At 43.6% G+C, this 121,896-nt stretch overlaps 13 protein-coding genes across 16 annotated transcripts; 3 read left to right on the top strand and 10 right to left on the bottom strand.

The window, feature by feature from the left end:
* Nucleotides 1-329: 329 nt before the first annotated feature.
* On the bottom strand, nt 330-2,434 carry LOC115056116 (high choriolytic enzyme 1-like; the record flags this gene model as incomplete). Its single annotated transcript, XM_029522383.1, has 8 exons — nt 330-456; nt 793-874; nt 1,101-1,279; nt 1,372-1,489; nt 1,610-1,762; nt 1,845-1,890; nt 2,248-2,312; nt 2,398-2,434. Coding segments are annotated over 8 exons (807 nt in total), but the record flags the coding sequence as incomplete, so codon positions are not given.
* A 1,590-nt stretch (nt 2,435-4,024) lies between these two features.
* Nucleotides 4,025-7,064, bottom strand: LOC115055944 (high choriolytic enzyme 1-like). Its single transcript, XM_029522066.1, has 7 exons — nt 6,990-7,064; nt 6,647-6,692; nt 6,014-6,166; nt 5,522-5,639; nt 4,973-5,151; nt 4,241-4,322; nt 4,025-4,151 (listed from the first exon to the last, which is right to left on the bottom strand). Exons 1-7 carry the CDS (start codon nt 7,062-7,064, stop codon nt 4,025-4,027), a joined length of 780 nt encoding a protein of 259 aa, XP_029377926.1.
* A 3,422-nt stretch (nt 7,065-10,486) lies between these two features.
* LOC115056114 (collagen alpha-1(XXIV) chain-like) lies at nt 10,487-12,818 on the bottom strand. Its single transcript, XM_029522380.1, has 4 exons — nt 12,564-12,818; nt 11,627-12,257; nt 11,333-11,470; nt 10,487-10,897 (listed from the first exon to the last, which is right to left on the bottom strand). Exons 1-4 carry the CDS (start codon nt 12,716-12,718, stop codon nt 10,628-10,630), a joined length of 1,194 nt encoding a protein of 397 aa, XP_029378240.1. The 5' UTR covers nt 12,719-12,818; the 3' UTR covers nt 10,487-10,627.
* Nucleotides 12,819-13,400: 582 nt separating this feature from the next.
* gtse1 (G-2 and S-phase expressed 1) lies at nt 13,401-18,438 on the bottom strand. Of its 2 annotated transcripts, none has more exons than XM_029522064.1 (12): nt 18,347-18,438; nt 18,038-18,129; nt 17,893-17,950; nt 16,569-17,283; nt 15,976-16,137; nt 15,698-15,824; nt 15,253-15,624; nt 15,030-15,084; nt 14,618-14,797; nt 14,296-14,536; nt 13,963-14,079; nt 13,401-13,689 (listed from the first exon to the last, which is right to left on the bottom strand). In XM_029522064.1, the coding sequence occupies exons 2-12, from the start codon at nt 18,057-18,059 to the stop codon at nt 13,603-13,605; spliced, it is 2,136 nt and encodes a 711-aa protein (XP_029377924.1). In that variant the 5' UTR covers nt 18,060-18,129; nt 18,347-18,438; the 3' UTR covers nt 13,401-13,602. The 2 variants fall into 2 exon arrangements, with proteins under 2 accessions (XP_029377924.1, XP_029377925.1); XM_029522065.1 differs by having other exon boundaries at nt 18,038-18,097; nt 18,347-18,435.
* A 1,829-nt stretch (nt 18,439-20,267) lies between these two features.
* On the bottom strand, nt 20,268-34,106 carry LOC115055941 (plasma membrane calcium-transporting ATPase 1-like). Its single transcript, XM_029522063.1, has 20 exons — nt 33,987-34,106; nt 32,381-32,671; nt 30,042-30,239; nt 28,867-29,124; nt 28,502-28,627; nt 27,765-27,972; nt 27,543-27,576; nt 25,686-25,809; nt 24,619-24,833; nt 24,153-24,395; nt 23,340-23,581; nt 23,019-23,256; nt 22,700-22,879; nt 22,397-22,484; nt 22,084-22,190; nt 21,673-21,864; nt 21,309-21,522; nt 20,811-21,022; nt 20,620-20,727; nt 20,268-20,462 (listed from the first exon to the last, which is right to left on the bottom strand). The coding sequence occupies exons 2-20, from the start codon at nt 32,574-32,576 to the stop codon at nt 20,268-20,270; spliced, it is 3,378 nt and encodes a 1,125-aa protein (XP_029377923.1). The 5' UTR covers nt 32,577-32,671; nt 33,987-34,106.
* A 1,705-nt stretch (nt 34,107-35,811) lies between these two features.
* On the top strand, nt 35,812-39,182 carry bet1l (Bet1 golgi vesicular membrane trafficking protein-like). The gene is made up of 4 exons (XM_029523639.1): nt 35,812-35,848; nt 37,545-37,630; nt 37,792-37,848; nt 38,127-39,182. The coding sequence occupies exons 1-4, from the start codon at nt 35,830-35,832 to the stop codon at nt 38,292-38,294; spliced, it is 330 nt and encodes a 109-aa protein (XP_029379499.1). The 5' UTR covers nt 35,812-35,829; the 3' UTR covers nt 38,295-39,182.
* Nucleotides 39,183-39,645: 463 nt separating this feature from the next.
* deaf1 (DEAF1 transcription factor) lies at nt 39,646-47,271 on the top strand. 3 transcript variants are annotated; one of them, XM_029523637.1, is made up of 13 exons: nt 39,646-40,115; nt 41,047-41,144; nt 41,347-41,473; nt 41,643-41,792; nt 42,296-42,435; nt 42,667-42,732; nt 42,986-43,030; nt 43,333-43,456; nt 43,588-43,737; nt 44,761-45,062; nt 45,252-45,350; nt 45,874-45,963; nt 46,215-47,271. In XM_029523637.1, the coding sequence occupies exons 1-13, from the start codon at nt 39,914-39,916 to the stop codon at nt 46,314-46,316; spliced, it is 1,695 nt and encodes a 564-aa protein (XP_029379497.1). In that variant the 5' UTR covers nt 39,646-39,913; the 3' UTR covers nt 46,317-47,271. The 3 variants fall into 3 exon arrangements, with proteins under 3 accessions (XP_029379497.1, XP_029379496.1, XP_029379498.1); XM_029523636.1 differs by having other exon boundaries at nt 42,962-43,030; XM_029523638.1 differs by lacking the exon at nt 42,986-43,030.
* Nucleotides 47,272-48,450: 1,179 nt separating this feature from the next.
* On the bottom strand, nt 48,451-55,639 carry LOC115056633 (D(4) dopamine receptor-like). The gene is made up of 4 exons (XM_029523214.1): nt 55,391-55,639; nt 53,810-53,922; nt 50,895-51,484; nt 48,451-48,784 (listed from the first exon to the last, which is right to left on the bottom strand). The coding sequence occupies exons 1-4, from the start codon at nt 55,637-55,639 to the stop codon at nt 48,579-48,581; spliced, it is 1,158 nt and encodes a 385-aa protein (XP_029379074.1). The 3' UTR covers nt 48,451-48,578.
* A 1,994-nt stretch (nt 55,640-57,633) lies between these two features.
* On the bottom strand, nt 57,634-63,065 carry LOC115056521 (cytosolic 5'-nucleotidase 1B). Its single transcript, XM_029523023.1, has 6 exons — nt 62,090-63,065; nt 61,286-61,396; nt 60,852-60,987; nt 60,641-60,763; nt 60,151-60,281; nt 57,634-60,069 (listed from the first exon to the last, which is right to left on the bottom strand). Exons 1-6 carry the CDS (start codon nt 62,123-62,125, stop codon nt 59,824-59,826), a joined length of 783 nt encoding a protein of 260 aa, XP_029378883.1. The 5' UTR covers nt 62,126-63,065; the 3' UTR covers nt 57,634-59,823.
* On the top strand, nt 62,356-73,452 carry LOC115056519 (GRAM domain-containing protein 4-like). Its single transcript, XM_029523022.1, has 19 exons — nt 62,356-62,514; nt 63,767-63,996; nt 64,187-64,292; nt 64,929-65,049; nt 65,161-65,237; nt 65,393-65,525; nt 65,626-65,651; nt 65,757-65,848; nt 65,984-66,075; nt 66,300-66,348; nt 66,508-66,579; nt 66,714-66,757; nt 66,836-66,945; nt 67,264-67,418; nt 68,352-68,499; nt 68,715-68,808; nt 68,967-69,057; nt 69,522-69,590; nt 70,205-73,452. The coding sequence occupies exons 2-19, from the start codon at nt 63,811-63,813 to the stop codon at nt 70,310-70,312; spliced, it is 1,773 nt and encodes a 590-aa protein (XP_029378882.1). The 5' UTR covers nt 62,356-62,514; nt 63,767-63,810; the 3' UTR covers nt 70,313-73,452.
* A 537-nt stretch (nt 73,453-73,989) lies between these two features.
* Nucleotides 73,990-79,627, bottom strand: cdhr5b (cadherin-related family member 5b). Its single transcript, XM_029522379.1, has 17 exons — nt 79,540-79,627; nt 78,387-78,565; nt 78,235-78,297; nt 78,033-78,119; nt 77,851-77,937; nt 77,677-77,778; nt 77,378-77,560; nt 77,094-77,184; nt 76,909-77,006; nt 76,543-76,746; nt 76,362-76,472; nt 76,215-76,281; nt 75,549-75,628; nt 75,425-75,461; nt 75,191-75,361; nt 74,777-74,946; nt 73,990-74,517 (listed from the first exon to the last, which is right to left on the bottom strand). Exons 1-17 carry the CDS (start codon nt 79,625-79,627, stop codon nt 73,990-73,992), a joined length of 2,346 nt encoding a protein of 781 aa, XP_029378239.1.
* Nucleotides 79,628-86,852: 7,225 nt separating this feature from the next.
* LOC115056375 (ceramide kinase-like) lies at nt 86,853-95,625 on the bottom strand. Its single transcript, XM_029522753.1, has 13 exons — nt 95,319-95,625; nt 92,827-92,967; nt 92,628-92,750; nt 92,423-92,548; nt 92,281-92,347; nt 91,954-92,099; nt 91,528-91,602; nt 91,247-91,399; nt 91,044-91,149; nt 90,770-90,849; nt 90,411-90,616; nt 90,036-90,256; nt 86,853-89,929 (listed from the first exon to the last, which is right to left on the bottom strand). The coding sequence occupies exons 1-13, from the start codon at nt 95,452-95,454 to the stop codon at nt 89,842-89,844; spliced, it is 1,668 nt and encodes a 555-aa protein (XP_029378613.1). The 5' UTR covers nt 95,455-95,625; the 3' UTR covers nt 86,853-89,841.
* Nucleotides 95,626-98,422: 2,797 nt separating this feature from the next.
* On the bottom strand, nt 98,423-100,789 carry LOC115056110 (zona pellucida sperm-binding protein 3-like). Its single transcript, XM_029522375.1, has 9 exons — nt 100,678-100,789; nt 99,939-100,246; nt 99,745-99,863; nt 99,557-99,660; nt 99,287-99,464; nt 99,098-99,215; nt 98,942-99,024; nt 98,666-98,740; nt 98,423-98,501 (listed from the first exon to the last, which is right to left on the bottom strand). Exons 1-9 carry the CDS (start codon nt 100,787-100,789, stop codon nt 98,423-98,425), a joined length of 1,176 nt encoding a protein of 391 aa, XP_029378235.1.
* Nucleotides 100,790-121,896: the final 21,107 nt, after the last annotated feature.

Below are 121,896 nucleotides of genomic sequence, written 5' to 3'. Positions count from 1 at the left end.
ATTCAAACTGAGCAGATAATAAAATCCGGTTATTCAGTCACAGATAAAAAAAATAAAAAACACCAGTGAACAGTTTGACTTGTTTTTCACTCCAAATGTACGAAATGGGAAAAATGTTTATGAACTTAAATATGTGGACTTAAGATCTGTGGAGCTAAAATGCAAATTTATTGATTCATTATTAAGAAAAAAACTTTTCTTTGATGAATGTCTGAACATTTCAGATTTTTTTCAATAGTGCGGCGTGAGAATAATGAGATTTCAGTACAAAACACAGATCCACATAAAGAAAGAATCTTTTAAAATGTGTTTTGGACAACAGACTGACTTCAGCATCCGTACAGCCTGTTGAGCCTGATGATGTCCTTCTGGCTCATCTCAGTGGCCACGCCGAACTGCACGTTGGGGTCGGGAATGGCCACCAAGGTGGGCTGGTTGTTCTTGGAGAAGGCGTATCTGAAACAGAAAACAGACAAAGCATCAAAGCTGCATTTATATATATATTAAAATAAACTTTACATTTGTTTGGAGACGCTGTTGTTCATTTATTGTCTTTTTTCTTTATTAGGAGGAAGAGATGCGACAAACTGATCTGAAGAACTGAACTTTTATCAACAAACAAAAGAGTAAATAAAACTCCTTTGGTGTGAATCGTTCAGTCGAAGGTTGTGATCAGAATTTTGTTTTGTGTGGAAATAAATCCATGAAAGACAAAAGCAATAAACAACTTTCCAGAGTTGTACTTGAAACAACAAGCGTTGTCTTCATTTTGTCGGTTTTTCTTTTACTCACTGGTGGTAATGCATCACTGAGCCGTAGTCGTAGGAGGTTCCCTGATTCAAAGTGTTCACTTTGTCAAAGTTGTGTTCCATCCCTGAAGACAAAAAAAAGGAAAACAGACACGTAAACAAACACGGCAGTTTCTCTTTAGCTCATGTTTTCACTCCAGCTGTGATCGTCACGTCCTGTTTGCCGTTTTCAGGCCTCCAGTTTGTAATTTGGCTCTCGCCATCTTCAGTTTCAACCAAAGATGGCGACGACCAAATCACAAACCTCTGGGACAAAATTGTGGCGTCGTGTCAGGGCTGATGAGGACGAACCAGAGATGACGTTATCCAGAACGATCCTGATGTACTGGTCTCTGTCGGAGCGTTTCTGCTCGTGGTGGAAGCCCAGAGCGTGGAGGACCTCGTGCTGGACCGTGTCGTGGTAAACGCAGCCTGAACGCTGCAGGGACAGATCCTGCCCGTAGTTACGGCGGCCGATGTACGAGTAGCACCTGAGAACGACGCAGGGCAGATCTCAGTCCGAGAAAGACAAAGAGATGGAAACAAAGCCGAAGAAACAAGCCGGAGGGAATCTGGACGTCACCCGTTGAGGGACTGGATGTTCAGGTAGTCCCTCTGGTTGGTGCGTCTGACGAAGCGGATGCAGGAGACGTCGTGGAAGGAGAGCAGACCACGTTCGATGATGGCCACCTCACGAGAGGCTGAAACAGCAGCAGAATCACTTTGAGAAGGTGCTGAACCGACGAGGTTAAAGGTCAGAGATTCCTGATTTTAACATTTAGATGTTAGTGTGAAATGATGTTTATTTCAGTCTGACTCACAGAAGACGCTGGAGATCACGTAGGCCACGTAGACCCGTCCGTCGCTGGACTTGGGCCACATGCAGCCTCGAGAGGTGCAGGGGTCAGCGTTCCTCTCAGCTTCAGAGTCAAAGGCCACGTCGTCCTCCACGAAGGGCTCGTCTGGAGAACGGACTGCAGCACATCCACACAAAAGCACAATTGTTCAGTTTGTTGGTCGAAGGCTGAGACGCTCAGAGCGTGTTTGTGTCCTCACCGATGTTCCTGTTGACCCTTTCAATCCGCGCTGACGCAGATAAAGCCTGATCTGCACACAAAAATGTCCCAGTTCAAACACCCAAATCAGCGTTTGTTTTATGTTTTTAACCGTGTTATTGATATAAAAAAACTGTCAACTTACCAAAATATTCCAGAAATTATATGTAAAGAAAGAAGAGACAGAAAAACGAACATTGGGTGATCTAAAAATATTTCAAATTTCAACTTATTATAAATCTATAAACCTATTTTATACGAGCAGCTATTTGAATATTATTTATCCGACGACCACGAGAACAGAAAGTTCCAATCACCTCCTACAAACCGCGTTTTCTGTTTTCGAACATGATTTCTTCTTCATCTGAACTGAAAGGTCTCATTTGATGTTCCAGGAAACTCACCTCCTCCTCGGCCCAAGCCGAGAGGGCCACCAACACCACGAGACCCAGAATGCACTTCATTGCAACTACAGCCTGCAGAAAGACACAAAATGAGTCCAACAGCAGTCACAAAGCCGGTTGGTTATAAAAACTGGAACAAATCAAACTTACTGCCGTCACTGAGGAGACAGAAACACAGCGAGCGGCAGCAGCATCACGTTATAAAGCAGCAGCTGCTCCGGAAATGTTCCCTTTAAAGGATATTTAGGACGACGATGGAAGAGATGGAGTGAAAATAGAATTTAGTCTGATAAGGACATTTCACCTTGATGCCACATTGCATTATTCCCATAATAAGAATCTTTATAATCTTGTTTGATTTAGATACTCGGCCTAAAATCCTACCAACATGTTTTTCACATTTGAAGTTTCTGCTGTCTGACAGTTCATCGAAATAATTTCTCACCTTGCTCACTGAATTTGATATCCAAATGAACAAGAATGACTTTGGAACGATGGAGATGATTTTTTTTGAAGTTTTCATTTTAAAAATGTCTCTAGAGTTCAGATTCATGTATGTGACTCAGTAAGGACTGATAGGAGACAGAAAACAGAAAACACTTCTCCAAAGAAAAGTTCGTTTCTGTCTTTGTCAGATCAGGAGTTCTGCTCCTCACTGAGCAGAAAAGGCATCACTGATGTCCAGATGTTCTTCTTATTCAGAATCTGCAGATCAAGTTTTATTCATTTTTCAGACTGAAATGGTTTATTGTCGGGATGAGTGAGTGCATCATGATCTGTATCCGGCCGGACTCAAACAGGAAGTGCTTACGTTTTTAAGCCTGAAGTTTATATGGGTTGATCAAAAGCTGATATATGAATTAATATAGTCTCAAAGGTTTTTATTTACAGCTTCATTTGTACCACTCATTTTATCTGTCTCAGGTTGATGATGATCTGACTGATGGACCGTAAATATCCAGTCGGTGGGATCATTTCTCATTAGAAATGAAGAAACAATAAAGACCCAAAGATGGGACAGCTGAGTGTTAAAATAATCGTCTGACATGTTGAAATAAAGTTTTAAACTAACTAACTAACAGAGTTTTTTAAATGGTGGTGGGCGTGGCTTCCTGAGTATGACGCTCTGCGCTCTGTCCTATCACAGGACGCCCTGAGGAGGACCTTCCTTCAGCTAGAATTTTATTTTATTTTTTTATTACGGAGTTCATACACAGCTCAGGTGTGCCACACTTTTGCAGATACAACTCATCCTCTTCGATGCCAAACATAAAAATTTAAATAAAAAACGTTGATCCGCCGTTGGCCACTGCTAATAAAATGCTCAGTGAGTGTCGACGGTCAAGTGCAAAACATAAACAAACATAAATATAAATATTCTGGAGTTCTGCTGTTTTTATTCTTTGGCTGGATTTGAAAGTTAAATTATCCTGAAAATAAATTCTAATTTCTTACAGATGCAGTTCCTGTTCTGCTCACTCTCCTTATACAACATTAAAAAAAACATTCAAACAAATGCAGATTACAGAGAAAAAATAATTTAATCAACATCAATATATAAAATATGTAGCTTAAGAAGTCTATATATAAGAAGTCTGAATAATTATTAGCTGAGTAATAAAATGTTTTTAAGGTCAGAGGTCTAAATATGAAAAGCTGTTTGCGCTTTTGTGTTATTTTTTCTTAACGTGGAAAAAACACAGAAATAACAAACAGGTGTTTAGTGAAAAAGGAAGTTTTATTAAATTCTGAGTTTGAGCTGCCGTTTCCTTCCAGGTTAACATTTATACAGCCGGTTCAGTCTGCTGATGTCGTTGCTGCTCATCTGGGAGGCCGTCCCAAACTCCACGTTAGCGTTGGGGATCGGCACCATGGTGGGCTTGTTGTTCCCGGAGAAGGCGTATCTGGAACGAACACATCACAGAGTAGTTTTAATGTTTTTGGGTTGTTGTTGTCGTTGTTGTTGTCGTTGTTGTTGTCGTTGTTGTCAGACCTGTGGTACTGCATGACAGAGTTGTAGTCGTACGGTGTGTTCAGGTTCAGCGTGTTCAGCTTGTCGAAGGCGTACTCCAAACCTGAGAGGAAGTGAAGAGCAGCATCGCTGTATTGAAATCTATGGGAAAATGTCCCTCCTTCTCCTTTATATTGAAGTCTATGTGAAAATGTCCCTCCTCCTCACTTAAATTTAAATCTATGGGAAAATGTCCCTCCTTCTCCTTTATATTGAAGTTTATGGGAAAATGTCCCTCCTCCTCACTTAAATTGAATTCTTTGGGAAAATGTCCCTCCTCCTCACTTAAATTGAAATCTATGGGAAAATGTCCGTCCTTCTCCTTTATATTGAAGTCTATGTGAAAATGTCCCTCCTCCTCACTTATATTGAATTCTATGGGAAAATGTCCCGCCTCCTCCTCACTTAAATTGAAGTCTATGGGAAAATGCTCCTCCTCGTCCACAGTAAACGTTTTCCTGATGAATTTAAGGTTCTGAGTCTTCAGTACAACATGATCTCCATTTTTTAAATGAGAGAAAGGGGAGGGGCTACCGACTAACTGACAGACCGAACCACCCAATCAGGAGAGAGGGCAGAGCAGGTCCGATCAACCTTCTCCTCCAAATCTGCTCCTTCTGGTTTCAACAAACCAAGATGGCCGACGGTCACATTAAATATCACCCAGTCATTCTCGTCTGGATCCTGTGATCCAGTTTTGTGGTGAGTGCTGACCGGACTGGATGTTTTCCCACAGGATCCGGATGTGCTGGTCTCTGTCGGAGCGACACTGCTCATGGTTGAAGCCCAGAGCGTGGAGCAGCTCGTGCTGGACGGTGCTGTGATACAGGCAGCCCCTCCGGTCCAGAGACAACGTCTGGGCGTAACCACGGCGACCCACGTAGGAGTAACATCTGCATCCGAGGGTTCAGACACACAGCCACACATTAAAACAGAAACTGTCAGACCCTGTTTTTAAAAATACAAAGCAGATGTCTGCAGTTCGCTGTCAATCTCTGAATGATAATCTTTAAAATGAGCTCAAGCTTTGAAATTAAATTTGAGAAAAAGATTTTAAAAAAATTTTAAATAAATTGTTAAGTAGGAAACTTCCAACTTGGTTTTAAGCCAACGGGAAGTTTTTTTTATGTTGCTGTAGAGCTGAATATAAAAGTAAAGCTTCACAAAAGAATTAAACTCGTATAAAATAATGCAAATACATCCAGAATATTCCCACTTTGACCCAAAGCAGAAGCTGAAGAGCAGTCAGACTAAGTCCGGTACCCGTTGTGGGACTGGATGCTCAGATAGTCTCTCTGGTTGGATCTTCTGATGAAGCGGATGCAGGAGACGTCGGTGAAGGACTGGAGTCCACGCTCGATGATGGAGCGCTCACGAGAAGCTGAGAAGACACAAACACACACACACAAACTACACGTTTGGTACTTTTGTTTCACCTGTAAAAATCTGGAGAAACAGAAATGGAAGTGAGTTCTCCAGTTTTCGATAAAGAAAGATGTGAATGAAGAATGAAAACAAATATTCTACTTTTGTAATCGTTAAAAAAAGTGCTGCCTCATTTCTGAAGTTTTTTTTGTCTTCACTGATTTAAACTTATCTTTTGATTTATTTTTGTTTCATATCAATCAGAAAATGTAACCTACAATGAAATATTTAAAAGATTCTATTGGACACAAACGAACTGTTTCCTTAAACAGAGATTCATGATTAAGAATAACAATTTTAAATAAAAAAATGTGCCGTCAGGTTCCTTACAGTAATGCGAGGCGATGACGTAGGGCACGTACACCTTCCCGTCGCTGGATTTGCCCCACATGCAGCCTCTGGAGGTGCACTGGTCGGCGTTCCTGTCCTGCTCGTTGTCGTAGGCGATGTCATCGATGACGAGGGGCTCGTCCTCCGTGTGCACTTTGGGAGGAAAACTTTAAAAACTTTCCTCCTGAGCAACATTTCAGAAATATTTATCATCAGTGTACGCTTTCATGAAGACACTCTGCTGGTTCATGGCTGACGTTTTGGCTGGAAGGTTTTGAACGTTCACCCCCCCAAAGGAATGAAAGCTGACCTTTGACCTTTGAGCTGTGAGGCCTTTTAACACATTTTGAAGTTATATATTTATATAGTTATAAAGATCATGTCACAAAAGCCAGAACAGAATAAATGAGTAACAAATTAACCATCTCTGGACCCTTCAGATTCATCTTGTAAAATTATCTGTAAAATTATGTTGTTTTTTTTTATTGTTCTTCTTTCTTCTTCTCCATTTTTGTCATCTCAGCTGTGAAAATGTGAAAACTGTCACCAGATGAATTTAGAAATCTTCATGCAGCAGAAACATGATTTCGGTTGGTGTCCACACAGAATAGTTTGGACATTCGAAGGTCTTACCAACGTCCTTGTTGGCCTTCCACAGCAGCTCAGAGACGGACAACTCCTGGATCAGGGACACACAACATCACTTTGTGTTACTTTGTGTCACTTTGTAGTAACAAATGTAAACTGTTTGATTCCCGGCTGTTTTAAGAAACAAAGAAAAATGATTTCACTCACCTTGTTTTTAAACATATTCATGATCTGATTAGATCTTTATGTCTTTTGGCCACTGTGACGGGTTTAATATGTTGTGTATTATTATCGATGCTGATCTTTTTTATCACCATTTTGTTGATTCAGCAGCAGTCATTCAGTGTTTCTCAGGCGTGAATTAGGATTTTAAATGAGTTTTTCTCACCTTTTCTTCCGCCCAGGAGCAGTCAGAGACCACGAGCAGGACCAGGACCAGGACCAGGACCGGGGTGGACTTCATGTTGGTGAAGGGCGTTAACAGCTGAAACCTGCAGCAGCTTCTGTTTATAAGCTTCTCTCAGTGATAAGATGTTTTTCGCCTTGAAAACACGCTGCTGATTCCCACAAACATAAAACCCGCTTACAGAAGCAAAGATTGTGACGGACGCTGTGAGAGACTTTTTCCTCCAGACATCTGGGTGATTTATGGGTTTTTATGGATCTACAACTACAAAGAAATGGTTCATCTAAATAAGGATTTCATATTTTGTTCATTTCCGTAAAGAAATGAAAACGTGCAAAAGTCTTCATGGAGTCAAATAAAATATATTAACAAATGCATTAATAAATGCATTCCTACCTGATTTAAAGGAACATTTAAAAACCCAATACTATTCCTAAAATATAAATTTAGCACAAAAACTGCTGAACTAATTTAGTTGTGTCATTGAATCGATCATCTCAACAACACAATGAACACAAGACAAATATCTGTTTACTTTTTGTTGCCCAAAAATTATTTTTTGGTCATCTCTCTCATCCGGACTGCTAAAAATAAAAAAACAAGATGATGATGTCATCGCATCCCTTTTCTGATTGGTCAAACAAATCCCCTGTTACAACTCTAACCTTTTATTTGGATGTTTTATGGACAGTACTGAAACATGTCGGTGCAGGAAATTCAAAGAAACAAGAAAATAAGTTGCAGTTTGTTTATTCCATCTTTCTACAAAGCAAACATACATTTTTATCTTCAAATGTGAGTTGTTGTTTTTTTTCAGGCATGATGTTTCAGACATCCACCGGCCTTTAAAGTATCACTCAGACTTTTCCACCTTCCTCTCTTAGACCTCTTTAAGCAGAAGGCCATAAGGACGGATGGCTCTTTCCACCAGCTGCTCCTCCTTTTCATCCGACGTTCCTGCAGGAATGGGGATCAGCCAGTACTTATCGTTGTTGTATTTCCTCCTGTACTCCGGGTTGATCCGGTTCTGCAGAACCACTTTGTACTTCTTTCCCGTCTTCTTGGAGATGAAGGTTTTGGCGTACCAAGCTGCTTCATCGATGTCTGGGGTGGAATAAATCCCCCTGCCGTACACCTTCCCCGGGCCGGGCTGTTTAATACAACAATCACATCAAATAACAATTATATGATCTTAAAGAGAGAACTCTGATCTTTTCCTTCTTGGTCTCTGAATTACAGAAACAGACCTTTTTAAAAAGGATATTCATCCATTCTGTCATTATTATTTATCTTAATTATTTGAGACAAAGAGAGGATTTAATTGTTTTGTTTCAAACCTTCATTTTTAGTTTAAAACAGTTTTTAATAGCATCTGTTTACTGAGTCAGTCAAACCTCCTGATTGTAAATCTAAAACCCGAAACCTTTCGACCTTTATGTTTGTTCTCTGAGGACAAATGGTTCTTTCAGTTAAATTTCCTTCGAGCAGCAAAACATTAATGAATGAATGTAATATTTCAGGTGGTTTAAAAGATACAAACATTTTTTGAATAATGTACTGAGTGAGTGATACGGTGGCTAATTTTTTGCCCCAGCCTCGGGGAAACCGGGGCAAAACATGAAGTGTGACTGCCCTCTTTCCCAACTCCAAAGGATAACTCAGTCTGCTGCAGCTGCTGCAGTCCAAAAAGTGCTTTATGTTAAGAAAAGGTGTCGGAGCGCTTATCTCCTTAACAAAGAAAAAGGTTCATGCACACACATGGTTTCTGCTCCCTACAGCTACACCAAGGAGGACAAACAAAGACAAAATGAGCAAGGGTCATAACGCTGCTGATAAAAATGTCTGAGTCAAACCTCGTAGTGTCCTTCGATGATGCCCTCAGCTCCTTTCTTGGAGGTCCCGTGGTAGGACACAGGCCACTCTCCAGGACAGGACTGGGTGCTACGCCAGCTCGTCCCCAGCCAGGTGTTCCCATCATATTTATTGAGGACCTAAAACATTAACATCAACGTCCTCATTATTATTTATTTGTGCAAAAAAAAGGGCTACTTCTTTCTGCTGGATGAACAAACAGACACACATTCCCAAAACTGACCTCCTGACTGACTCTCTCTTTCTTGCTGCTCATATTAAAGGCAATAAAAAATGTAATTATTAACCTTGAGGCCAAACCGGAACCAACCACACGGGCGTTCGTATTTTTCCCCGCCTCTCCAGTACGTCTCAGTTTGTTTCAAGTTGGTGAAATCATAGTCGTACTCAGGGGCGAAGAATTCATCAACGTCAATGATGTGGTCCTGTCCTGAAAACGCATCCAGCCCGACCTGTACGGACACGTCCTTTCTTCCAATGTCGCTGCTTTGCAACAAACATTTCGCGCTGGTGAAGATGCATTGTGACGCAGGGCTGTAAAAGCAGATTAAAAATCTGTTAGTCAGTTTGAAGTGAAGCCCAGTTTCAGGTCTGGAGCGGTCCGGACCTCCAGAGTTAGATCTGCCTGATCTGGTTTAATATGACTCCAGAGCTGAACCTGGACCCTCCTGGTTTAGGATCAAGGCTGAATTAACCATCCGGGTAAGTGATCAGTCAGTGACTCAGCTCAGGACTCAGCTCTCAGGCCCCAGATAGATTTGAACTCACACAGTTCAGCCAAACACAATACTTCATTTGCTTCAGATCTTTGTTACCTGCATTCATCCCCATTCAGAACAGAACAGACGAGATTGTTGATGTTCAGCTGGTGCTGAGCTCCTGAGGGATGGCAACGAGCAGAGCTGCACCTCACTTTTCCATTGCAGAGGACGCTCAGAGCCTCCAAAGCAACTTCTCTGTCCATCTTCACAGATCGATCCTGTTTTCGAGGAATGAAACAGATTTCTGAAGAGGCGTCTGCAGGCTGCATGGAGGGGAACTGAAGGAGAGCTCATATTTATACGCTGACATCAGCTGATCAACAGGTCAAGTTTTTTTTATACCACCACACCCTCTGACTTTTCCAAGGAAGCCACTGTATTCTGATTTCAGATAAATGAACTCACATTTCCAAACCTGTGAGGAAATGAAATCTCTTCAGTTGCTCCACACTTCAAAGGAAGTGTTAAGAAGTCTGTTTGAATTGAACTTCTGTTTTGAAGAACAAAGCTGAGTGAGCTTTTTCTCTCGTCAGTCATGTTGAACAGTTTCTCTTGTTGTATGATCAGTTTTGTGTATTTCTTGTATGTTGTGTATTGTACTTTTCTTGCTCTTTTGTAAAGCTGGTTGTTCTCTCCGTGTGCTCCTGGAGCTTCCAAACACATACGTCAGGATGCTTTTTGTGCATTTTGATGAAAACTTTAAATACCTAAAAACTCCCCAACTGTGTCCTCTCTAATGTGCAGAGGCGCTGATACCAGACTCATTTAAACCTTTTATTTGGATGTTTTATGGACAGTACTGAAACATGTCGGTGCAGGAAATTCAAAGAAACAAGAAAATAAGTTGCAGTTTGTTTATTCCATCTTTCTACAAAGCAAACATACATTTTTATCTTCAAATGTGAGTTGTTGTTTTTTTTTCAGGCATGATGTTTCAGACATCCACCGGCCTTTAAAGTATCACTCAGACTTTTCCACCTTCCTCTCTTAGACCTCTTTAACCAGAAGGCCATAAGGACGGATGGCTCTTTCCACCAGCTGCTCCTCTTTTTCATCCTCTGTTCCTGCAGGAATGGGGATCAGCCAGTACTTATCGTTGTTGTATTTCCTCCTGTACTCCGGGTTGATCCGGTTCTGCAGAACCACTTTGTACTTCTTGCCCGTCTTCTTGGAGGTGAAGGTTTTGGCGTACCAAGCTGCTTCTCTGAGGTCTGGGGTGGAATAAACCCCCCTGCCGTACTTCTGCCTCGGGCCGGCCTATTTAATACAACAATCACATCAAATAAATATAATTATATGATCTTAAAGAGAGAACTCTGGCACCACTGAAATATCAGCAGTTTAATCAGTAATAAGATCTTTTCCTTCTTGGTCTCTGAATTACAGAAACAGACCTTTTTAAAAAGGATATTCATCCATTCTGTCATTATTATTTATCTTAATTATTTGAGACAAAGAGAGGAGCAAAGTAAAACAGTTGTTGGATTAACATTGAGTGTTTATGGGGTCAGTCTAACCTCCTGAAGGTTGAATCTAAACCTTTAAACCTTTCCATTTGTTCTTGACGTACAATGACTTAAATTTCTTTCAAGCAATAAAAAGATACAAACATTTTTAAAATAACATTTGTAGTGAAAGTGAATTTGTAGCTGAGTGACACAGTGACTGCTGATAAAAATGTCTGAGTCAAACCTCGTAGTGTCCTTCGATGATGCCCTCAGCTCCTTTCTTGGAGGTCCCGTGGTAGGACACAGGCCACTCTCCAGGACAGGAATGGGTTCCACGGCCTGTCTTACCCAGCCAGGTGTTCCCATCATATTTATTGAGGACCTAAAATATTAACATCAACGTCCTCATTATTATTTATTTGTGCAAAAAAAACGGTAACAGACACATATTCCCAAACTGACCTCCTGACTGACCTCCTGACTGACTCTCTCTTTCTTGCTGCTCAGATTAAAGGCAATAAAAAATTGAATTATTAACCTTGAGGCCAAACCGGTACCAACCACATGGGCGTTGGTATTTTTCCCCGCCTCTCTGGTATGTTTTGGATGGTTTCACACGGGTGAAATCGTAGTCGTACTCTGGGGCGAAGAATTCATCAACATCAATGATGTAATCCCGTCCTGAAATGCCGTCCAGCACGTCCTGTGCCCCCTGTGCCCCCTGTGACCCCTGTGACCCTGGTGCTCCCTGTGCCCCCGGTACTCCCGGTGCTCCCTGTGCTCCCTGTGCTCCCTGTGCTCCCTGTGCCCCCGGTACCCCCGGTGCTCCCTGTGCCCCCTGTGCCCCCGGTACCCCCGGTGCCCCCTGTGCTCCCTGTGCTCCCTGTGCTCCCTGTGCCCCTGGTACTCCCGGTACTCCCGGTGCTCCCTGTGCTCCCTGTGCTCCCTGTGCTCCCTGTGCCCCCGGTGCCCCCTGTGCCCCCGGTGCCCCCAGTAGGCCCTGTATGCCCGGTAGGAGGCCCTCTACGCCCGGTAGGCCCTGTAGGCCTGGTGGTAGGCCCGGTAGGCCGTGCAGGCCCAATGGGCTCTGTATGTCCAGTACAGGGACGCTGCCGTCGAAGCCTTGCAATGTGTACTGGATGCGGATGAAGGTGGACTGTGATGTCTGGCTGTAACATGAAAGCAAAGAGTCGATTAAAAATCTGTTAGTCAGTTTGAAGTGAAGCCCAGTTTCAGATCTGGAGCGGTCCGGACCTCCAGAGTTAGATCTGCCTGATCTGGTTTAATATGACTCCAGATCTGAACCTGGGATTTAATCTGGGTTTAAACCCAGATTAAATCTGGACACGTTCAGACTGAGCTAAAAGAAAATCTATGAAAAAGAAATTTGACCTTTAAGTAGATTTAAACTCGCACATTTCAGCCAAACACAATACTCAGGTAAAGTTCCCTTTGCTTTAGATCGGAGTTATTACCTGCATTCATCTGCATCCAGAACAGAAGACACCAGATTTTTGATATTCAGCTTGGGGTGAGTTGCTGATGAACGGCCGACATCAGAGCTGCTGCACACATTTGCATTGCAGAGGACGCTCAGACCCTCCAGAGCGATGGCTACGTCCAGCTTCATACTTCGATCCTGTTTCACAGAAAATATAGTTTTCTGAAGTGTCTGCAGGCTGGATGGAGGTGAACTGAAGGAGAGCTCTTATTTATATGCTGACAGCTGAATGATAGGTGGATCTGCTTTTTGAAATATTGCACTCTGTAACACCTTCAGCAATGCCCCCCCCATTGTGTTTCAGAATTTTCCAAGGAACTCATGACAGACTTCAGGTATGTGCTCAATGGACGTGTTCCCAAACCTGGAAGGACATCAAGTCTCTTCAGCTTAAAACTGAAGACATTTAAAAACAACAAAGGTATGAACTGTGCCTTGAAAGGAGAAGGGATCACCTGATCAACAGGTCGATCAAGATTTTAAAAATATTACACCCTTCACACCCTCGAAGTTTTTGTCCAAGGAAGCTGCTGTAGTCTGATTTTAAAGTATGTGAATAACACACGTTTCTGAACATGAAGACACCAAATCTCTTCAGTAAAGTCTGTTTCAATTAAACTTTTGCTTTTAATCACACACCAAATCTCCTGCGTATTTTCAGGAGATTCTGAGAATAGCTTGAATCTTCGAACTCATGTCATTATTTAAAAAGGCTCTTCATAACGTTTTGTTTGTTGAATGTCGGCGTCACATGACCACACCAGAGCGTCAGCGTTTACAGCAGTGACATTAACATTTATTCAGACATTAAGAACAGCAGCAAGACAGAGACAATGAAAAGTACAGTCAGGCGCAGAAAAACTTCAGCAACTTCTGAATATTTTCATAATTTAAAACAATACTCTGATTCACTAAAGACTTCACTGATTAAAAGCTGGATGATCATTAGATTTTTTGTTGAGTCCAGTTTTTACTAGAGACTGGTGAGATCCGGGTCTTCAGGCGGATCTGGATCAGAAGGACAGGTTGATGAGCGGGGCGTTGTTCTCTCTCTTGTCTTCTGGACTCCACTTGATGAGTGGAGAGCTCAGATCGATCAGCTGCTCCAACAAAACACACAGAAAAAAGAGCTTTAAAAATTACTTAAGTCTTCATCTACTTCACCTCTTCAAACATTTCTCTGTGGCGTCTCCGAGCATCTTCATTTACCGTCAAACACTAAAAATCGGTCATACTGAGGTGAGCTTTCAATTCAGCAGATCATTTCAGGAAACCCAAAGTCTTTAAACTTATAAAAGTATAAATTTAGCAGGACTGTCCACATACTTTTGGACATGTAACCCTCTGTTACAGCACAGTAACACAGCCGCTACCTGAGACGTGGTGCAGGTCGTGGTGCTGGTGCGGATCAGGTCGGGGGTGTTGGTCAAGTCGATGAGCAGTTTCTCCTGAGGCTGCAGAGCCGGAGCTGGAAGATCCAACAGGAGAACCTGAGCAGAGAACGGAGAGAACGTCAGAGCGAGACCTGGACCTGAGACTCTGGAACGACCCTGAACCAGGACCACCTGAGTCCAGACTGCTCAGGACTCATTCCAGCTTTCATCAGCTGTTTCACAAAAACCTCTGAGACCAACAGATCCAGGAGTCGTCTCCAGATGGACCGTTGCTGAGCAGACCTTATGTAAGCGGTGGGCGTGACCTCTGACCTCCTGGCTCTTGGTGTGGTTCTCCTCCATTGTCTCCAGTTCGATCAGGTTTTTACTGGGCTCTGATTGGCCTGGACTTGGTGGTCCTGAATCCGTGCTCTCTGATTGGTCTAGCTGTGGGGGGCTGCAGGGTGGACTGGTGGGGGAGGGCTCCGAGGGAAGCTGCTCCTCCTCCAAACAGAAGGGCTGGATGTCAGGGGTGTTGTCAGGCTCCGCCTCCTGTGCAACTATGGGGGCGGGGCTACACAGAAACAACATCAAACAAAAATAACAGAACAAAAACTCAGCAGGTGTCGTCACAGAGCAGCTTCAAATCTCTCACCTGACGCTGCTTTCTTTCCTGGCTGAGCGGGGGGCGGAGTTCAAATCGAATGTGGGTGGCATCCTGGCGGCCCGGGTGTGGCTGGTGGGGGTGGGGATGCCAGACATCCTGTGCCTCATGGGGGTGGGGAGGGCAGATGGCCGCCGCGCCTTCATCTGGAGTGACGGCGTCATAGGGAGACTACAGCAGACGAAAGGGAGACCGTCAGTAACCGAACAGGTGTGTTTAATATCAGCTTGTAACTCAGCATCTTAAGCTTGATGAAGGATAGACTTTCCCCAGATGACTATTAAAGTGTGTCAGATTCTGATTGTTAGAATTAAATGTGCCTGAGATGCTTTCTTGTGAAATTTCTCAGTATTTTGATCCATGTGTTGGAAGTTTAGTGTTTTAGCGCTCGACTTTTACTTACCTGTCCACATTGCTCGCTGACATCGGCCTCTTTGGCTTCAGCACCTTCGAGACGTCTGGAGACGGACAGAAACGTATCGACAGATATTAAACACAGAAGGTGGAAAACCGTTCTGAATGTGAAGACCAGCAGGGATTTACAGCTGACTTTCCAGTTTCAGTTCCTTTTCTGTGATTGTCTGAGAAAAACTGAAAAACAGATTTCTGAAAAAGTCATCTCTCACCATCACGGCTCGGTGTCGGTAGGACGGCGGCCTCCGGTTTGGCCATCGCCTTCAGCACGCTCTGCGTCCGGACTGAGGTGCTAACGGAGGCCGACCTCCCCAGAACCCTCTTAGCAGGCATCCCCTTGAGGGGCGTGGCTTCCGCCCTTTTCAGTGGCGTGGACCTGGCAGGTTTTGTTCGCTCCGCCTCAGGTAACATCCTGGTGGAGAGCGAGCGCCGATTGGCGGTGGAGGAAGAAGCAGGCTCGGGTGCTGCGGCAAAGACGGTGGAGCACCGTGGTTTGCTGCTGTGACTGGCCGGTCTGTTGATGCTGCTGGGGGCGGGGCCAGTGGAGCCACTTAGACTCCGGTTCAGAGATGAGTTCAGTTTACCTGAGACAAGACAAAACACCTTTACAGCGGCTGAACTTCCTATTTGTTAATTTCGTATCTGAAGATGTTGTACCTTTAGCGGGGGACAGAGACATGCTGGAGTTGAAGCTTGACACAGAGGATGAGGACGAAGACGTGTTCTTCCTGTTTGTAGCTCTTGTGGGCGGAGCTTTCACACCTGAAGGGTTCCTCATCACATTCTGAGGGAGGAAAAAAAAAAATTGATCATTAACTGAACATTTGACTGCAGTGTCTGAATCTGTCCAACAGGTGGAGGCAATTGACCAGACTCCTACTATGAACCAATAAGATAACATTAAGAATAACATTTTGGCAGGATGGGTCTTCTACCTTTGTGGGCGGGGCCAGTGTGCGTTTTCCCACTTGACTGGAGTTGAGAGAGGAGTCGCTGATGTCCGAGGCTACACTTGCTGAATCAGAGAGCAGATCCTCATAAGACTCCGCCCTGCTGGAGGGACGAAGGGTTTGGCTCCGCCTCCAACTCCCCACCGCCTGGAGGAGGGAAAAAAATTAAAATGAATAATAATTTAAATATACGGCTCCGATAGTGCCCAAATTGGGGTCTAAACTCCTGCAGTGATGTTAGAACTTATATAGAACTAATATAAAAAAAAAAAAAAAAAAACAAACCAACTGTCTAATAAGAATTTCAAAAGAAACTGAAAAATATTTTCAATTAAATTCAAGATCAGGTCCTTGAAGGTGCTGTTTTTTCTCAAAGGTGTTTGGTTGAGCATTGACACACACTCCTCACTTAAAAACTGCTCTAGTTGACTAACGACACACAGAAAAGCGTGTAAATAAATCCTGTTCCATAAAACTGAAAACACAAGAACACTGTTCCCAACGTGGCTGAGGTTCAGTGAGTGACAGCAGATGGCGTCATTGACTCGGTTTTACGGACAGTAAAATGTGAAGCCTACTTTGCTCGGTGGCTGCAGTCGGGTTTTCTCCACTTTGCTCTTGCCAACTGAACAGGAAGTCGGCGCCACAGCTGGTTTGCTCGGCAGCACGCTGCCGACACCCAGCACTGCTTTCCCTCGCAGAGCAGTCTTGGGCTGAGACCTGGCACTTGTGGCGGGGCTGGAGGTGCTGAGTCTGGTGGTGGGGCGAGAGGATGAAGCTGTAGTTGAAGGGCGAGAAGGTGGAGCTGTAGTGGCGGAGGCGGAGCGGGTGGATGTTCTCTTGATGGGGGTAACGGCCCGTGTGGATGAAGATGCATTGGCGCCTTTTGCTCTCTGCAGCTGCCGCTGGACGGCAGGAGGCAGCTGCTTCATGGGACTGTCCTGAACACAGAAGGTCTGGCGTTTGATGGGGCTGAGCACTCTGGCGGTCTGAACCAGAGCGTCCAGTTTGGCCTTTGAGTCTTGGACGAACTCTTCCCCGTTGGTCGTGCCATCAGTAGTTACACCGTCCTCGTCCTGCAGCTGCCTTGGCTCGCCGTTCTGCAGCTGGGTGGCAAGTCTGTGCGCTTCCTGACGCACAGCCTCAAGCTGATCCTCAGTCAGTGGGCTCCAGCTCCCACGGGTTGCACAGCTGCTGTCCTCCAGCTGAGACGCCATGCAAACAGAGACGCACCTCTCCTGATGGCTAAGTGGACCTATGAACACCGCGTCTTCATCCTCGTCACCTTTGGAGCTGCAGAGCAGAGACAGACATCACAAAAGTGACCAGTCAAAGCAAATCAAACTCCTAAATTTTCATGTTTTCATGTGAAAATTAGATCGTTCTTAGCAGACAAAAGATCTGAGATCAAAAGCGACCTCTGAGTCGGTCTCATTGAGTGAACAGCAGCGGCAGCTCTGTGGTGGAAACATCTGGTTTATGAGAGGTCAGAGGTCAGAGCACTACCACGACCACCAAGCCGGGGCTGTTCTGCTGAGGCAGCAGGTGGTTGAACATTTTTACTCATTTTAAATGATCACGTTCAATCTTTTAATTCCCCAGTTTACCATCTTTTGATTCTACAGCAGGACATTCAGAGGCCTCATGTCAACAGGCGTCTTCTGCCTCTCTGTCCAACATTGTGTGGACAGTAGTTTTCAGAGCAAACAGAAGCCAAATCCCGATGAAGTGTTCTGTGATGTTTCTAATCTGGTTGGTGAATGCCCTTTTGTGTTTGGACTTTAATCTATTCAGGGTGTGACCAAATTATTCGACATCACCGGTACAAGTGACACTCATATATGTCATGAGTGGGTGTTAAGACGACCCTGGACCGGGTCCAGGCCCACATGAACTTCCTACCTGGCAGGTGACAGAGACACGTCGAAGTCAAACTTCTCATCGGGCAGAAAGAACAAATCTGTGAAAGAGACACGGATGAGAGAGAGGTCGGTGAGTGTCGGCTGTTCCTCCGACCTTCAGGGCTGACTCCGGGCGGCCTACTCACCGCTGTTAGCTCGGCTTTCCATCCCGCCGTCGGTTCCTCCGTGTGGGATCCGGATCAGACCTGCAGCGGCAAATTCACGTCTCACATCAAACCTTGAAAAAAAAAAAAAAAAAACAGAAACTGGAGGTTTTAACACAAACATCCTTCATGCTAACTTCAACTTTAGCCCCGTTAGCTCGTCACTCCTCCACCCGATTCAAACGGTAGCAACCACAAAATGAATCTTTAAAAACACGAAGCCTGGCTCCTTCGGTAGCTCTTAGGAATAAAAAGGAAAGTCTCGCTTTCATTTACATAAAGGTTACGAACCTGGAATTCCTCTGAAAAGCTCACAAATCTCCTCTTTTTCTCCGCATTCAAACGGCGAGACGAACACAAGTACACAAACAATTCAAATCCGCTGCACAGCTGCTCACGTGACACGCTCGCCCTCAGCCATTGGTTAGAAGTTCATGACGAAACACCGAGGGGTGTTGTGGGTACTGAAGTCCACGAAGCGAAAACCGCTGCCTGGGAGTTATAAACGTTTTAAATCCGATAAAAATCCCTGAAATCAGCTGATAAGATGTAAACGAGCGGTAAAAAATAAAATATTAATATATATATTGAAATCAAACACGGATTAATTTCTCTGCTTTTTTGTGTTACTTCAATCCAAGAAAAGGTGATAAGCCTGTGAACACCAAAGCATTTGTCATTTAAGGAAAGTGTGTGTGTGAAGGGTGACCTGGTCTCTTCTTCGTTTTAGTCATTTTCAACTTGAGTTCTTCTTCAGTCTTTCTGTCTCATAAACACCCAGATGTTGTTTTTCAGCTTTTAATAACATTTGGTTTTACACCTTTTTAAAACAACCTAAAACATGTTTGTTTGGGTTTTTTTTTACAAAAAAACTAGAATAAAATTCAGACATTAGACATTTACTTAAACATTTGTCTACAAACACATCTGTAAGAACACAGCCCTCCCTGCCCGCCGCCATTAAAGCTGACTGACTACACATTCAGTCACAGACCCTGAACTTAAACCTCCACATGAACTAACCTTTAACCTTTAACCTTAACTCGTCACCGTTGGCTCACATCAGCTTGTCTGCTGACAAACAGAAATACTGCAGATTAAACTGAGCCCTGACTATATCTGAACATCAACATCGATATTTACAGATTGGAAACTGATTATTGATTGACCACTTCACGAACACTCTTTGACTAAATAACAACTGCAGAGTTTGTTACAGTAAAGAAGGAAAACATCAGGAAGAATGAAAACAGTCTGTGTCAACCTGTCGCTGCCTCTTCGAACAAAACAAGCTCATCTGGAAACTTTTCTGCCTCCTGGGCTCTGAACACCAGCAGGTGAACTCCAGATGAGCAGGAACCAGACGAGTCTTTTTTTTTTAAATGTTTTTTCATTCCTCCGCTCTCTGAGGAAGCAGCGTGCTCGCCACGAGGAACACAGTACTAAAAGAACAGACCATTGGAACAGGAAATGGCCACATCATAGTGAGGTCTCCAGACTGTGCAGGGGACTCCCGGGACATGGAGGCAGCCCCGCCGAGTTAGACGGGATCAGACCAGGTCTGGAGCCATCCTTATGCAGCGGGACGATGCGGTCCATGGCATTGTTGTTCTGGTTGGGTGAGGACTGGAGCGGCGGCTGGTTGGCAAGTCCAGTCAGCGGCGGAGGGACAAGGATTGAGTTACGTTTGGTGGGGGGGTCGTCCTCGCCCTCGTTCTCGTCGATGAGGGGGATCTGAGGCTCAGAGTCCTCGATGCGGAACTCTGGGTGGCTCATGAAGTTGTGGATGGAGCTGCGGGATTCGGGTGTCTCCAGACCTTCGTAGGGAGACACGCTGTCTCTGAAGGCGTTGACCACACGGATCTGAGAGAAAAGAGGGATTCAAAAGGACGTTAAAGGAAAACTCTGGCCCCTTTTATTTTGAAGCCTATAAACATTAGTAAGAGTTTCCTCCCATATAAACATCAGAGCGAGCAGCAGGAGCGTCTAAATAAACTTCAGCCTTGCAGAACAGTTCCCTGGATTAGCTGCTGACATGAACATCATGTTATGTTACCTGAACAGCTTCCTAGTCTGACTAATCAGAGGCATGTGGACAAATCTGGAGTCTTCCGTTTTTAGCATAAAACTAAAATTTACCTGTTTGAAGAATATTTTCCAGCTCTGTTTCCTGATTCTCTCACTCGGGTGAGATTTTCTTTTTCAAAAGAAACTATACCTGCGTCTGGATGCGGCTGAGGCCTCGACACCAGAGCACTTGGCTCTTCCTCAGCTCCATCTCAGCGTGGTCAATGGTATCCAGGCCCTTCATCTCCTCCAGCTCTTCCTCAGGGATCTCCTCCTGCTGTGTGCCATGACCTGCCGTCTTCAGAAACTTGAGCCACTTGGTGGGGACACTAGACACCAGCTGAGACAGTGAGGGGGGGGGGGAGGAGGGGGGCAACACAAATATCAGACCAATGTCACAAACAGCAGCAGCACTTCCTGTATCTAAACTCTGTGGCCACAAAAATCATCATAGATCGTTACAGTGTTTGATGAGAGAAGATTCCAGATCTACTCACCTGACCCCACAGGAGGCTGCCTATGCCCAGAAAGATACACCACAGCCACTGGTCGATGGTCAGACTCACACAGCTGAACGGTTTACCACCAAACTGCACTATGATGACCTACAAGAGGACCAAGTCCCAATATCATCATCATCATCCCACCCACCTCTGTGAACCTGACCAGGTGTGATGACTGAAGTTACCTGTACCACCAAGGTTCCCAGGATGATAGAGCAGAAGATTGGATTTTTGAAAATGCCGTCGAAGACGTTCCTCTCCCCGTGGATCTTGCGGGCATTGAGCTCATTAAAAATCTGCATGAGGACAAAGGTGTTGAACACGATGGTGTAGTGCTCAGAGGGCGGGGCGTGGAGGGGAGCGTTCCTGCCGCTGTCGATGTCAAACAATTCCTCGCCTGAGAGGAGGAAGAAGGTTATTGAAGGAGACATCAACCCAAGGCATCAAGTCTTTACATCAAAACATTCATTTCTAAAGATGGAACTATGGTGCTGTTAGTGGGATTAACTCAACATGAATTAGTTCATTATAATACATTAAGATGGTCTTTATATTTTTGCAGGAGTTATGTTTGTAAGGACAATTTTTGTGAAGCAAATTTAGGAGATAAGAATCCATTAAAATCCTTAATGCTTATTGCTTTATGGCCCTGAACTCAGAAACACTGTGGTGCGTTCACTGACCAATGAATAACAGGACAAAGATCACTGTCAGCTGGTAAATGCCATGCCCCAGGATGTTCTTCATCATGGTGCGAGAGATGAGTGGTTTCTTGCGGCCGTACGGGCTCCTGAGCAGCAGCGCCTCTGTCGGGGGCTCGGTGGCAAGAGCTAGTGAAGCAAAGGTGTCCATGATGAGGTTGACCCACAACATCTGAACAGCTTTCAGGGGAGAGTCCTAGAAAAGTTTTAGAAGATCAGGAAACAAGGATAAGTTCAAGTTTGTTTGTTTTTTTTTTTTAAGTGAGCTTTCATCCTCGACCAAAAACATTAAATAAGAGACGGCCCCGTAACTGCCAACAGAATCATCAGCTCAGTCGCCTCTCACCTGGGTGATGCAGGCTCCGGAGAAGGCCACGATGACGGCGACCACGTTGACGGTGAGCTGGAACTGCAGGAACTTAGAGATGCTGTCATAAACGTTTCTGCCCCACATGACGGCTTTCACGATGCTGGTGAAGTTGTCGTCAGTTAGGATGATGTCAGATGCCTCCTTTGCCACGTCTGTCCCTGCGATGCCCTGCAAGACAAAGTTTGTAGGTCACCTTAAGTAAACCGGACACTAAACCTGACGCTTAGCTGAGGTTCGGACTTCGGTGTATCTGATAGAGCCATCAACTGTTTGCTAAACCAAACCTGACAGAAACATGAAGGTACAATAACAGATAAGGTCACATCAGCTGATATTAACATGCTTTGGACACGTCCATCCTGTCTCATAAGCAGCAGTTTCAGTTACCATGGCGAAGCCAACATCTGCTTTCTTGAGTGCTGGTCCGTCGTTCGTTCCATCACCAGTCACCGCGACAACCTGCCTCTGTTCCAGCACTGTGCTGTCAATGATACCTGAGAAGACAGCAAAGAAACTCAGCTAAAAACTTATTTGGTCTGCTGCTCATCACTTTTATTCTGATGTAATATCTTTGGTTTGAACTTATGTCAGGACTTTGTGTTGCTTTAAGCTCACATTTTCTTCTCTTTATGTTCTTGAAAGTTTATTTCTGATGATGTTTATAAGTATTCAATACACTGTTGGTTAAAGTGGATCTGACCTTTAACCAGAGTATGTTTGTCCGTTGGTGATGATCTAGCGAGGACTCTCAGCTTTGGCCAAATCTTATCAATACGCTCCTGCTCAATCTACAGAGAGCGAGAGAGAGAGCAAGTATGAGAAGTTTCATTGGCAAAGCATTGATTTCATTTAATTTCAGTACATTGGGTGTTTTTCTACACCAATGGGCCCCAACTTCAAGGGGTCACAAAGGAAAATCCAGAAAAAAAGTCTTCATAAAAACTACACATTAAACAAACAACATTGCTTCCTGGTAGACTTTGGGAAAGTTTGTTTGTCTGACCTCTCCTAGCTCATTCCGGATCTGGCGGTTGAACTCTTTTCCCTCAATACACAGGAAGTCGTCTCCAGGCTGCAGGATGCCACATTTGATGGCGATGGCCCGTGCGGTGTTGATGTTGTCTCCGGTCACCATACGGACAGTGATCCCTGCCCGCTGGCACTTTTTGATGGCATCTGGTACCTGAAAAGACAAACAGTAGACAACATGCATGTTGCATGTTTAACAAAGCTCTGCACAAATGACAGATGATGAACACCAGGTTCAGGCCTCTCTTCAGGTGTTTCTGTTCTTGTTTGTTTTTGCTGTGATCATAACATACCTCAGGTCGCACAGGGTCCTCAATGCCAACCACAGCGATGCAGGTGAGCCTGGAGAGGATGTGGGCCTCATTGTCCCAGTCAGGCTCTCCGTCAGCGGCAGAGAAGTCTCTGTAGGCAAGGCAGATGGTCCTGAGCCCCTCTGATGCCATTGGCTCAATCACATGCTTCACCAGGTGATCACGATCCCGAGGTTTGAGGTCTTTGGATTCACCGTTGGCTATCAGGATCTTACAGCACCTGGAACCACGCAACAGTCATGTGACTGTGACCTGAGTGAGTACAGAGCCGCGTCAACAGCAGCAGGAAACAAGTAAACCTACTTCTTGAGCAGGATCTCAGAGGCCCCCTTGCTGAACATTCGGTAGCTGCCATCATGGTTTTTCAGCACGGTACTCATGGACTTCCTCGCAGAGTTAAAGGTGTAGACCTTGAACAGTTTCTCCTCGGGGATTTCATTGCGGATGCTCTGATAGTCTCGGTGCAGGTTGTGGGCGAAGCCCAGTAAGGCACATTCAGTCTTGTTTCCCACCTGACGAGGTAGCCCACCCTCCTTCTCTGGAGGCTGAAGGCAGAAAGGACATAAAAATTAAAATAAATATTTTATGTAGCAACAATGTTTTGACTTTCTAGTTTGCTTCATGACTCAGTTCCATACCCCAGGCTGAGAAACGGTGCCACTGAACCTCATGATCTGATAATCCAGAGAATAATCATCTCATTGATTGATACTGATACAGTTTAATTAATTACTTAATTAATTGCATGGAGATGATGTACATTGTTAGTATTATTATGCCCAGTATTCAACACCTGGAAGGATGGATCATGGACTTGGGAAGAACCCACTAAAGATTATTTACTTTGATTTAGATTTTTTTCTGATGATGATGTTCTGAGAAAGTAATCATGAGACAAATAGATTATGAAAACCATCAATCATCAACACGAGCCTAACTGATGATAGGACACTGATCCTTATTGGGACTTCATTAACTCTTGTAGTGGAGCCTGTTTGCTTCCTCTGTGCTCTGATTGGTGGACCCCAGAGGCAAAGATAAGATGAGTCCTGAGCTGCTGTGGCAGCTCTCCAAACCAACCTGCTTCCTGAATGGACAGCTATTTTTGAAGCTCACCATAATCTTGGTGGTGTAGGCGCAGTTGACTCCGATGCCCAGGATGAGCAGGTCCAGTGTCTTGGCAGGGATCCTGCTCGGCTCTGGCACCTGTTTGTAGTAGGTTCCTGCGATGTAGGCCTGCACCACTGTCATGCGGTTCATAGTGAGTGTCCCTGTTTTGTCAGAGCAGATGGCCGTGGCATTGCCCATCGTCTCACAGGCGTCAAGGTGGCGAACAAGGTTGTTGTCTTTCATCATTTTCTGATAAAAAATAAAGTGAAAGAAGAAAGAAGTTTTCTGACTCTGAATTTACTACACATTTACAACAAGACCTGTGTTTGATCCAGGAATGTCTGGAAAGTTACTGCTCTGACTAAGGGAAATAACCAACTGTGAAATTAGTAGATAATATTAAAATTATATGATACCTGTTACTTAACATATTACTTTACACAGGACTGTTTAACTCTGTGTTCAAGCAGACCTTGACTGAGTAGGCCAGGGAGATGGTAACAGCCAGAGGGAGACCTTCAGGCACAGCCACCACCAGCACCGTCACACCGATGATAAAGAACTTGACGATGAACTGCACATAGATAGGTAAACATTCATTGGCCCAGGGAACCCCCTGAATCCAGAAGGTATCGATCAGGAAGCGAACGATGAGGATGATGACGGTGATGGTTGACATAAACAGACCTGAAGACACAGACGCCAAGAGAGAAACACAGGGAGGTTAGGTCATCTGTAAACCAGATTTGTGCCTGGATTTATAAAGCATAAGTATCACTCCAAAGAAACATGCTGACAATCAACCCAAGACGAAAACTAGTTCTCTCAGAGACTAGGACTTGCACATACAATGACCCCCTGAAAGAGTTGGACATTAATATGAGCCAATACTAGCACTAAATCATAAGAAAAACTTTACTAATACAAGAGGAACTTTCTTTATTGAGCAGGCCCAGGTAATATTATTTACGGACCCAACTTTCCTACCTGACAGAGCACTCGGTGACAGTAAAAAAGAAAAAGAAACCTACAGAAGAACCAGACAGATGACCATTAAAGCCTTTCTAGATGAGGCACACCCTGGAATATGAAAACTGAAGCAACTTCTGGTTTGGCTTTCAGTTTCTTCTGATGCAAACGTTGTCTATGCAGTCCATACCAAAACTCTGTAGTGCCTTTAAGAAATTTGGAGCCCTCGTATACAAGAAAATATAATAATTTGGTAGGCTTCCCTTCATATGCATTAATGGGGGCATGAATCAAATTAAAGTTATTAATGTTTTCCTTAAGAGTGACTTCTGGGTCTGAACAATCTATTTAAATTCAATCATTCAGGATTGTTATCATGTCATCCCTGCACACAAGACAATCTCAGTCCAGACGTTCTGGTCTGACATTCCCTGAAGATAGAACAAGCTCCTGAGATGTATCAGATTTGAGGTGTAGTATTTGTAGTCCAGAGAGCAGGAAAAAATATGCTTCACCTTGTAATTTCTGGGTATTCACAGCTTCTTCACTGAGCTTATTATTTGTTCGTACCTGCTTTGCCTATCTGTACAGCCAGTTTGGTCAGTTTTCCCTGAAGGACAGACTTCTCCTTCTTTGGTAAGTTTTTATTCTTCTTGTCGTCGCCATCTTCATTGAGTGGTTCCATCTCTACGTTCTTGTTTTTCCCTTCCAAGACAAAGAAGTGTTCAGTAAAGCATTCACTTGTGACAGACAACAATCATCAAGCTGATACTACTGATTATTCAAGTCAAGTTAAGCCAGTTTAATTTATATCGGTTCTTTCATACATTCTCAAACAACAGCCAGCATTCAAATACTGTCTTCTACTCTTACAGCAAAGTTAGAAATGCAGTTTGCTCTTTTTCAATTACTGTTAAGCTGCCAACTTCCTTCAGGTTTAAATAATGATATAATGTAAAATCAATTCGGAGGACCTGAAGATGGTGATCACAGTATATGGCCTAGACACAAGGACAAATCATCAATTTGACTCTTAATCATTATCAAAAGTTTGTGTTAACAGAAAATGAAACTGTCTACAATTATAAATAGATTAATTAAAAAAGTATTCTAATAAAAAGTAATTATCAACAACCAAAAATAGTTAGGCCAAGTAAATGTTTGCATTTAAACATTGAAATACTAACATGTTCAGCACATCTGTATCACATATGAAGACAAGGGTACTTGTAATGACATCGCTCCGAATGGGTGGGTTTGTCTAATGCCAGTCTGGAGTTTATTGTGCTGTCTTGGTTAACCTCTGAAATTACTTACTTACAAACCAACTAACCCAACTCTATCATATCTGTTTCTCTGAAACGCAACAGTTACAATAAACAACACAACACAGCCAAGTAGCTCTATAATTCTACGACAGTGAGGGCATCTACAAGTTTGTGTGTGTGTGTTTGTGTGTGCATGAGTGTGTGAGTGTGAGCGTGCTGATCCCAGCTCAGTAATGAGGTTATTAGTGGGCAGGCAGCAGCAGCAGGCAGGAGAAGAAAGCAGCTGCTGAGCTTAAGGCTGATAATCTGCTTGGTCCTAATCACCATCACCCGAGTCAGGAGCACCTGCTGCTACTGCTCAGACCACAGGGACACACGCTGCACCATGTGGGGCCAGAAGGACCCAAAGAGACCCAAGAGTCAGAACCTGACATCCACCGAAGACCCCTGTCCTGCTGCAGGATCTGTGACCATTCTGATCCAAACCACCTCTTGTGAACCAACAGTGACTCACAACGTTCAGATCGACAGCTCACTTTTCTCTAAGAAATGTTGTGTTATGAAAAATACACAATTTTTATGTCTCATCAAACGGCCACTGTCATCCCACAGGGACACCAACCTGTGCTGTGAAAACAACCAGCATGTTCAATGCAGGCTTCACTTTCTCACACAGTAACTCACATAACTGAAGCACCGACATGCTGCTCACCTTTCTTGACTTTGTCATCTTTTTTACCTGTAAAAGAAAATATGCAACATCCAATCCAATTATTTATACACATTGAAAGAAACATGAACAACTGCATTCACACAACAAAGCAGAAAAAAAAAACACATTCTTTGCTGTTCACTACTTATTGAGAAACTCAGAACCAAGTTGAGTTCTCCACCAGATGAAGTCAAAGAACTTTTAACTTTGAATGCTGGTCAGCTCCATCTTGACAGGTGAGTTTTTTATGGCATGTTACTACCAGTAAAAAAAAGAAAGCAGGATTGCATCCCATCTCTCAGAGTGTGATGTGAGAGTAAATGGCCTTGATGCCAAACTGCTGCTGATGGGTAGGCCAGTGCTTTACATGAACACTTGTCACCACTGGATGTGAGTTACTGTGAAGTCCATTTAGTATCTGCTCTGTGATATGGATAAGTGTCTTACATTAAAAAGTTCTGCTTTCAGAGGGAAAAGCTGGCTGTTTTATATTCTTATATAATTTTCATGCTGTGCTCGTGGTTGCTTAAGCACACACAGTAATGCCAGAAATGAAAAGAACTATACAGAGTTCATCCCACAGCACCTTTCTCCCCTTTGCACAGTCAAACATCACACTGTGATAACTGAATGGCAACCAGCTAAAGGAGCTCCCTTTATACTCTGCACTTACTTTTCTTGTCCTTCTTCTCTTTCTTCTTCCGCTCCTCTTTCTTCTTCTCCTTCCCAGTTTTCCTCTTTTCTTTTTCAGCCTTTTCCTCTCCATCGCCGTCCCCCTCCTCGCCCGCACCGAGCAGTGTGAAGATGATGCCAGTCTGAGAATTCACGCCTACGGCAGTGACCACCATTTTCCCAGAGCCCTCCATCACATGGGTGCCTGAAAGAGAGAGATAGAGAGAAAGAGAGTAAGAAACTGAGGTTATTTTTTCCCTTTTTTAAATTTTACTTCTCATTACTGTTAAAAATGTATTTTTTTTCTATCCTAGTAAAGAGGTTTTACTTTTGGAACTCACAGTACATGCTATCAGTATATACTGACATACATGTCAATATGTGATCTTGATATGGAAGTGGAAGAGGATGTGATTGGATTGATGATGCGGGAGGAACGCACAGGTCAACAATCTGTGGCTGCATGGCTGCAGAGTATGATGTTTCATATATATTAATATAATATTAATATATTTTCTTAAAGCTGTTTCTCTGGGAACCTTCCTTAAGTAATCAGTTTGAATAAGCATAAAATATTCAAACAAATGGTTAATTATTTCAGTGCAGGAAGCGTTCAGCCTGCAGATGTGAAAGCCAGAAAGACTCTCAGCAGAAAATCAGCTGTGGATTATGGGAGCTGGCAGTGACAGCTCAGGTCACACCGAACTCTACAATTTAATATGAGAGTGAAGCACCTGAGAGCATCATGGCGTCTTCGCTGACACTCTTCTTGACATGATCTGATTCCCCAGTCAGAGAGCTCTCATCCATCTTCAAATCGTTGCTCTGAATGAGGATGCCGTCAGCAGGGAGGAGGTCACCTGGAACATTGAGACACAGCGGTAAGGTGTCATAATAGGTCATTGTCATCAGGTCGTACCAAAATGAAACTTTTTTTAATGGCTTACTTTGAGAAAGTAATAGAGCTATAATTAACGTAGAAAATTATGATTTTAATCAATGATCAAAGAATGACACGAGAAGATATTGCAACATGCACCTTGCGTTTTGATATGCACCTCATCATTTAAGTTGGTTTATTTGGTTTTTGTTCTCTCACCATATTTAACCTGTGCAATGTCTCCGACAACGATCTCAGACACGTTGATCTGGACCACCTGCCCTCCTCGGACCACAGTGAACTTCTGTTCCTGCTCAATGCGGCTCTGGAGGCCACGGAACTGCTTCTCTTTGCTCCAGTCATTGAAGGCCGTAACCAGAACCACACACACCACGGACAACAGAATGGCGGCACCTTCGATCCATCCGGTCTCACCCTCACCCTCCTCCTCCACACCACCGGCCGCCTTGCCACAGTCTGAACAGAGAGCAGGCAGGATGAAGATTTCAGTTTGTGATTGTGTGTTGGTGCACATTTCACTGTACACTGACAAAATAGGTGACCTCTAACCTTCACACATCACAGGACCTTGATTTTTTTGGAACATGTGGTTTTACTGCTGTAACCCCCCCCCCCCCCCCCCGAAACTGGTTTTATGTCCGTTTATGAAGCTAATCTGCACTGTTTTATAAACCCTACAGGCTACCAAAGTCACAACAAAACGTTAAAACTGACTCCTTCAGAGAGATGTACATAAAGCTCAGGGTGAATTCTGGGAACAAATTGCTTGCTGGAAGATAATGGTGATGGTGAAAGCTGACAGGTAAACCAGGTGTAATTTTAAAAATGCATAAAGTTTCATTCCCTTCAGATTTTCTGCCTGGACTGTCAGTGATGAGGCAGCACAAATGAAAATGATAATTTAAAAGCAGCAGCCAATACCAGTTTGTGTGCTGTTGTCACAGACATACTTGGTGGCCTGTCCTGGAGTTGTTTACTGTGTCTGACCAATACTCAGTCCAACATAGAATACAAACATGGACCAAAGCGGCAGACAACTGACACTTCCTCTCTATTGTGACTCTATTTCTCCTTATGACCAGTCAGATTCAGCCTGGTTTTGATGAACTGACCTTTCTGTCATTCGCAAAACCTAATTCAGTTAAACGAACATTCTGAGACAAGTTGCAGAAAAAAGAAAGAGGGAGAGAATGGATTCAAGAACCTGTGACTGAATCCAACAAGCTTTGAGACTTCAAGAGACAAAATTTGTCTTAGTTAACATGCTGATCAGGCAGACACAGATAGATTCATTAGATTCAAATACAAAATGTTGAGGTTTCATTTGAACAGACAGAATGGCATGAATAAACAAATAAATAAAATGAACTCACGCTGTCTCTCTGCATCTGGAGGTCTGTAGAAAGAAAGGCCTAGAGAAACGATGGCTGCCACCTCCAGGATGATGAGCGTGGCATCCTGCAGGGCTTCCCAAACTAACTGCAAAAAGGTTTTTGGCTTTTTAGGAGGAATGACGTTCTGTCCAAACTCATTTTTTCTTTGGCTGATGTCCTCTGAGTTTCCATCTAAACCTGCAGCAGGAGACAATACTGTCACTGTTCATGTCCTCCTCTAAATTTGTATTTAATGCAACAGTTTTTGAGCTAACGCAGCCCACATGTTATAAATTCTGAGGCACAAAGTGGTTTAATCACTGATAAATTATTATGAATTATTATGAGGTTAACAGGGTAGGTTTGATTATAAGGAAGCCAAAATGAGGGTTGTGAGCTGGTTTGACAAGCAAAAAGAAAAATGTACTGTGCACACTTCAAGCTCAGAACACATACAAAAACAGGCTTATTATTCAGTGCTAACCAGAGACAATGATGTGAAAACGTCCTGGTGTTCATTGTCCTTTCACTGACAAAGTCTGGTATGTTATACTGTTGTTGCCAAAACTTTCATCCCAGCATGATCCAATTTATATACAAAAACAGGACCAACAGTGGCTTCATTACATTTCACTGTGCACTGCGCTGATGAGCTGATGTGCTCACTATCCACCTTCTAATGGAGACAAGACAATTCTGTTAATTATTACTAAAAGCCCACAGGCTCCGTTCTCCTGACCAGTCATTATTAGATTAACCGGCCCACTTTCTTTTTCTTTTTTTTCACTGTGACCTGACTGCAAATAAGATCACAGAGCACCACACTCTTTCTTGTAGAGGATAAAACATGAGCTCAAAGGCTGTGCACCCCTGAGGCCTTTTTTGTAGAATCTACTGCAAGAATGTATAAAAATGTTGTATTCCAACCTTCTCTTGATTTCCAGCATATTAATGCTGCTGACTGTCATGTAATCTAGTATGTACCTATACACTGTCTGATCCTTTGAAAATCCTGTTGTCTTCTATAAAACCAGGCCTGTACTCTGTACTTAGATAAACTGAAGTAAACCTTAACAGGACATAGTAATTCAGATCTTATGCATTGCAACATGTAGCGCAGCTGACTGTAGTTCTGGATTCGGTAATCATAATGTCTTTGAGCAAATACCATGTTAATTCCATTAGTTTGGAAAAGGTGACACATAGTTTCATCCTGCTGTTTGTGTTGCTGTGTGCAGAGCTGCAGACTGGTTTCCTCTGTGGGGCAGCACAACATGTCAGGACGTGCTCAGGTCCCTTTGGACACACTACGGCTGATTCGGTCAGTCTCAGCAATTTCTTTGCATTTCTCCTCACTTTGTCTGAAACTGAAACACAGCCAGTGTGCACTGCGCTTTCAGGTAAGTGGGATGACAATGAAAGTTAATGTATCTCTCCTTCCAGCTATTATTGCAGAGCTGCAGAGAAGTGAAGCAGTGTGAAGGATTTTTTCCGCTGATTACTGCTGCTGACATTTTACTGCTCCTGTCAGCAGGAGTCAAAACACTGAAGTTGTTTACGAAGCATGTGCAAGACGGACAGACTGAATGAATTAATGATGAGGAATAAAATGTCAAGGGGCAGATGTATGAGACACACTGAGTCCACTGGCTGCAGCCAGCAGGGTGGTACAACTTCACTAAAAAATAATGAATGTTGACTTGGTGGATTATGTCTCCAGAGATTGACTTTTACAGAGATGAACTGAAACCAAGGGCTTTCATGGAAGAAAGGAAATCAATCTGAAAACTGATTTAATGTGGGTCAGTGACATCTGGCTGATACCAAATCCACTTAACAAGGTCACTATCAGCACCGGGACCAATCAGATGGCGCCTTCATAAAATGATCAGTGCATCCCAAGTTAAGAACGCACCGATTTTTCACACAGTATACTCAAAGGTTTCCTATAAGCTTACTTAGAGGTGTCGCCACTTGAATTTTTCAGATTTTAAATGCAGCATTTACACTCGAGAACATACTGTCCCAATCCTGACACTGTGCAGAGGACGATCAACAGACTCTGCAGGTTATAGCTGACTTTGACACTGTCCGCATTCCCTGAAGCCTAAACATTATTTGTCACCTGTTGGTTCAATGTTAGGGGGGTCAGGTCTGTGAGTCAGATGTCAAATGGCAGGATAAAGCACCATCCCACTCCCCCTTAAAACTTAATTTAGAGTGGAGCATCACACTGCCAGTAGCTGATTCACATTTGAAGTGTTGGGGTGTTGTAGAAGGAAGTCAGCCCTAAAGGAACTAAAACTGAACACAGAGGCAGATTTTCTGAACATGTTTACCCTCGACAGGTGACGTCCTCAGTCTGGCACATAGTCCATTAACATCTCCGTAACATTTTTGGATCTTCGTTTGTGCCTCTGCTCCTCTCAGCTCCATGAGCGAGCGCAGCTCCATGAGCGAGCAGCTGAACCCTGACTCGTGGTTGGCCTCATCACGTCGGCCATATTTAGACCCACGAAAACTGTTATTGGCCATGTCCTCTCCGTTGTGACTTGACAGAGGCCTTCCTGTGAAACACAGACTCAGTGGTAGGCCTGAGGTGCAGATCTGGCCTTACAGGGACTCTGTGACTGTAGGAGAAAAGAGAGATCAGGTTATTTCAGAGGCCTCATTGAAATACAAAAGCATGACTCTCAAGGACAAATGTAGAAATATAACCACACAAAGGACGTGACTTGACTTCATAGTTGTGCCTGGGTGCAGGACACCAAGGTCATGTCCTCAATACTGGTTCCAGGGGGAGGGAAATTACAGTCAACTATTACATGCTAATGACATGAGGGACTGATTCTCTACACTTTTGGCTGGCAAAACATTTAATCAGTGAAGACATAATCGTTTCACTTTCAGAATATGAGAATGTCTTGAAATAATCATATCGAAGAATTTAGTTGAAACTATAAATGAACAGGAAAACTAATAAATTGTGCAATCAGCAAGGAAGGCCATTGATTTGATTTGAGTAATGTGGCTTGATGAGCATTTGCTGAACAGGTCAGATTACTTTAATGTATGAATATGTAACTGTTCCATCACAAATAATTAATAATTTATAGCCAAAAATCCAAATAGAGCTATGACCACAGTAGCTAACTCAGAGGCAGCAGCAGGAGAAAACATGAAGTCAACGTAAGAACCAGAATATTTTCTGGTTCTTATGTTGACAGAAAATATTATTTTAAGTCTCTTTATCTGGGGAAACAGGATGATGGAAATATCAAGAAAAAACAAGCTCGATGAAGAAAATGCTTTTATCAACTTGGAAACTGTTAAGACCCAATATATGTGACCCAGCAGTGTGCTCTGTCCTCTATCCCTGCTTCACCAAACGGTACAGACTCTAACAGATTGAGCTGCAACATTTCTATGTGTGGCGTACGGTGCATGCCAGTGTGTGGACTAAAAGCCTTTATATTTGTTCCTCACAGGTTGTGACCTCTGCGCCTTCAACTGTAATCTGTGTCAATCAGTCAGCCGAGACTTAATCTGAGAAAGAGAGAAGCAGCCCGTTTAGGACCGTAGGAGAGGAAGAAAAGAGCTACAAAAGTAATCTCAGCAGCAAACTGAAGGGTAAAGCTCTGTTGCTCACTGTATAAAAGTATAAGTGAGTTATTGACTGTTAGTGGCTGTAAATCTCCATATTAGAGAAGCTGCAACAAGGGGACTTGGATTTTTAGCAGAGGAAATCTCTGTTGCCCGGTTACTAATGAACTAAACATCAAAGCAGCAGATACTCCTAAAACAGTAGCTGTCTGAATGTGTAGAATAAACTCAGCACCCCTCCACACTGAGGAAACACATTCAGGATCTTTGACAGAAAATGTTTTTGGAGCTTTATTGTCATTTTGTTCTTGCAATACTGAAAAGAAGAAAGGCTTTACTTACAGAAACTTCCCCCATCGCCTCCTGTTAGCAGCAGCAGGTGTTAGCAGCCGTCCGATTACTCTGAGCAGCAGCGTCACACACAGAGCTCCAGAAACAGCCCATAACCCAGCCACTGTCTGATGATATGCTTGCAAACCACAATTTATTCCCAAAACCAACCTGTTGTTTGGAATTTCAGTTTGACCTTCAGCAAGCTCTCAGTCACTAGCTGTGCTCCATCGGAGGAAAAAACAGGAGCTGGCTAAATGATTATCTGAGGAAAGCCTCGCTTAATCTAATTAGACAATCTGTGGCTTCAGGGAGCGCCAGAGAGCCTAGTGCTGCTGCAGCTCCTCCTGCTGAGAGGGACACGCTGGGTCTTCAAACTACAGGTCTACACAAACCAGGTCCACACTGACCACATCTGAAACTGCTATTGCTGCTGTAGCTCCTCCAGCTCACACCAAGTATACATACATCAGGTCTAAACTGGCCACAACTACACCTGCTGCTGGTGTGCACACGAGGTCTACGCAGACCCAGTTGTATGAAGCACATCTAAACCCCTTCCTTTCCACAGAATCTTTAACATTGAGAGAAGATGTAAACCTAAAGACAAGGTCAGTGTGCTCTTTAAAACTAATAGAGCAACCACCAGAAAACCGACCAGTAACCACTAAGAAAAACTCTAGTGCCCTGCTAGCACATCGAATAGAAACTAATAAACATCCCACTAACGGCAATGTCTGTTCTGTTCTCTGTCCTCTGACTGCATTAGCTGCTGTTCACAACTATTGTTTTCATTTGTTGCACACACATAAAACTCACCAGCTTCCCTTCCCCCCACCCTCTGAGCAGCAGTGATTCAGGCTGACGTCAGGTGGCACACGCACACACGTGACTCAAACACACATACACACACACACACAAAGGTGGATTACAGTGCAGAGAGAAACAGGAGGATTAACCAAACTCACATAGACACTTACACAAGGTGATATTGCTGTTTCATATTTGCATGATAGTGTTTTCACTGAGCTTAAATGACCTTTGACCCCACACTCTCACAGGGAAAACCACAGTAATAATTTCAAGACTCAATGGACAGATGAACCAGAGACTAGACCCATCCTCACAGCATCTCCAGTGTGTCAGAGCCTTGGTTTCATTCTGCCAACAAAACCATAATTGATTCAACTTTCTAACATGCACTTATTGTACACTCTTAATTGCATGTTTCATTTCAGACCTGGGATTGTTTAAAACTGTTATAATTTCAAATAAATAAAGTCATATCAAGAAGGATATTGAAGTCGGTGAAATAAATTAATTCTGGAAGAAATGGTTCAGTCAGTGCTGAGTAAACTGACTTGGGACGAGCTCACCAGTCTGTCGAGTTTGAGTTTGGTTCCACTTAGTGGTCAAACCCAGTCAACGCTCTGGAGCGCACATTTGGAGATCTGTGAACTACACTTCACTGTTCAACTTGGCACTGGGTGCTACGGAGCTGGAGGCACTACAAAAACAACAAATCTAATTAGTGACCTGGGCAATACAATCAGTCAACATTTTTTCATGACCCGGTCTCAACAGAAAACAGCAGAAACTGTCTGATTTCAGGCTCCAAGTGTAAACTGTTATCTCATCAGTCACATTGATCTAAAATTATATCATTTCATATTTAATGCTGCTGTATTTCATTTATTTAACGGAGAGCTAAGTAAAGATTGTGTTGGATCACTATAAGTCATGAATAAAAAACATTATGACACGCAGCCTGAAGCTGTTAGGTGGTGGTGGTGGTGGTTGGCGTGGCCACGTCAGTCAAATCTGTAAACAGCTGATCGTGACATCATTCACCAACATGGCGGACTGGAACAGAGGTACGGCTCTTCGACACGTACTCACTTCTCAATATTCAGCCGTTAACCGTCTCCACCGGCACGCGGCCAACGTTAAGACCGAGCGGCGAAGGGTAAAGGCCGGATGACAGGGCGGGTGGACCGCGGTGGTTCACGTCCAGACCCGTAGATCCGTCACTTAGAGCCGAGAACCAGCCTAGAACTTAGCCCGCTTGGCTAGCTAAGCAGTTAGCTGCTAAAGTACTTAAAGGAAAGCTGTGGTAACTTTGAACGGGTCTGGATGAATATGACATCAGTCCAAACTATAAGATTAATAGAAATATCTTACGAGCTGATTCTGAATGTATGCTTTTACAATTTACAACAATTTTACAACTGGGTAACTATCATGTTAGTGTCTGACCAGCTAAATTGGTCTGTTTACTTTAAGCTACTTCAAACCACAGGAAATGACAGTGCTTTTGCATTGTCAGAAATATCCCCATAATTCTTATAGTGATATATTTTTCTTTAAAAGGTCTGTAGTTTGGTTTGTAAGGGCCCATCCCAGTTCAACAGAGCACTGAGCATGGCTTAAATATAACTTGGTACACACTTATTATGGTTACTGTTCTGTTGTAAGAGAATACATTTAGATTTGAATGACCCCCGGTTATTTATTTATTTATTTTTAAACAGGAGCTCAAACCTGGAAATATACTTCTTTTCATCTCTCTTACTGCTAGCGGTATTTTGCAACCAATAGTTAGTGATAATTATTAGTTAGGAAATAAACCATTTTAAACTACATTCGGCTCTTCTTTTTTTAGTTTACACAAACTTTCATACTGTGCACATGTGTCTATTTACCTACATAATTATATTTGCTCATAAAGGAGCGGCTAGATGGCTTCTTCTTTATTTGTGTTTAATTTATCACCAACATTTCATTAAACTTACTTATAATAATAACAACATTAACAATGATAACCTGTACACGCTTGACAAAGGGTGTCACCATAGTAACCGACTACACACCTTCACTAGCGGAGCAACTGGAGGCAAAATTAACACAATTATGGATGAAATGTATTTAGCCCGGAGAGTCTGGCCACTGCTCATCAGTTTTAATTTATTATTATCATCACAATTTTAATGTCCCGGCTAGTTAAAACAAGGGAGGATGTCTCTTCAACGTGGCAAAGCATCTTTGCTAGCTCGCTAGCTCCCTCAAAAATTAGCAAAATGGCGGATGAACGGTTGGGCGACGCTACTTTTTGCGCGGTTTTAATGCGCAGTTAATTAAAACGGTATTATCCAAATACAAGAAGTAATCAACGCATTGTAATAATATAATTAAATACACAGAAGGTTAGCTAATTTGAAGTCAAACTCTTGAAAACTTACCACCGAATCAAATACAGCTGAAGATTTAATTGAGCCGTTGACGCTGTTAGAGAGCGACGTGTCTTGCGCGTATGATGACGTAACGTACGTACGTGTACGCACCACGCCTCCTGTCGATACTAGCGTTGGTTCAGTGTACAAAAAAGTTTTTCTTTGTCTTTTTAACGACTAAACGTTATCCAAAGAGAATTACGTGTTCAACTGTATCAGGAAGCAGAGCTGTGATATAAGCACGTCGTTCCGGTCCGTTTTGGCGGGTAGCATCAGGACTAGATGTTTGGAGGGAAAGCTGCTGTTTGTCTGTCTGATCCGCTGCTGTGTGCACATCCAGGTCATGGCTCTGTGGACGATATGCTGGATGCTGAAAACAAGCGTATGGCTGAGAACTTGGCCACCAAAGTCTCCAGACTGAAATCTGTGAGTCAAAACAAACATGAACTTCTATTCATCCGACTGTTTTGTCATGTCATTCACACACTTGTCGGTTTTAATGTCGTTTTATATATATATATTTTATTATTATTTCATATACACAACAGAACATGTGCGATCATCTGACCCATCTCTGTATCTGACAGCTGGCTTACGACATTGACAGAGAGGCTGAGGATCAGAACGATTATCTCGATGGCATGGTGAGTCCATCTGATCAATGAAACAATATAGAAAATTACATTAACAGTGGCCATCCTTTGGAAAGACCTGCTTTCTAAGTCTGATAAGTGCATTCCCTTCTCTCAAGCTATCATTAACCTACTCTTTCAAAGACTCATGGGAGCTGTAGTTGTTGAATGGTATTAAATGATAAATAATAATCTTCATAGAGCTTTCCCTACACTGTTAGTCATGTTTTCCTGTTGTACTTGTGCCAATAAAACCCTTCTTCATCTTCCTCTCCTCCTACTTCTTTCAGGACTCAAATTTCCTCAGTGCAACGGGCCTTCTCACTGGCAGCGTGAAGCGTTTCTCCACCATGGTCCGATCCGGCAGAGACAATCGCCGTATCCTCTGTTACGTCTCTATAGGCCTGGTTCTGGCCTTTTTCTTACTCTACTACTTGGTCTCCAGAATTCAACGCTGACCTGAAAACCAGATCAGTCAGAGGCAGGACCTGAAGATGATGTGGAGCTGAGACTTTTGACTCTGCCATCTGATCTGATTTAAATCATCTTTGTGCTTTTCCTGAACAATGAGGACTCATTTATTCTGCATCAAAGTGAGAAAATGAACAGGAAACTCACATAATTTTGAATTGTTGTACTGACCAGACTGACCAGGCACATCGATTTTGTGCAGGCTTTGTGTTTTGTGTTGGAAGCCACAGAGCAATAATATGTGTAAAGAGACAGTCGAGGGTGAATTCAGGTGCATGGGGGCCGACCACATTTGAGTGCAATAGGCTGAAGAAAATGTCAGTTATTACAAACTGAGTCACCACCTCAGTCCCCGAAGGCACAATCATGTAAAGCATATTTTGTACAGCAATGACTTAATCCTCTCTGCAAAATTGCTCAAAAATATATAACTAAAACTGAAGAACTCCAAATTAATAGTGCTGTTTCAAACCAACACTCAAAGTAATTAACAGCTGTATACTCCTAATCTTGGTGCCAAGAAACATTGTTTTGATTTTATTTAATTGGCAGTGATATTAATGGTCAAATTTGATGATCAGAGGATGGAGCAAATGTTCACATTACACAATGTAATGTGACGTAAAAAAACAACAATTAGCATTTTCAGATGTGCTTTCATTACGTTTGATCTATATTTAGTAAAAATTATTCATTTGAAAAGTCGGGACCTGCTCTTGTCGTGACTTACAGAAACATTTGTGGGAGAAAGGGTGAAGTTTACTTTTCTATGTGTTCACATTCCAGGCTCTCAGCTGCTGATTGACGACAGTGAACATTTAAAATGATTTTATTTTTAATACACATGTAATAAATAGTTTTAATTGTAAAACCTGTTTTGGATGTTTTTTTTTACATGAATCATTAAGAGTTTTGGAACTATGCAAGATATATAGGCGATATATTGTTTTTCTTTGTCATTGTACTGTGTCAGTTCATATTTATAATGATGCAAAAGCGAGAAGAGGTTTTTATTTTGATAAAGAATACATAACAATTCAATAAAAGTGCATACAAGAATAAAATGTTGGATCACATCTGAGTCATTTGGGTGTTATTTACATGAAAGAAAAACATTAAACAGCCATAAATGGGGACAGATAAATAAATAACAGATTCAGTAAAAGTGAAACATGTTTATAAATTATGAGCACATAAACAAGGCTTATTTACAGAATTGATTAAAATAATAAAAAGATGTGTTTGTCGCTTTGAAGTGAAGTTGTCTATTCTTTTGGCCGCTGCGTGGCTTCGGGCGGACTCGTGTGTTTCCGGATTGGTCCGCTGCATCTCTTCGGCTTTTTGCAGAAAACAAACCTCCGGGCGGCCTTCCTCTGCCGGCCTCAGTCCTCCCGCTCCTCTGATTTTTAGTTTTACTTTTAATTATTATTTTTCTTAATTTTGTCGTCGATTTCGGAGGATTTATCGGGTTTCTCTGTGCCGCCGTCTGTCACCGCAGCTTGCCGGCCCGGTTCGTGGCGGGCTCGGCTCCGCTCGGACGCCGCTCTCCCGCCGCTGCTGCTCGGTCGCATTCGGCTCTTGTCGTAGTTCGGCGGCGGAGAAGGGGATGGACGAAGCGGACTCGGCGACGAAGGCGCTCGGGCTGGATGAACCGCCCATCGACGGGCCGCCGGTGGAGGGAGTGGGCTCGGATACCGAGTCGGAGGCCGAAGTCGCCACGATGGCGGTGATGGCGGAACCGGAAAACATCGACATGGGAGCCGAGTCGCTGCCGAACGGAGACGAGGCCGAGGCGGCGGCGTTTGCAGGTGAGGCCGCCGAAATACGAAATGACGAGAGAGTTATTCCGGAAAAACGGGAAAAAATGAGAAATTATCAGATTCTGAGGAAAAATAAACACTAAAAAAGGTTCTCACACAGAAATCTGCTCATCTTTTTTTAACAAGCAGCTTCGTGTTTTTTGTACGATCCGCCGCCAAACTTCATTCAATTTTTCCCCAATTTAACATTTGAGCTCCAACAACTGGCTTCAACTTCTATCTATTTCTCACTGAGCTCAAATCATCTTTAACTCATCCATTACTCACAAATTCGGCAGAATAAATAATACGTTGGTGTGAAAATATGTGTTTTGTTTTATTTGTCCTTTTCTGATTTGGTGAAGCGATGTGGTATAACACGATAACATCACAACATAACCCAAACCCTGCTGTGGCAGAAAACTACTGATAGCTTCTTGTTTTATATTTACAGGAAAAAACTATGCAACATTCAAAGATAAAAATATAATGCAAAAAAAGTAAATATATTTGCTTGCAATGATAGTTAAAACAATAAACTCAAGTTAAAGGAGGACCAAGACTGCAGGTAAACAAACAAACAAACAAAAAAAAACAAACAAACAAACCTCAATATAGATATTGTTTTTATGATCTAAGCATAAAACTGGTACTCAGGGTTGAAAATGATTATTTAAATAAGTAAAATAAAATTCAACATTTTACAGTTGGTTTAAAGAAATCAAAATAATAAGAATTTACAACATAAAACATCATCATCAGGATTCTCCCAGAGCGATGTCTGAAATGTCAGCCATGCAGTAAAAAAACAGATTGTTAATAGTGTTGAACTTATGGCACACATGATGAATTGGCAGGTTGTTTTATTTTTTAATGACAGGTGTATTCTATCAGCAGGGACTGTGATAATGAAATGTTTGACAGTCTTGTTGTTGGTCAGAGGTGACGGCGGTGACGGTGGGGGACGTTCAGGCTGCAGAGGACAACGTTTTCACCACAACTGTCGCCACGTCGGGGAGCCTCCCTGAACACGTCCTGGTAGATCAACACACACACACCACTGCGTGTGATTACTCTGCCTGTGTCTCTGCTCTCTGAGTAGATCAGCTTCAGAGAGAAATTGACATGAATGGACACATTAGTCTTTTTTTATCCTGAAATAAAACCTCAACCTTTAACATCAATCTCTGCTGCTCCCCCATACTACATCTTTTGTGTTTACTTTGTGTGTCTGTTGCAGAGTGGCAGGACGACCCTCCAGCTGGGGGAAGGTCTGAGTACCCAGAAGGCGACTTTGATTGTGGTTCACACTGATGGCAGTATCGTTGAGGCAACTGGCCTCAAGTCTGCCACGGCCATCGCACCAGGTGTGTTTGTGTGTGTTACGTCACTGAGAACGTGCTGCTGTTTCTTGAGGCGTCCATGTTGAACCAAGTTGTACAGCAAATCTAAAAACCTTAACTTGAAGGACAGTGTCATGCATCGCCCTCCCTGAGGCTGATCTGTGTTTGTTTCTTCCTCCTGTCCGTCCCTCAGGAACACAGACCACACCCACCCCACTTACCCCACCCCAGGACAAAGACTCCTGTTCCAAGTACAACTGGGACCCCTCAGTCTACAACAATGAGCTGCCGGTCCGCTGCAGGAACACCAGTGGAGTCCTCTACAAGAACCGACTGGGATCAGGTGATCAGCACTGAGTGCTGGATAAAACTGGCTTTTCCATGACTGAGACTTTTGTGCATTCAAAGACACCTGGTCACTGCTCAACCTCTGCTCAACCTCTGCTCAACCGCTGTATCTTACAATGATGAATAGATTTCTGAGTGGGGTCAAATCTGCTCTCAACTCGTAGTTATTGTAGCCGCAGATGGCCTGCGAGTTATTTCTTTACTGTCTACATGTCTTTGCTCTGAAGTGCCCCTGAGAAACAGATCTGGATAAACCTGGTCCTGGTCCTATTGGCTTTCAAAGTTCACCTCAGTCTGAGGCTCCAAATTCCTCCATGAAGTTCCCTCTTGACTGATTATAATACACTTCTTTGTTTTTAGTAATTTCCACCTGAATTATATGTGACGCAGCCATGTTTCTGATGTTTCTCTGATGCTTCACCAGAGTTATTCAAACCTCTATTTCCAGGCTGATTTGTCCCACCATTGCCTGCACTAACAGCATTGTGTTGTGTTCAGGGGGTAAAGGTCGTTGCATCAAACACAATCAGCAGTGGTTCACGCCCACTGAATTTGAAGGTCTGGCCGGAAGAGCGAGCAGCAAAGACTGGAAGAGGAGCATCCGGTATGCTGGGAGACCTCTGCTCTGCCTCATACAGGTACCGAGACGGCGACTACTCCGTCGTAATACACTGCACCATTGCATTAGTCCTGAACTGATCATTTACTGATGCTCTGAACACACTCTTACACCATAAAATGAATTATCTTGAATCTTGAAAACCATATGATGCACGTTTAAAGTTTTTAATACAGATCAGCTGATTCTGAACAGAAAGCTGGAGATGAATTAGTCTGCACTTTAACTGTGTGTGTGTGTGTGTCTACAGGAGCGTATCCTGAACCCCCACGCCGCCTCCTGTACCTGTGCAGCCTGCTGTGACGACCTGACAGCGGTGAGTCAGTGCAGATCAGATTGTAAGGCATCATCTGTTGGACTGACCAAACCAACTATGGACTGAGCCCTCTTTTATGATGACTGGGTGTTTTGGGTATTTGGTCCCAGTCAAATCTGGCCACATGCTCTCTGGTCCTAGTTCCTTTGATGAAACTGAATCTGTTTGTGTAAAACAAAGGAGGAGAACACTTTAAGATATAAACATGGATCTTATCTTGGTTCAGCAGATCTCAGTCTCTCTCTCTCTCCAGTGTCCAAAGGATGGAGAATCTCTGGCAGCAGAAAACATCAGTATGGTAAACATTAGTCTTTTTTTTTTTTGGTGTGGTCTCAAATATATTATATGTTTTGTGTGGGTTTTTTTTTTTTTTTTTTTTTTTTTTTTATTTTTTTTTTAGAAACTGATACTATAGAATTGAATGAAATGATTTTTTTCTCTGATTCTTTCCAATTTAAATGATGTTTCCTCCAGTTTGTGATTTTTTATTTATTTATTTATTTATTTATTTTTTTGGATCAACTGTTTTGGAGTAGAAACAGGTTCATCTTTGAGTTGTTGGACGTTAGTTTCATTAGTCTTTGTGTTTCTATGACTCAGACTGGTCCAGTTCGCCTCTTTGTCCCATACAAGAGGCGAAAGAAGGACACAGACCCTCCGCTCGTCCTCCCTAAAAAGGAACTTCCTGCCACCAAAAACATCACGCTAACGCCTGGCACCACATGTACGTCAGGAGGGAAAATGTCTGCCTAATTTTATTGTCTTGACCTTTGACCTTAAAATTGTAGTCGCATTACTGTCCATCATCAGCAAAACATTTTGACGAAGTCTGACATGTCTGTCCTTCACCAACAGTCACCGTTTCATCGCCGGGACAGTTCACCTCCGCTGGAGCCTTGACCTTCGACCGCACGCCATCAGGTGATGCCACAACTACCGCTGCAGCAGCCGCTGCTATCATCTCAGAGGGCTCATCACAGAGCGAGGTGTTTGCCAGCACCGCAGGTACTTATTCTGACCAGCGTCCATATCTGTTGGACATCAAGATAATCAAGTGACCAGTTTACCAGAAAATTAATCAGAAACTATGATTAATGATTGACACAGTAGTCCCCTAAATGGAGCATCATTAAAAAAAAAAACATAGTGTTGTGTTGAAGACTGCAAACTAGAGACCATAAACTGATGAGAAAAGCATGACATCGCCCCCTGATGGTCATCAGATGGAATGAAGGCTAAAGGCTCTTCAGTGTTGGAATCACCGCCCCTCTCTAAAACAGCATGTTAGCAGCACAGCTGAGAGTTTTAACTGTATCCAGCTCCATGTTCCCTCCTGCTGAAGGACTGGTGAAGGGGTTTCCCACAGACCCCTGCGTCATTGCCAGTCTGGGGCTGATCTATCATCCCATCAGGCTTTCTGATTGGACGTTGCATCGCTGTAATGAGCTCTCAGGAGAGTGCGGTTCTGTGGCTGAATAATGAGGCGCCACCACCACTCGCTGTCCCAATTTAACCATCCGAAGATAAACGTCCTCTTTCAAGGACTAATCAGGGATCTTCCCATATCTCCTCTCTCTACTGCTCTAACTGGCAGATATGAGCAACCAAATCTGATTCAATAATGTTTTATGATAATTAATATTGATTAGTGTGACTAAGAGAACCTCCATTTACCTGCCAGAACACACAGAAGTTCCCCAGGAACTCAGTCAGAGATGGATGTCCAGTTATTTTTGAACCGTTCTTATCTCAGTGGAGCTGCAAGCTGGCAGAGGAAAAAAAAAAAAAAAAAGATAGATGTTATATGCTGTATGTGGGTCAGGAGAGAATATATGGGGGAGGCACACTGAGCTGGATCTGCTCGGACCACCTGTTCCTCTTTGATTCTTTGAGCCTCACTTGTATGTTGAAGCGATGAAAGTGTAGGAGTGATGTAAACATTGGAAACTATCACAGCAGGCGTCCATTCACATCGTCCCCTCAGCAGCATGCCAGAATAAAACCCTCCTCCTCTTCTTCTCCTTTCAGTGTTGACAGCGTTGCCCGCCTTGGCTGTGACTCCTCAGCCTGTTCAGGCCAAGTTGGCGGTGACAACAACGGCAGCGGCAGCAGCATCTCCGTCAGTGGAGCTGGTGAGCGGGCTGGAGGTGGAGCCTGTGGGGGGGGCAGGGCCGGCGGTGAGCGAAGGGCAGAAAAACACCTGGCTGTACCTGGAGGAGATGGCCAACACGCTGCTGAGCAACGTCCAGCAGCTAAAGGCTTTGATCGAACAGGCAAAACACTCGGGAGGGGATGTGCCAGGGTTCAAAGGTCAGGGGGGGAGGAAGGAGGTGAGAATACACACAATCTGAGATTTATTTCAGCAGCATTAACCAGGAAGTTAAATGACTGCACAGGATTATAGCAAATAATAAAACATACACAGGTACTTCACTTTACATAACCAAACATAAAAACATGAATGAAGAAATCAAACATGTTGTTTTGCTCTGTGTGTGTGTGTGTGTCTGTGTCTTCAGTGTGGTTTCAGCCAGTCGTTTCAGAACCAGATTTCCTTTCAGCAGCCAGACGACTCTGAGGCCAAGAGGAGCTCTGACATTACTGAGATCATCATCAACGTAAAACACACATACTTATTAAAATCTTTAAAAAATAGCAGCCTCCTTCATGCTCCAGTTCTATTAGACCTTTCTAAACTGACAGAGGATAAGTAATTGTGTTTGATTTAATAAAATAAACATCAAACAACAGATGGTGCATAATAAAAAGGTAAACAACTGAATAAATACTTGATCAAATATCAAATGAAGATCAGTAAAGATAACACAAAAAGAGAAGCACACCCCTGACAGTACCTTTCCACTGAGGCTTTTGTAGAAAAAACACACCTGACCCACTTTATTTCACCGCCCTATATCCTGCAGGTGTTCCTCTCATATGGAGCTACTTTAAACTGCAGTAAAATGTCCGGAGCGACCGATTATTACACTATCTGACTGACGCTGATGTATTAATGCTTTAGCAGCGTCGGTAGGGTCACCAGATAAATGAGAGGGATTGAGAAGATTATTGAGAAATTCAGCCATTTCTTAGTTTTATTCTGTAATTTAAACTTTGTGTCTTCCTGCGTCACCTCTGCAGCAGATGTGTGTGAACTGTGGCCGCGTGGCGATGAGCGAGTGTACGGGTTGTCACAAAGTCAACTACTGCTCCACATTCTGCCAGAGGAAGGTAAGACTCACCTGAATGACCCTTTGCTGTATTTTATAAACTTACATATGTAAAGGCACATCATCATGCACTTATAATTAAAGTAGGTCTCAGTTACAACAATCTCTTTTACTAACCTCATTGGAAAAACGTTTCTCTCTTCTGACTTCATGACTTCCTGAAACTCCTTTTTGACAGAATGAACACGCGCATGAATATAAATGTTACAAATCTATGAAATGCCTCAGGGATCAGTTTGTTTTTCTTTGCAGGACTGGAAGGATCATCAGCACACCTGCTGTCAGTCAGCAGGGGGTGTGGCCATCCAGGAGGAGGAGCCAATCACAGCTATGGACATGGACAAAGTGAAATGAAGGTGTCACAGGTCATTCATGTGTCAAAATCGTCATGAGCTGCTGCAGACAGGAAGTCCTTCAGAGACTTTGAAGAGGAAGGTAATCCACTTACTGTCGCCTTACTGAAGCTTTTATTTTGAAAGTTTCCCCTCAGACCTCCATGAGCAGAAGTCTGAGCTCAAAGCCTGTTGGACGTAAAACTGGAAGTTTTCCCATTGACTTCAATACAGTCAGCTTCTGGAAGGAAAAAACTGTCACACTGAACTGCACGTGAACAGAATGTCGACAGAATTAATAACTGTGAAGTGTTGAAATCAGATTCTAAAACATTCAGTTCACGCCTGATGCCTTCACCTTTCCTCATTATGTAAATTAAATATTTTATCTGTCGTCATTTTTTACTTCTCCCTCTCTGACACTTGTCTCTTTGTTGAGACGTTATCTTGCTGCCATTTTACCTCTCGATAAGCAGATTCAATTCTCCAGGAAAGTCCTGGTTAAATAAAGGCCAAACACATCAATAAAACAAAATATTATTGAATAAAACTCCACCCCATCTCAGCCGGTACAGTGATGTGAATTGTTTGTCTTTTCCAAATGTTATCATGGTATTTTTTGTTTGTCCATTATCGTGATTCATGTTTCAAACTGTCAGATTTTAAAGGTTTTTCTCCCTTTAAATAATGTTTGTGTTTCTGTTTTTTTAAATGGGAACATTTAGTATTATCTCTCAGGACTTCAGGTCTTTGTAGTTTTTTGCTTTTTTTTAATGCTGACTTAACAAAAAGCCGCTGCAGCATCCAAAGCTGCCAGTATTAAATTTCAAGGTGTCCCAGAAACCAGAGCAGCTGTTTAATTAGAAACGAGCTAAAATCAACATAGCTGCATCTTCTGTAGTCCAGTTTGGAAGTTCAAGTGTACATTATATTAATTATACTGGTGGTTAAACAGCCTAATTTCGACTCATTTTTTATTTTTCACAGAAAATAAAATTTTTTAGCTTTCTAGATATCCCTTTTTTTCAGCTGAAATAATGTTTGATATTATTTACTTAGAGTCCTGTTTCTATCAGACCTTATTTCCGTAGCATTCAGAGCCCACTTGTCTTGATTCATAACATTTAATTTATTTATAAAGTGAAAGATTTCATGTGGTATTTTATTTTTACCCGATGACGCTCAGAGAGAAAATGTAGCATCGCTTCTCCTGCAGGTTTTTGTCCAAACCTGAACCCTTTGCTGATTTCTAAGTCAGCACTCAGATGATCCGTCAGAGCGACTCCTGATGAGTCACCTCAGACATGATGACATTTGATTGTGCTGTATCTCTCTGACAGTGAAGCGAACCCCTCTGAGGACCAGACGTGTCCTCCGTTAACATCCAGGTCACCTGATCTGTGAACACTGGAAACTACTGAGCTTTCACTCGTTTGAGTTTGATGAAATCTGTTGAGGGGCTTTTAAAGCCTTGTGTCTTCAGCTGGCTTTGTGCAGGCTCAGATCCAGCAGGGATCCGAGCACTCAATAATATAATGAGCAGTTCTGACAAAGTTGAAAGAGCTGCTGAAAAACCCACAGATTTTTATTTGGTTTGACCCTCAATTTAAAGTCTGTTGATCCTCACAGACTGTCGATAGCAACAAACTTTCGAAGCCTTATTTCACACAGTGGCCACCTCAGGGTTGATTCAGCTCGCCAACAACACTGGAGATGAGATGGTGTCGTGAGCAGTTGATGCTATAATCTGATAATCTCATCCTGAGCAATCCAGCAGGATTATTCCTCTCAAAATGTCTCAGACTCGTTCGTGCGCACTAAATTATCGTCTACTGCAAGAGATAATTTTTAATCTTATTTATAAAAATCAGAGCTTTAAATGAAACCATATAAAAACCTTAACTGACCTTGAGTGTCATTAAGGATGACTCCTGGTTGTTAAATAATTTCTGAAAACATCACCAGCCGCATAACCTGAACTTCCGTTTAAATTTTTATTCTGAAAAGATGGATTTCCACATATAAAATCAATTCTTATTGATAATGTGACGTAGTTGTGTTGCAGACCCTACAAACAGTTTGTTCCTCAGGCTGAAGCTTCTTAAACGGGAACGTGAAGCTCAAACAAACTTTGCTGTGGTCAAATGTAAAAAAAAAAAAAAACCATAAAGACCTCACAGAGGAAAGAGACGATGGCGTCATTCACAGGCTAAAGACACTAAATTGAACCTCAGCAGCGACTATTGCAGCTGTTGTGCGTTTTAAAGGCGTCCATGCAGCAGCTCTAGGAGCAGCAGCGATGCAGAAACTTTTTGAAGAAGTTCCTGAACTCTGTGTTGAAGACGGTGTAGATGACAGGATTCAGCGCGCTGTTGACGTAGCCGAGCCACGTCACCACGCTCATCAGGGCCGGGGGCACGTGGCAGTCCCGACAGCGAGCTCGCATCGTGTGGAGGACGAAGAACGGAGTCCAGCAGAACAGGAAGGCACCTGGAAGAAGGGAGGACTTTCAGTTCACCGGGATTTCCCCTAAAAGATGTTTAGCCCAGCTTAGCAACAACAGCAACAACAACAAAAACAAAAGTGACTTTTACTGTCCATTTGTTTTTGTGTTTTTTGGTGGGCCAGAAAACATATTCCATACTTAACATAAACCAAAAAACAAGCCGCCAACCTGTCTACCTAACCTACCTAACTAACCTCGCTCATCAGTCAAAGCTGGAATCTTCGACTTGCCGACCAATGTCCCAACCTGTGCTAAAAGGTTACCTACCTCAACCTACCAGTCAACTAACTGACCTAATCACACCTGCCTTCATACCAACCGACCAACATCTCGTCTTCATCTTCATCAACCCACCTACTGAGCATTACTTACCAAACGATCTACCCACCAATTAACTTTTCCACCATCCTGTTACCATAGAACATCGACAATCGACTGATTGATCGTTCGATCCGACTTCATTCTGGAGTTTCAGTGAGTTCGTCAACCTTACATCCCTCACAAACTCAACTATGTCCCAACTTTTATCCACCCAGTTTACCAACTCCGCTCGCTCTCTGCCATCCTACAAACCAATTAACTAACTCACCACTCAGTCAGATGAACTAACAAGATCAGAGCTTCAGTGTATTTACCAGCTTTGTCAACCGATCTACTGTAGGATCCTTCTTCAAGGCTTGAGTGACCTAAAACCTGCCAGCTTGCTATCGATGCACCAATTCACTCCTACCTACCTAACTACCTAACTACCCCTCACATCTACCAACACATCTAGCCTACCAAGCTCAGTGATAGTTTAGTGTAAATAGCGGGCAGCAGGTGGACAGTTGCTGGAATCCGTCACTTAAATCTTTAAAGAATTCTGCAGAAAACCGGATTGAGGAAATTTAAACGACCTTATTTCAGCTGATTGTATTTTAATATCAGAACAAACTGTTGAGTTTTTCCAGGTATTTATGGAGCACAAACGCAGGTCTTTATATTGTTAAGCCCTGCTCTCAGGCCACCACCTGAACTGCCAGAGAAGGTAATGAAGCCAGACATTCACGAGAATTACCTGCACTCTGAGAATCGTGTCTGATCGAGACTTGCGTAATAATTGGATTTCAGATTAAGGACCTGTAGGATTAGCTGCTGTGTGCTAAAGGGAAGCACTTCTACGCATTAGGACCGACACTGGCAGCTATTCATAGGCCAACCTTTTCTAACTGATGTGTTAGTGCGTGTGAGCAGACATCAGAGATGGAGGTGAGGCGTTCAGGTACCCACAGTCACCGTTCACACCGCCTAAACATCTGAGTGGATGGATTCACATTTTTCCTTCAACTCTACAGCAATTCATTTGAAAGTTTGTGAATTATCACACACATGCATGCTTGTTCTTTTTAAGTAACAGTAATAAGAATTAAGATTTAAAACTCAGGCTCTTGGATTCACCGAAATGATTCAGGGACTGATATCGTTCAGACTCAGACTCCCTGTTGCATCAGGGAGTCCTAAAAAGTGCTAGTTCAAATTTTAAAATGGGGGCACATTTCAAATACATTTCCTAACGTGCAGCAGGTTTGTGGTCTAAATCGATCGATCAATAAATCAGCCATCGGGCTGGCAGCCAATTGGATGGTTGGAGCTTCACGATTGAAATACTCACGTCTGCTATCAGCAGTTCAATACTCTTTTTCCATTCTTTTATACTTTTTGTCCAAAGCTGCGTTTCTATTTTTGCCAACATTGTTGAGGTTTCGGTTGTGCCATTAAAATGTGTGTGTGCAGCGTTAATCTGACTCTACACCTGCTGGGCTTCCATTATGTCTAGGACTCTGCTTTCCTCTGTGGACGGCAGATCGTGCAGGAATAGGGGTGTTACTGACTACTCTGGACAAAACGTCTCATACAACAAGAGCTGCTGCAGTTTTGAACCTTTGAAACAGTTTCGTTCTCCATAAATCTTCACTCTTCACAGGCCCTGGTCTCTGCTTGCTGTCTGACAGTGAAATAGTTCTTTGGACGCCTTTAAATTCCGGGACCATCCTTCTGTGGTAGATTATCAAACAGCACCATTGTTTCTGAACATCAAACAGGAAGTGGACTCACCCACAACAACAGGAAGCACCTTCATGGCCTTCCTCTCCCGACTGTTGATCTTTGCCCTCTTCCTTCTGTGAGGATCGGGGTTGTACCTGATCTCTGCGAAGCTCACCGTCCGAATGGGGCCATCTTTGTACTCTGACGAGGTGAAGGGCCGGTCTGTGGACGGGAAGGTGGACGGTTCGTCTGGAGTGTCCGTCGGTTCCCGCTCTATGATGGGGGGCAGCGGTGGTGGCAGCGATGCCAGCGGCGGCAGCGAGGCGGCGGCCTCCTGCAGCTTGCGGCAGGCCTGGATGCTGCTCCTCAGCTTGGCTTTGCGCGCTTCCTCCCAGCGCCGCAGGCCGCGAAACATGCCGCAGTACAGCAGCAGCATAATGGGACAGGGGATGAAGAAGGAGCACACCGACGAGTACAGCACGTAGTCGTCGTTCTCCAGCTTGCACTCGCCGGGGTCACGATCGGGAACATTGTTGATACCAAACATGACGGGCGAGGCCACGGCCAACGCCAGAATCCAGGTGGCCGACAGCAGCACCGTCTGCCGCATGTCCACGTGCTTCCTGTTATAGTTGAGAGGGATCGACACGGCGATGAACCTGCAACAAGTGAGAAACTTTAAAATCTTCAACCAGTGAACTGAGAGCAAAATGAATCCGGTCCCAACTTCTTTTCTTCCTCTGGCCTGTGTTCAGTGTAAATGTGAGATCTCGGTATTAAGTGCTGAAATTGAAGGAAACTTGACTTCTTCAGTTTCTCCTGGTTGTCACCTCATATTAGAGGAGAAACAAGAACTCATTTTGATATTTTGTGCTATTTTAGTGATTCTTATGAAGTAGTTGAGAGCCTGTAAATATGATCAAGTTCACTCAGTTTACACTTAATAATGCTTTTCAATTAAACAATTTATGATCTGCTTCCACACACACAACCAAAACAGAACCTCTTGGCACCTCCACTAAAATAAGACATGACATAAATTGTGATCCAGTTCATTAAAATGTTGATACATGTTCATCTTACTTCAATAAACAATAACTTCTCAGCAAAATTCCTTCAGTCCATCTTCAAATAAGGACTTCAGTATGACAATAAAATTAAAATAAAGGCATCACTAAATGTTAAATCAAAGATTTGGGTAATCAGAATATTCTATTTGTCTTTTTTCATCAATATTCAAAATTTATTTGTTTTATTTATCTAAGCTAATATCATTTTTATAAAAACCTTTTCTACAGTCGAGGTTTTGTGGCAGACTGAATTTACCGCTCACCTATAAAGAAATATTCCATGATATATACATATTTTATATATATTTAAGTAATCGGTGCTGTTGTCTGTCGGATCACAGATGAGGCTCCACATGAGCTGCCCCTTTTCATGAGATCAAATATTCCTCTGAATGGAAAACTTTTATTCTTCAGTTTTTGTACTAACGTTTCATGTACTCACCAACCGTCCACCAAAAGCAAATAATTCTTTTCCTCCAAAGGACTGAGATCAGCAATAAAAGCTTTAGACTGACCTCTTTGACTTTCCAATGAGAGAGGTTAATAAAAGTCACTTTGTTCAGAGGCCCTGACTCTGGGCCCCTGTTTAATAATTCATCTACGTATGATAGCAACTCATCATTCAGTTTGCTCTTCTCGCCCACAAACCTGCAGAGACCAGAAGATTCCCCTCTCCAGCCTTCAACCAGCAGCAGGTGGACTCTCTGTAGACCTTCAGGACCTGCTTCCTGCTCGGACTGTTCAATAATTCAGACTCCGTCGTCCAGTTAAATCTCTAACTGCTTCAAAAAGCTTCAGATGATCGCCATCAGTCCGCGTTAGCTTCGGTGCCTCCATCAGTCTTGAATGTAATCATATTTTCTGGAGCCGGGACATCAGATTTGAGGAGCGGCCCGGGCTTTTTCAGCCCAGAGTGTCATCCCTCAACATCAGCCGGGAGTTGGGGTAATCTCATTGACTCAAACTAACGAGCGCAGAGCGAAGCCGGCGGTTCATCACCGCAGAGACGTGCCTCATTTAGGATTTTTCTTCTTTTGGAGATTTTACAGGAAACAGACAAAAGTTCATTGTCATATTTCTGCGTCAGTGAACTGCAGCGTGACCTCCTGATCCTGAAGTGCTTTAGCGAGGCGTCCTCTGTGTCCCTGACAGATGGACGTTTCTGGATGACCCTGATTAAAGCTCAGTAAGTTACAGCTGACCTTTGACCTCTGACCTCTGACCTCTTCCTCTGATATACCTGAACCCTCCTCTCATATTCCTGCAGGTGTTTCAGAGTTAGTTCGACTTGATCGGCAGTGAAATCATCTAATCTTCTCCTTACAGCGTCCGGTCCAGCTCGCTGGTTCAGACAGCAACAGATCAGACTGCCAGAAAATTTACCACAAATATCCACAAAGACCAGAAGATGAACCTCCTGTGTTCTATCTCCACATCCGCTGGACACAAAAGGATGTGTCACAGTGAAGCTTTGGTGAAAGTTTGGTGAGCCAGCTTTTTCTTTTTAAAACAGAAGGAACCAGATTTGGAGAAAAAGGTGGATCTGACCTGCTCTGTAATCTATTCTGATTGGGTGGTACACAGTAGCCCCGCCCCCTAACCCCTCCCCTCCTTCCTGCTCTGTTTCCCTCTAAATGGAGCTTCATTTAAAAAATGAACATCATGTTGTGTTGAAGACTGAGACCATAAACTCATCAGGAAAAGAGGAGGAGGGACATTTTCCCATAGACTTCATTATAATCTGTACAGAACTTGGTGTACCTGCCAACTCAGGGTGTGTTTGAACAAATACAAAAACTTTTCACGAGGAGAAAATCTCCATTCACACACGATACCTAAATTAAATGACTAATAACTTCAGTAACTTGTTGTGCCTCTTCTGTGTTGTGCGTTCTTGTTCAGGTGAGCACTGACCTGTCGATGCTGATGGCGCAGAGGTTAAAGATGGAGGCGGTGCAGAGCATCACGTCCATGGTCATCAGACCGTCACAGACGGTTGTGCCGAGGGTCCACGTGCCGTCCTGGAACTGAAACACACAACATTCAGTGCAGCAACACAATTTTACAGTGAATACAAGTTTCTGCAACACTGACAGGTGCAGTCATCACATCGAGTGTCAACTCTAACCAGGCAAACCAGGCACCAAAGTAACGCTCGCACACTGATTGGCCAACAATAACTATGACAACAACATGATTTATGATAACAAAGCACACTGACGCCATCGTGGTTTAACTGAGGCTGAAAACTGTCCTTTTGTTTTCATTTGTTAGTTTCTGTGATCAAAGAGACAGATGACAAAACGCACAGCGATGACAACAACACAAAATATGATGAACGGTCAAATGAACTGGTTATTGTGACTGAGGGGCCCCCGGCTGACCCGTGGCCCCTGGACGAGAGCCAGCCCTCAGAGGGAATGTACACATTTTTCTCAGCGAGACAAAGACAGAGTGATTTGTGTACGTCGAGTTACACGAAACTTAAATAACCAAAAACATGCGAATCACTAAGGGCAGAAAAATAAGAGTCAAAGGATTTCAAGTTAAAAACATTAAAGGTGCTTTGTGTTCGCTACTCAGTGATGTCACAAAAGGAGGCGGGGCTTCATCAGGAGGTTACCTGGAGTTCAGCTGACCCTTAAAGGGACAGTCACCTCTGAATTTTAAATATGAACACCAGAAACATCTAGAAATGAAATGAAATGATAAAAATATAAAGTCATAAAAATGTATGTGTATGTAAAATATAACAAATTTCCTCCACTTCCTGTTGTCCTTTAATATGTTTTTATCACCACAAACAGCTAAAAAACACAACAAATCTGGAAGTTTGTATTCATCCCCAGAGTGAAAACATCTTTTTTTTCCCCCTCAGCCTTCAGTGTCCTTGTTATTTCCATTAGTGTGTGTGTGTGTGTTGTTATTGTGTTGTGTTTTATGTTCTCCTAGTTGTGAGACCCGAAGTGAAATGAGCCGGACTGTAGTGGTCTGAACTGAGCTGAAAGAACAAAAGGTCACGGCCTTTAAGCAGCAGTGTGGCCTTTACCCAGCATCACTGAATCCCTTAATGTTTCTCCTTAATTTACCCATCCAGGTTGATAACAGTGTAATCAAGACGTGGTAATGGGATTTTAAAGGAATGGTGGAGGTAGAATTAATGGATTATGATACGTTCTAATCGGGTTTAATGTTTTAGATATGAAACCAATGAGGAGCAGGACAGTAATCCCTTAATTCAGACCTTACTTTTTCAGTTAGGTGTGCTGTGAATGAGAAAAACTGTCAAATCTACCAGTTAGTGTTAAATTAAGGAAATCTAAAACTGTGTGTATTATTTTACACACAGACCTTTAAACAGACAAATGTTTTTTTGTTTTTTTTTTAATAAAGGTGTTTTAAGGGGCTGCTAAGTTAAGGTAACTCTGGCCACTTTGCTGTGAATTGAGGCTTGATTAAGGTGATTCTAAGGGGATCTCCTCAGAGCCGACCCACCTCGGAGAAGACGAAGAGCGGCAGGACCAGAACCGCCAGCATCAGATCGGCCACGGCCAGGCTGACGATGAAGTAGTTGGTGGTGGTTTTGAGTGCCTTCTCGGTGAAGACGCTCAGACACACCAGCAGGTTCCCGCAGATGATCACCACGATGAGCAGGACTCCGAGCACCAGGGCCGGCAGGTTGTGGCCCCCGGCGGCCGGCTCCGGCGCCTCCGCCTCGGCCGCCCCGCTCAGGTTGGCCGCCATCTCCGCCGCGGCTCCTCCGGGCTCTCATGTAGACCCGGCCGGGTTCTGGTGCCCGGACCGGAGTCTCATCACGGTCTCATGGAGACTCGGCTCGGACTCCGCCGGCTGTCCTGTACCGGGTGGTGTACCGCTCCAGAGCGCGCCGGTGCGCACTTTACGCAAAAAAAAAAAAAAAACCACAAATCACTCCGCGTAAAACCAACAGACGGATCTGGATTTGTTTTTTGTTTTTTTTAGTGAAACACGTTAAAACATCAACTCGGACTAAAGAGGCTGATGAACACAAAGACCAAGTTCTCATCAGAAGTCCTCCATTCTCCGGTTCGCCCCTTCTCTGGAGTCCAGACCTGAGTCCGGACCTGAGTCCGGACCACCAGGACTCAGTTTTTCTGTCCGGTGGGGGGGCTTCAGAAGCGGAGGGTGTCCGGTCCGTTTACCTGCAGCTGCCTAAAGGCCAGCGGGGCCAAATGAGCCGATTAAAGCCGCTTAGCTGCTGCGCTTGGCGGTGTCCTTCAGTGAGCCTGAGCTCCGGCTGGAGACACAGTTGGTCCATCTGCCTGTCCGTGTGCTCGTGTGTGGGCGCGTGCGTGTGTGTGTGTGTGTGTGCAGAAGATATCCACAGCTTCAACGCTAAATGTCTCTTAATGTCCATTAAAGACAATAAAAAGATGATTACATTTAAATAACCTGTTATTAAACCCACAGCGGAGAAGCTCATAACAGTGAAATCTGAAATTTATAAGAAATGTTATTAATAAAGTTCTAAAAACAAAAAAACAGAATCACCTCTTATGTTATTAACAACTGATGAATTCACATCGGAAACACGAGGCCATGCAGAGAAATCATGAAATCCCTAAAACCTAAAGTCAACTCTGATTCATTCGATGACGAGGAGCCTGAAATTGAGCTTTTTGTTTTTTCTCAGGATTAATTTTTTCTTATTGACAGACATGAGGATCTTATTGGATTTCACTTTTAAAGAGAACTTCAGCTGTCACGTCAGTGGGACATTATTTTAATTGTTATTTATTATTGAACTTAATTTTCCTGAACATTTCTTTGGTTAATTCACTAAAATGAGTTTTGAACCAGTGTCAGACTCAGAAGAGAAGCCTGTCTGGTGGGACCTTTTTCCTTTTTCAGTGTTCAGGGGAGGACTGAAGGAGGAACTGTGACGGCTTTTATTTCGAAGGCATCAGAAAATTGTGATGAAATGGCCTTAAAAACGCTGCCGGGTCAGTGAACCATGTTTTATGAGTGTCATTTTGTCACTGTGCTGCCCTTCAGTTTACTGCAGGAGCCGACAGATGCTTCAACATCCTCCTCCTCCTCCTCCATCATCATCATCATCATCATCATCCTCCTCCTCCTCCTCATCATCATCCTCATCATCATCATCCTCCTCCTCCTCCTCCTCCTCCTCCTCCTCCTCCTCATCATCATCATCATCATCATCATCTCCTCTTCACCCTGACCTTCCTGCCTTTGGCTGAGGGCAGACGGAGCAGATCTTTTTTTTTAAATCAACGCTTTCTTCAATTTGTGAGCGTCACTTGTCTTTTTTCTTCCACCGCAGAGACTCACTGATCTGTAACCTGAACCTGAAGGAAGCTTTAGGATCAAGTTCTTGTTTTTTCCATTTCAGCATCCCAACAGCAGCCCAATGCTGCTCATGCTGTTCCTGGACTTTTTACTTTTCCATTATCCGCTTTCATGTTGTTCCATTTTTGCTTGAGCTTCCTCTTCACGAACCCTCACTCGGGATCTTCTGATCTCGCTCCGGTCTGAAGGGGATGAGTGGATTTTTAATCAGACATGTTGTCATCCGCAGTGCTGATGGATGAGCCGAGGAGCGACGTCATTGGAACCTCAGGGGACGACGGCGGAGCAGCAGCGCACCACAACACTATTAATAATTTACTTATAATTAAATTTAGTTTGCCCTCCAGCAGCTGTTGGACAGCGATGCTGCATCTGCCCGTTTCCTCCCTCCCATTTAACCCCAGTGATCAAATGTTCTCAACGTGGACCCCCTCATGACTGACCTCTGACCCCTCCTCAAGGTGGACTGAGGCCTGCGACCTTGTAAGAAACAGGAAAAATAACCAGAGCAGCAGCATCCGATGGCATCAGCTGTGTATTTATAATTCAACTATTCTGGTCTCAGGGGAACATTTAGGTTATTTTTAGAATCTGAACTGATGTAACATCTGGAGTCTTACTAAGTGAAAATCTGTATTTTAGGCAGAAGGTGGAAAATTTGAATTTGAAATATTATAGAAAAGAATTTATATTATTGGAGCGCGTTCTGAGTGAAGGTTGTGGAAATCCTGGGTCTTGGCTTGACTCCCTCAGGATCATGTTTTATGTTCCTCAGAAGTCAGAGCTCAACATTTTCTGTGAACATGGAGGTTGATTGTCGCCTCCAGATTCGTTCCAGATACGGCGACTCTTCCTGCAGCTCCATCATTTAAATTAAACGTGTTTGTGTCGAGGAGGCCGAGCCGGTGATCATTAACTTCCCCCAGGATAATGAAATCAAACAGCAGGTCTGTAGGACTCTGAACCGCTTCATTTCACCCAACATGTTTTCATTTACAGAGATGAGTCGAGCGGTGACGGCGCTCTGCTCAGCCTCCGTCTGGTTTCCAACCTGCGGTGACTCAAACAGATCACATTAACATGCAGGACTCTGAGCCTGCGCTCTGTCTCATTATCTATAACACGTTCACAAGGAGCCTGGAATCATATGAAGGAGCTCTAAGGACCTCATCGGGACGCCTCAACGAATCATCTCAAGGATATTAAAGAAAGGAAATACATACAAGACCCAAGAAGAATAAAGATGAATTCAGCTGAAAGAGCGTACACCAGAGACCCTGGATCCTCCTCCAGGACGGCTGTGCGTCTCGAAGGATCTCCTCAAGGACCGTCGTCAGATAAGTGGGGGCCACTCATACTGCAAAGCTTCACCTGTAACCTCTTAAAGGACAAACACAATCCCCTGTGAAGCTCAGAGACTTCAACGAGAGCCTGGAACATGTTTTAAAGATCCCCGTGAATCTATAGAACTCGCTCATCCACCGAACCTTCTTCAGGACCCTTAAAACTAAGCCAAGGACAGAATAAGCTGAATTAAACCTCCCTTTAAGGATTCATGGAAGTCCTGTCACATCCCCAAAGATCCCTGGAGGGGAAGACATCCCCCTCCCCTCCTGATATATCTGTTGAATTTTCTTAAACATCCACAGAAACACCTGAAGGACTCCGGCTCTTCCCCAGATACCCCCAGAACTCTCTCATGGACCAACTGGACCTTCTCTGACAACATTCAGACTCCTGGAACTTCCCAAACAGCTTCTGAACTTTCTCGAGGACTCCTCTTAAATAAACCTCCCATCGTCAGACAAACTATTCGGCTAAATGACCTTTTTCTGTCTGTCTTAAACTCTCCTTCCACCTGCTGGTGAAGGTCACACATTACAGCTACAAAAACAAATAACCATCTCCGGATTTCAAACTTTCTCTTTCATATTTTATTTACACATATTTGGAAATTCTTTGGCCTGTAAAATGTTGACAGTAACCGGGATCAGAGGGCTCAGACTGGATCAAGCGGGACCGGAGAGGACCCTCAAACACTGCGGTTCAGATCTAAACGGACAGTTCAGGTCGTTTCACATGGAGGTATGTCGGAGGTGAAGAAGCTTTTTCAGGAGTTCAACTGGCATCTAAGGCAGTTTTAGACGTTCTTCAATGTTTCAGTACGTCAGGTCTGAGCTTTCCTTAAAGAGGCAGCAGGGATCCTCGGAGAGGACGTTTCAAGGATTGGATGGATTTTGAAAGACTCTCCAAAAACAGTTTGAACTTAAACTCCATTAAGATTATTTCCAGCATTTCAGCTTCCTGCTAAATCAAAGTGAAGTTCAGCTTTTTCTGATTCACTCTGCGACCTTGTTGGGCTGAAGATCTGAACGTACAGTTTAACAGATTATTATAGGTTGAGCTCGTCCCTCAGCTGATGAACTCGGACTCCTGCTGCTCCTCAGGACAATAAATATCTCACACACCCCATTGATGTATAACTCCAACTGTCACTTTAACATCCATCAGATCCAAACATCAGGAAGCTGATGGTTCTTGCATGAGGTCATGTGACAGTTCATGCTGTCATGATGTCATCACTCCTCCAGGCTGCTGAATCCATCACTGAGCCAGAAATGAGGTCTGAGCTCGGACAGGATGGGGCCCCGAGGGGCCCCAGCCAGACAGTACACTTCGTCCACGCTGACGCCACGGAACCGCAGAGTATGAAGTGCGGCGCAGCAGCTGTCTCTGCCACCACGCGACATTACCATGACAACGCTGAGAGGACTGTCAGTCATGCTGAACTTCCGCCGCATCTCACCGACCTGGGTCGAGAAACTCTGCAGAAGAAGAGAGAGAATGATGATGTCCGCCAAAGGAAGAGTGAAGATGACGGATCAGCAGGATGTGGCGTTGATCACCTGAGCGGCTGCTCGGCTCGCCGGCGTTGGGCCAGTTTCAGGCTGAATGACGGAGTCTCCGCAGAAGAAGACTCTGAGCTTCTCCGACGAACAGGAAGTGGTCTGCTGCTCTAACAGCGCAGAGACAACACCTGGACCAGGACAAGGACCACGATTACCAACATCCTATTAAAACAAGCTGTAATATTTTAAGGACAAAGTCACAATATATCAGAAAAAACAAGATTTTGTAAATTTATTACATTTATAATATTTCAGCTCTAAGTGCTTTATATTTCAGAAAAGTCAAACATATTGATGTTATTGTGAAAACTAGAGCTTACTGACGTAACTTTAGGTTTTATTAACACAAAGAACATATTTCTTTCTGTGACTCATCCACTTCCTCCCTTTTACCCAAACAAGATGCTTTAGTTACCTTTGGCCAAATCAGGGTCAGTGATGGGCTGTAAAATCTCTCATCAGCTGGAATAAAATATCAGAAAATAACCTTTCTGTGACGCCTGCGATGCCTCGTCTCCCTCCGTCGTCAGGAAGAGTCCCACGCTGTTTTTCAGCAAACCCTCGATGAAATCCTCCTCGCTGGAAAAACAAAATCTGCCAACTTCAAGACCTGCAACAGAGTGGCAGCCAGGCCGGGACAGGATGTGAGCGCTGTGACCGAGCAGATGAAGAGCTCTAACGCTGATGGTTGACGTTACCATGACGTCTGGTGCTGCTGATGATGCGGGAGCGCTGCTGCTGCTGTTGTCTGTCAGTGGTGACGAGGACGACGTCGAACAGCAGCGTCTCAGCAGAATCCTGCTCCAGCAGACGCTCATTCACCCGACGCAGCGCCTGAAGATCAAAACAAATCTGATATTTTCCAGCTTTCATACTTTTGTCCTAACTCCTGCTAAATCTTTCAAAACTCTTTATTGATAAATATATGCTTTGGTAAAAGACTCAGCTTGACGTCAGCTCAGCGAAAACATCTTGTAATGAAATAAATGCAGTGTAATTGGTAATTAAAACAACTGTGCTGTTAAATCATTCGGAATCGATGAATCATCTGATCCAATAATAATTTTCCACAGAAACAAAATCAACGGGTGCATCTGAAGATTTTAAACTGATGTCACTCTTGAACTCTGACCTGCAGCAGCGGGAAAGCCCTCCCAACTTTGTACACCTCATCATCATCAGCTCCACATTCAAACACAGCACGAGATGTTACCGCAACAACCACTGCACGGTCCGCATCCTTCTGCAGAGGAGACCGAACCAGAATCAGACAAGAGGCCTCCAACAGGACCTGGTCTGGACTTAGTCCGGAACTAAAACATCAGCAGGGATTGAGGTCTCGTTTAATCAAGGTTAAGTGAAAAATGATAACAACTCGGTGCAGAAAAACACATAGTGATGAATACAACAGCATTACCATCAAATCACACTTAAAACACCAAAGGTTAAAACTTTTATTTGCAGAGCTAAAATATAACATCATTGTTTTTAATGTTGATTATGATTTGTATTAATTTTCCAATTAATGTTGTGAAATTAAACATTGCATCATGTGCCTGATAAAACATCATTGTAAGACCAAGGCAGAACCAACACATTAACTTAGATCATGAAGTTTGTTTGTATGTTTTAGGATCTCTGCAGTCTTTCAGTCTCCCTTAATAAAATCTGCAGTTTTAGAATTGCATCTCTGTCTTGCATGAGTTATTTCACAGATAATAAAAATAATTTAGGTGTTTTTAGTCGTTCAGGTTTTAAACTTTTACAGCTCTGTCGCTTTCAATGACAATTTAAGATTAAAAGTCTGTTTTCATGAAATACTGACAGGCCGGATTAAACAGAAGTCCATCATGTCTGTAGTGATCAGGTGTTTGAAGATTAAAAGTTAAGTTTTTCGCGGGGGGGTCCAAAACAACCCACCTCAGGTGAGTCTTACCTGCGTCACGTCGTCGTTCCGGACGGTGGAGAGCATTTGCGGGTCTTCAACGGGTGATTTCTTATTATTACTGTTGTTGTTGTTGTTGTTGTTGTTTTTATTCACCTTTTCTGATGAACCTCACCTGTGAAGCTTCACAAACTTTCCCTCCAGAAACAAGGAAGTGTTCTTTTAAGGTTCCGCCTTTTGACGTCACTCGTTTGCTTAAGCGGCGCGGCGTGATGGCGTCATTTCCGGGTTGAGCTGCTGCCGTGGCTGGTGACCACGCCCACACAGGAGGAGGCTGATTTCTGTGTCAGGTGAGGAAACGCTGTTCCGGATTTACCCCCAAAAACCTGGACCAGGACCGGTTCGGACCGGATCTGACCCGGTTTGAAGCGGGTTTGGGCTGAAAGAAGCAAAGTTCGGTCCGGGTTCGGTTCACGGTGAGACGCACCTTGTTACCTGTTTCCTTCCCTCCTTCCCTCTCGGTCCGTCCATGTGAATCCGTCCCGGCCCGGTCCCTGTTTGAGCGTGTTTCCAGTCCCGGAGAGGTCCTGCAGCGCCTTGAGTCCGGTCCAGCTCCTGGGCAAAGCGTTTGGACGTTAGTATTCAAGTGTGCATGCAGAGGTGGTGGGAGGGATTAACCCTCCTGAGGGGCTATTGGACCTGGTTCTGAAGGTCCTTGACAGATACATGATGTAGGCAGAACCTCCATCATGGGTCCAGACCTCCTCCCCCGCCCCCCCCATATGTCCTGCAGATGGGGTGGTTGATCCCACCACGTCCAGCTGATCAACAGTCCTGAAATGTCTCAGTCGGCCGTGTTCAGCTAAAGACAGACAGTGGTACCAATCACAGGCAGGCGGACCCGTCGCACCGTGCTGGAAGACGCACTTCGCCTCCTGACGAAGAAACAGACTGTCAGCTTGTTGTGGCTTCAGCAGTGTTTCACTGTGGAACTGCTTCTAACGTGTCATCTGGTTTAACCGCCTGTCCTGACAGTAATGAGACGAGCCTTTGCACTGAAATAACAATAATAATAAAGGTTTCAGGAAAATATTCATGAAATCTTCCACCTTCTTCTCTTTTTTTTTTTTTTTTGGGTTTCTTCTAATTTCAAACCGTCAGGCCACAAACCTCTTGGTGGCGCCTCGCTGGGTTGCACCTTCATTCCATCTCGCTGTTTAACACAAAAGACGGAATGTGACTTTGTTGTTCTGCCGTTAAAGTGTCGACAGATGAGCACACACCTCAGCGTCATTACATCAGCTCTGCTTGGTCCAGGCAAAGGCATCTTAACGGGAATAAGGCTTATCTGTCCAGTCTAAACCTCCAGAACATTGAACATACAGGTTCCTTTCACGTGAGGCAAGATAGAAATGATGATGATGAACTCGGAGTAGAAGTTTTGAGACGTTCTTCAGAGACCACTCAGCACTTATTTCCATCTTGACCGAACGATGAGGATCTGATGGTGAAATATTTGTTCTCTTTCTGAACAAACAGAGCCGGCTCACTTGTTTGTTTGAGTCTTTTGAGGCAGCTGAAGTGTTTGCTCTGTCTGGACAAATAAAGCCTGTGAACACTTCGTGCTGAAGGAGTCTCTGTCAGGGCTCAAACTGTTGAATAGAGGAAGTTTGGACTGATGTCTGCATTCTATTTTTTTATGTGTTTGTGTTCTTGCTCCCTGCTCAGGTGTCGGTCATGTTCAGGTAGAGTCCGGCTCTGCGGCGCCCACCATGCTGAAGCGTCTGGACAGGATCCGGTTCCGGGGCCAGAGACGGGACGAGTTCCTGGATCTGGCCGAGTCACCCAACACGTCCGACACAGAATGTGCCGACGAAGCGTTGGCGAAGCCTCGTCTGTCCATCAGAGAGCCGGAGGAGCTGAGGGAGGCAGAGGCGGAGCAGCAGAGTGACGCTCAGGTACAAAAGCACACAAATGCAACAACCACGAGTTTATAAAGAGTTTTTAGAATCCCAAACATGAAGACTAAAACAGGAAAATGTGTTTGCTGTTCCTCATCATTCCAATTAGACTCTGTAACTCATGTACTTTTTTATAATAAGCAAAGAAACTTTATTTACATTTCACACTTCTGTTTTTGTCGCTCAGGCTGGACCAGGATCATTTTCTGCAGCTCTCCAAGACGACTCCAGGACAGATCTGAACGAGGTCAAAGGTCACCTGGAAATCGCCTTGTTAGAGAAACACTTCTTACGTGAGTACTCGAACCAGGACTTTGCCTGAAAGACACGATTACACAGACGTTAGAGGAGCGCTTCACACATCAGTTTGAAGTCAAACGCCACACAGGACGCACAGCAAGCTGGGTAATCCGTCAATATCTGCCTCTCAGTTTTATGTAACACACACACAGAGCTATTAATAACCCTGCTGACCTCATCTGACACTCAAGGAAAATAAGGTCACTGTGTCTCTTTTAATACATCTTATTTAGAGCAATTAAATTAAAATCCAAATTTAGCCACAGTTAGAAGTTATTGAACAGGCAGCAGGAATCTAATAAATGATGGAAACTAAACGTGTTAGTGGATTCAGCGTGAAAACAGGAGGAGTCACACTGCAGCTCTCCATTGTTAACATCTGTGTGTGTACACAGAAATGTAAACGTGACTAAGATCTGCTGGGGTGGAAAAGGACAACAAATCTGAATATAATGTCAAAATATCCAGCTGTAACTGAAGCTAACAAACCACAATCAGTGTGAACTCCATCATGTTCTGCTACGACTGTGCCCACCGTGTGAGCCTGTGAGCCTGCACTCAGGGCAAACACGTCTCTGAGACAGCTGGAGGTTACGTTTCCTGATCGTGAGACCGTCCGTCTGTTTCAGAGGAAGAGCTGAGGAAGCTCAAAGAGGAGTCCAATGTGGACGCCATGAGACAGGAGCTGGAGAAGGAACGCCTCCGCCGAATCGAGCTGGAGCAGAAGGTCAACGACGCCTTGAGAGCCAGGTGATTATTTAAAAATCAAAACAAAACTTTATTCAACAGGCCAGTTGGACGCGGACGGAGCAGCTTCTGTAGGAGCTGACTGTCTCTGTCTGAACTGTCTGAACTTCACAGACTTGAAGATTCACCCTCTCAGACTCCTAAAGCTCCGCCCTCTGCTCCTCCAGCTGCACCTGCAGGCGGCGGCACAGGTGAGTTACACAAACCATTCGTTTCTCAATAAAAACGGGCCATTTTATTAGGAACGTCTGTACAGGAAGAGCACACTGAAGAGCTTAGATTTATAAATGTCTCCGGCTTGAACTTGGATTAATGCGGTGAAGCGGTTTCCTTTTTTCCTCCTCAGACAAACAGAAGGACACTCTGTCCGACATTTTCCTGAAGTGGCTTTATGACCGTTTTGGCGTTTATATCGAAGACTTCCGCTTCCAGCCGGAGGAGAGTACGGTGGAGCCGGAGGAGCCGCTGAGCGGGAAGAGGTGAGGAGAGTGTACAGCACTGAAGATGGGCTTTTTATCAAACACGTTAAATCACACAACCTGAAACTGAATCTGTTTTTTATTGGTTTCTGCTCCACAGGTTGACTGAAAACATGAGACGACTCAGTGAGTTCTTTAAAACTCCGTCTATTTCATTTTTGTTCCTTTTGAGTAAAATGGAGCAAAACAACGCAACAATTTTTTTGCTCAGTTGGTTTGTTGTGTTTCCAGAGCGGGGATTCAAACCTGTGACCAACTTCATGAGGAATCTCTCCGCCTTGTCCAGCTGGTACTCCGTCTACACGTCAGCCATCGCCTTCATCGTGAGTCCACAAACCCGTTTCGCTAAACTGTTTTTTTTTTTTTTTTTTTTTCTGCTACACAATAATGTTTTGTAAACATTTGTTTATTTTATATGCTGTGTGTCTTTGTGCGTCTGTGTTGGCGTTTAAATTCAGTTCTACATGTATGCAGCGTGGCACGGCTGGACCATCCCCATGCTCCTGTTCCTCGCCATCCTCCGCCTGTCTTTAAATTACCTCATCTCCAGGTGCGTGTAGGCCCCACCCACTTTCTGTTAGCCAATCACAGGGCCCGAATCAGAATCGGAAAATAAACTGATTTTATTCTTTTTCTTCTTCTTCTTCTTCTTTTTCACAAGTCTACTTCATAATTTTGGCATCTGGTGACGTTTTTTTTTTTTTGTTTGCTGTGAGACACAGTGGATGACGCTCTCATATGTACCTCTTTGTTCCCATGATGCCTTGCTCTCAGAGGCTGGAGGATCCAGTGGAGCATCGTACCTGAAGTGTCGGAGCCCGTGGTGAGAAATCTTGTCTTCACGTTTTGTCCCAGCATGAATGGAAGGATGTGTTGATGAGAGCGGGCTGGTGTCTCACCTGGACAGGTGAACGGCGCCGCCTGCTGGAGGACTGATTTAATCAGCCTGGTCAGGTGACGTCACAGGACTCTGTCTTTACAGGAGCCTCCTAAAGAAGACCTGACGGTGTCGGAGAAGTTCCAGCTGGTTCTGGACGTGGCTCAGAAAGCACAGGTGAGACACCAACCTGACACCTCCTGTCTGAAAGTCAGATTGTAGTGAAGTCTATGGGAAAATGTCCCTCCTCCTCTCCGCTTAGAGGGAGTGGAGCGGCTTTATGCACAAATATGTTTGTTTCATCCTCATAGAATCTGTTTGGGAGGATGGCCAACATCCTGGAGAAGATAAAGAAGTGAGTTTGTCTGCACACACACATGCTGCAGATCCAGACAGATATTAAAACTGTGTGTGTGTGTGTGTGCGTGTCCAGTTTGTTCATGTGGGTGCAGCCGGAGTTGACTCAGAAGCTGTACGTCGGTCTGTGGGTGGCCTTCATCTCTTCCTGCCTGCTGCCCTACAAACTGCTGGGATTCATCATGGGTACATTTCACATTTAGAACCGTCAGTCAGTTTATTAGGAACACAATAAATCTGCAGCCTGACGTTCTCTCAGTTTGTGCTGCCGTCGATTGATACTGAGAGGGTTCAGAAAAAAATTCATGTCTGCAGTAAAAAGTTTATAAAATAAATCATTTGCAGATTGAATTAAAGTCAATTTTACTGATTTTAATGACTTTATGAGCAGATTGAGTTAAAAACAAGTTAATTTCTTCAGATTATATTGTTATATTTACATGTGACACAGCAACATGAGGATTCATTCAGACTCATCAGAGTCTTCCTCCTCCTCTTCCTCAGCCATATACGCAGGTATAAAGTTCTTCATCATCGGCTTCATCTTCAAGAGCTGTCCCAAACTCAGGCAGCGCTTCGACACCCCCTATGTCATCTGGACCAATTTACCCACCGACCTTCAGCTGAAGGAGCGAAACAGCGCCGCCATGAGCCGCCGGGTCAGTCCAAACCACATCACATGACAGAACACGGCGCCGGTCCAATTATGGCTGTCAGACATTAATGTCTCTCCAGGGAGTCGACACAGATGTTACAGATGCAGCTTTGGAGATTTGTCTTTTGTCTCATTTGTCAAGTTAAACATTTTTATCCCTTGAGGCTGCATTAAACAAACTCTTAAACACAGAAGCACATTTTATCCAAAAGCTTTATGGTTACTTTAATAACACAGATGTAAAACACAGAACTGTTGGATTGTTTAAGTAAAAAAACATCAGAAAAAGGCCACAAACTGAATCTTTAACAGAAAACCTTGCTGGTCCCAGCTGACGGTCAGCGGTGAGTCTGGATTCAGTTCTGAGTTGTTGTGTTTTTCTCTCTCAGCTGTCTGAGTGTGAACAGGTAGGATCCTGATGTGTCTGTTGTGTAGATCAGTTGTGTGAACCGTAGTCAGATATTGGATTAAAATCCTGACAGATCTCCTGATCCTCTTTAGACTTTAATGACCGCCCTGACCTTTGACCTTCCCTGTAGGACAGATTCAGGTTCATATGTAGATCTGAAAGTGCAGGTAAGATAGAAAGGCCAATAAAAACAGAACATTTGTTATTGTGTTATTTAAAATCACCTTTTTATTTATTGGTCGACAGAATTCAGTTAATTTCATTCATCTAATATTTGATCATCTGTTTTTTTTTTTTTTTTTCCAAATTGAAGGTTAGATTTTTTTTCCTTCAGGATGTTTTTCCTGAAATTCTTAAACACTGAAGCGAAAAGTTTTTATTTTTATTTTAAGAACTTAAAGTTTTTTTATGTAATATTTAATAAAATATCTCTGAATGTTTAATGCTGGGGATGCTGCCACCTTAACGCTTCACCTGCTGCTGATTGTCTAATCCAGTAACCCCCCCCCCCCATCTTTACCTGCTCAGGTTCCAGCGGTGGGGAATCGAGGAAGCCTCAGCGCTGCAGCTCCTCTGGGCGGCGGCCGTGACGAAGACGGAGGACGATTCTACAGCACCAAGAGAGGAGCTTTTCACGAAGTCTTCAACCTGCCGGAGAGCGAGCGCCCTCTCACAGGTGAGGGGGGCAAAATTTAAATCCATCATGATCCCTTCAGAGATTAGAAAATGACCTCATGCTCTGTGGAACATCTTAAAGGTTCCCACATAGAGTGAAGGTAGATGATTCAGGACTGAACTATTGATGTCACAACAACTATGCTATCTTATGGCGGCCAAACTTTTGGGATTTTTTATTTCTTTTTTTAATCATTGTGTTGTTGTTTGTCTCAGTTTGTGAGAACGGCTGGCGCTGCTGCCTCATCAACAGAGACAAGAAGACACCGTCGGACTACATCCGCAACGGAGTCCTCTACGTCACTGAGAAGTGAGTCCCTTTTATTTTACATTTCGTTTTCCAGTTAATGTTTATTTTTTGTTAGTTTAATGTTTACTTCATGAAGAGCATCATAAAACTGGCCGTCCTGGTCCTGATGCTGCACTCGGGATGGTCCCGGCTGATGGCGTCTCCTCTTGTGTCCTCAGTTATCTGTGTTTCGAGAGCTCCAGCTCCAGATCCGGATCCACCAAGAGGAACAAAGTCATCAAACTGCTCGACATCCAAGAAATCCAGAAGGTACGTCCAGCGTGTCCAGCTGCTTCTCTGAAAATAGTCTTCTCATCCAGCATCTCAAATTATTTCAATATATTTGATTTTGGTTAGATTACCACAGAAATATCAGGCATTCTGTGAAAAAGGGAAGAATCCAGTCGGCTCAGGCTGATCCTCCACGTCTCGTCAGTGATTCAGTCAAGAGAGTTCATGTCACTTTCTGAATTTAGCTATCAGAATAAAAAATGAACTCAAGCAGGAATGGACCCTGATATTCATGTTTTCCTGCTCATTTAGTCCCCGCTTTGTTAATTAGTGTGAATCTCTCGTTTTGCTCAGAGCTGAAATCGTCACGACTGTAAGAAGCTCAAACCTTTGACGCTTTAACACGACAGTTAATTTGTGAGCAAAAAAAAAAAAGAAGCGCAGTTATGAATCATGCAGATAAACATTATTATGGTTTTCATTTCCCTTCCTGTTCTTCACAGTACAAAGTTCTGTCGGTGCTTCCTGGATCTGGGATGGGTATCTCCATAGCGACGCCTTCCACCCTGAAGGTAAGAGGTCGATGGGAGGAGCCTCAACTGGAGACGTGGAGTCACTCTGACCCGACGTTAACATTGAAATATATTCACACGTCTGTAAACTGTTAAACATTTTCCCATTGACTCCCTCTGACCTGTAGCACAACATGGACAGACCTTCGAATGTTTGATTTGATTTATTTATTCAGCACATAAAGAATTTTACATAAAACAATCACAGATAGAAAAAGAAAAAATTAAACAGGGAACGTCACAGAAATGTAAAATTATTGTAAGAGATGAAATAAAAATCAGAACGTGCATGAAGTAGTAAAGTATCTTCGACAGATTTTTTATTTTATTGTTATTATTTTTTTTAATTAAAGTAAGAGTGAAAGGTTTTCCAGATGAGGAAGAAATAATTTCCAGACAGGAAGGTTTCCTGGTGGGAGTGTTTATTTTAAAGAGTAAAGTGTTTTTAAATAATCTGTTTTGGTCATCAGAATAATAGAAGAACTCTCCTGAGTCAGAATAACGAGTGTTTCCCGTTCCTCCCGTTGTGCCGATGACGTGTGGACCTCAGCGCCATCGCAGACAGGAAGTGCGTTGGCGTTTAGAGCTTTAATCGTCCGTCTGTTCTGTTGCAGCCGATGGTGTTCGGTGCAATGATGCACAGAGACGAAGCCTTCGATGCCATCTTCAGTCAGTACAACAAGATCCTGGGCGGGGCGGCGGCCGCCAGCCCAGAGACATAGTAACGTGCTCACAAGATGGCCGCCTGCACAGAGACGAGCTGCTGCTCTGGATTGGATTCACCTCATCAGGCGTCGATCCCAAAACGCCAACTTTACGTTTCAAGACGACTTCACGCCAAAATCAGCTAAAACTGAAAATTCTTAAACAGTTTTACAAAAAATAAGAGGAAGAAAAAAAAAAACTTACATTTTAAGTAAATTCTCAAATAAAAATTTCAACATCAACAACAAAAAAAAAAAAAATTAGTGCTGAGATCTATGACAGTTTTACAGTTTTACATCTCCTGTCTCGGGCTTCCTGCCTGGAGCGCTACGACCAATCAGAAGAGAGGAGCTGATCCTCTCTTCTGATTGGCCGACTTGTCGGCGTGGTCCCAAAAAAGAAAGGAGGAAGCCGATTTTAGGTAAATGCTGCACAGTTGGTCCAGGTGGGTGGCACCTGGGGGCGTGGCTGAGGGCGGTGACAGCTGTGACATCACAAAGTTCCACAAGTCCAGACTGAGCTTTTCTCTGTGGACGGAGACCTTTGAGACTTTAATATTTTTATTTTTAGAACCTACAGCTGATTTAGAATCATCCAGTATATTGACAGCTACCGTTAGACTCCATGTTTGGTGGTGAAATTGGCTGTTTTATAATCAGAAGTAATTCAATTATGCACAAGTCCAGCAGCATGCTGGGAACTCTTTCTCTCGCTGGTTTTTCACATTAAAAGCCTCTCGGCGGCACAAAGGAAGTCTCTTTTAATGCGGAAACTTGAGTTTGGAGAAATAAAATCTGTGACTTCCAATTTAATAGATACTGAAATGAGATCATTGATCGATTTGCAGATAATGAGAATCGTGCCTTTTCAGTTTTCTTATAGAAGTGAAACAAACAGGAGTTTGTTTGGAGTCATCTCCAGGAAACGTGTTGCAGAGTTACAGGAAGTGTTTTTGTTAGCCTTTCTCTTTGCAGCCGCTCTCTCGCTGTCTCAGGGTCTTTCTGTCCACTTTCATTCAACCTGAAGCTGAAACTTCGCCTCAACATGCTAACATGCTAATAAACAGCGTGTCCCTTCATGTAGCCCGTTCTCTCCGATGACTCGTTACTTACAGATGCACTATTATTAGCTTTTTAAAAAATGTCTTTGGCTACTTCATTCCGACTTTTGTCTCTGCTAAATGTTTGTTGTTGTTTTTGTTTTTGTATTTGCAGACCTGAAGCTTCGTGTTGTGTAATTATTTTTAACGCTTGTGTGACGGTGATACATGGAATATCTTCAGGCCCGTTGGTGAAAGCTAAAGAATTCAACAGTTTTTGTTCATCGGCCTGAAAAACGTGATTCACGCCAAGTTTGAGCTCAGTGATTCTTAAAATACTTGAATGAACAACCTGAGAATTTTTACGCAAAAACTTTTTGCACAAAACTCCTCGTCAATGCTGGAATCGAAAGAAACTCAACTCGATTAGCATTTTGGAAAATATATAATTTGTAGTTGTTGCCTCTCGGATGTGAGATTTTCTGACTTTTCTCTGTTTTATTCATTACAAGTTAAATATGTTTGAGACACAGAATGTTACGATGATGAAACTGAGATGGACGTTTTATATATGTTGGCCAGTTAGAGAAAAACATTACACATTATTTATTAGTTGCAGCTGCACAATGAACTCTGCACCCACACACACACACAATATTGAATAAAAAAAAAAAAAAGTCAGAAAAACGTGCCATCAGTTATTTAGCTTCTTGAAACAGAGAAAAGCAGCAAGTTTTCGCTGCAGAGGAGCGGGAACTACAAACACTGAAGATGTTTTCGGCACTGAACGGATTATCCTGGTAACACTGGAGCGTTCAGTAAAAATTTGTGTTAGCGCAGTTTTCCGAACACGCTGTTTTTTTGGGGTTAAGGGTTTAACGTATTGGGCCGTATTTGATATGTTTAAGCCTCGTTAATTTACATTAGCAGCTTCAGGGAATTGTAAGAAGTTAATTAAATGACTGTTTATTGTAATTTACAGTTAAAGCCTTACAATCAGTTATTATAACAGTATGTTCTTTTTAATGTGGTGACTTTTTGTATCCTACATGAATGTTTGATTTGAAACATTTGATGTAAACCACCAAATTAATCTAGTTTTTTTTTTTTTTTTTTGTCTTTGCTAAAAGCTGATAAGTTTATACACACAAAATAGGTGCTATTAGCTTATCTTACTTTATTTAGCTTCAGCGTTTCTTCACAGTTAGCTCAGAGCTAAAAAATTAGTGACCTGAAATTGAAGGTTTTTAATCTTTTTCTTCTTTGCCAATAAGCTAAAAGGTTGAATAATGAGTAGCTATTCTGATCACTTAAACTTTAATAATTTAACGCACTTCTTTTTTTTTTTTTTTACTTTTAAGTTAGTGCTCTTTCATCAACAATTAATATTAAAGTGAAAATATATTTTTCTTTCCTGTTTTCTTTTATAATGGTGTCATAAAATTTTGGACATTTAGTTTTCAACAGTTTTAAATGTGTTTTTACATCCTTCAGAGGAACACAGTGTTGTTCTGAAAGCTCACACCAGCAGTTATCTTGTTCTTTTAATTATCCTTTAACATGGCAGTTATGTTTTCAGTTCATCAATTAATCAAAATAATCCTGATTAATCTTCTAATTAATAATTAAACCACCTAATTATATTTATATATGCAATATTGATTAAATGGCTACAAAAGTGTTTTGGTTTTTTTTTCTGTCCAAAAGGCTTAAATCAACATTCAAGGATAATTCAGAATTGCATATGAATAATCTTACTGTGAGCTTTTGGTGTGATCAGGGTGAAGTTCTTCAATTGCCAAATCTTTTGCAATTTTAAATGACAGTTTTTGCTTTATTGACACCAGTTATTTGACGCCACGTTGCCTCATGCAGATTTTTTTTTGTTTCATGCTTTTCCTGAAGATGTTTAACTCTTAATCTTCCTCAGTTTGTCTGTGGTTGTGTCTTTTTGTCGGTGTTACATAAACACTATTGACTTGTGATGATTATCGGATGTGAGGTTTTTATAAAATGCTGTTGTTGTACAAATGGGTGTAAAGTTTTTAAACAAAATGAAATTGGTTGTCAAAATGTGTTGCACATTTTCTTTATTTAAGTAAATTCTTTGACACAGTCTGATTGTTTCTGTGCAGCTTCATGTTAAGTTCATATTTATTTTCATTAATGTGGTGTTTCATGCAGTTGTGGACTCAGCAGTAACAAAACAAACAAACAGAATTATTTATTTATTTAGTTAATAAATTTAGTTATTTATTTAGTTTATTTATTAAATATTTAGTTTCTGCTCAGTGCTGCTGGATAATTAATGATGTAAGGATGTTTTTTTGTGTTGTAATGTTTTACTGTCTTCACACAGCAGCATGTTTCTGTTTTTAATCAGTTCCCTTTTCCATTCAGCACTCAACAACCAACACAACACAGTAAATAATTAACACAAAACAACATATTTACATAAAGGATAAAATCTGCCAAAGCTTCCACTTCAGCTCACATCTTCATACTCGTGGAATCTTGTGAATTGTAATTTCTTGCCTTTTTTATCATTTGTCAGGTTTAGATGAGAACTAGTTTTATTTCCTCGGTCCAGCTGATAAAACATCATTCAGTTTTATTATGGGCTGTTCCCGCCGTGTCCACATCATTTCCAGCTGCTCACAGATCAGAGGTCAGTGCTTCGTCACTGTCGGACGACTCCGGAGAATCTCCCATCTTCACCCCGAGTCCACTGTCCAGATCCGCATCAGCGAAGCCGACCTTTGGGAACTTTCTGGGCTCCTTCCAGCTGCTGGACGACTGCGCCTCGTTGTCTTCCTCGCTGTCGTCGTCCTCTCTGCTGCCGGGGATGATGACCACATCCGTCTTGGCCTTCGGGTCGATGTCCTCCTTGAACCAAACGGCCTTGTATCCGTCCTCCACGCGCCTCTCCTTGGTCAGGATGGGCTTCACCTCTTTCTCACCGTCGGACCCGTCTGAGCCTGACAGGCTGGTGTCGTCAGACTGGCGGGTCTGCAGCGCCGCCGCCACCAAAGAGTTCACGTTGACTTCTTCGTACGCCGCTTCTTTTTGTGTCTCTTTTTCAGCTGCTCCGCCGGAGTTGACGCTTCCTGCGTCGCCATCGTTCTCGAAGGCATCGTTGGTGTACTGCATGGTCTCCTTAGCGCCGCCAGAACCTCCAACCAGCTGTGGACAGGAAACGGAGAAGAGGGTTCAGCTCTGACTCAGTCTGAGCACCTGAACAACAGCAGGTAGGCTTGGTTGGACACTGAATCTATAAACCTCATTAGATGGTGTCCATCTCTTGAATCAAACCTACTGAAGTTCAACATTCAACCACACATTCAGTATTCCAGAGTGTTTTTTTTCTGCCTGACCTGATCTGGAGTCGTAGCGACACGTGATTCATTTCTCAGAACACTTTTTAAACAAACTCTTGACTCACATTGTTTCGAAACATGTTGATCTCAAAGATCTTCCTCCAGTTGGCTTTCCTTTTCCGAAGGCGATGGGCGAGCACCCCGATGACCACCAGGCAGATCAACAGCAGGACGCCCAGAGTGGCGCCCAGAGCAGCCATGTCCTCTGGCCCGTAGCCACCAGACGGTACGATCACTGCCAAGACAAAGGTCACAAAACGAAGGGAGGTCAGTGTGATTCAGGAAGCCATGAAGCCACCTTCACTGTGGTTGGTCTCTTTGAACGTCAACAAGACGCCTTTTCTGGAGGAGTCTGCTCTTTACTTCACACAAACTTGGCTCGGACAGGAAGTATTCCTGTTGGCCACTTTTGGTGACCTCTGACCCCCTGTTGGCTGTTTTGTGTGTCAGAGAAGTTACAGCTAGAAACATGCGACCACCTGTGAGAGGCTGAGCTGTGCTGGCAGTGGAAGCACTTCCTTCACTGGTCAAACTGGGGTTAGTGGTTGAAACCCCGCTTTCAGTGGAGGTTACGCTTCCGCCAGTTGAGGAGCCCGTGTTGGTGGAGAGACCGGGATGGGCGGTGGGCACCACAGCTCCGGTGGTGGACTCTCCTGTGGGCGTCGTGGTCGTTATGACCGTTATGTTGAGGGGCGGGCTGGAGGTGGAGAGACCGGGATGGGCGGTGGGCACCACAGCTCCGGTGGTGGACTCTCCTGTGGGCGTCGTGGTCGTTATGACCGTTATGTTGAGGGGCGGGCTGGAGGTGGAGAGACCGGGATGGGCGGTGGACACCACAGCTCCGGTGGTGGACTCTCCTGTGGGCGTCGTGGTCGTTATGACCGTTATGTTGAGGGGCGGGCTTGAGGTGGTGAGACCTGGGAGGAGAGCACACGTTGAGGCACAGCGTTTCCACCTCCAGTCAAGTTTCCTCTGGAGCTCGTTGGCGCTGCAGATGAGACACCGAGTCAATCTGCACAAACCTGGTCGCTCGAGAGTTTTTCTAAACTTGGCCACAAAACTTTAACGGACTCGATGGTGCAAACTCGAACTAGTTGGCCTGAAGAGTCCCTGAGTCCTGGCAAACTACCAGCACACACACAAAGACATCAACATTATTGATGATTTATTGTGTGAACACAAAGCTGCTCAAAGTCGGTAGAGAGTTAAAGAAATACTAAAAATGAACTGACTTTTGAAATATTTGGAAATGAACCAGCAGCGGTCAGCAGTCTGCGTCTTCACCTCCGTTCAGTTAAAACTAAATTGCTCATCGGTTCTGTTCAGTAGTTGAACCGATGAAAGAATAAAACTGCTCTGCGGTTTGTGGCGACGTCCGAGCAGACCAACCACAGGATCTACAGGGAGCGCCAGACTTCTGCCTCAGGGGGAAAATGTCCAGCTTTGATATTTCCATCCTGATTCCCTTTTTAAGAGAACCTTCTGTCAGGATTTAGTTCCTACCTGAGGTCACCTCCACCGACAGTGAGACGTTCGCCTTTTCATCGTTGGACGTGTCTTTGGCCACCACCTGAATGTGTGAGGACAAAGTTCAAATGTTTTAAAAGAAACTGGAGTCTCTTGAACTTCCATCAGATTTGTCAGACTCACCTGCAGCGACAGTGTGGAGTCTGGGAGAGGTTTGGTCATGAACAAGTGGCCTCCAACGATGGTGAAATCATCGCTCCCGCTGACGGAGTAGGCGATGTACGGATTCACACCCTGTTTGAAAGGAGAACGTTAGCGCTGCACATCGTGCTGAACCTGGACGGAGTCAGATTGTCTGTTTTACCCCGGTGCTATCGTAGTCGTCATCTGTAGCCAGGATCTGCAGCGACTGGGCCGTGTCCTCCGAGTCCAGGGCCATGGAGCCCACCCCCCTGATGACGCCTCTATACTGAGGCCTCTGGAACTTCGGAGGGTGGAGGCTCTTCTGCTGGACGCTGATGGTGACCTCGGTGGTGGCGAACTGGAAGCTGTTGTTCTTCTGGGCGGCCTGAGAAGAACCACAAACGTGAAGAAGGAGGTTCTGGGTTTAAACCGCAGACGACAGTGAAGGAATAACAAGCACTCCACGCTGACATTTCTGAGCTTCTTGACGTTTATCAGATTTTTTTCTGACAGACTGAATAAAAACACGTGACAGTTTTGACCTCACCATCACCGTCAGCTCCATCGACTCCAACCTGGTGGCCGGCTTCAGCATCCTGATGCTCCCCGAGTCGGGGTCCATCTCAAACATGCCTTCGCTGTTTCCTAAAACACAAACAGGCTGAGCTGCTTCTACCTGCCGATAATCTGCAGCTTTCAGACATTAGGTTGGAAAACAGAGCAGCTGCTCACCGCTCAGAATTAAATACGTCAGCTGCTCGTTTATCCCCGAGTCTCCGTCAATGGCACGAACTGGTCCCGGTTTCAGCTCTAAAGGTCCAGTCTGCAGAGGAGAGAGGACTCCTAGTCATCATCATCTTTTACTGAAGCAAGTGATCAAATTTTTTATTTTGTAAATAGTTTCCTGTGTGACAGCAGTTGTGTATTTATTGTGCGTTTGCTTTGTTCAGAACTTTTCTGTTTGGGTTTGTTAGACTTTGATGACTGTAGCTTTGCAGATCTTTGCAGATCCAGACCTGTAGTTCGTTTAAGACCACACGGCCGGTGTAGCCGGCGCTCTGGCAGATCACCGTCCCCCCGATCTCGTGCTTTTCGCAGGGCTGGAACCACGGCGGCCTGTTGTCGCTGTCCAAGATGGTGACCACGATGTAGGTGGTGTGAAACGAAGCTCTGCCATCTGTCGTCGCCAAAGGTGTGTCCTGGTGACAAAGACAGGTCAGTGAACTCGGGACAACGTTGGTAAAGACGGATAAGGAAGGAAAAAGGATCTCAGTATGAAAGGCTGACCTTTATGGCCGCAGTGAGCCGGACTCACCTGAACGGACAACACCAGAGTGGCGTTCTGGGCTTTGTCGTAGTCCAGAGATGTTTTGACGAGGATGTCGGGGTCGGTGGACGACCTCAGCTCAAAGTTGTCCTACAGAAATGTTGAAAACAGGTCAGATGAACAACTGCAGCTGAACAAAAACAAGTAAACAGGAAGTCTTACAGGTGATGATGTCAGCGTGTAGTAGAGCTTGTCTCCGTCCAAGTCTGTGGCAGCCAAACGACCCACGCTCGTTCCTACAGGAGTCATCTGGGACAAAAAGGTACGAAAAACGTGCCAGGTGTTAGCAACATAACTGAGAAGAGCAGAAATCTTTTTACATTTGAAAGTAAAAGGCGTTTTACCTCAGAGACGCTGATCTCTGTCAGGTTGGAGCTGAAAACTGGAGGGTTATCGTTCACGTTAACCAGACGAATTACGATGCGGATTTCCTGGAAACGAGGAGAAACAGATGATGTCATCTTAGGATTATGAAATTAATCAAACAGGAACAACACAAATTTAAATGCACATTCTCACGCCAGCCAAACAGGTATGAAGTTTTACCTCAGGGAATTTCTCTGGATCTGTGTCCTGGCAGGTGATTCTCACTATGTGATTGATCTGAGTCTGCAAACAAAACGTTCAAAACAGAAAGTTCATATTTTTTCATCCCGTTTTTGGATCAGATCGGCCTGATCGGTCGGGACGTTCAGTACCTCGTAGTCCAACACTGCTGCGGCTTTCAGCTGGTTTCCCTCCAGTGTGAACAGGTTGGGGATGTCCTCTGGAGGGGTGAAGCTCAGGGTCACACCGGAATTCATCGTGATGTTCGCTATAACTGCACCCACTTCGTTCCCTTCTGGAAACACCAGAGATGTGGGGCCAGAACAGATCGCTGGGAGAGAAGAAGAAGAAGGACAACGGAACATCAGGTGAGCATTAAAGTAGCAGTTTTTACAAAGTGGCCAATTTGAATTAGCTCCGTGTGTAAATTTAACGGAGTGGACGTTGATACCAGGAGCTGAAGAGCTGAAGAGCTGGACTATAATTATTATTGGCATCAAAATAGTCCAACAAAACCAAACCTGAGGAGCAGCTGTTTCAAATGAATGATTTTCACATTATGGAAATACAGTTTTACTTTCATTTGAATTCTTAGTTATTTTAATCAGTATTCTTCTGAAATTTCTTTTAACCAAAAATGAAAACTCAGGAACTCCGCTTGAAGTATTTCGGAGTGCAGCTGTTGAGTCAGTATTTAATCAGCTTTATGGTTCGGCCTAAAGATAAAAACAAACATGACGGCCTTCACTTTTGCTCTACGGTAAATAAAGTTCAAGTCAGATTCAATCAAACACAACAAACGCTGATGCACTTTTTCTTTCTCTGTCTGATGTTGTTTATAGAGACTGAACAACTGAAGCAGAATCAGACTTTACTTTCACACAATATTTTAACTTCTCCTTCTTATTAAAATGCACCTAAAAGAACCGAGAGCTGCTTTATCTGCCTCAATCGTAGAACAAAAGTGCGAGAAAGGGCATTTATATTCAATAATGCCATGAAATATTTAATCTTTTACTTTCAATTGTCAACAAACACACAATAAGCACTTAAATCTGCTGAAAGCTCCATCACACATCAGGCCATCTCTGAATTCAACGAATCCATAATTTACTGAAATAGATCCACAGATTATTTTAAAATGATCTCGAACATGAACTTTTATAAGACGTGTGACTTCGGCCTTCACGCCGTTTCGCTGTCCAACTACTTCCTCATTGGGCTCGTCCTGCTGCTTCTGTTCCACCCTGATGATGTTTATTCGTATTCACACAGACAGAACCGGCAGACCGGTTCAGTACTCACACAGTGCCCAGGCCACCGTGGACGTTTGGACCAGGAGCAGCAGCAGAAGGCCCGGAGCGGTCCTCATGTTTGGATGAAGGCCGTCCATGTCTCCGTCCAGTCTGAAACGATCGGCTGAGCTGTCTGTTTATCAGCTCAGCTTTATGGCCGCCGTGGACTTTTCCCCGCCATAAAAACAAAACAAACATCTGTTTGCTGGTAACTGAAATGGGAGCTGCTTTTTTTTTTTGGTTGTTGTTGCTGTTTTAACTTTTCTTTAACGGATTCAGACGTGTTTAGACAGAAGTTTAAGTTTTCTATCGTTTACAGCTTCTCCTTATTTTAATGCTTCACCAAATACTTTATTAGGAGTTAATGCACGTCTATCTAATGACCATCAGTGGGAGCTGTTGGATGTGATAGGAAGGCAGGTTGTGTTGAAGTCTATGGGAAAATGTCCCTCTCCCTCCCCAGTAAACTTTTTCCTGATGGGTTTACGGTCTCAGTCTCCAGTTTATAGTCTTCAATCAAGAGGGGAGGGATTAGGGGGCGGGGCTACTCTGTGACTGACAGACTGGACCACCCAATCAAATCAAATCAGATTTATTTGTAAAGTGCCAAATCATAACAAAGTTACATCAGCAGGTCTGGACCAAACTCTTTATAAAATTATTTAAAGAGACCCAACAGATCCCCCGATGAGCAGGAAAAACTTCCTTTAAGAGGCAGAAACCTCGAGCAGAACCAGGCTGGGGGGGCGGCCATCTGCCTCGACTGGTTGGGTTGAGAGAGAGAGAGAGAGAGAGAGTGAGTGAGACAGGCATTGGAGGGGGGGGGGGTGTAGGCAGGAACATGTAGCTGCATGAAGTTCATGGAGTTGAGCTGTAATACAGAATTCATGCTATATGGGACCAGCAGGTGTTGCAGGAACATGGGATGGAGATGAGTCACCACCTGCAGGATGAGGAGAGGAACTGGGAGAGACAGAGACTTTGGCAGAACATGGTTAGTAAATGCAGTATAAATGCTTAGAACTGGGTGAAACTGTGTTTTTTAAGAAGGATGGTTCTTATCAGCCCATGCAAGGGGGGAGGGAGAGAGAAAGAGGGAGAGGGGGTGACAGGGAGAGACAGGGGGAGAGAGAGAGAGAGAGAGAGAGAGAGAAGCTCAGTCCTTCCCCCAGTAGCCTCGGCCTACAGCAGCATAGCTAAAGACTAGAGGACTTTAACTTTTTAACTATCAGCTCTGTCATACAGGAAAGTTTTAAGCCTGGTCTTGAAAGTTACTAAAGAGTCCGCCCCCCGGACCGATGCTGGGAGTTGGTTCCATAGAAGAGGAGCCTGATAACTGAACGATCTGCCTCCAGATTTACTCTTTCAGACTCTAGGAACCACAAGTAAACCTCCATCTAGAGAGCGGACTGGCCTGCTAGGACAGTAAGGAACTATGAGCTCTCTGAGATATGATGGAGTTTGGCCATTAAGAGCTTTATACGTTAAAAGAAGGATTTTGAATTCTACTCTATATTTTACTGGCAGCCAATGAAGAGCAGCTAACAGGAGAGATGTGATCTCTTTTCCTAGTTCCTGTTAATATTCGTGCAGCAGCGTTCTGAATTAACTGAAGGCCTTTTAGAGATTTGTTTGGACATCCAGATAGTAATGAGTTACAGTAGTCCAGCCTAGAAGTTACAAATGCATGGACTAGTTTTTCTGCATCATCCTGAGAAAAGATGTTTCTGATTCTCCTAATGTTTCTCAGGTGGAAGAAAGCCGCCCTACTGACTGGTTTTATGTGAGCTTTATGTGAGGGACAAAGGACAGAGGACTCTCCAATCAGGAGAGAGTCCAGAGATGAGAAGCTTTTGTTATAATCCATGAATCTGTCAGTCTCTAGATCTGAATCTAAAAGACAAAGAATATTTATTTTCAACAAAATGGACTTAAACAGTGATCTGAAACTTAATTTGAATTTTAAGTATTTATTGGGCTGAAGTTGGTCGTTTTGTTTTTTCAAATACATCAAATATATCAAAATAAACTCAAGTCAAAGCAAATGTCGCAGTTACATTAGTTACATCATGTTGTTGGTCATTTATTTATTAACATCACATCCAAACAGTTTGATTTATCAAATGTATTTATGGAGGATATGTGTTTAAACATTCAAAGAGGCAGATGAAGTATCTAAAATATTCAATCAGGCCTGTTGACATAATTTTTATTTCTGTTACTGAATAAACATGAGGTGTGTTTTTGGGTCATGTATTAGCAGGATCTTCATCATAATCCTTTGGCAGCACTGCTTTCTGAGGTTTGACTCGTTTTAATGTGTTAAATTATTAGAGCTGATTAATATCCGGCCATCGAACACAGGAAACAGAAATACACCATAAAACCTTTTAATAACAAAGATGTCCAAGTTTTCACATTAGATACGATATGAGCTTTATTCAGAACATCAGTAACAAGTTTATCGTCCTCTCATCAGACCCCCCCCCCCCCAGGTTGTGTTGTTTAAAGCTCGGTCGGCCAGCTGCTGAAGACGGACGGACACATGTACTGTTTGAGCAGCAGGTTCACTCTGTCCACGTCTCCTCCCACCCCGCTGTGGACAGACAACACAAACATCTTTGTAGATAGTCCAAAGAGTAAATTCAGAAACAAATTCTGCTTAAATATTTGATGATATTACATAACAATAATGACTTTGTGTCACTGTGAACTGTGTTTTTGGTCCCACCTCTTCCTGACGCCCTGCATGCGGCGCAGGAAGGCGCACATGGAGCTGTGCTTGGCTTTAGATCGCAGGAACTCAGCGTATCTGTTGGAGAACTCGATGTCTCCAAGCTGCCTCCGGCGGTCCAGACCTGCAGACATCAGCTGCCTGGACCACAACGGGACAGCAGGATGAGTATCTGTCTACCTTAGTCAAAGCAAATGTCTTCTGTTGACTTATTTCTGGCTTTGTGTGTTGTTGTTTTTTTGCAGATTGACCTGAGTCCGGCCTCCAGCAGCGTCTCTGCAGAGTTCACCTCAGACCACGGTGCGTTCAGGTGTCCCATCTCAGGTAGGAAACTCTCCGCTTGATCTTCATCCCTGAGGTCGCAGAAAAAGAGTTACAGGTTGTTCATAAAAAAAAAAGAGACTTTTCAGCAGCCTGTTTGTTCAGCTCATCGTCTACCTGACAGGAAGTGATGTGGTGAGGTGGAGGAGGGCCGACAGCAGGAACACCTGAGTCACACTGAGGGATGACATCGTGAAGATTGGCTGAGGTTTTATTCTGCCACTAAGTGAAGCCGCTGATGAGCTTTAGTCCCCTGGTGGCAAAAAGAAGCCAGACTGAATTGAAGTCTATGGGAAAACGTGGTCTCTAAACCCTAACCCTTACCCTTACCCTTCAACATATGATGTTTATTTTTTAAATTATGCTCCATTTGGAGGGAAACAGAGCAGGAAGGAGGGGAGGGTTAAAATTATGCTTAAAAACTTTATTTATTGTAGAATAAAAGCGAAGCGCGTCATATTTATCTTTAGTTTTAACAGAGAACAGAGTTTAACAAATACTGTAAATGTCCCCATTAGTTACTTTGATCCCAATAGTTTAATTTTCTTTTATACAGTTTAGTTTTTTTTGTTTCTCATTCATGATGGATTTAATGTCACCATAAAGTTTTGGATAATAATAATAATAAATCAGGAACCAGAGAACCAGTAGTTCTTTAACAAAAAGAAAATATTATTATTATATTGTCTTGACATTTAATTTTCCCAAACTCTCTGGCTCTCATAAATAAAGTGCATTATTATTAGTAGCTGTGCATTAAACAGTTCACGGTCTTAAGAGTTTGAATACTTTCGTCTTGTATTAAAATCCCAAACAATTAGTCGGTTGAGTTTTCAGTTTCTATCACAGTAAAGAGCTTTTAAAAAAAAAAAAATCTGACAGCTTGATTGAAAATGAAAAGTAATATTTGTTAGTTAAAACGTTAAATCGTTATATGATGGCTAAAGTCTGATCTCCGTCCTAAAATGAGAGATTGTACGAATGTTTTAGATACACCATTAAAGTACAAGATAATAATAACTAATAACTTTATCTCCATCCTGAGTGATTTAAAAAAAAAAAAAAAGGTATTCACAGCAATATTTTATAAAAATAAAATAATAAAAATGCTCCAGAGGAGAATAAATCTGTGTAGAGACTCACCTGGAGACCAGATAAAACCAGATCAGACCTGCAGACTGGGAGTCTGGCTCAGCCAGGCCTCCTTTTGTACCCCCAGTGGCATCTTTCCTCCGACTAACCTCCCCCCGACTTTATTGTTCTGGTTATTTACTGTGTCAACACGCCCAGTTTGGACTCAGCTTTTCCAGGTTTGGTCACTTCCTGAATTCTTAATGAAGTTATTGGCTCTGACTTCCTTAATGAGCTCTAATCGCCTGTGAGAGCTGCCTGCTATTTGCTCACATGAAATCAATCTGACATCAGTGCAGCGTATCGATCCTCAGACTCACAGATAAATTGTTTTATTGCTGTGATTTGTGTTTCTGTTTGCTCCATCACGACTGCTCTCAGCGGAGAGTTTGACCTTTTCCTGGAAGGTGTTTGCTTCTTTTTGGGTTCAGGCTTTTACAAAAAGAAGGGTTCCCTCTGAGACCTTCGGCCTCAGGACTTCTTCCATTTCTGAATCCTCATTCTATCTCAGGACCATCAGGGCCATTTGGAGGGAAACAGACCAGGAAGGAGGGGATGAAAATGATGTTTACTGCTTTTACTTACTGCATCCTTAAACAAAGGAGGGAGAAGTGAAGAGCTTCATATTTGAGCTAACAGACTTTATCTGTTGATTTTTTTCATCCGGCACAGAATTTACAAAAATCCTGAAGCAGAGATGACAGACACACAAAAATTTCAAAATAAATATGATGGATTAACTAATAATCTGTGAAAAATCAGTTTTGATTGATTTCTGTAATGATTTATTTCTCAGGATTATTAAAGACCAAAGTGATGTAAGATTTTGTCAGAAATATAAAATGAGATAATAATGACTTTCACTTGTTTGCTGTTGTTTTGGGGGTTTGCAGTGCAGACTGATGAGCAGTTGAAGGCAGCAGAAGATTTGTTCATCACATCAGCAGCTCGGTAAGACAGTTTAAATCATCATCATCATACCAGGCTGTTAAACCAGGTAAATAACTGATGGAAGTCAGCTGAACAAATCCAGTATTTCACAGAAAAGGTTGTAAATTAGTGAATCTGAGCTTTCTTTTTCTTCTTCATGTATCAGAAATTTAAAACTCATCTTTACCTCGGCCAAGTTTTGGACTTGAAAAATAACTACAGTTAAATACACAGAGCTTGGATTTTATTTTTGCGTTAAAGTTCATGGAGCATATTTTCAGCCAATATTTAAAACCTCAAGTGGTTTGAAAAAGGACTCAGGTCCCTCTAAAGGCTGGTGATAAATCTGAGATGATTTTTCTTTTACCACATTGTTCCTGAAAAAGTCTGTTAGATTGAAAACAAAGGGAGAAGAAACAGAAAACTGATTTTAGTTTCCGTAGGAAAGTGTTCTTTATTGTATCGTTTTTCTTTTTAATGTAATCTGTAACTGTTAAACGTAGAGCGGAAACAAAAGCACAATATAATTCTTTCAGGTGAAATAGAAGCAGTACAGCTGCCTCCAAGCTGCATTCACGTTTGTGAGAAAATGTAGGAAATCATGCATAAATGTATTTCCCATGAGTGACACTGAATGAATGTGTAATTTATGGGGTGACCAGAGGGAAGGAGTGAAGGAATGAGTGGAGGGGATGAGCGCGGCAGTGACGGCCCCCACGGCGCCCGTCCTGCAGCCCGATGGTCCAGAACCCGACCTGAGGCCTCTTTCTGTCAAAAGACTCGCTGACCAGCCTCAGCTGGTCTTCCCTTTAACGCCTACCTTAGGAGAAGCTCTGCCTCCCCACTTAGCTGAGCCACAGACAGCAGCTCCACCTCCGCCGCTCTCTGCCTCAGCTCAGAGATTTCATCCTCCAGAGCCCGGACGAAGCCTCCGGCCGGATTCTTCGTGGCTGCTGTCTCCTTTCTGATGTCTTGATTAGTTTACCTGGCTGCTCTCGACAGATTCCAGCTGGATCATTGAGCTCCACTGAGCGTTTGATCTCTTCAAGCTTCAGCTGATTCTTCTGGATCATCAGCATGATTTCAGCCTCTGCTCTCACCAACTCGGCCTTCTTTCCTTCCTCTTCCTTTTCCGGTGGAACGACGTTCGGGTATCTTGTTCACTAATCTCCAGAGAAACATGAAGACTATGCAGAACATGATGGCGTTGTTAGCGGTTTGGTTGCAGTTGGGACACCCAAACTTTCCCCCAGAGAAGAAGCTGCTGGTCGCCTGCTGCCCCGACGGCCTGAACTGATCGGCCACCTCAGAGGTCCTGCAGCTCCGGTCTCAGACGGAGCACTTCCTGACATTTGGGACACCGGCAGCTGACGGTATTATCCCAGAGCGCAGTGATGCAGCGGCTGCAGAAGTTGTGTGCACCAGTGAGAGCTTCCAGACAGATGGAGCACCGCAGCTGTTTCTGGAGAAGACACAGGTAGACAAGGTGAGGACTCAGAAAAAGCTCCACCTGTTGAATGAAGGTGGAGAACACCTGAGTTGAGCTGAAGCTTCCTGTTGAACGCAGTAAATATCTGCTGCTCTCTCCACAGACTCTGGAGCTTTGTTTTCTTCAGAATAGCAGCTCTGCTGGTGCAATGACTAATTTCCTTTTGCTGTGAAGCTCCTCCTCCAGCTGGATCTGTTCTGGTGCTGCGTCTGAAGTGACAGTCCAGTCCGGAGAGTTCGGTATGAATGCTGACACAACAAACACTCGTCTCCTTCTCAGATTTACACATGGACTGAAAGTTTACGTTAATAATGAATTAACGAGCCCTCCATTAAATCACTGGATCATGAAAAAAGGTGTATTTATTTGCCATTTTGAGAACAGAGACAGTTATCTAGTTTATTGTAATAATTTAGGCCCATGATCGCTGAAATTTTAATTGGTAGTAGTAATGTATTTGTCTTAATTAAATTTATTTTATCATTAATTGAAATTGATGTTTTTACTTATGAAATGTAACTGGAAAATAATAAACAGATACATTTTCTACTTTTTAATATATTTGATTAGTGAACTCAATCTATTCTGGCCCCGAAACCCCCCGTTCCCATCATATGGGATTTTTTTTTTTTTTCCTAACAGTATTTTTAGACAAAAAAATGGAAAGACAATTAACATGGTGAGATATGAAGAATAAAATATTTGGCTAACAAGCAAACAGAGTTAAATATGTTTTTAATTGCTGATGATAAAACAGCTACAGCAGATGTTAAAGATCAGTTACAGCGAGAGGTCGACTGATTACATCAAAAATCATTTTCAGTGTTTCAGGTCAAACTACACCGATGGAAATAAAAACAGTTGCAGAGGAGATCATTCACTCACACTCAGCAGAAAAATGTCCAAATAGAGAGACGTTAAGTTTGATTTAGTTTTGACTAAAAGACTAGACAACTAATCAGAAAAATAAAAATATTACAACTAACAATTTTCATGTTGTTGAGAAAACACCAAAAACAACATTTTAGCTAGCATGCTAACTTATACCTGGTTCAATAATGATTAATCTAATTGAAACTAACTGCTTACTGCAGCTGCTGGCAATTTTCACAAAAGTTCCAAAAATTTTTGGATTCAGGTCAACTTTTTGAACATCAAGCTTTAGCATAGCTCGTTAGCTATATTTTTGCCAACTTAACAATGGAAATTTTTTCTTTAATGAGTCGATTTTTTTACGATTCAGAAAACCAAACTGTCAGCAGTCAGTTAGCCATTAGCTCGAAATATACTTTTCTAGCACGATTTCTTTTCCTCTTTTTGTATAATTTATTGGTGCCACATTAGCTGCCAACGAGCCAGCCAGGTACCCCAATCGGGCAAATTAGCAGCCAGGATAGCTAAGTGGCTACTTTGGGATAAATAGCCAGCTAGCGTTAGCTCACCAGCTACACAACACTTAAGTACAAAAGCACAAATATGTTTAAATGCCGACTCCGGTCATCTAAATAATGTTGTGTCCTCCATCGCTCATCAGTCGACCTCTGTATGTACACATTTGGTTCGTTGATTGGGTCTTTACAGCAAAGATTCAGACTCTGATTGTGCCACGACACACAGAACTAAGACATTAATCAACAGGAGACAGACTTCAGACCTTCAGGTCTTCACAGATCCAGTTGGGGACCAGAAAGCGGTGAACAGGCCTGGAAGGGTGCTGCTGTTTGCTGTTTGCTGCTGGTCTCATCCTGGTTTTGTTTTTTTGGCCACAGGTGGGCTCGGAGTGAGTCTGTATTCTGGGCCGGTGAAGACCTGCAGCCTGAGCTACACCCGTCACTGAGAAACAGCTACATCATGAATCCCCCCGGCTGGTTTTTGGTGAGATTAAAATCAGGAGGACGCTGAAGGGTGATGGACTGAGTGTTTTTTGGGCACTGTGAGATGCTACGGGTTCCCTCCGCCATCAGTTTGAGTCCAGCTCCACCTCAGAGCAGAGGAAACAGGACTGCTGGTCAACAAACAAACAAAAAGCATCTACACTGAGACAGTCCAGTGCTCATAGTTGACTTCCTGTCTGATTTGTGTCCTAAAGCTAAAACCGATTTCCAAAAGAACAACAAAGGACAACAAACCAATTCATGAATTCTAAGATAATTTACAGATTGTTCAACCTTTAAATGATCAGCACTGAACTTTACAGAGAGGCATTTTGCTTTTGAACACAAAAGAATATGAACCTTCAACTCATTCAATAAGATTACTTCATTCAAGTCAAATGATTATTTTTACATCTGTATGAGTAAAACAACCTGAATTTCTTTTCCTCAGTCAGATGGATTAATTTATACACAAGCAGAAAATCAAAGTTTTAAATATATGGCCAAAAGTATGAGGACATCCAACCCAGAGTTGTAGTTTGTGACGGGATGATTTCCATATACTTTTGGCCACCAAGCATCCAATCAAACGTTTTGTTCTTTTGTCATTTGCAGAAATGTATTTTGTGTCTGTTATCATCGAGCTGTGGAAGGTTCAGATGATTATCGAGGTTTTTGTCACATCACTGAGAGCAAACTTCAGCACATTTTAAAGAAATATTATCTGCACAGTTTGTTTGGTGTTTAAGCCGTATTTCTTCAGACAATTTCCTTCATTTGCATAATCGAGCAGAAATGGAAGATTTAAAACATTCAGCTGATTCAGCCACGACCAGCTTGGCTGACAAAAGTTGAGACTTTTCATTGCTGGAAATTAAAATACAATTTCTTTGCTACGACTGAGTTTAGGTTTTCCTGAACACAAGATTAAGGAGCAGAATGTAACAGAAACTGTCAGAAAGCTGGAGATGAAACGGTTCTAAAAAATAAATCACCTGTGGTTATTTTTCTCCGTGGGTCCTGATCATGTGGATTACATTTACTGATTGTGGTCACTTGACGTTGGGAATGACTAGCAGTCAAATAAGCAAATAAGTAACATCATTCCAAGTTGAGGAAATAAGCATTTAAAATAAGTAAAACAGCAAAAAGTGCAAATAAGATAGCATTTATGAAGTAGTTTCTACTCTACGTATACGCTGAATAAATACAAGAACTAGTCTGAGCTGCGGTTGTCACCTTTACATCTGACTGACAACAACTTCTCTGATCTGGACAACGTCAAGATTAGAGACACGATGAGACAGGACTGGTCAGAGTCCGAGTCCACGGAATCACGTTAAGGGGTCAAGTCAAGTCCCTCAGCCAGGTATGTCAATGATGAGGACAAGTACGAGTCAGTACACTCAAGACTCAGACCAAGAACAGTCCTTCATTACAAGTTGAGTTAAGACGCCACAACGACACACACACACACAAAAATCTGGACTAAACACTAAATCAATCTACAGGCTGTCAGTCAGCTGCTGTCTGTTTCAGGATCAGGAGTTGGGACATAAAAAATAAATCTGGTGCCGTTCAGCTCACCAAACCCAAAATCTGGGTGAATCTTTACAGCTCTATGAGTTTGTGATTGTTTCCATAAATTTAAAGCTGATTCTGGATGATTTGAAGAAACTGACCCGGGAGGTAAAAGTTGATTGAAGCCAATCCTGTTGAGACTCCCGGTGCAGGATGTGAGGAGTGTTTCACGACGACGGGAACAGTGATGGAGGCTGGAAACCGAGCAGGGACTCCAGTGTCTGACAGGAAGGAAGTAGCGGGGTCACGGGCCTATATTGCACAGGGGCTGGTGAGATCCTCGAACACTGCCGGTTCTTCGATTCCTCGTGCGAACAGCTTGATCAACTGGCAGTGTGCTCTGAGGGAGAGGGAGGAAAGGAAAAGGCTTCGTTTTAAACAAACTCCTGAGTTGGTTTAAATATTTAAAAACAGCGAAGTGAGGAAAGCACAGGGGATTGTTGTACCGGACGTCAATGGCTGTGTGGGTCAGGATCTCGCCGTCGCAGTTCCAGCTGCTGTAGGCGGGGGCACAGCCACAAGCCGGGTGGTCTCGGCAAATCTGGCTGAAGATCTGGCGTTTGCTGTTCCCGAGAAAGTCCAGCTCCAGGTCCGAGTCGCTCTGGCAGTGACGCGGTGCGAAGCGGAAACGACGTACCCGGTGCACCTCGACAAAGGCCAGGTCGAACTGTGAAAGGAAACAAGCATTTCCAAATATTCAATCCAACTTCACCTGATGACCCAAGAAATCAAAGAATAATAGTATATAATAGTATAAAGGACGGGTTTACCTACATTCTAACATGTTAAGTTTTTTGGTAAAGCGGCAGCTGCCAGATTACCTGGTCGTCTTTACTGGTGTGTCGGAGCAGGTGTCTGAGGAAATTGAAGCGGGAACATTTTCGGACCAGGATGAGGTCGGTGGTGCCGTCGGCCAGGTGGGCGGCTGGTGAGAGGCCTTTGGGACTGCGGGGACAAGCACAACTCATGCTGGCAGCGTTTATAGCCAGGAACTTCCCTCGGATCGTCCTCCACTCGCCGTCACTGTCTGCAACAAAGCCAACAATCAGACGTCTCACCTGCTCACTAACTTCAGGTTTAGGGTTAACCCTAACCCTAACCCTAACCCTGACCCTCCTGACCCTGGGAATATTCTTCATGGGATCTGTTCCTAGATCAGATCACGCTCTGTTGAACTTACCACCTTCTGATGTTTCTTCCAGCTCGTACTTCTCAGATCTCTCTGACAGGAGTCGGCCGTTGTGTTGACAAACCACACAGCTGGAGATTCACAGACAAACAGACATTTATGGCCTGAAAACAACGGCTGTGTTATTTATTGTATTTCACCTGAACCACCTGAGTTGTGAACCAATGATGTAGAAAAGTTCAAACCAAACAGGTAAGCTGTCAGAGGCTCTTCTTTATGTGATTATTATTCTTATTTTTAAAAAACACACTCATGTTTCTCTCACCCCGATCGACACCTGGAAGCGTCTCGTGGCGTTCCCATGATGCCCCTGGCCGGCAGGAAGGACACTGTTCCTTCATAATAATGATGAGTCAGGAACATTTTCAGACCTGCAGGAATCAACAGGAGACCAACTCATATTTATGGACGAGACAATTTAGGATTATTAATCATTAGATTCTAACACAATCTTTAGTGCTCTCCAACCTGAGAGATCATATCTGGCCGGCCCCATCCATCGTTTCCGCTCACTGTCTGTCAGCACGTCGCCATAGAAACCGTATCCCAGCAGGGAGACGGAGTATCGCAGAAACAAGTTGTTGTGATGAACCGAGCACACGTCCATTGGCTGAGAGTCTCCTGGATACACACACAAACACAAGTGTAACAACGGGAACACAAACTATCTGGACCAGGAGACAACGGCAGGTGTTCTGTGAGGTCAGCACAGAACACCTGGTGCTGATGCAAAAGGTGATGCAACTGACCCACAATGATGTGCAGTGCAGAGGTCACGGGGTCGTTGGTGCCCACGGTGGCGAAGCAGATACAGTCTGTAGAACCTGAAACGACGTTCCACCGTTAAAGGAAAACAATACGTCAGTAAAATGATAATTACTCTGTCAAAAAAAAAAAAAAAAAAAATCAGCTGATCACTGACAGGATCCTTCACACGATGTCTTCATAGAGCAGAAAACACATTAAGTGCTGTTTATGGAGATTCAAGCTTTATTCCTAATTACATGCTTTCTCGACTGATTGTGGTGTTTTTCCTAATGCTGCTCTGCCGACTTCTATCGGATTTGACTTTTTTTCAGAAGGACTTTGTAAAGAAAAGTGCGATCTGATCTAAAGTATTAAAATTACAACAATCCAGCTTTGGTTTCACTTTAAACCGTCTTTGTTGTCGTCACCTGCAGGAATGATCCCGATGCGAAGCGAGCAGGGAAGCAGCGATTCTTCCGGACAGTTTGGATCGACGCCGCCGTCGACCTGCGTCCTCCAGATCAGCCCGTGGATGATCTCACTGAACATGCCGTCCCCTCCGACACACACCACGCTGGACGGGGAGGTCAGAGGTCAAATGTGAAACATTAGCAGGAGCTTATAAAAGTGAAACGAAGCTACTTATCAGTGTCAGTTAAAGATAACATGTGATGTCATTAAAAGCTCGGAACTTTGTGTAAATAAAGATTTTCCGGGTTTTTCCTGTTTTGTGTACCAGTGAAAACTAAACTCACCCGTCGTACTTCTTTAACTCCGCCTCCGTCCTCAGGTGATCCCTGGCGTGGTTGGCGTGCTCCGTCACTGTAATGACCAACACGACATGTTTAGGTGTGTTGGCCCTGAGACAGGAAGTGGCAGAAGTAAGACGGGACATACCGATGACATCCGTGGCGACGCCAGCCTCGGCGAACAGCGGGGCCACCTTTTGCTCGTAGATGCGTCTGCCCTGCCGCTTCCCACCGTACGGGTTGATGTAGACCAGCAGGTGTTTGGGTCTGAATGCTGTAAACAACAACAACAACAGAGTGACTGACAGCGTCAGTGTGTTACTCAATGTGTGTTGATCTCCGTGAAGTCGTACTGGCGGCGGCGAGCTGCTCTCTGATGCTGCTGACCCAGCGCTGACACAACGTCTCCTCTGGACACGTGAAGGTGACCTCAGCACACCGCCAGCGGTGCTGCCGACACCTCTCCACATACAACACTGAAACACACACGGTTTTTCTTTATTGTGGTTCGGTTGTGTTAAATGTGTCTGCAGTTGTGTGTGTGATGTTTACCTGTGAAGGCCTGCCTGCAGTACTTCCCTTCTCTCTCTCTGATCTTCTTCCAGCTGCCATCGTCTCTTTGTCCGCCGATGTTCTCCTCTTCTTCTTCTCTGACAGAAACGATCTCTGACAGGGACACGCTGTGATACACACCTGAGACACACACAGACACACACAGACACACACACACACAGTTAAATTGTAGGTCAGATTTCGGAGCCACTCTGCAGACTGCAGATCAGCTTCCTGTTTCAGATTTGAGATCAATTGCAGCCAAAACCAAAGTTTGTTGTGACGCAGCAGACTGAAGAGATGAAAGCAGCTGATGGATTTATTAACTTCATACTGTTTGGACCCCTCGTTGTCCCCCGTATGCCCCCCCATGTCCCCTCTGTATATCCCTCCTATGTCTCTCCTTTATGTCCTCTCTCTGTCCCCTCTCCGTCTCCCCTTTCTGTCCCCTCTCCGTCTCTCATTTCTGTCCCCTCTCCGTCTCTCCTTTCTGTCCCCTCTCCGTCTCTCCTTTCTGTCCCCTCTCCGTCTCCCCTTTCCGTCTCTCATTTCTGTCCCCTCTCCGTCTCTCCTTTCTGTCCCCTCTCCGTCTCCCCTTTCTGTCCCCTCTCCGTCTCTCCTTTCTGTCCCCTCTCCGCCTCCCCTTTCTGTCCCCTCTCCGTCTCTCCTTTATGTCCCCTCTCCGTCTCTCCTTTATGTCCCCTCTCCGTCTCTCCTTTATGTCCCCTCTCCGTCTCTCCTTTATGTCCCTTCTCTGTCTCTCCTTTCTGTCCCCTTTCTGTCTCTCCTTTCTGTCCCCTTTCTGTCTCTCCTTTCTGTCTCTCCTTTATGTCTCTCCTTTCTGTCCCCTTTCCGTCTCTCCTTTCTGTCCCCTTTCCGTCTCTCCTTTATGTCCCCTTTCTGTCTCTCCTTTATGTCCCCTTTCTGTCTCTCCTTTCTGTTCCCTTTCCGTCTCTCCTTTCTGTCCCCTTTCTGTCTCTCCTTTCTGTCCCCTTTCTGTCTCATCTCTGTCCCCTCTCTGTCTCTCCTTTCTGTCCCCTTTCCGTCTCTCCTTTCTGTCTCCTTTCCGTCTCTCCTTTCCGTCTCTCCTTTATGTCCCCTTTCTGTCTCTCCTTTATGTCCCCTTTCTGTCCCCTCTCCGTCTCCCCTTTCCGTCTCTCATTTCTTTCCCCTCTCCGTCTCCCCTTTCTGTCCCCTCTCCGTCTCTCCTTTCTGTCCCCTCTCCGTCTCCCCTTTCTGTCCCCTCTCCGTCTCTCCTTTCTGTCCCCTCTCCGTCTCCCCTTTCTGTCCCCTCTCCGTCTCCCCTTTCTGTCCCCTCTCCGTCTCCCCTTTCTGTCCCCTCTCCGTCTCTCCTTTATGTCCCCTCTCCGTCTCTCCTTTATGTCCCTTCTCCGTCTCTCCTTTATGTCCCTTCTCTGTCTCTCCTTTATGTCCCTTCTCTGTCTCTCCTTTATGTCCCTTCTCTGTCCCCTTTCTGTCTCTCATTTCTGTCCCCTCTCTGTCTCTCCTCTAGGTCTCCTTTCTGTCCCCTTTCCGTCTCTCCTTTCAGTCCCCTTTCCGTCTCTCCTTTATGTCCCCTTTCTGTCTCTCCTTTATGTCCCCTTTCTGTCTCTCCTTTCTGTTCCCTTTCCGTCTCTCCTTTCTGTCCCCTTTCTGTCTCTCATTTCTGTCCCCTCTCTGTCTCTCCTTTCTGTCCCCTTTCCGTCTCTCCTTTCTGTCCCCTTTCCATCTCTCCTTTCTGTCTCTCCTTTATGTCCCCTTTCTGTCCCCTTTCTGTCTCTCATTTCTGTCCCCTCTCTGTCTCTCCTTTCTGTCCCCTTTCCGTCTCTCCTTTCTGTCTCTCCTTTCTGTCTCCTTTCCGTCTCTCCTTTCTGTCTCTCATTTCTGTCCCCTCTCTGTCTCTCCTCTAGGTCTCCTTTCTGTCCCCTTTCCGTCTCTCCTTTCTGTCCCCTTTCCGTCTCTCCTTTCTGTCTCTCCTTTCTGTCCCCTCTCTGTCTCTCCTTTCTGTCCCCTTTCTGTCTCTCATTTCTGTCCCCTCTCTGTCTCTCCTTTCTGTCCCCTCTCTGTCTCTCCTTTCTGTCCCCTTTCCGTCTCTCCTTTCTGTCTCTCCTTTCTGTCTCCTTTCTGTCTCTCCTTTATGTCCCCTTTCTGTCCCCTTTCTGTCTCTCCTTTCTGTCCCCTCTCTGTCTCTCCTTTCTGTCCCCTTTCCGTCTCTCCTTTATGTCCCCTTTCTGTCCCCTTTCTGTCCCCTCTCTGTCTCTCCTTTCTGTCCCCTCTCGGTCTCTCCTTTCTGTCCCCTCTCTGTCTCTCCTTTATGTCCCCTCTCGGTCTCTCCTTTATGTCCCCTTTCTGTCTCTCCGTTATGTGTCCTTTGTTTACCGCGGTGCGTTTGAGGCCGACAAACAAAACAAACAAAACAAAGAGCGGAAACAGACAGACACAGATAACCGGACTCAGGACTCCGGGGGTCCCGGTCCCGGTCCGGGTCTTACTGGGTCTGAACGGGTGGTACACCGGGCTGGAAGTCCGTCTCTTCCAGGTGAGCATGGACCGGCCCAGGCTCACGTCGTACGCGGCGTTTCTGACGCGGAGCTCGGACACCAGCAGCAGCCTGCCCGGCCTCTCCATCTGGGTCCTCCGGCCCGGCTCGAAGAGGTCGACGGCGGCAGCGGGGGAACGGTTAGCTCCGGTCGGCCATGTTGTCTCCGGGAGTCCGTGAGGATCCGACCCGAAATCAGCGGCTGGTCTCCGGCGGTGAGTTCAGGGACGTTCGGCCGAGTAGCGGTCCGCAGCTCCGGATAGCGGATTCTCACCGGAAGTAGGAGGAGCCAAGTGGGGCGTTCATGGGCTGTTGAAAAAGTGGGATTCTACAAGTTCTCCTAATTCACTTTTTTTTTTTTTTTGGGGGGGGGGGGTTCACCAAAACCTCACCTGCACTGCACCAAAGAATTATTATCAGATATAAAATTTTTGTTTTAATTTTTTAGGAGTTCATTTGATCTATTTTAGGTCATCCCTCTTTTTTCAATTTATTGGAAAATTAACAACAAATGAGTGACATAAAATACTTTCAGCTACAGTGTGTGTGTCTGTGTGTGTGTGCTATTTATAACACTAATAACAAAAACAATAGTGATAACAACACAACAGCCAATAATATAAAGTTCAATAGTGTTTTTAAATATGAAAATATTTTCACTTATAACTCAGTCTAAGGGGACATTTTCATGCAGCATTAGAAGTTTTTATTTTAATTTACTGCAATTATTCTAAATAATTGTCAAAGTATTTTTTTGTAAGTTTTGTAAGTAAAATCAATTATATTTGGACATAGAACCAGTACTATACTCAGTAGATGTATGTCAAGAATTGCAAAAAATATATATTTCACACTAAAGTAAACAAAATACTCAGTCTCGTGTTATCAAATATTAAGTATTTCTTTTTCTTGCAAGATTTTCGTCAAAACACAATAACCCACAGTGAGGGGCAAACTGTCCGAATGTTCCTTGAACGCATCGATAATCTAGTACTTGCGACGTCATACGTCATCGTGCGCACGAGCTCTTCTGAACGGCGTCACAAAAAGTTAAATATTTCAGATTAAAGATCATTTGGAAAATGTAAAAAGCTAACGCGGAAGTGACGTAGGCAGAGGGAGCGCAGCGAAGCTGGAGAACGGATCTCAGAGTGACGCAGAAGAAACGTTAAGTGTGAACGATCACGCACGTGAGCCCGTTATCCGCCCCGGAGAGCAGAGAGAGCGGGCCAGGTGGTGCATGGTAACCGGAGTGCCGGTTACCATGGTTACCAGCGTCGACGAGCCAAGCTAACGTGAGACTTAGCTGTACAGCTAGCCACACTAGCATAAGCCGAGCCGAAGTGCGCAGCCGCAACTCGAACTCTGATTCTGCCCTCCATTTTTTAAGATCACCTTTTGGACTGAATTAGCACTCTTATGTTTAAAAAAAAAAAAAATGTAAACCTCCATTGACTTTTCAAAGGGTATTTTTTTTAGACATTATATATATATATATAACCTGGAAGGAAAAACAAAGTCAAAGATTAAACATTCATGTAAACATTTCTAAAATACGGAATATAATTCATCATTGCCAGAATTAAAAACAAATCAAAACAAATGAAATCCTGACAAATGGACAAAACGTGCATAAATTATTTTGACACCTTCATTTGTTTGTTTAAACTGTTTTATTTACTTCATCTGACATAACTTGGTTCTTCTTCAAAATAAAAGAAACAAAAATCAGGTTTTTAATGAAAAAACAAAAGTGACTGAAGCTTCCTGTAGAGATCAGAAAACCGTAAGACGTCTGATTTTATTTAGATATTTTCCAGGACATTTCCTGTCTTGTCCAGGATGTGATGCGTTCCTGCCACACCTTCTGTATTTATATATATAAAAAAAAATCCCTAAAAACCAAACAGGAAGTCGTCTTTAGGGACAGTAGGGGGAGCTCATGCTACACAAACTGCTCTGCTGAAATTTTATTCATTTATTGGAACCAATGAAAACTTCAAACTGTCTTATCAGCTCAAACATGAGGGATCCACTGCAGCTCGTATGAATACGACTTCAGCAGAAAAGAAGCTGAATCTCACATTTTTAGTCTCCTGTTGATTTGTGTGATGTCTGGAGTAAATAAACGAGTTGGTTTTCTAATTTAACTTCAGACTCTCAGGTGGCTGTGTCTCCCCTTGGTTTGGAATATTATCCCCATCTCCAGTGAGACAATTAAAATTGACTTTCAACCACTGAGGATGTTAGAACATTTAACTTTTAAGATTCCTCAACTTAACATTTAAGATTTGAAGAAAAAATATTGACTCGCTAAAGTCCCACATTGTACTGGAGGCTTTTATTTTGTGAGTTTGACCCTGTGACCTCTCAGTTTGAGGTCATCTCATCCTCCCCAGAGACAGATGAGTCCAGCAGGAAGCTCCTCTCCACCCTGTGATGGATGTGGCTGCCTGCTGATTCTCAGGAGCAGCTTGGTGGTGAGGATGAGGAAGGTCAGGGATATATATATATATATATATATATCTCCTGTGTGTGATGCATGGAGACACAACCTGTCCTGTCCACTCTGGTGTTGTCTTCTGAAAATGGACGATTGTGGCTGTGAAAAGCAGCTGTTCCTGCTGCATGTTGGTCAGCAGCCAGCTTGGTGTTGAGTTATTTCTCCAGAAGCCATCAGGCCATCCAGCACTTTACAGGGGGAGAGGAGAAAAAAAAAAAAAAAAAAAAAAAAACTGAGCCTAATTTGAGTTATTCACTGCCACTTTAATCCTCAGAGGGCATTAAGTTCATTACAGCTGCTCCAGAATACAAGTCTACCAAAAGAGTTCAAAGTGAGAACCTTAATATGTAAACCCACCAAAGCTTTAGTTTCCTTCCTGCTGCTCCTCTAAAGGTTTGTTCTGAGTACACTTAAGAGCAAACTGGACTGAAAGGTCAACACTACATGGTCAAAAAAAAAAAAAAAAAAAAAAAAAGTTTGATTTAAAGATGAACATGACTCAATTTCTCATTAGGACATTTGATCTTTATTTTTTTTTTTTAAATCATGCTGTTCTATTTCAGAGGCTTTTCCTTCACCAGGATTGGGCCAACAGCCGTTTCCTCTTCCCACTCGCCACCTGAAACAATTAAGGTTTCAAATTTTAACCATTTCCTGACAGATTTAAGTCAACTTGACTACCAGCAAGTGAATGCTAACATTAACTGAGCTTGTGTGTTAACACAAGCTCACATGGAGCTGCTTTTAAGAAAGTGGGGCACTAAGGTCAGTGCTGAGTTCATGTCCACTCACTTGGCTGGCTCAGCTTCCCACTTCCACATGTGGTGTCACAGCAGGTGCAAGCACGATGGTTGCTGCTGGCCTCGATCCACCTGTCAACCACAATGTCTTATTCTAAAAACATTCCAGGTTTGTCATGATTGATTCTTCCCTCCCAGTCACCTTAGCATTCATCATCTGATGAATCATTTCACCTTCACAAGTTTTAGACCCCTAACCCTTCCACTTAACTTTTAATTTAACCAATGAGTGGAGTAAAGGATGATGGGAGTTGTAATGTTGCTGCAACTCACCCGTTGGAGAATGAGCAGGCCTTGTTGGTTGCGTCGATGGGTGTAGTTGCCGGTGTGGCTCTCACACTGCAGGTGATGTAGAGCTGAACCAAACAGTTTGTGGTCAAACTTTGATATTTAAAAAAGTGAAAGTGACAAGCAGATTTTGAGTCTCACCACGCCGCTGTTGTCCTGCTGGAACCTGAATGCCTCCACTTCAAACTGCAGCCGGTCGTCCTGAGACCGAGGGAGGAAACGAGAGCTGGAGCCGGTCAGCTGACTGTCAAACAGACACCTGAAGGCAACACAGAAGATGAGTCAGACACCCGAAGGCACCATTGAGTGCTCTAAAACCAGTGAACAGACCCGTGGTTTCCCAAGAAGGCATAACGAGGGACAGTGTCGATGTTGGGGACCACGGTGGCCGTGCAGCTGTCGACTGTCAGCCTGAGGGGGATGTGATGAAACTGTTTGACTGAGACTTCAAACCTCATCATATCTCCAAGAATGAACTGGGAGGATGGCCGAATAAACTCCCAGTTGTCTGAGAAAAGAAATGGTAGTTTGGGAGATTGTAATTTTAGGACTGCCAAACTGGTGTTCCTGTAAAGGACTGAAGATGCTCAGAACACCCACCGGTCATGAGGTGGATGGCGAAGTAAAGACTTTCCTCTGAAGTTTTGGCATCAGTGAAGGGCATCCATGTCGGCTTCATCAGGTCGCTGCTCACCCCGTGCTTCCTAAAAGAGGAACAGCAAAAATCCAGACGTCAACAGAACAGTAGGCAGGTCTGACAGGTTCAGGTTCCCTCCCAGGAGGCCTACCTCTGGTAGTGACACTCCACGCTGACAGAGATGTCTCTGGTTCTGACGACAGGACTGTCTCCAAGAGGACTGGGGGTGTAGAGCAGGGTGAAGGTGTAGACGAAAGAGTCCTCCATCATCTGAAAGAGTCAGACCTTCAGAAACAAGCAGGATCTGAAACCTTTAACTGCGTTTATCAAAGTCATCACCCTCACCGTCAGCTCGCTGCCACAGCCATGCAGCTCCGACTCAAAGATCAGCAGCTCTCCGGCAGGATCCTCCCCCGTCGCAGGACACCCTCCCAGGGTGACATCTGCAGCCAGGACTGGTTTTCCAATGCCCAGCAGGTCTTTCTTGGCCTCCACCCGGACAGTGCTCTCACCACAGATGGCGCTGACGCTGTTGGGTGCCTGGGGAACCTTCAACTCAAAGTGTTCAGGGTACTGAGGTGGCTCCTCGACCGGCGGCTCTGGGTAGCGCCAAGTCAATGGCTCATGGAAAGACTGCATCTGTTGTTGGACTGCTGTTTAGCCATCAGAAAGAAACAAACTTTAACCTTCTACATTTTACCTCAACCTCAGATGTTCTTCTACAGAAGAGCTTTTCGGCCATTCAGGATTTTAAACACCAGTCTCAGTTTAGAAGACACTTCAGACTAAAACTGCCAGAAGTAGTTTAGGACAGAAAACATGACACGAAGTGTTCTCTAGTGATCTCATATTTGCTCTTAAGCCAAATAAGTGTCCAAACTAACAATGTGGGTGGAAAACACCTGTAATTAGTGCAGTGCAGCTGGCTCTGATGAATCTTTGCCCCTCCAGGTCAATAATGTGCTGCTGAGTGTTTGACACTCAGAGTCAGTAAATTAACATGTTCCTAGTGAAAACATTACAGAAACTCCAGTGACATTTTCCCACAGAACAGAAACATTAAACTAGAGTAAAACATTCCTACCTGCCGGTTTCTGGTTTCCAAACCTGCCAGCTCCAAGCCAGCTTAAATCCTGAGCTGCTGTGAAAGCAGCTGGGAAAACATAGAGAAGCAACTTGGTTATCCACTGCGTCATGCCTGCGTTTGTCTGTGAGCACTTCCTCCGTTGGAGAACTGCCTACCTGTGCGGCAGGTGGCCTTTTAAAGCTGACACTGGCTCCGCCCACCACTTGATTGAGCTGATAGTCCTCCAGCTGTGCCTCGTTCTCCTGTTGAGACTTTAAAAGTTTACTGATCAAATCAAATGTGACGTCCAATTTAAAAACTAAAATAACAGATTGTCGAAATGTTTCCATTTGGACTGTCAGAAACTCTCAGCTCATCGTGAAAACTTCCATTGACATCATTTTGATAATAATTCTTTCATTCTTTAGTTCATTTTAAGGCGTAAACTTCAGTTTAAGTTTTTCATTTCACTGACCAACAAAAATGGAAATATAATGTGTGTGTTTGTGTGTGTGTGTCCTAAATATTAATGAGGACAGCACGTTTTTCTGCTTCTAATGATTCACAAACAATTTTAACAGGATGAACTCCATCAGGACCTTAATTAGTCAGTGTGACACACACACACACAAAAATAGAGACACAATGGTAACCTGGTGACAGACACACACAACCAGAAGGTGGAGGAGGACGATGAGACCACAACGCAACAATCAGGAATGTCTAACCAGTACATGGTGCATTTTAAGGGACAGGAGAGTCTCTGTGTGTGTGTGTGTGTGTGTGTGTGTGTGTGTGTGTGTGTGTGTGTGTGTGTGTGTTCCTGTGTTGTGTTAGCATTAGCATTAGCTTGGACCATCTCTGTCCATTCATTTCCTGTGTAAACAGCAGCATCAGGAGCCTCCTGGGACTTTTAGCTGTTCACCTTCACTGATATTAATGAGCTCTCTCTCCTCGTTTCCTTTATTTATTAACTGCTAACAGCCGGAGGAAAAAGGTGTGTGTGTGTGTGTGAGGGGTTCAGTGGTTTAAGTTTAATGTTGTGTTATTTTTACGCAGACGTGGCTGTTTTCCTCTTTTTTTGTTGTTGTTTCTGGAAAACGAAGCAGTTTGTTAATGATGATGATGGCAGCGAGTTTTTGGGACGACCTCGACGAAGGAGAGTTTTTAGGTGACAGTTTGGTCGCAGCTAAAAAGGAGCAAAGTGAAAAGCAACAACACGGCCAAAGAACATGAAAATAAACACATTCAGTACAAAAAGATGCTTCATCTGTGATTCCACAAAGATGACGGACAAAGTGAAATGGCCTGGATTTTAAAGAAACATTTTTGTGAGTTTATCTAATTCAGAAAATAAGAGGCATCAGCCGATGACGAAAATAATGAAATGACTTTGCCTTCATTTCAAAATAAGAGCTACATTCAAGTTTTTTGTGGTGTTCTTATAGTTACACTTCATTTATTGTGTTGGTGTTGATGTTGAGGTGTGTTTTAATAGGAGACTGAGGTCACAGCGGGGATGTGATTATGGGATGGAGGCTTGAGGTCAAACAGGAAGTGCCGCACTCAGCAGATTCCAGAGCAGCACCTGTTTGTCTCCTGATGACCTCTGACCTCGTCTGTCCGAGCAGCTTCCTCAGCAACACACACACACACACACATATAAAATAAAATACAAAAGGCTGTTTGTATCTGTGGAGCTAATTTGGGCCAAGAGGAGCAGAAAACATGAATCCCATGGTGACATTATCATCTATAAAGAAAAATCCTGTTTAGAAAGAGGTGCGCACACCAAATACTGAATATATTCCAACTTACTGATGTATTTATCACATAAAAAAAGAAGCTGGCCTCGAGCATAAAAACTGAATCATTCCAAAATAGAATAAAGACAAGTGAAAAAAGATTCATGGAAAAAGAGATAAAGAGGAAAAAACTACCGAAGCTCCAGATGTTGCACGGCAGTGAATTTTGAAACTGTTGTGTATAATTATGATTCATCAGCTGTGATTGTGGTTTAAAAATACATCTCAGCCTGAACGGAGAGTCTTTTCACCAATTATCGTCTTCAGTGAAACTTGGATTAATCAAAACTAAACTAATGACCCCCCCTCGAGGGAAAACAGTCAGCAATCAGTGTTTATTAATTACTGCAGTCAAATATCAACACAGAAAAAAATAAAAAACAACCAGGACTACCGGGAGCGAGTTGAACTGACTCCAGATAGAAAGATGGATCGAGTTCATTAATAAAATATGAGTGTGTCACAGATTTAATCCATAAATTAAGACTTTATTGTTCAGCCGTGGATATTTTAGCTAGAAGTCCCGTCAGAATGAGGAATCTATTTTCTTTTCTTCACACCTTAATGTGATAAAATTCTGCACACAGAAACTATTTTATTGGCTAAAAACAAATCCAATCTCTTTATTTATGTGTTTGTTGAAATCTGAGATTATTTAAAGCTCCGTTACTTCACACTTTTCCGGTGTTTTATTTGAAGTGTTAATATTCGTGAGGAAATACTGCCGATTTGTTTCATTTTCTGTGCTGATGTTCAGCCTCTGAGGAGCGGTGGATGTGATCCAGATACCGAAGGTTCCGCTTTATGAGTTTAAATTATTTAAATTATTGATCTGATGCCTGAAATAAATTTAAAGGTCCCATACCTCAACCTTTCCTGTGTTTTCATTTTGAAGGGGCTGATCATCAGAGGATTTCTTTCTGGGTTTAAGAACCAAAAACCATCTTTGTGCACTTTTAGACTTTCTCTCTCAGGCTTCTCCCACGAGCACCAATCAGAGGAGGCAATCTGGCCCCCTCTGCTCTGATTGGCTGACTGTTTTCTGAATGCTCAAATGGAAGGAAGCGGATCCTCTCGGGGCGGATGGTGGGTTCAGGTAGGAGGTGTCTGGTTGTGACATCACAACAGCCGTTTCTGAATGCAGACTGAGCTTTTCTCTCTAACCGGATTCATGCTGAGCCTGGACCTGATGGAGGTCTACCTGTAGACCTTTAATATCTAGCTTTCAATCCGATTACAGTTTGGGGAAGATTCTATTGAACCTTGTTTGTTCTGTTGTTACAGTTTCAGCTCTCTTCAGGTGACTCCTGAAACTTTCATCGTTTTTCATCCTGCAGACTGAGCTCCCCTTCGTCTCCCTCCGTATCTCTGACTGAAACCAGGATGAATATTCAATTATATAATGAAACATGCTGTAATTGAGGGCGTATCTCATTATGCCACATTAGTCAGATATAAATAGTCAGCTATTAGCAGCAAATTCATTAGAAATCTGCCGCCGATTAAGGAGTTGGCGTCCTCGTCCTCCACTGAGGCTCCTCGGCGCCCGTCCAACCGATGGACAGGCCGTTTGTTAAAGCGTCCAACATCACCTGTCAGATTCTTTCTTTGTCCTGGAGAATAAAGAAAGTTCCACTTGCTGACTTTTCTAACATCAGATTTAAAACAAGCAAACAAACAAACAAAAGCTGACACTGAATACTTTCAATTATTTCTCATCATTTTGATCATCTTTGGTTATTTAGCGCTGGTTGAAAGTGACTCATTCTAATTCCCCAATAAGGGGTGGCTACACTGGAATAAGACTATTGAAGTCTATGGGAAAATGTCCCTCCTCTTCCCTGATTTATAAGCTCAGTAAAAATTATTTTATGGTCTCAGTCTCTCAGTGAAATCCAAAACATACATTTAAAGCTCCTCTAATTTTATTTCTATGTATTTAGCAGCTAACGGTGAATCTAACGGGTCGGAGTGCAGCCTGAGAAGGATCTGTCCTCTGAACTGAACACAGCTGAAGTGTGTTGTCTTTTTGCTTTCTTCACAGGATCACCTTCTGATGATTTTTCTCTAGTTTCAGTTCAAACCTCTCTCTGGTCGAACAGGCTCATCTGTCATCAGGACGACGGCACTCCACCTGCGTCGGAACAATAACATCCCTGCCCGGCGTGATGGACAGCCGGGGGGTGGGGGCGGTGGGGGCGGCGGTGACAGCGGTGAAGACCAAAGTTGACCTCTCCATCAGGAGTCTTTTCACTGTGATATCGGAGCTGCCTGAAAACGCCAATAAAACACCTCCACCCTTCAAAAGTCTCTTCAAGGCCTCAGCTCTGATTGCTGCGTCTCTGTCAGGAGAAAGACTTCAGTGATTTATTGGGTCGCCGTGTCTTTTCCATTTTAAGGCTCAGAAAAGACAAACTCCCAAGCGGGACTTTCAAAGCTCCTCCCGGAGTGTTAGTTGGAAAAGAAAAAAGATTTCCAGATGCTGATGAGCTGATGAAGCTCAACACAACTGCAGCAGCAGGAGGATGGAGCTTCATCTAAAAAATAAGACTTCATGTTGTGTTTCAGACTGAGACCATCAACTCATCAGGAAAACGTTTACTGAGGAGGAGGGACATTTTCCCATAGACTTCAATATAAGCTGCCTTCTTTTTAATGCCAGTGACACTGGATGTCTCTGGAGTTAACACCCACCTACAGATGAAATAATTCTGATTTATTTGCTAACTTCCTGTTAGTGCTCCAAAATCCGGTCCAGCCTGGTCTAACTCCAGCGGGAGGAAGATGAAGCCTTCCTGCTGAGAGTTGATAAACTTAACCACTGCTCCCACAGTGCCCCCCCCATAAAGAGCCTTAATAATGCTCGTTGTAAAACTGGACTGCAGTGAAGGTCAACAGGACGATCAGACAGGAGACTGACAAAGAGACTCCACTCCAAAAATCGTATTCATCTGAACCTTTTAACAGTTTTATGTTAAGTTAACCCCCCCAGACCAGCTGGATTTAAAATCGGCCATCTTTGTGTTTTTCTGGAAGATAACCTGAAACGAGCGTCCCAAACACGTCTGTGCTTTTACAGGCTGCTGTTAAACATCTTATGTAGGCTGTAACGCCGCCGTCCGTTTTACTGCCTGCTGGCACACACGGCTGCTCCGGGACGGACCCATAAATCCCCCAAACCACAGTCGTATTAACGCCCCCCCCCTCCATAAAAGTGATGTGTTTCCTGCTGTTGACTGGATGACGAGGACCATAAATACCTGCAGACGCCGTCAGGCCGATCACTTCATCCAACAAACTGTCCATGGACAGTGAAGAGCCGCCGCTGCTGCGATATGGCCTCTTTGTTGTGTTCCTTCGTTTTGTGCTTTTATGTTTAACTGTCTGCGGCCTCCAAAGACGTCATGTTTGGGGTCATCCCAAACAGGGTGACCCCGCCCCTCGCCCAGAGTGAACTCCCCAGGACCCGGAAACAGCTCATGGAAGAAGATGAATGAATGAATGTTGTGCCTTTGTGTGTCTGTTTGTGTGATGCTGGTGGATTAATCTTTCTAAATCCAGCATCACCTGACTGACTGACAGGTGACGACACGTCACTTCCTGCTGTGCCAACAGAGCCCCCCCTCCCATCATCCTTTGTGTCTCATCAATGTTCGATGCGACATTAACAGGCGTAAACACAGATGCCGACATGACAAACCACCCTCGCACATCAAACGCAGCATTGCCGCTCGAGGGCGTCGGGTTTCTCCAGTGAGTCAGCCAACATCGGCCGCCGCCGCCGCCAAACGCTCGCATCACTTCCTGCCTGTCTCTGCTGAGCATGAATCAAACAGCAGATGATGAAATATTAAGTCGGACACAGTGAACACACTTTAATGTTCTGAGGGGGAAAAACATTTTTTTTTTTTTGTCAGGCTTCGTATTTTGTGTCGTTTGGCTTTATTTGGCTAAAATAAACCTGATTCATCAATCGACATTCAAACTCTTCCTGCTCTCTTAAACCAGATCTGTAGATCCACATATCTGAGTTGGACCTCTGCAGCCGTGTGGTCTGAACTTTATCGATCTGACATCACAGGAAACAGCAGCTGGCAGGAGGAAACGTTGAGGCCACATCAATAATTCAGATGTTTTGTTGGAGTTTGTTCAGGCTCTTAGCAGAGTTGACTCGTGTGTAATGCGCAGATCAAACATCGTCAGCGTGATAAATGATGAATGACGTGACGGTTAATTACACAGAAATCCTCTCAGAGAAGAAGCCGACCTGAGTCGGAGCTGACGTGAAGAGACAGACGGGACTCCTGCAGATTTACTGTAAAGACACACAAAATGGTCAGGAAATACACAAAACAGCCACAAGTCAACACAAAACGACCTTAAAGAGACACAGACAGTAACAGACAGACAGTCTTTAAATAATTTTATAAAGACTTTGGTCCAGACCTGCTGATGTAACTTTGTTATGATTTGGCGCTGATTTGATTTGATTTTGATTTGATCATCGATCATTGTTTGAGGCTGCACAACGTCGTCACATTCAGCTCATTCAGATCAGCCTGCAGAGACACATTCAGGGAGACAAAGTTCAGACTCAAACTGCTGATTCTGACAGAACAGGAAATGGACCTGAACACGCCGACCCCTTCGCCCCCCCCTTTCCCCTTCAGGCTGTAATCTTCTGAAAATGAAGCTCTTTTCTGTCTGGGAGGATTTTTTTTAATCTCTCGATGCTGCTGATGTTGCTCTGATAGGCCTCGTCATTATTCTCTGCGTTGCTCCGCTGGCGAAGTGTTGCCAGGGCGATGGTGACCTTGTCAACGGGTCTCCAGGATGAAGCCGCTAATGAAGACAAGTTTGGGGGAAAGACAGCGAAAGAAAAAAGATTTTTTCTTTGTTTATATTTGAGAAGAAAAAACAGGACAAGAAACCAAATTCTGATGTGAGACAACATATTTTATTTACAGTTAAAGTTCAGATGGAGAAGAAGTGAGAGTTTATATTAGCTGTGAAAATAGGGCTGGGATTTTTGGATCTTTGACAAACGAGGGACCGTGAAAGCTCCACAGAGTGGTGATATCCACTGTTCCACCGTGCCGCCCCGCAGATCAGGATCGGTGGTGTGTTTCTGTAGATGTAGGAGACACCATCGGTGGGAAAGCCAGACTTCTTTATCTGGTGAACTCGTGCAGGATTTGAGGTCGGGGGGTTGGCGGACTAGTTGAGAGTCAGACATGAGGAGACTTGTAAGAATCCAAAGGCGGGAATAGTTTTCTGTTCTGTGCGCTCAGCGGCTGATCAGATTGTGTTGCCCTGATGATATCAGATATAAAAGCCTCTGTGGGAATCTGCTCCGCTTTGTCTTCACAGATGAGATGAGCCGGCCGTGAAGGAATCTGACAGGAAGATGAGAGCGAGGTTTAATCTGACGAAAACGCTTTCCTCCCCCTCAGGAGAAGGAGGGTGAACGCTGGAGGCCGACCGCTCGACTTCGGTGATTTTATGCCGGCTGTTGGTGCAGAAACAGGCAGATGTGAACTCATCCGGCAGGCGACATAAATAGATGCCGCGTGTTCAACACCGAAGAAGTCCAGACCTCCTCGGCGTTGGTCACAGTTAGAGGGATGTGATGTGGAGCAGGTGATATGCTTGTTGCATGACTAAACAGTCGGCGTGCATACGAGGTGAGACGGCGGGACGCAGCTGGACCAGAAGGAGTTAAACTCCACCAGTTTTCCACTTCCCACCTTTTAAGTGTAAGTCTCAGGTTAGATGGTGTTTAAATAAATCTGACATCCTCCACACCGATCGGAGACCAGCAGAGATCATCCAGGACAAACTCAGCTCCGCTCGACGTTCTTGGGTCGATTTGTTCCCCGTCAGCCGTGCGGCTGTGTTCTGCGGCGATCGATAACTTCACAGTTAATCTGACAAACTGATGCCACCGATCAGGTCCCGATCCCATTAACCTTTGACCTCTTGGTGTCTGGAACAGAGGCTCTGATGTTGGCTGATGATCAGAGATCGACGGGGACTCACGACGAAGACAAAATAAACCACAGAGGGCTGGATCCATCCCAGAGTTCAAAGGTCAAGTGCTGCAAATGAAGAGGGGTCAGAGAATGGAGCAAGATGGAAGAGAGAGCTAGAGAGAGCGAGGGGAAGTTATCCATTAATCAATGGACAGGAGGAGGGACAGACTGTGTTTGGATAAGAAGGAGAAGAACGTCAGACTACTGGACAGCCAGAACCGAAAACCGAAAAAAAGGTTTTTAACACATATTATCAATAAAACTAATGCTCAAACATAAAAGAATACGTTACATTATTTTTCTTCTGTGTGTTTCTGTCGACGTGACACATTCATTCATTCTGACTGACTGCGCTTTATAAATAAATTCTAGTTTTATTATCATTGTTTTTAGAGAAAAATGGCGACTGAAACATTAAAGATTTAAACATCAGTGTCTATCGGACAAAAGACCAAAGGACAACTTTGACCGTCTCTGAATTCAACATCCGTCTTTGTTGCTTCACACAGATCAAGAGGCAGCGAAGAAACCAGAAGAACGTGTGTGTGTGTGTGTGTGTGTGTTGGGTCAGTCGTGTTGAGCAGCCAATTAAAGATGACAGTCTGAGATAACAGAGCAGCGACGTCCTCCTGATGGCGATCGTGGACGAGCAAGGACAACAGAGTGAGGATGAAGAGGAGGAGGAAGACGAAGACAACCTCCATCTGAGGCCATGAGACACACACACACACACACAGTATAACACAAATCACACCACACTGTTCAGGAAGGATGAGGAAAAAAGGGACAAATGATTAATTGTCCAAGCTGCTTCACGTCAGCCGACCTCAGAGTCCTTTGTCACGGTTAAACACGCAGACGTCTTTGATTCTGAAGCGAAAGATGTTTTTCGGTCTCTGGAGATTCCTCAGCCTCCCGCTGAGCGTCTCCTCTCATAACGCTGCCTCTTCCCCCTCTGACAGAAAACGGCTCTTTGAGACATCAGTGACTTCTTCTTCTCCACTTTATATTCATGCTGCGCTGCGTTCGCCGTGCGTGGGGAAACACTCGGCACACTTCAGTTAACTCAGAAAGGGCCAGTTTGTTTCAAACAGCAACGGGAAACAAGCTGTTTTCTGGTTCAGACTCGGGTTCGTACACCGAGGACATGCAACAAATACACTGAGGATCCGTAAAACAAATGGACAAAAAGCAAGCACAGAATGATTTCAGGACATTATGAAAGTTTTTTATTCGAGAGCTGTGATCATCTTCAGCTGCAGACATTACTCTGTAAAATCATTGCTGCTCGTGTTTCCGGTTCAAATTTTATAATAAAGGCACGAGATGATTTGCCATATCGTAAAAAAGAAAATCTACTTTTACTCTCACATTAACAAACACACCCAGACTCGTCGCCGTTTGTTGGTCTGTAACTGGCAGCAGCTGAGGACGTGAAATAAACACAAATGACAGAAACTGATGCTGAATGATGAGAGGAAAATATTAAACTGTGATTTTTCTGACAAAATATTGCCTCTTATAAATTGCTTTGACCTTTGAGTTCAAGACTTTTAACAAATATAAATTTCTTTCATTCTCTATTCGGAAATATGTCACACAAAAAATGAACTACTGCTCTACTTTCACTTCGTCATCCACAAAAGAAAGCGTCACACAGAAGACTTTTCAAAATGGTTTAGCACTGTTGTTTGTTAGCTTGGAACTGGCAGAAGCTGACAGGGTGCTAATGGTTTCGTAAAATCAATCCTAGATTTGTCAACAAAGCCTTAAAACAAACAAACAAACAAAAAAAAAAAACGACACATTTTGAACAAGATGAATGATTTAAAAAAAATTTTACTGTCAAATCAGTCTTTGAAAACTTACTTTTCTATAAATTACAATTAGTTGTATTTAAGGTTTGTAAGAAGCTTCAACAAAAAAATATTTATTTTTAAAATGACAATTGTCACCATCGTTTGATATTTTCCTCAAATTACTAAACTGATTATCTGCAATCACATGAAAATCTTCTCATCATCAGTTGGATTAAAACCTCCATTGGACCACAAACAGCAGAATGAGCTTCAGTTCTTCATAGCACCTGCTTTCACCAAAATATGCGACAGATAATCTTTCTGGGCAGTCGGACTAAAAATGTGAACGCAGCATCGATCAGTAGATTCAACCACCAGCGGTGACAATTTGAAACAGATTGGCTCAAATTAAGATTTTAACTTTGACTGTCTGGGTTTCAGAGGAGGGAGAATAAAGAGCAGCGCCGAAGCACAAAAAGCCCATTTTAGATAATCATCGGCTCTTTTACTTGCAGAGGCTGAAACAGCTTTTTAAAGGCAGTGACATTATCGCCGAGCTGCAGGAACAATACCAATAATAATAAGGAGAAGAAGAATCACTGTAAAGTATAAAGGCTGGCGTCCCATCGCTGGAGGAATCCACTTGTTTCAGAGGCTTCGGCTGATGGCGCCATGAATAAAACATGGTCTTGGTTTCCTGAGGACACCGTCTGATCGGAGAGAGCACGTCTGAAAATCTGGTTTCTTTGTTTTTAAGTTACAGATGAAGCTGTGAGCGAAAGAACGCTGAGCTGAAAGGGGAAGGAATCAAAAGCAAAATACATCATTTTGGCCTCATTTCAGTCTGCGTCCTCCTCACGTGACCTTTGTGAGGCGTCTGACGATCGAATGTTAAATTTTTCCACATTTTAAATCTAGAAAATGTCTCAGCATTCAGCAGTTCCATTCGTTTGAAAGTATTTTTTTACTTCTGATGTCACAATGACGTCATGCGAGACGCAAAATGTGCTCCAAAAATCGGTCTGCAGTCACTCTGAACGTGTCACATGCTGCTGGGCTGAGCTGAGTTCAGGGCGAAACTGAGGCGACCTTAAAGTTTATTTTGTGGGAGAAAAAAACCAAAAAAAACAACATTTCAGCGTTTGATAAACTCAGAAGTTTGTTGAACATCAGAACTGGACCGTTTCCTGTCTGCGTTGTGAGTCTGTAAACAGCAGGTGTGTGTGTGCAGGCAGATACAACCCGCCCTGTGAGTGTGTTCAGAGTCGAGCAGGAAGTCATTACTGTGAATAATGACTCGCTCAAGGCGCTCGTGGCCTTCGCCTTATTAGAGCGCCGATGATGACACCTCCAGCTGAGAGAGGGCGGGGGGACACTGAGGAAGACCAGGATCCAATTACCACCAGCACTGAGAGCTCTCTGCGGGCGAGTGCCAGCCTTTTCTCCAGGTGATGGCGGCAGCGTCGGAGGCGGCGAAGCGAAAAGCTCTGAGACGAGTGTCCAGGTCAGAGAGGTGAAAGAAAAAGCTCCGTGTTCGTCTCCGCTGGAGGTCAGAAGTGACGTCCTCGAACTGGAGACGCTCATCTAATCCTGTTAGAAGCACTCCAGCTGCTGTGACCTTTGACCTCATCTGTCCGCGTGACATCGACCACCACAGGAAGAGGCCGCCCTTGAAAAGGTTTTGGTCTCCAGCTCACCTTTACAAGGGAGCGGCGGGTCCCGTGACACCAGTTCTTTGTATTATTTATCTTATATGCTAATGCATCATTTTTGACATCTCGTGGTTTTCAGCGACACCTTCGGACCAGAAGGAGGAATTTCATCCTCGGACTTCTGGATCCGGAGAACTTTACTCATTTCCCGATTGTTGTCACGTAAACACGATGGCAGGAAAGCGCGTCAACCAGACCTGAACCTCCCCGTGCTGCCGTTGTGAAGGGCAGCTGTGCTTCATTTTCCGGTGGATTTAACAGGCGCTTTCTGCGCTCTCTGGACTTTCTCACTCCCTCCCAGAGTTTCCTCTGAAGCGTTCAAAGGTCAGAAAGCCGCCGCCGCCTGTGTCATTGTCGGTTATCTCCGCCTCCTCTTTGACATTTTTCTAAAACTCTCTGGAGGATCCTTCATGCGGCCGTCTTTGTTTTCCAACGTTTCTGAAGCTAAACTGAACCTGCAGGATGACGAAGACATTTCACACAACAATAATCTTGTTTCACTCATTTCTTGGCATCTACTAACGCCTTCTTTCTGCCATTAAAATATCAATAAAGAGCCACTTAAATATGGAATAAATCAGAATTTTGATTCACTTTCTGACTTTTAAAAAAGTCTCATTGGTTATGTTTCTTACTTCAGGTGTAATTTTAGAAAACAACATGAAATCATGAATTAAGGGACTGATGGTGTTTGCTGCTTATTTATTTTGTAGGAATATGTAAGTTTGTCTTGTTTTTTTGTTTTTCTAATGCCCACAGTTATGAACTACATTTACTGAAGTACTGAAGTATTTTAAAATTAAACAATGGTATTTTTGAGCTTTTTAAATCGCTGTTCGTAATAAAAAGTGATAGATTTAAAATGTATTAATAATTAATACAACATACTTTTTAAAAACAGAGATGTCGTGGCCTTTCCATCATCTTTCCTCCTGTTTTTCTTTGTTCGGATGGTTGTTTTGTAATTTGGATGATTTGATTTGAGTAGATTAGGTAGAACACAAAAAACCAACCAACCAACCAGCTTCTCCTCACTGAGGTCAGAAACATTGACCTGAGCATTAGAGCCTGCTTTACCCGTTTCAGTGAACAAAATGAGCTGCGTTTCAGACGTTGGAGCGTACCGGCCTCACATTAACAGAGTTGGCCCGACGCTGACGGATGCTCTGTCGTGACGGTCGGACTGCAGCTGCCCCGGCGCTAATGTTGACCAGCAGGAGCCTCATGAATCCATCAGCGATGCTGACTGATGGTTCTGCCCCGTTGCCTCCTGCAGCTCCAAACAGCAGCTTCCAGCCGTCAGATAACAACCGTCATCGTCTCGCTGGCAGCAGAGCCATTATCCTGCTGCGTGTTATCGGGGACGGATGAGGAGGGTGATATCTGCTCCTTATCTCCCCCTGATGCTGCCTGTCGCTTGCACCGCCGGCAACCACCGCCGCCGCCGCCACCACGCTGCCGAGGAAAATGGATTCTTAATGCAGCTGACAAAACAGCCCTCCTCGTCCATTTCCTCTTCCTCAGGGCCAACATCTTGGTGAAAAATGAAGAGAGCGGAGGAGTGGAGCTCCCTGACCAGTGTTAATTATACTGTGGAGGTTTAAAAGGATGACTGACAGCCGCACACACTTCTCTCCAACTGTAGAGACGCTGCGTCCCGCCCAGGAACCAAAACACAACACGAGAAAAAGCGCTTCTAAAATGAGAAACTGGTCAGAAAAAAACACAACAGGATGAAAAATCTGAAATGTCTTTAAGATGAAAATCAAGAAAAAGTTTTACATTTCATGGCATTTGTGTGATAAATACATTTTTCAGCTCCACCCAGTTTAATTAAAACTGCTCCCTGCAAGCTTCAATAAACGACAAGGAAATTAATAATTCTTTAAGCTTTTTATAAACTCTTTAATTAAATGTCACATAGTTAAAATAGCTCCAGAACCAAAAGAGAAATCTGAAGAAATTCTGTAAAAGATTTCACCTTAAAGTTACTAAGTTCAAAGTTTATATACACCACTTTTATTACTTAATGAACAAATTCAGCTGAAAGCTGCTTGATTTAACATTTGAAGTACACAATGTCCAGCTATTAAAGGCCATTGAAATGTTTAATTTATTCCAAGGATTAAACTGAAGGGATCAGTCAGGAAATGTATTCATTTCTGTGACTCAAATCAGAGCCCACAGAGATGGAGTGTAAACGGCTGGTGTGAGTCTAAACCTGAAAGAACTCGACATATTAGCCTCCATTCAAATGTCCGTTTTCTTTACGGCTGTTTTTACAGTCGATCGTCATCAGCTCTGCTCTCAGCCTGTGATGTAACCAGCTGAAATACATCTGTAAAATAACTCCCACTGGGCCGGAGCCAGCGCTCTGAATCGTGTCTTGTGTTTAAACGAACTCCGTTATTTAGTGTGATTAGTCCGGAGAGAGCCGAGGGCCGAGATGAGGAAGTGGAATTTAAAAGCCTCGACAAGTCTCCGCAGGAGCCGACAAACACTGAAGGCGGATGTTGAAATAAATATTCAGATTTGAATTCCTGTCTTTAATCAGGACAATAGAGAGCCGAGGTCCACGCCGTTCCTCCGGCTTCTGTGACTCATGGTCTCATTAGTCTCTGTGAAAAATAAAGTGTGATCATGGGGGTTTGTTCAATATTCATAGATGAGTCAGTTTCCCAAGTGAAGCTTCTCTTTGGCAGCGTTGATACTTCGTCATTGAAATTTGATTTTGCCTCAATTACTCACCTCTAATTCTACAAGAATAAACATTATTTAACCTTTTTGTCTGACTGCGTTTGACCTCTAAAAGCCGAGAGGCCTCAGGACGAGCTGATCTGCTCTGTTGGAAATGAAACAGTTACTCAACAGTACGAATCTCTCATTAACTTCAGGAAAGGCTTTTTGCTTCACAGCAAACCAACTTACACAAAAATAATTTGATAAAATCTGCAAATAAAAAAAAAAAAAAAAAGATGTGATGGAGCTCAGAGGAGAAGCTCTGTCCTCCACCGCCTCGGTCATGTGACGGTGTTTGGTGGAGTTATTAAAGACTGGAGCTATTTCAGTCGTGTGCAGCAGATGTGCGCTCGTCCTAATATGGGCTCATTACAGTCACTCTATTTTTGAAATAAAACATTTTTCTCTGCTTTAATATTTCCATTGTAATCTGATTCAGTCAGAAAATAAGGCGTGAAAAATGAGCCTCCTCCTTTTGCTCCCTCTGTCCTTCCTCCGCTTTTAAACTCAACTGATTTCACTTTGATCACGTCGAGATTATTTCTGATAAAATCCTGTTTTTTGAATTCACTTCCTGCAGGAAGAAGAAGTTTTTAGCGTCACGTTTGTTGGTTAGAGATGACGTTCCTTCTTGTGTCTTCATACAGGAATCTGAACAGCTTCCAGTTCGGGGTGATCGTTTGGAAGACTATTATTCAATATCCACTTTTCCCTCCCAGCAGCTTCAGCGGCTCTCTGAATCCGGAGGACAGAGACGGAGGACGGAGACAGAGACGGAGACGGAGATGGAGGACGGAGACGGAGACGGAGGACGGCAGGCGTTAAGTGTCACAACACACCGTTTAACCACGTGGATGTTGTTTTCTGCAGACAGACTCTGCAGGGAGAGAAAAAGATGTTTCTGCTGTTGCTTGTTTCATTCAGTCCAAAATGAGCCAAGTGAATAAAAACAAAGGGGTGTAAAAAGAAGGCAGATTGTATTGAAGTCTATGGGAAAATGGCCTTCATTCTTTGTGATTTATCAGCTGAACCTTTATCCTGATGAGTTTATCGTCTCAGTCTTCAGTACAATGGTCCTGGACTGGCTTCTTCTGTGAGGGACCCACTGGAAAGGAAATGAAGTCTGGTTTTTCTTTCTTTAAAATTATATGATCCAGATTCTGTCACCTAAACCTCTTATTCTTTTTCTTTCTTTTGCAAAAGTCTGACAGACTCCTTCTTTGTAGGGGTTCCATAGAATCATCAGCAAAGGCATAATCCTAAAACCTCCGTCCAAGATGACCTGTTCCAGCTCTTTGGAGGCGTATTTTGTAAATACATAAACAGGAACCAAAAAATGTGAAAATGGGAGATTTCACAGCACAGAGCTGCAGGTGCTGCAGTCAGAAAGGAGCAGATCAGAACATAAGTTTAGCGATGTCAGCAGAGGTATGAAGGGAACTGAAACCGATGGAAAACGTAAATCTTTCATGTCAGCGGAGAGCACCGTGAAAGAAATCAAGACAGAACGGTTTGACATGAACTTAGCCATGACTAACATGAGTGGCTGTCATGGAAATATCACAGAGCGTGGGGGATGATTCAGCCGACGGTGTCCGACTTTCACACCGTCAGACGCTGGACAGTGACCTGCAGAAAAAGCCAGAGGCGGCGAGAACTAGAGGAAGGAAACATCGAAGGCAGCAAGTTATTTTTGTGCCCAAACGTGTCACTAAAACATGAAAACCTAGAAAAGCTAGAGTACATTATATATATTGTATTATATATATGCAAACTCCACATTTGCAGTGCAACAACAAATCAAAGTTGGATTGTACAAAAATATTTTTTTTCTTTTGCTTTAATCAACATCCACGCAAAAATTAAGGTTTCATAACGGCAGCTCACAAAACAAAGTCGTGATGTGATGGGCGGGGTGACACAAAGACTTGGGAAGAAAGAATTCCAACGACTCCAGGCAAAGAAACAGGAATAAAAACAGAGAAAGTAAACTGAAAGAAAACCCCAAAGACACGAGACGGAACACGACGCAGGAACAAAGAGAATCTGAAGGGAAGAAATGAGAAGAAATATTGTCAATAAAACAGAACAAAGACAGGAAGTAAAGTGACCAAGAGGAGAAGTCAGAAGACAAAGATGAACAAAAGCCAAATATTTCATCACAACAAACAAACATGACGTTTCATGAAAAGAACACTTTTCAGGCCCAATCTCATCGATCTGCTGACGAAGAGGAAGAAGCAGCAAAGTGACACCTTCATCTTTATCTGTTTTGATCTGCTGCTGTGATTTAATGTCACTTTCTATGCTTTTTTATCCACATAAATTCCTCCAGGTAGCGTTGTAGTCATCGCCGCCGAGGGAAGTCGTCCTCCTGTAGTCCTCGGACGTGAACACTTTAAGGTTAATGGACGGTTTGGGCAAGTTTCTAAAATTGAGCCCCCGCAGGTGATTCTGAGAGAACGGGACGAGAACGGAGCTCCGTTGTTTACTGCTCATCCTCAGATGGATGAGCCTCATCGGACGCCCTCATCCGTCAGACGGGAAAACGAGGCTGCGTCCAGACCTGCGATCTGAGACTGAATTCCTAAATCTGAGGCACTTTAATGTGACAGATTGTCTTTTCTCAAACCAACGGAGGAAGAAACGGAGTCAAAGTCTTTAATGTCATCAAGGGCTTCATTACTAAATCAGCTTGTATATGTAAACACTAGTAGTAACATAGTAACACTATGATTTAATTGCGTGTTTTCTGGTGTTGTTGGTCTCAGTTTAACCGACTGTTTTGTGTGTCTCTTGATTGTTAAAATTTTACGACAAATATCAGAAATTATCACCTGACATTAGAGAGGAAATATTCATAAACTTGATGACTTTAGGAGCGTATGTTCACTGAATCAAAGCATTTTTGAGTTTTAGTCATTTTCTCAAATAACATATGCCAACGGGGCCAAATTGTGATGGATGGATGATTTTTCTGCCACGGATTCAATTAGTGGAGGAACAAATCAACAGATTAGTCAGCTGGACACATCAGTTTTGTTCCTGTTCTGATTAAACACAAAAAACCCCCAACAACAATAACAACAACAACAACAACAACAACAAAAGACACATTTAAAACAGTTGACGAAGTCAACAGTTAATAAAGTGGGTTCTAATTTTACAGCAGCGTGTTACGGCTCTAATGAGACTTAAAAGGTGGAGCTAATTAAAAATGATGCTTCACCACAGATTATATTTACTGAGTCATTTATTTTACCGCTTCCCTGAAATATAAACTATAACCCATAAACTTGCTTGTGTGCTCCCCGAAGGCAGCGCAGCAGCAAAGTGTTTCATCATTCAGAAATACGAAGGCCTGATATTTCAAACTATGTGCGACGTTGAAATGTGTGTTTTGTTTGGTTTTTTTGCGGTTGCTCTGCGGCCTCAGAGTGTGTACTGAATCCAGCGCAGCTACAGTGTGTGTCTGCTTTGGGAAATGAAGTGACGGGCCGGTGATGTATCACCTCGGTGTTTCCTTTAATTAATCCCCCTCCTGTGCAGTAAAGTGAGCGTAATGATTCCACACAGGCCGCTCTGATCTGCCTAATGCGTTGCTCTACCTCTGACTTAAAGCCAGACCATAAATCCAGCTGCGGCCGAAACTTTCGGAGGCGCCGGCTGAATAATGTGGTAATTAGATGATAAGGAGGGACGCAGCAGGCGGTGAGGTCAGGAGGGGGGAGGGGCCTAAGCTCGGCTCCTTAAATAGGAGTTAAATCCGGCGGTTTAACTCCTATTTTGAGGCCTCAGATTTGTCATTTGGATGTCGGCCATCTTGTTTTTCTTTTTTCAAAACCAGAACTGTCACTCACACAGTAGCCCCACCCCCTAATCCATCCTGCTGTCTGGACTATTCTCTTCTATCATGTGAAGCGAGGCGTTTGCTTCAGGACAGAAACACATTTGTGATCTGAACCAACCAGGCCGCTCGGAAGGTCGAGTCCAAACCAGGCACGCAAAATGAGAATGGGAAGAATTTATACTGCGGCCGCCATAAAAATGACTGTTTCTTATTCACGATGCTTTTAAATCCTGTCTGTATTTATATCTTGTCTTAATGTGAAGTCTGCCGTGTTTCCTGTCTTCTTTTCAGATCCCGGACAAACACCGGGGCATCGCCTTCATGTGAATCTTCATTTCCTGATCAAATATAGACCGTTCTGACACGGTGAGATATCTCTGCTGTCTTATCTCATAATTGCTTCTTATTTCAGAATTTCTGTGGATTTTCCTGACAGACCTCTGCAGAGAAGGCTTTAGTTCATTTCTCTCAGACACTTTATGCGTCGCCTTGAGAAACCTCGAGCTCCAAACGGCAGTGACAAGACACAGGATGTAAATTTCAGATTGTATTTGGAAGAAATGTCCTCAGCACTGACCTGAGGCCGGTTTCATTCTGTTTTTTATGGGAACATTAAACTTGTTTCAGCTCTCCTTCTCCTCACTAGTCAACAATGTTTAAGTCCTGGTGGTGTTTTACAGCCGTAATATTGTACTGTAACTTTCTCTGCTTGTTTTAAAGACACTTTATTTTTTTTTTTTAAGAAACACATTGCTCGTCTTCACTTCAGGCTGAGGTGGAAATGAATTGTTTCACGCGCGGTTAACTTTCCCTGCAAATAGGAAGCTGTGCAGAAAACAGAAAGGTCAAAGGGATATATATATAACAACAAAAAAAGTTTCATTGCAAAGGCTGTTTCTCACTTCACTGGTTATAGTACGTCTTCAACAGAGGCACAGAGAAGCAGGATGATTGCGCAACAGGTAGATGTGAACCGATAAACGAGCAGCACAAAGGAAAGCTTCCTCACCGAGACAGCGTTCATTCTGGAAAAGACACTTTTTAACGGAAACAATCAGTTGGCAGCAAAACCGAAAATTCTGCCTGTTGGGAATCTCTGTTTGCTCATTGTCGGGTTTCCATCCAACTGTGGCTCCAATATTATGCAAAGCCTGCATGAGGAAATGCAAATGAATACGGAATTGGTGCACTGAGATAAACAGCCGGTCTGAGTCTCCTGTCAAAGACTTTCCAGGAAAAGTAAAAATCGAGGATGATTTGGCCCCTGAAGGAGAAAACGGGCCCTCACCTCGGCATAACATCCACTAAAACACTCACACTGTCTGTGTGCTCGTTGTGGATTCACAGTTTGGCGGTGAGGTCGCCCCAACTGTTGTTTTTGTTTAATAATACAAAAGCAATGAAAAAGGAAAAGTCAGAGCTGCAGCGTATTCCTGAATTTTGTGTTCCTTTGTGGTCGACTCCGGTGCAAGTTTAAATATTTGATGTGAGTGTTTTTCAGGTTCCTGTCTCCTGTGATTCACTGACTTTCAAGCCGTTAAATTATGTTGCTCCATCTTCATGTTTAATCACTGATACTTAAGTTTTTATCGCCGCTGTGTGTAATCAGGCTGCTGCTGTCAGACACTCATATTTCATGCCCACACAGACAAACGCAGACACACAACTCTGTCATAAAACTTCATAACTACAGAATATGAAATGAAAATCAGGGACTTTTTCCCCCCTTCACTTAAAACTAAACACAAAACTTTTGACAAAACTTCCTGTGTTTGTCCAAAAACTCTCATGAATCTTGCTCACGAGCAACTTAGAGTCTGGAGTTGGTTAAAGTCTCAACCAAACCTTAAAATGGGCTGATTTTTAGCCACGTTGGTCGTGGTTTCTTTTAGGACTGGTAATGTTGCAGCATAAAGAAGAAATGTGTGATTTGATTGCATCTCCAAGCTTATATGCGCCAGACAAATAATAAAGTTCCACTGTAAATGTGACTGCTGCCCGAGTTTGGACCTAATTTTCCTCTTCTACCATAAAGTAAATTCGAAATTGTCCGTTTCGTTTGTTTGACCAAACGTCAAACAGGAAATAAGAAGGGATGTGAAGCATCTGGATTTGAACCGGTGACATCCAGACTCTGCACCTCTGATTATTGGGGGAAAAAGTTTGGAGTGTGTGTCTTTGTGTTTTGTGCGAATTGTGGAAAACGAGGACGCTCATTAGTCTCAGGTGTGAGCTCTGTGACGGCTCCACACATTTTCTGCTCATCACCGAATAAACAGCGTTTGTCAGAGAAGATCTGCCGCCGCCGCCGAGTTAATTTGGCTCCTGAAGGAACAAAGTAAAAACAAATGCTAATCCTCATCGAAGGATTCCAGAGAAACGCTCCTCGACTTGGAGCCAAGTGCGTCGTTCCTCTTGACTGTACACATTTTTTCTTCTTCTTTTTTTGTTTTTTTTTTGGGGGGGGTATGAATTTGCATTTGTTTCATGCTGACTGAAGCGTTTCATCTGTTTCCTTCACGCCTGCTGAAAATAATTGTTACACAGTCTGTAGGAGTTTTGATGGCACGAGCACATGGAGCTGATTTCTGTGAAATAAAAACTGAAAAAAAAAAAAAAGGAAACTCAAAGAGGTTTTAATGAGGTTTACTCCAGAAAAAGTCGACACACTTCTTCCACTTCAAGTTAAAATAAAAACCTATTTGAATGAAGAGCAGAACTCATTCATCGGTCTGTTTTCAAATCCAATAGCCTCTTTGTGTTGATTTTACAGCTGGACTCCAGTTCTTTTCGGATCAAATCTCCATCTTTGCACAGTAGTCTGATAACTGGAGTTAATTCCTTCACTCCAAAGGTTCAGTGGTTAGCGCTGTCACCACACAACAAGACGGTTCTGGTTTTGAAACTGGGTCGCGTTTCTGCGTTCTTCTCAGTAGTGACCCATTGTGATGTCACCCGGTGGTTTGTGAAGCATCCAATTCGTAATTTGGTTGGTGGCCATCTTGGATTGTTTTATGCTGATGGTTCAGTCTGTCAATCACACAGTAGCCCCACCCCTTCTTCCTGATTTTCCTCTAAATGGAGCATCATTTAAAAAATGAACATCATGTTCAGACTGAGACCATAAACTCATCAGGAAAACGTTTACTGACGAGGAGGAAGGACATTTTCCCATAGACTTCAATACAATCTGACTTCTTTCAACGCCCAGCGAAGTCACTGTTGCTCAGGACTACCAGGACTATGCTCAACATGTTCAGGCTGTCGCACTTGTCGTCCTCTGGGACTGATCCTGCTCCG

This window comes from Echeneis naucrates, chromosome 16 (assembly GCF_900963305.1).
Source record: "Echeneis naucrates chromosome 16, fEcheNa1.1, whole genome shotgun sequence".
NCBI lineage: Eukaryota > Metazoa > Chordata > Actinopteri > Carangiformes > Echeneidae > Echeneis > Echeneis naucrates.
The sequence above is the reverse complement of the archived record's forward strand: the minus strand, read 5'-3'. Positions and strand labels throughout refer to the sequence as shown.

What these genes read in the sequence shown, in the direction of transcription:
- LOC115056519 (XM_029523022.1), top strand. Translation starts at nt 63,811, where the DNA reads ATGCTGAAGCGTCTGGACAGGATCCGGTTCCGGGGCCAGAGACGGGAC. An exon ending in GTTAGAGAAACACTTCTTAC is followed by an intron (nt 64,293 to 64,928) that starts GTGAGTACTCGA and finishes CGTCTGTTTCAG; the next exon opens with AGGAAGAGCTGAGGAAGCTC. An exon ending in TGAAAACATGAGACGACTCA is followed by an intron (nt 65,652 to 65,756) that starts GTGAGTTCTTTA and finishes TTGTGTTTCCAG; the next exon opens with AGCGGGGATTCAAACCTGTG.
- LOC115055941 (XM_029522063.1), bottom strand. Translation starts at nt 32,576, where the DNA reads ATGGCCAATAACAGTTTTCGTGGGTCTAAATATGGCCGACGTGATGAG. An exon ending in TGTACAGATAGGCAAAGCAG is followed by an intron (nt 24,834 to 25,685) that starts GTACGAACAAAT and finishes CTGTGTCTTCAG; the next exon opens with GTCTGTTTATGTCAACCATC. An exon ending in TGGGAACCTTGGTGGTACAG is followed by an intron (nt 20,728 to 20,810) that starts GTAACTTCAGTC and finishes GTCCTCTTGTAG; the next exon opens with GTCATCATAGTGCAGTTTGG.
- bet1l (XM_029523639.1), top strand. An exon ending in AAGTCTCCAGACTGAAATCT is followed by an intron (nt 37,631 to 37,791) that starts GTGAGTCAAAAC and finishes TGTATCTGACAG; the next exon opens with CTGGCTTACGACATTGACAG. An exon ending in ACGATTATCTCGATGGCATG is followed by an intron (nt 37,849 to 38,126) that starts GTGAGTCCATCT and finishes TACTTCTTTCAG; the next exon opens with GACTCAAATTTCCTCAGTGC.
- LOC115056375 (XM_029522753.1), bottom strand. Translation starts at nt 95,454, where the DNA reads ATGGAGAGGCCGGGCAGGCTGCTGCTGGTGTCCGAGCTCCGCGTCAGA. An exon ending in TGCACTGCACATCATTGTGG is followed by an intron (nt 91,400 to 91,527) that starts GTCAGTTGCATC and finishes GTGTGTATCCAG; the next exon opens with GAGACTCTCAGCCAATGGAC. An exon ending in GGCCAGATATGATCTCTCAG is followed by an intron (nt 91,150 to 91,246) that starts GTTGGAGAGCAC and finishes TGATTCCTGCAG; the next exon opens with GTCTGAAAATGTTCCTGACT.
- gtse1 (XM_029522064.1), bottom strand. Translation starts at nt 18,059, where the DNA reads ATGGAAAGCCGAGCTAACAGCG. An exon ending in ACCACACCAAGAGCCAGGAG is followed by an intron (nt 14,080 to 14,295) that starts GTCAGAGGTCAC and finishes TTCTCTGCTCAG; the next exon opens with GTTCTCCTGTTGGATCTTCC. An exon ending in CGACCTGCACCACGTCTCAG is followed by an intron (nt 13,690 to 13,962) that starts GTAGCGGCTGTG and finishes TTGTTGGAGCAG; the next exon opens with CTGATCGATCTGAGCTCTCC.
- cdhr5b (XM_029522379.1), bottom strand. Translation starts at nt 79,627, where the DNA reads ATGGACGGCCTTCATCCAAACATGAGGACCGCTCCGGGCCTTCTGCTG. An exon ending in GACGTATTTAATTCTGAGCG is followed by an intron (nt 77,007 to 77,093) that starts GTGAGCAGCTGC and finishes TTTGTGTTTTAG; the next exon opens with GAAACAGCGAAGGCATGTTT. An exon ending in GGTGCCCACCGCCCATCCCG is followed by an intron (nt 75,362 to 75,424) that starts GTCTCTCCACCT and finishes CGCCCACAGGAG; the next exon opens with AGTCCACCACCGGAGCTGTG.
- LOC115055944 (XM_029522066.1), bottom strand. Translation starts at nt 7,064, where the DNA reads ATGAAGTCCACCCCGGTCCTGGTCCTGGTCCTGGTCCTGCTCGTGGTC. An exon ending in GTGGGAAAACATCCAGTCCG is followed by an intron (nt 4,323 to 4,972) that starts GTCAGCACTCAC and finishes ACTTCCTCTCAG; the next exon opens with GTTTGGAGTACGCCTTCGAC. An exon ending in TCTGTCATGCAGTACCACAG is followed by an intron (nt 4,152 to 4,240) that starts GTCTGACAACAA and finishes TGTTCGTTCCAG; the next exon opens with ATACGCCTTCTCCGGGAACA.
- LOC115056633 (XM_029523214.1), bottom strand. Translation starts at nt 55,639, where the DNA reads ATGGCGGCCAACCTGAGCGGGGCGGCCGAGGCGGAGGCGCCGGAGCCG. An exon ending in CGCTCTTCGTCTTCTCCGAG is followed by an intron (nt 53,923 to 55,390) that starts GTGGGTCGGCTC and finishes TGTGTGTTTCAG; the next exon opens with TTCCAGGACGGCACGTGGAC. An exon ending in GGTGCTTCCTGTTGTTGTGG is followed by an intron (nt 48,785 to 50,894) that starts GTGAGTCCACTT and finishes CCCTTCTTCCAG; the next exon opens with GTGCCTTCCTGTTCTGCTGG.
- LOC115056110 (XM_029522375.1), bottom strand. Translation starts at nt 100,789, where the DNA reads ATGACGCAGTGGATAACCAAGTTGCTTCTCTATGTTTTCCCAGCTGCT. An exon ending in TGGAAACCAGAAACCGGCAG is followed by an intron (nt 100,247 to 100,677) that starts GTAGGAATGTTT and finishes ATGGCTAAACAG; the next exon opens with CAGTCCAACAACAGATGCAG. An exon ending in GCCTGCTCATTCTCCAACGG is followed by an intron (nt 98,741 to 98,941) that starts GTGAGTTGCAGC and finishes TGTGGTTGACAG; the next exon opens with GTGGATCGAGGCCAGCAGCA.
- LOC115056114 (XM_029522380.1), bottom strand. Translation starts at nt 12,718, where the DNA reads ATGAAGCTGGACGTAGCCATCGCTCTGGAGGGTCTGAGCGTCCTCTGC. An exon ending in GGTACCGGTTTGGCCTCAAG is followed by an intron (nt 11,471 to 11,626) that starts GTTAATAATTCA and finishes TTAATATTTTAG; the next exon opens with GTCCTCAATAAATATGATGG. An exon ending in TCATCGAAGGACACTACGAG is followed by an intron (nt 10,898 to 11,332) that starts GTTTGACTCAGA and finishes TGTATTAAATAG; the next exon opens with GCCGGCCCGAGGCAGAAGTA.
- LOC115056521 (XM_029523023.1), bottom strand. Translation starts at nt 62,125, where the DNA reads ATGCTCTCCACCGTCCGGAACGACGACGTGACGCAG. An exon ending in GGAACGACGACGTGACGCAG is followed by an intron (nt 61,397 to 62,089) that starts GTAAGACTCACC and finishes TCTCCTCTGCAG; the next exon opens with AAGGATGCGGACCGTGCAGT. An exon ending in CGAGCCGAGCAGCCGCTCAG is followed by an intron (nt 60,070 to 60,150) that starts GTGATCAACGCC and finishes CTTCTTCTGCAG; the next exon opens with AGTTTCTCGACCCAGGTCGG.
- deaf1 (XM_029523636.1), top strand. Translation starts at nt 39,914, where the DNA reads ATGGACGAAGCGGACTCGGCGACGAAGGCGCTCGGGCTGGATGAACCG. An exon ending in GCTGTGACGACCTGACAGCG is followed by an intron (nt 42,733 to 42,961) that starts GTGAGTCAGTGC and finishes TTGGTTCAGCAG; the next exon opens with ATCTCAGTCTCTCTCTCTCT. An exon ending in GCTAACGCCTGGCACCACAT is followed by an intron (nt 43,457 to 43,587) that starts GTACGTCAGGAG and finishes CTTCACCAACAG; the next exon opens with TCACCGTTTCATCGCCGGGA.